A 144,179-nucleotide genomic window follows, 5' to 3' on the forward strand; every position below is an offset into this window, starting at 1 on the left:
AAGAGTAGAATGCCTTAAAGTATGTTTTTGTGCTGGAAGACAACCCTTCCTGTACAAAATCTATGCTGACCAAAACACCTTTGCACCATGGCTCACATGGCTACTGAAGATGTGCCAGCGCAGGGAAAGAGAAGAACTGCACCATTTCTTTGTAGATATTGCACAATTCAGTTCTTTCAAGTTCATGCAGCGCAGCACGGCAACTTTGCTTGCTGGCCAGCATTGTGTCAACCGGAGCCTATATTATGAAAATGTCATTCCCACCTCAGTAGCACAGGCTCTACAAGGTAATGGGGACTAAAATGATGTTGTACCTGTGTTCAGTCCTTTTACACCCTCACAGTTGTGAACCAAGCATTGGCAATGCTGATTGTAAAGGAATGTTGCATTGTAATTCGAAGCATTACAAGTAAATTGCATGGGAATGGACTTGAATTTGTGGGAAAGCAAAGAACTGTAGCATAATATTAGTGTAGGTTAGAAGGTCAGGTAACATTCACACATTTAACCCACACCTAAACATCCACGTAGGTTAATAACTGTGGTCCTCTCGTCTGTGCTGCTGCCAGACAAAGACATCATACATTTTCCAGATAAATGAATAATTCAATTGCATTACAATATAATGTGTGTGCCCCTGAAGGTTCACGCTCAGGTAGCTGGATAACTAAACAAAATGATCACAGCTGTGTGGAGGGCAAGCACCTTTTCATGGAACCACAAAACTTCTGCCCAATCAAAACATGTACTACAGGCTCCACGAATGTGGGTGGAGACAAAGCCCCTCTTTAGAGAAGGTAAAATAATTGTCTGGTGACAGCTGCACTGTCAAACCATACGATGAAAAGATCCACAGTCATGGCAAGGGAAGCTGCTCTGCACTGATAACAATGTGGCTATAATGGAAAAATGTATTTCTAAAAATATAAGTATTGGTCTTGCGTTGGTCCAGTACATTTGCATCTATCTTGCAACTTCTTTTCTATCACCGTTTGGGACTAAAATAAAGTAAACTTGTTAATTTGGCGCTGAACCGTGACAAGAGATAGTCAAGAAAGCTCTAATGTGCCACAGGGCAGCGCATGGCTAACGTAAATAGTAGAGGCTGTCCTCTGCATATGTTTTCCTCGAATGAAAACACTTTCCAGGCATACTACGCTGTGTGGCACACACAATCGTACTCATACTCTCATTTGTATTGCAGCTCCTTTACAACTGAAGTGACTGAGTCTTATACAGTTGTAGAAAAGCAACAATAACACAACGGAAAACAGCTTCTTTACTTTAACCCCTTGTGCGCTGATGACGGAACGGCTCCGTCATCAGCTGCGATGGCGCTGTGCTGATGACGGAGCGGTTCCGTCATGGCACGCACGCCGCTCATGCGGGGCGCGAATTCCGCGCCTGCACTGAGCGTTCTATTGAGCGGGCGGGGCCATGACGGAACCGCTCCGTCATAAGCACAGAGCAACCGACGCTGGTAACGGAGCAGTTCCGTCACCAGCATGCGCCCGCCGCTCTTCCACCCCGCCCCCTTAGCACTGCAGCGGAATAGCTGCCGCAGTGAAGCGGTTAATGTTGGTCTAAATACTTTTTATGATCATTACTTGTTTTGACCGCCCACAATAGCTGCAGTCTTTCAAATGCAAAATCCAAATTTCTATAAAAATGTTTAAAAACACAGATTTTAGTAGTACGTTTGCTGATATTCGTTGAAAAAAAATATTTTGAAAAAGTGTTATTTTATAAAAAAGTTTTAATAAGAAAACAGTGCTATATTTTCTCTTTGGCCTCGGAACTCGCACACTGTGTCAGAGACCTTCTGTAGTCTCTAGATTACATTGTATGGGAAAAGAATGATGTTTAATGCAGTTCATTTCAAGTCAAGACACTTCTCCTGTAATTACATTCAAAAACAAATAAAAGGGAATTGCTCACAACAGAAGAAGAATAGATTATAGTTGGATGCGTTTTTCCCCAACAATAATAACAAACTATCTGTTCGGGAACACACTAAATGAGCGCATTCTCTGCTAAACAGATAAAGAAGGCAGTCAGCACAACAGGAACTAATTAGAGAAGAACATTGACATCAAAGTATCACCAACAGAAGCTGCACAGGTCTGAGTTAAACTCATATTTAACCGCACACATACATTTGACATATTTTATGAACAAAGGAAATGACGCCTCAACAAAGAGATAAAATGTAATTATAAATATAGCCACACACAATTTACCCATCCAACACTTTTTTGTTCAAATATATGTAGCAGTGCATAACATTCTGCATGTAAATGTGTTCAGACGCTTTCGGACATGGAGTCGTGGATTATTTAGGCAGTGGCGTTGGAAGGGGGGTGCGGTGGCTGCGGGTCGCCCCTGGGGGCATATTACCTAAAACAGCAATATTTATCGCTAAGTAGGGTTAGCGGCAAAATTATTATCGCCGCGCTTCACTGATTTTTATCGCTAAGATAACTTGCTATTAGCAAGGTTTATCTAAAAAGCGATAAAAATCAGGCGAAATGCGTGAATATTGCTGACAATACAGCGATATTCACACATTAGCGTGAATCAACTCTCTTAGCCATGTTATCCACCTCCCATTAGATAACATGGCTAAGAACTGGTATTAGCAGGTGTTAGCTATTGGAGATATTCGCGCTTAGCGCGAATATTTCCATCGCTCCGCCTTTGTAGGTAGTAGGCGATAGCGATGTTAGGGACTGTTTTCAGTCACTAACATTTTGGCACGCCCACTGTTTTCAGTCACTAACATTTTGGCACGCCCACTTTGCATATCATTAGCGATAATTATCGCTGACATGCAAAGCGGGCCCCAAAATGCTCGCTATCGCCTACAAGCTGTCGCTAACTGGTGTTAGCAACACTTTGGTAATTGGGGGATTACATTTTCGCCGCTTTAGCGGGAAAAAGTTCAGCTAAAGCGGCGAAAAGGTCCTTGGTAATATGCCCCCTGGTGTCATCACTGAGGGGTTGACAAAATGGCAAACATTTGTGTTTTAAACACATATTTTTTCCATTTTGTCAAGCCGGGGGTGACAAGAAATTTTCTGCACCAGGTAGAACCTGACCTTGCTAGCCACTCTATTTAGTACACACTTGCCCTTGGCTGTTTCCTCTTTTGGTCATTGATTACTTTTTTTACTACAAAAGGACTCACTGATTGATTGGTTTGACAAACATAATGTAATTGGGGACTAGGAGTCAGATGTATTAAGATTTGATATGCGGTAAGCAATTACATCCTGTGCACTAACTTTTTGCAAATCAAATCAGATTTCGGGAACCGACCTAAGTACTAATAGGTAGGCCTGTTTGAAATTTAAATTGTGTCATCACAATTCACACAATTTCAGGAATTTTGTGTTATCCTTGTTACGGGAAATTTTCTAAAGTATGCCATTATACGACTGAGTAATTACGAGCCATTCTCGGTAAAACATTAACCTTGGATGTTCACAAACAACAGAACGTTTGCAGCTGTTGTGCGCTTTGTTCAAATGCATCCTCCAGCTAAAAATTGGCACAAAGACACATTTTATGCTAAAATGAAGCTCAAAACGACAGATTTGATTTTTGAACAATTACACTAAATGCTGTGTAATTTTACCAAAAACATTTTACGGAAATATTGCACACCCCTACTAGTAGATCACTCACAAACTAAGAAATTGCAGGGGGGACACAGAAAGACTTGTCAAATTCATATTTATTAGTCACGTCCCAATTTGCGACTCTCAGTATGATTGTGGCTTTTACGGGGCAGCAGACAATTATCCCTGGCATTGCTTTCAAAAATGTAAAAACTGTTTTAATGATGCTCTGTGTTCCTTAAAAGAACAATGGGTTCTTTAAACAAGGTTTACTATTTTCAAACACTTCGGATGGAGCAGGCCACGGTCATTGAGGTAGTAACTGATCAATGAATTGCGACTGAAATTGCAGTCTCAAAACCTTGTATATAGCATAACAACCCACAATTTGAGTGGAAAACCCATTTCGCAACCCTTCCAAATTGTGATTTGGAATGGGTTGCTAAACCCATTTTAAGATTCAGAAAAACGTTAACAATTTTCAAAATGGGGTAGGCAAATAAGTAAAAGTTTTTTTTGGTTGCAAACACTTTGAGTTTGCAAATCATATGGTTTTAATGGATTCCAACTGCAAAAGCTTAGTACATTCGGCCCTAAATTGCTAGCTTTGTATTGTCAAATGCCTGAACGTTAACGCATCTTGTGATTCTGGCGTTCATTACATGCATTACAAGCATGGGATCCAGCATTAACTGAAATAGAAATACCTCTACTTGTTTTTAGGTTCCAACTTTTGTGAAACACAAGTTCATGTAAAACCATTTTGATGTATACTTGACAGTTTTCATCACAATAAGCATGCTGGAATCAGCACTGAATCGGAGATCCAAGCTGAAAATATTTTCTGTACACTTCTCACAATTCCAAAAATGAAATTAATTGGAAGCAATTTTTGAGAACAAAATTAAAATAAACAGAAAAAATAACACACCATACTTAACCCCTTAAGTGCTGCTGACGGCCAATGGTCGTCAGCAGCGCTACCTCCCCAGTGCTGCGCACGACCATTGAACGTCCATTCAGCACTAGTTCTAATGGACAGCGCAGCACTGGGGAGAAATGTTTACACGCAGCTAAGGTGTTAAAGTATGAGACATGTTTGCTGTGGTAGGTCTTCAAGACTGGAATAGAGAAACAATGAAGAAGACAGAGGAGTTGTGTTAGACCGGGCATCTTTTGGTGTGTTTCCCCTGTCTTTTTGCTTTCTGACCTTCTGGTTTTAACTCTTTTTTTGCTGGTTTAGTGTCTCTGTGCACTTTCTCACTGCTGTTCAGTGTTAAAGTGAAGTGCTCCTACTGTAAATTATGTTATGGATTGGTGTTTCCATGATTGGCATGTTTGATTTACTGGTAAATCCCTAGTAAGGTCACTGAGAGTACAAGGGCCTGTAAATCAAATGCTACTAGTGGGCCTGCAACACTGGTTGTGCCACACACAGAAGTCGCCCTGTAAAGGTATCTCAGACCGGCCACTGCAGTGCCTGCACGCAGTTTTACTGCCATGTTGACTTGGCAAGTGCAGCCACTTATCAAGCTCTAACCTTCCGTTTTATTACCTGTAAGTCACCCCTAAGGTTGGCCAAAGGTACCCCTATGGGTCGGGTGCAGTGTATGTGAAAGGTAAGACATGTACTGGTGTGTGTGTGACATGCCCTGATAGTGAAATCCAGTGTAATTCATTTTTTCACTATTGAAAGGTTGTCTGTCCAATAGGATATAATGGGAAATACTTTGTAACCGTTATGATATAACTTCCCATTGGGACAAGATAGAGAAATTATGTTTAGAATGACTGATCTCAGAATGTAAAAATTCATCTTTTAGTAAAGAGGATTTTTATATTGTGTGACTGAAAATGCCACTTTTAGAAAAGAGGTATTTTCTTTCTTAACTGTCATGTGTGCCTCTGCTGGTTTGTGGGTTGACAGTCTGATTTTGGAGTGACAGGGGCTGGGGATGTACATTCACTGTAGACAGCCACTAGGGGGTGTTGAGTTGTGTTCTGCCTTTCCTGGATGAGTCAGAGATGGGCTAAACAGTCCTGGGCTGCATTTGGAGTGGTGGGAGGAGATTTCCCTGCACCTGACTAGACCTGGCCTGTCTTACACAATGCTGTCTCCACCTCCTGCCAGGACGCTCGACCAGAGAGAACAGAACTCGTTTATATATATATATATTGGGGCCCAGATCACAGAACTTTAGACCCCTTTGGACTCAGAAACCTGCCACAAGGAAGAGCAGGAACTACCACTTTGCTCTGTGCTTAGCTGTATTGTCCGGCAGAGGTTTCTCCTATCTTGGGCAGAGAAATGACTGGACTGAACTTTCTGCAACTTCTTTGTTTGAGTGTCTCCAAGGGCTTGAGGTAGAGCTTTCCCCCTGTTCATGAAGTCTCAGGAACAGCAAAGAATGTTCCTCCTTTTGAGTACCACCTTTGGGACGTGCGTCTTAGTTGCCACAGATGGAAACCGCAACCTGACACCGCCACCAAGTCTGCTGGCAGTTCTGTCACTTGTAGATACTATAGAGAGCACCACCGCACTTTGCATTGCAACCCTGGTCTCACCAACGACGACCACCGCTGCCACCACCGAGCTGCTGCTTGCACCGCTACCTATGGGCACCGCACTCCACATTGCCTCGATTCACTCTGCCAACCTGGTCTCAATGATGACGCCCTTCCCAGTTGACATCGCCACCATGGTCTGCAGCGAGGTCTGGGGCACCGTTCATAAGCTCTGCTACGCACCGCAGCCCTTGTCTCCCCGATGCTGTTGGACGACTGCCACTGAGCCGATGCCTGCACAGCGACCTGAGGGCACTGCACACCACACAGCTCCGCTTCACACCACAACCTCAACGATTGCCAGCACACTTCGCCCCGGTCGGCCAAAAAAAAAGGTCCTGTTTACAAGTCTGCTGACACTGACACCAGGCTGCAACGAGGCAGTTGACCAAAACTGTTGGATTTGGTTGTTTTCAGCACCGCAATAGCACCAGACGGAGCTACTTCAAGGAACTGCATTTTTTAGGTTTTTCTTGCATATTTTCATTACTGAATGTTGGATTTTTAACATTTGGTCTTGTTTTACCATATAGATATTGGATATTTTTATGAACTTGTGTGGTGTTCTTTTGTAGTGTCCTCACTGTATTACTATTGGTTACTTGCAAATTCTTTACACACTGCCTCTACGATAAGACTGACTGCTCGTGTGAAGCTGCCAAGGTGGTGAGCAGGGGTTATTTTCAGTAGTGTATCCCACTTATCCTGAATAGAAAGAATGGACCCTACTTTGACAGGGTAACAAACTGCTAACTACAGAAGTACATTTCTAACAAGTGTTGAAAGGTAGAAAGGAGGAGCAAGGAAAATGGAGAAGAAATGTTATTAAAGTGCGATGATGTGGTAGGGAGATGCATATGGAATTGGAAAATTCAATAGACCAAATTGTGAACACTTGTGGGAGAGAGAGTATATGCTCATAAATAAAATCAGAGCTGTGTAAAGGAAGGGGGGTGTATAGGAGAAGTTGTGGGGATCATCTCTCGTAATTTTCAGGACATTTTGAAGATGTGAGGAAGTGCATGGGGCTGGGTGTCATACATAGCGGAGGAGCGTTGCCCCTCTGCTTTTAAGCAGTGCAAACAAAGGACAAATAAAATGATAATAACTTTGCACAGAACTAATCTGAGGCACACTCCTAAATGTACTGCTTTTGGTATTTACAGAAGGCATTTAGTTGTAGTAAAGTTAGATTTATGACCTCTTTCAAGGTCCACCATACATAATTGTGACAGTGACCTGTGAGAAGTTGGCCTGATATGTGATGCTCACTAATTCTAGTGATCACCTTGTATCATGCCAAACAACCCTTAAGATGATCGGTTGTAAGTCAACCTTATAGACCAGTTATCCTAGTGGTAACGTGGACAAAGCAGTCTTAGGCTAAACTCTGAAAGGCATGTGAAGCCAGCTGTATTACCATACACAACCCCCTTGAATACCAGATGAAAGGACACCACACAGATATATATTGAAAATATATATATATTTATTAACTACAAATATCCCCTGAACTCTTTATGAGCACAGAAGCACAAGCGTTAAACAAAACACAGTTTAAAATACACAAAAGTTGCACAATATGGATGAGCTCTAGGGTCCACCTAAACCATATACTAAGAAAGTGGTATAAGAGATACCAATCGAAAAGGAAACAGGCCTAGGGCCTTGGGAATCGCTGGAGCTGTTCGGGACTAGCAGTGACTAAGTTGGCAAAGGCCCGCGGGACTCAGGTGCAGTGTTTAAAGTGCACGCACTCACCAATACAAAGTCTATGGTGCGTAAAAGTTACAAAGTTAGATAGTTAGGAACCTTCCGAGTGACCTAGGAAGCTGAAACTTGAGACACAGGCCCTAGAGGTGTGTATCAGTGTGGGAACACCGGCGTTGCTGAGTTACCTCACCCACAGGAAGCGGGTGCATAGGGTCAAATTAGTGTCGGGTTTCGTCACACTGGTCGATGGTGCTTGGAGCTGAAGATGCTGCAGGCGGCTCGATGTGAAGAGTTCCGGTGGATCCAAGGGTGGATCTGAAGTTGTGAAGACCTGAAAGCAGAGGGGACAATGTTCAAAGTCACTAGCCAGTGACTACCGTGGAACCAGATTGGAACCAGGCGATGTCGGGTGCAAACAGGCGTTGAGGTGTAGCTTCTCTCTGCAGCCACGTGGACACCAGGGGTCGAGGACATCCAGAAGTCGGTCACAAGCTGTCCCACGCAGGCTTCTCACTGTTGGCGGTATCGGCAACTTGATTGGAGCAAACAGGCCATGGCTAATGCAAGCCACGCAGGAATCAAAAAAGGCTTATCACTCGGACCAGCAAGGTCAGAGCGGGTGCTCCCTTTTACAGGAGCGAGGGCAAGTCTAGAGCAACCAGACCCCCAGTGTAGTTTGTCAGTTTCGTCGCCAATATGGCCGCTGACCACATGGCTAGTGGCCGGGATGGCGCGTCGAGTGGCACGATGCAAAAGGGCCCCACGCAGATCGTGGAGATGCTGGGGGGCTGATCTTCGGTCAAGGGCTGCTCGGTGGTAAGGGTTCTCAGTCCCCAAAGCACAACGTCGAGTGTGCCTCTGATGCTGCGCAGTCAGCTCTTCGGGTGTCTTCCAAGAGGTCCAGTCCCACGTCTCTCGATGCCTCCACGGATCCCTTCTTTGCAGGGACTGGGGATCGGGCTGTGCGAAGTCTGGGAGTCTGGGTCTTGTCAGGCTCTGGCCTCGGGCTCCGGTGGGAGGCGGCGGCAAAGCAGACATCGAGTTGCTGGTTGGTACCTGTGTTCACAGGGTGACCACTCCTAGGCCACAAGGGAGATGCTCTTCAGTCTTCTGTGCAGCAGAATGTTGAAGTCCAGTTGTCTTCTTCGTTTAAAGTTGATTCAGGATGATCTGAGGTGCTCTGGCACTGCTCCCACTCTTATTCCCAATCTGAGAGGTGAATCACCTGCTAGGTCCCTCCTCTGGGTGGGACCAGGAAGGGGGGCGGTTACACCCCCTTTCCTTTGTCCAGCTCCTCGCCAGGCCTGGGTCTGGAAAGTCCCAGGACCGGTTTGGACTGGCTTATGCACGGGGACACCTTGTGTGCCCCGGGCATATCTCAATCTATTCAGCCCTGTCCTACCCAATACACAAAATCCTGTCTGGGGTGGTGCTCGCACCTCCCAAGGCAGGAAACCCTTTGTCCAAGCCTCCCTCGCTGGAAAGACTCCCAGCAGCAGGAGGTCAGACTTGTGTCTGTGGTGGCAGCGTCCATTTTGTGATGCTGAGGCCCTGGTTAACTTTAACCGGGGTTAAGGCTAGGTACATGTTGTGTCCCTCTAGAAGGGTGGAATGCTATCCCCGTTGACAGAACTGTCGAGGGGATAGTATTCCAAATCGTATGACACCTTACTCGACATGTTTTGATAAAGCCAAACCAAAGTTAGCATATAACCGCGAGGATTATAATGCACTTAAGAGTATATGGTATGGCAATATCCCGGAACAGCTAAGGGAGTTGTTCCCGACAGCCGCAGACAGGCTCAGCTCATGCTAGAGCACCAGCTCACATATTTCCAAGCACTCTGCCTCCAGGATTGATGAGGCCTTCCATAGGAGTGGCTGATAGGAACATATGTGTCCAGTTAAGGTTAGATATAGGGATACTATATCTAAGCAAGAGGTGATTACACCAACTTACCCCAGCTGAGTGATCAGCCAGTAGTGTCAAATATTGAGGCCTGGCCAGGGGTGGCACAATACATGCTGCCGCCCCTGGTAGGCCTTGGAAACACCTATGCCCTGGGTACCTAGGGTACACTGTTACAGGGGCCAATAAGGTGAACCAGTTCCAATTGTGTATGCACCTAAGGTACATGGAGTCCATTTTAAGGAGAGAGCAATCAGCCTGGGGCCCTGAATAGCAGGATCCCAGGCCAACTATGTCAAAAACCAGCTAAACACCAGGCAAAAAGTTTGGGGGTAACCATAGTCAGATAACCACCTTCCTACATAACCCCCCCCCCCAAACGAAATGAGATAAGGCTATCCTTGACCAGGTAAGCCTATATTGCCTAAGTGGCCATATAAGGAAGTACCAGCTCTGGCTTGGTTACCCCCTGTCTCATGGTCCACTAAGCAATCCCTCACCCTAAGGGTATTTGAGGGTCTCCACCATAGGGAATCTCTACCTGTGGTATGTCTTTGCAAAGTTAAAGGCTGATGTTGGGATGGAGTACTGAAGTGAGATTCCTCTGTAGGACTCAGCTTCCTCCAATCACTCTCCACCATGTGTGCCTTTCTTTCTTTGACTGAGTTGCACTGTGCTCTCAGGGTCAACCTCTGGCTACCTAAAGCTGGAGGCTGGGTCCCTTTGGTTGGCTTACTGGAGGGACAGTTCAGGTTTGGGCCCTTAGGGTCCCAGGTTTGGCTGTGCCCAACAATATCCATCTGGGGGAGGTCCCTAACTACTTTTAAGGGGGATCCCTTAGGAGTTTTTAAAGATTTCACCTCACTAGGGCTACTAGTTTCGGTGCCCCTAATCTGTTGATGGGGGTGCTTTATTTGACAGGGGGCCCTTTGGGGCTCACTGTCCTTCTTGTCCTCTGCAGCCCTGGGCTGAGTAAGGCAAGGTAGAGAGGGGCAGGTTACCTGCTCCAGACTGGGTCCCACCTGAGAAGGGTCCACTGCCATCAGAGGCTCTGTCAGGCCAGGCCTAACAACCTCTGGGAGAGTTCCTTCATCAGGGGTAAGACCAGTTCCCTTAGGAGGCTGATCCTTTCCTAATGTCTGGTGAGGGGGAGATTTCTCTTCCTCCTCCATGCTCTCAGTTTGGGTGGAGTGATCCATCATTTCAGGCTTCACTACCCATGTATCAGTTTGAGTTTGGCTGTGGCCATCACAGCCCTCCCAACCTTTTCAGGAAGGACATCTTGGATTGGGGCTGTAGCCATTACAGCCCCACTAACCTTTCCATGGAGATTTACCATTCTAGAATGGGTTTGCTGTTCAACCTCGGCCCAGGCTGAGATTTCCAAATCATTACCAAGTAGGCAATCTACAGGCACGTTTGCTGACACTGCCACTCTCTTTGGGCCAGTGACACCTCCCCAGCTAAGATTGACTACTGCCATGGGATGATTGGTTTCTATGCCATCAATGTTTGTCACCTGATATGTGGCATCAGGTAAAAGTTGCCTTGAGGGGACTAGACATTCAGCCACCATGGTGATGCTAGCCCCTGTGTCTCTGAAGGCCTCAACTTTCAAGCCATTTATGAGGGGCTCCTGTCTATATTTGCTCAAAGTGTTTGGGCAAGCAGTGAAATTGGCAAACCCCATGCCAGTCTCATAGACAAGAGTATCTGAGGTAGGGGACCTGGTTAGGCCAGAATCCACCTGAGCTCCAAAAGTAAATCCACCCAAATTCTTGGGGGTGCTCCCACCACCTGGGGGACCACTGCTGACAGTGACAGGAGGTGTTGGAGCCTTACATGGAGGTATATTATCTTTATTGCCATTCTTGGGACAACAGCTGTCTGTTTTGTAATACCCAACCTGTTTACAGGCATGACAATAAGGCTTTTTCTGGGTTGAAGAAGTTTCTTGGGACCCACCCCCATTCTTGGAGTTTTGGGGCCCTGTGGAAGTCTTTTCCTTGCTTTTATCCCTACCCTTCTCTTGAGGCTTGGTAGTCTCTTTCTTTTGGTCACCACCCTGGTTCTTAGGCCTGATCCTGGTTCTGACCCATTTGTCTGCCCTCCTACCCAATTCTTGTGGGGAGGTCAAATCAGAGTCAACCAGGTGCTGATGTAGAAGCTGATTTTGACAATTACTTAAGATTTGCTCTCTCATAATTAAATTATACAATCCTGTATAGTCAGTAACCTTACTTCCCAGCAACCAGCCCTCCAGAGCCTTAGTGGCACATTCAACAAATTCAGACCAGTCCTGAGTCTGTGTCTTCTGGGTGTCTCTGAACATTTACCTGCACTGTTCAGTGGTTAATCCTAACCCATTAATCAGAGCACTCTCCAGGACCAGGTAGTTTCTAGAATCCCCATCACTAACTGTGAGGAGTCTGTCTCGGCCTCTACCTTCAAAGGAGACCCACAAGATTGCTGCCCACTGCTCCTGAGGGATCTGCTGTACCTTGCAGGCTCTCTCAAGTGCAGTCATCCATTTGTGTATATTATCCCCAGCTTTGTAGGGGGGCACAATCTTACTCAGGTTTCTGGTATCAAAAGACCTGTCTTTATCCTTAGGGATAGTGCTGCCACCAGTGGATCCTAATCTACTCTCTCTAGGCTGTCTTGCTCTAGCAAGCTTCTCTTGGGCCAGGGCAACCTCTAATTCTTGTCTCTGGATCCTAAGCTCAGCCTCTCTCATTTTGGCCTCATGCTCCCTTCTCTGAGGGCTAGTCATCTCCCTTCTCGAGTGACCATGAGAACCTCTAGTAGCCTGGGAGGTATTGGAGTCACCTGAGTGATTCCTCCTCCTCCTACCCTCCTGGTTAAGTCCACTTGGGTGTCTGGGCAAGGTCAGCCTTGCTTCAGTCCCAAATACACTTAAGTTAGCCTGGTTAAGCCTGCTGACTAGCACCTGGCTATTTCTGCCATCATCAGAATCACTGCTCCCCCCTTCTGTCTCCTCTTCTTCTTCCTCCTCCACATCTACCTGAGGAGCTCCAGTGACTTGGTCATCCTCATCTACCTGGACTATATGGACAGGGGCATCAGTATTGTCATCTTCAGAAGGAGAGCCTCCTTCAGCATTCCCTGTGGGGTCTGCTTTAGAGGTCTTTAGAGTCTCAGACTGATCTAAGATCTTTCTAAGGTGGTCTGTAGTAGGGGATGGCCCTGCCTTCAGACCCCTTAAGGCACACAGCTGCCTTAGCTCCTTAAAGGAGAATATAGCAAATCTGGATAGTGCCTTTGGAGGGTCACTCTCAACAGAGACATTCCCAGTGGAACCCTCTGCTCCAGACATTGCTCTAGTGTGGGTGGATATGTTGCAATCTACCTACACTGGTGTTTACCTACTAAACCTATCTAGTAGTTGTAGTCAGGGTGTGCTATGCCCTATCCTCTCCAACAACTAAGTTCAGTAGATGCTGCAGCCCCTGGTAGGCCTTGGAAACACCTATGCCCTGGGTACCTAGGGTACACTGTTACAGGGGCCAATAAGGTGAACCAGTTCCAATTGTGTATGCACCTAAGGTACATGGAGTCCATTTTAAGGAGAGAGCAATCAGCCTGGGGCCCTGAATAGCAGGATCCCGGGCCAACTATGTCAAAAACCAGCTAAACACCAGGCAAAAAGTTTGGGGGTAACCATAGTCAGATATCCACCTTCCTACATGACCGATTATGTTACTTTGGGCCACAGGTATGCCAATGAAATAGCAACATACTATGCTCTGAATGCTCTCATTCAATGGGGAATACCACAATGAAAAATGAGATGCCACACATTGCAATTGTTTGTTGACTGCAGTAGATACTTGGGAGAAAGTTAAGAGGTTACAGGAAGACGTGTCAGGAGCAAAACAGCAAGGCTGGATTAGAGCAGGTTTTGTCAAAAGAGATGAGGATGACATTGGGTTTCAGGAGATGAAGGCCTGTGTTGTCAGAAAGGTTTTAATATTGTTTGTTTACTAAAATATGCATGGCTTAGCATATCATTGTTTGCAGAAATGCTTCTACTGGTTTATACAGTTGTAATTGAACAATTATTGTAACTGTTGGACAAAACTATCGAAGTATAATTATAAGGTGCCCATTGGTTTATACCGAGGTACTTGTACTATTATTGTAACTAACCATTAAAGTATAATTATAATATTCCCCACAACACATTAGCCGTACCGAACATTGAATGTTATATGCATGCATAAGGGTGATTAATTTCCAGTATGAGTCTTGTGGCAAGTGAATCGTAAATATTCTGATTGTGATATTTTTCTAAATAGTATCTGAATATTATGCATTCCATGTGCTTATTTTCATACTGTTGGTGATTTACAATACGCTGAATCTTACAAACATGATTCTTATTTAATTTTCCAACTCAATAGTTTGTTTTCTGCATTCATTGAACATTGGTACTGATGTTGGGTGCACGTTGCATCGCATTAAAAGACACCAGTGGCACCGGGTTTCCAGCGCATTGATTGCTGCATGTTTTAAGTGTGCAGCACAGAGCGTTTCACCAGGTAATAACATTGGCAACCAATACCTTCGCGTTTCACTTATTACACTTTCATTATCACTGACAAATGAGACTAATCAATTCCAGTGAACGGTTACCATAACGGACTACTTAACGGGTCGTGTTGGTTGGATTTTACAGATAGACGATATTGCTCATTAAGGGGTTAATGTACAGTGATTGTTTTACAGGTGTAATAGCACAGTCCTTTATGGTCCGTAACCAATGCCCTGTTGCATTTGTACATAGGAAGCAACAGTCGTTTTTGGGCACAATGTCTCATCACTAAGGGACAATCCTGTCGCAGGATTTTGTATACCATGAGAACGTGATTTGTTTATTATACATTTTGGCGTGACAAGGATGATGGCACGGCTGTGAGTAGCAACTTATCAAGTGGTCATATCTGTTTATTGCATGACAAAAACTAATGGAAACATTTGATAACATGTCACCTTTTTTAGATTTTATATCATGTGTTTGCACACTCCATAATTCTAACATTCTCAACGGGTGATGGTGTTTTATCTGTTCAGTTCGGTCACACATCTCAGACTCATTCCAATAGCACTATTCTTAGGTTGGTCAAGGTCAACTCACTGAAACAGCTGGCCAGATGGCTATTAATCATGGACGCTTCCTACATAGATGCCATCAATGAGCATGTTTCTAGGCATGGAGTAACATATTGTTTTTCTTCATGACACAGGAGCTAGGTTACTATAATATTTTCCTTCTCCTTTCTATTTCCCTACCTACTGTCCTAATCAGACTTTCATGTCTTCAATTTTTTTCCCAAAATGCATTGGGTCTTGGCTACACTAATTGACATAAGAAGATTATTATATTGCGGTATTGTCACAGTCTAGTTCTACAAGTGTGGAGTAACATTTGGGTTTGAATCAAGTATTTTATTTATTTTTTATTTATTTTAAAAGTTTTATATAGCTCTGGCAAGACCCAGAGGTATCAGAGCACTTTACATGAGTAAGATAATATAAACATGGCATGCAAGTAGATAAAAGATAATAAACAACAACCTAAGTATACAAAGCAAAACTGGTGGAAGAGATAAACACTGCAATGAATTAGGTAGGTGGTGTTAAGGAAATAGACATATAACTAGAAAGATGTAACATGTTGATTGGGGATCAAGTGCAGGTCACAGGTTAGGACCCCAATAATAATTGGACCAACATGGTATATAAGTAGATAGGGAATAATGAAGACAACATGTGGGATATACAAATCAGATAGGTAAACAAGGGTAAAAATATATATATTTTTCTGGAAATTAGGAAGATGATGTTCAGGAAATGGACAAGATTTAATGGCCAAATAGATATGATGATTGGATATCACGGGTAGGTCACAGGTTAGGATCACCAATAATAATTGAGGAGGTGGATTTGGAGGTCTTTTTTGAAGCTGGAATAGGAGGGGTTACAGCGCAGGTTTATTTGTAGGACATTCCAGATGATAGGGCATTACCATGGAAGGAGCGTGATTGTGTGGATTTCTTTTTGTGAAGTGGAGGAATTAGGAGGAGGGTGTTGGTGCTTCTCAGTGTTCGTGTGGTGCCTGCAATGAGGGGTTTCTTGGAGAGGTACTGCGGAGTGTTTTGGTGGAGGACTTTATGAGTAATGCAGGCAGTTTTGTAGGCAGATCTGCCTTCAATAGGGAGGTATTTAAGAGATTTGAGAGCTGGGGATTTATGATCGAAAACTGAAGTCATCTAGCTTCAATAAAGTTTTGAAAACTCATGAAAACTGATGTCATCTAGCTTCAATAAAGGGTTTGAAGTACTGTAAAATATCAGTTTAGTTTTGAAGAAGAGTTGAATCATTATCAAGAAGCAGCATTACAGACGGGTTGTATTGGAACCCTGTGGGCTTTAAAGTTGTGCACTTTGGGTCTGGTCCTCCATTGGGGCCCAGCTATCTTTGAAAATGTTTATATTGCCAGGTTCAAGTGGCAGTGTAAACTGCACACACAGGCTATGCAATGACAGACCTGAGACATGGCTAGAGCGCTACTTAAGTGGGTGGAGCAAGCAATGCTGCAGGCCCACTACTAGCATTTAATTTATAGGCCCTGTGCAACAGTAGTGCAATTTACATGGGACTTATAAGTAAATTAAATATGCCAATTGGGTATATGTCAATATTACCATGCTTAGAGGAGAGAGCACATGCTCTTTGGCACTGGCTAGCAGTGGTAAAGTGCTCAGAGTCCTAAGGCCAACAAAGACAAATTCATGAAAAAGTAGGAGGAGGAAGGCAACATTTATTGTTTCCAATATGTATAGAATGAACTTTGGATCAGTCCATTGCTCATGGATGGATGACTTAGCTGACAATCTTAGTTGTCTCTTGATTCAATTGCTTTCCTCCTTATGCTTGTATTTGTCTCACCCAGTCACATAGACTTCTGATCGGATGAGTTGTATCCTACCACTGAGTACTTTAGGGATTTTTACATTTAGGCACTCATTGGGAGTACATATGTATCTTTGCTCTCTCCCCTTTTCACCTTCATAACGTGCCACCTTTCTGCATGCTTTGTTTTCACAACACCCTGCTCCCCAAAGCTTTTTGTCGCACTTTACACCCCACTCCTCATCCCACTAACCACAGTTTACTCATATTTTATTTACTTTTTCATGATCTGTGGTCAATTTTATATCCTATAATCAATAGCTATGCACATCACCATTATGCAAGTAAACACGTATCTCATGATACTTGCACGCACTTACATCATGTTGTTTATGTGCACTTCATGATACATGCATCTTGATTCACCTGCATGCATCAGCATGTGTGTGCACACAATCATTGTAATGCATGGGAGCCATCTTAAGATAAGTTTTCTTAAAGAGGAAACACATTCAAAGATGGCTTACCATATGTGTGTATTTGTATTCATTTATTTGTTCGCATGCTGTTACAAAGTGGCATTGGCAAAGACAATATCTTGGCTACTTAAAGCTAAGACCTATTGAAGTCTGTTCAAATGTAACCTCCATCACAATGTGTGGGTGAGGGGTGATGGTTCAGGGAGTTTTACCGCCAAATGAGAATAAATGATATTTTAAATAAAAGATATTGTAGTAATGATTCATTGGTAAAGGAGAAGAGGTCATGATTTCTTTCAGTATGAGGTTCAAAAGTGACATCTACATCCCAAAAAAGTGTTAACACCCTTGGTGTACAGGTGGTATTGTGCTAACAAATTCAGAGCAGGAGAAACTCTAAATGTGTTCATCCTGCTGCAATAAGACGACATCGTGAGAGGATGTACACTTCAAATTTAATATCAGCATTTAGACATGCCAGATGTTTGCAAATGTCTTATTACTTACCGGTAATCTTCATTACTCCGGGTCCCGTTGTCCTCGTCCCCTTCATACTAACAAGTGAGATTAACCATCTCATCGACAGAAAACAGAAAAGCAGGAATGCTGGTACGCCCCTCCTTCTCCCTATAGGGAGTACATAAGGGTACAGTACCCAGCATGCCTCCTGAACCACCAAGCCCAAGATGAGGGCCGGAAAGCCCGGGAGGGAGGGAGGGATGGTATGAAGGGGACAACGGGACCCGGAGTAATAAAGATTGCCAGAAAGTAATAGGACATTACCCCCAGGTCCCTCCTGTCCTCGTGCCCTTCATACTAACAAGTGAGAATACCCAAGCAGCAACCGGCCATCATCAAACAACAAACCACCAGGACACAGCAGCACAGCAATACCCAGCAATTTATTGAAAACAACAGCACAGTAAAAGAAAACAAGGGGAATCAGGAACACACAGCTCTAAGAACCCCCAAACCAAAGTTAGTGTCATCCCCCAGAACATTCTGGATACGGTAATGCCTAACAAAGGTATTAGCAGACGCCTAAGTGGCGGCCCTACAAATCTCCGAAAGGGACACCCCACAAACCTCTGCCCAGGAAGCAGCCATCCCCCGAGTCAAACGCCCCTGAACCCCAGCCGGGGGAGGAGAACCCGAAATAGAATAGGAAAGCACAATAACCTGCTTCAACCAACGCCCAATGGAAGAAGAAGAAGGACGACGACCCCGGGAGACAGCACCAAAAGAGACAAGCAGGGAGTCAGAAAGCCGAAAGGCACGGGTCCGGTCAACCTAGACCCTCAAAGCCCGGCAAACATCCAGCAAGGACCAAGCAAGATCATCCTCGTCCACCTGAGCCGAATCCAAAGCCGGCAGGACCAGCTCCTGAGAGCGATGAAATTGGGAGGAGACCTTAGGTACGAAGGAGGAATCCAAACAAAGAACCACCCCATCAGCAGAGAAGGACAGAAAAGGCTCCCGAGCCATCAAGGCACCCAGCTCCCCCAGGCGATGAGCTGAGGTGATAGCCACCAGAAAAACCACCTTCTGGGTGAAAAACCTCATATCAACCTCCTCCAAAGGCTCAAAGGGAGCAGCCACCAAAACCCTCAAAACCAAGGGAAGATCCCAGAGAAGAAAAGAAGGACGCACCAGAGGGCGAGAAATCGCAAAACTGTGCAACAAGCGAGAAACCAAACCGTCAACATCAGGTAGGTTCCCCCAAGGCGCCCGAAAAGCCCTAATAGCAGCCCATTGAGCCCGGAGAGTAGAGACAGACAAACGCTTCTCGAACCCATCCCAAAGGAACTGGAGAACATCCAGCAAAGGACAAACCAAGGGTGACAACGCCAGGCCAAGACACCAACGCTCAAAGTTACCCCAATGCCTACCATAGGACTGAAGGGTAGAAGGTTTCCGAGACCGTTGAATAGCCAAGCCTAAATGTTCAGGGAGGCCCCTATGACGCCACCCCTGCCTCTCAACCGCCAAACCGACAGCCGAAGCTGACGCAGGGGCAACATCGGAGAGGACCACAACGGGGACGGAGGGAAGGGGAAGAACCACAGACCCCGAACAGCCAACAGCCTCAGAGTGGGAAACCACGACCTGCGGGGCCAGAAAGGCACCACCACCACCACCTCCCGATCCTCCACCATCAGGCGAGACAGGAAGCGAGAAATCAGAACCAGAGGGGAAAATGCGTAAAGCAGGTGAGCAGGCCACGGAAGGGACAGGGCATCCACCCCCCAAGACCCCTCCTGAGGAATCCAGGAGAAGAACCGGGGAAGCTGCGCATTGAGCCGGGAAGCAAAGAGGTCCAGAAAAGGAAGACCAAACCTCCCGCACACCAGACAAAAGGCCGCCGGAGTCAAGGCCAACTCCAGGGAGGCAGGAAAAAACGACTGAGGGCATCCGCCACCCCATTGTCCACCCCCCGGACATGAACAGCCGCCAGGGACAAAAGATGGCCCTCTGCCCAGCAAAACAAGGGGACACCACTGTGTTCAGGGGCCGAGAATGGATATCGCCCTGGTGATTCAAGTAGGCCACTGTCACCGAGTTGTCCGACCGAACCAACACATGCTGGTCCAACAGAAGGAGCCGAAACCCCCGGACAGCCCGACACACAGCAGTCAACTCTCGCCAGTTTGAAGACTGACGACCCTCCCGGAGGGACCACCGACCCTGAAGGCACTCTGACCCCAAAGTCGCCCGCCAGTCCAAAGCGCTGGCATCCGTTGTAAGAACCACCGGAGGAGGACACTGCAGAGGCAAGCCCCTGTCCAGATTAGACGACAGAGTCCACCAGCGCAGGGCCGGAAGGATCGACAGAGATGCAGGGACCAAAAGGGACAAGTCCCCCAACAAGGGATTCCACCGTGCCAACAGGTAGGACCAAAGAGGACGAAGATGGAAACGCGCCCAAGGCACCGTGAACACCGTGGCCGCCATCAACCCCAGAAAGCGCAACCAAAGACGGACCTGAAAGGACCGACCCAACAGAAACCGCTGAGCCAGGGTACACAGGGACACAGCGCGAGCCACTGGCAGGAACACCCGATTTAAATCTGTGCAGAAACGGGCCCCTATGAACTGCAAGTCCTGAGAGGGGAGAAGCTGACACTTGGGGAGGTTTAACAGGAACCCATGGTCCCGCAAGGCCGCACACAGCAACCTCTGATCCACCAACAACCGCTCCACGGAGGGAGCATGCAGGAGCCAGTCGTCTAGATAAGGATAAACCATCATCCCCTGGAGGTTCAAGAAAGCCACCAAGGGATCCACCACCTTGGTAAACACCCTCGGAGCCGACCTCAGGCCGAAAGGAATAACAACAAACTGGTAATGGACCCCAGAAGATAAAAGCGAAGGCAGAGACTGGAGAGAGGATGGACAGGCACGTGATAATAGGCATCCTGAAGGTCCAGAGTGCGCATGTAATGACCCCGGAGAACCAGGGGAATAACCTTCTGAAGAGTCTCCATCTTGAATGGAACTCGCATCACAAACTTGTTCAGGGCTTTGAGATCCAGAACAAGGCGAAACCCCCAGTCACCTTGGGCACCAGAAAAATGATGGAGTAAAACCCCCGACCCAGCTCCCCCGGACGAACCACCCAAACCGCCCCCTTGTCCAACAACGACTGAACCCCCAGAGACAGTTCCGCACGTTTGGATGGGCAGGACAGCCAAGGAGTCCGACGGACCCCCAAGTCTGTAGGCAGGCTGGAGAACTCCACACGGTACCCCAAACGGATCACGTCCAGGACCCATAAGTCTGAACAGGAGGACATCCAGGCCGGAAGAAACAACCGAAGACGACCACCTACCAAGGATCCGACCTCGAACCCCAGATAGTCAGGAACGAGGTTTCGCAGGAAGGGACTTCGCCTTCTTGTCTTGACCCGTCCAGGCCGAAAACAACCACGACCCCTGGAAAACTGCCTGTGAGAAGAGGGGCGAAAGAAAGGCTTAGGTTTAGAAAATGCCGGAGCAGCCGAGGGCAGCTTGAAAGAGGAGGAATCTTTCTTCTCCTTGAAAAGCCGATGAAGCTTGCCCTCCAATTCAGCCGCAAACAACATGGAACCCTGAAAGGGCAACCTCAGCGCAGCAGCCTACTGGGCCGAATCAGTCTTCCAATCCTTGAGGACCAAGTTCCTACGAGCAGCCACGCAAGCACCCCCCGAGAGGGCAGAAGCAGGCACCACATCGAAGGACACGTCAGAGAGAAACTCCACCTGACGCTCAATGTGGGCTAGGACAGCAGAACAGTCAGTAGCATTATCCATGGACCCATACAAAGTCTTCAAGTCCGAAAGAAGGGACTGAGCAACATAAGTCCCGTAGATGCCCGCCCTCAGAGCCAGATGGGAACCAGAAGAAGCCTTACGCAGCGAAGCGTCCACCTTCTTGTCCACTGGATCACGCACAACAGCATCCTCGGCCAAAGAAGTGCGCGCCACCAGACTGGCCACGAAAGAATCCACAGGAACAGAGTCCAGCAAATCCTTCGCCATATCCAGAAGAGGATAGAGCTTCGCCATAAAGCGAGGAAGCAGAATACGATCAGGATCCTTCCACTCCCGATCCAAAACCTCCCTGACACAAGGATGGACAGGCAAAACCGCAGGCGCAGCGCACTGGAACTGACGAAGCAAGGACCCTCCAGAAGTACCCGGGACATCGTCAGCAGGAAATCCCATATTCTCCTTCACATGGGACAACAAATTCGGCAGCATATCCTTATCCACATATTTGCCCTTGACAACATCATTCTCCAGATCACCATCCTCCGACCCAGAGGAAGAAGAAGAAGGGCGCGGAACACCCCCGGACCTGGACATGGACCGCGACCCCTTAGACCTGGGACCCCACATCTCCAACAAGGTCTCTCTTATCAGCGCCTTCAATCTGGCGATTCAGAAAAGGGGGTGGTGACCATGGGCACGACGCCTGGACCTCGCAGGAGAAGGAGAGGATGAAGAAGAAGAAGAAGAGGAGGACTCCTCAACATGCCTGCTCTTCTTCGAGTGCTTCCCCATGACGAAACACAGCAGAACCAGACAGCCACCAAAGACTGCCAAAGGCCAGCAGGCAAAACGCTGAAGGAAAGCACCAGCAAAGGTTCAGGGAGGCCCCTTATACAGAAAACGAACAGGACCCTCCTCACACAGTGGCAACCAAGCAGCAGCACCACTCGCCCTTTCCAGGAGACAAGAAATGCAGGCACCACAGGGGAAGTGCACAATAAATAGAGGAAATAACATTAAAAACCGCTACGCTGTACTCACGAGAGAAGAGCCGGCAAGCCTTCCAACAAACACCGCCGCCGATCGTCCATCGAAATGCCTGACTTCCTGCTCCACACAAAGGAAGTCAGGCATGCCCCGGCAGGAAGCGCCCCAGCCGCGCGGGGGGGCCGCACCACCGGAGCCTCAGGAAACAGCGCTGCGTCTCCGAGCAAGCCAAGCAGGACAGAGACGCGGCCGAACACCCCCTAAAGCCACTCGCAGGACCAAACAGCCCAGAGGAAAAATGGCAGGCAGGAAGAATATCCAGGGAACCCCTCGAGCCCGGCAGAAGGGGAAACCCTGAAGACACCAGCCCCACCCGAAGCCCAGAAACAGGTAGGCACCAGGAGCCAACCGGCTCCTGGGAATGCAGAAAAAACTGTTGAAGACAGAAACAAGAACAGGAGGCATGCTGGGTACTGTACCCTTATATACTCTCTATAGGGAGAGGGAGGGGCGTACCAGCATTCCTGCTTTTCTTTTTTTCTGTCGATGAGATAGTTAATCTCACTTGTTAGTATGAAGGGGACGAGGACAGGAGGGACCTGGGGGTAATGATAAGCTAAGGCCTATTTACTTAAGAAAGTAGACACAGTATAGCTTCAGAAAATAGCACCGATTTCAAATAAGCGCTATGAAGGAGACATGCTTTCATTTCTCCTTTCATTTCTGACTTTGCATGTTTGCTGCACTGTACAGCACACATACAAAGTATAAAAAGGTTGAAAGTTAGTCTAAACAAAGTATTTTGTACTGGAAGGATAACCTTCCAGTACAAAACCAATGCTAGAGTCAGGCAAACACCCTTGCACTATGGCGCAAAGGTGGGTCCGTGGCACACGGCAGCACATTTCTGCACTAGCGCTAGGGACAGGATTGGAGAGTGCCATATTTCTGTAAATATGGCACTCTCCTATCTCTCCTTCTCACGCAGCACAGCAGCACAGCATTTGTGTATCTGCTGCATTGCGCTGCGTGACAAACCAGTACATCTGGGACGAAGTGTATTTAACCCATGGTCACGCCAATATCCCAACTTTTGCACTGGAACATTCACACACTTATCTCCTCGCTAAGTGCTAAATTAATGCAATAAAGCCTCAGTTTGCTACACAATATTATTATTATTTACTTTATTGCTATGCACGTGTGCTCATTGTTTTGCTTTTAAAAAGCGTCACACACATAATAAACGAGGGAATGCAGAAGATGAGACAGATGTGAAGTTGAGGGTGCCAGGTGTTGCCTCATTCTGCCATGTGAACGGATAGCAGCTGCACTGATAGTGGTCTCAAGCTGTCATGTTTAACTAGAATCAAATATAGAAAGATAAATATACGAAACAAAGAAAGCCAACCAAGATGTCCGTCTCACGCACTCTTGGTCCAGAGACCAGTTTGCCTACATGGGAACATTTTCGAAAGGACCGCTTTGTCTCATTTTTGTCTCCCCCATGAAAGCATGTTTCTTGCAAGCAGTAAGCTAAACAAATGCTTCCTTCTGTTTTTGTGTTCCCATGTTCTCGTACACATTACCGGTTGTTTTTGGAAAGGGGCGACCACTCGGTCCCCCCGCACGTATGGCAGAGTACCACGATCCCCCCGGGAAGCCATCTTGGGCGGGAAGCGTGTCTCGGCTGGTATGCCCGAAGCGGCGTAGCCGGGGCGCGCTTTTTCCCGCCCTAGAGTGGGCTGGCCTAGACACTGACGCGGCTGGCCACGCCCTCGGGGCAGGCAGGGGCGGGTTTACACCCGCCCTGAAGACGGATAAAAGGGGACGCAAGACCAGAAGGCATCCTCTTGTTCCTGTGCTCTGAAGCTGCACCTCCTCGCTGCACGTGAGCTCGAGACGGAACGAAGAGCCAATTTTTTGAAGACGTTTATTAGCCATGTTGTAAATGTAGACCCTTAAATCATTACGGGTATTTATTTCTGTAGTGTACTTTATTGTGACTAGGCATTTATATTTTCATTTAAGACAATCCAAACAACACATCAAATAAACTTGCAGAAAAGTTTGATTTAATCTCACTTTGAACATTTAATTTTGGTCATTGCAAGGTGGTAGCAGTAGACCAGATGGCTGTATAGTTGTAAAAAATGTATAGCTTAGGATGTTTTCCCTTTGCAAGTAAAAATAATGCCAACGGATGGAATTATGCTTCAATGCGATTTTGCTTCAATTTCCTATGTAACGAAAAGAGAAATTGCAATCCAGGTTTGACACAAAAGCTAAAAATAGGAGAAAACATTCGGCTGATAAAATATTGTCCAATTATTAGCTTTATAGGCAGGTGTAGTAGACGAGGAACAATTTTAGAAAGCCATTGAAAACCAGGTTTGATACAAAGATAAAATGGAAGATAAGCTTCGACTGATGAAATACTTTCAATTATTAGCTTGACAGACTGGTGTACTAGGCGAGGGACAGTTTTAGATAGCTATCACAAAGTCTGGATGAGGGAAAGTAAATCAATCCACATCGGACAATGGTTTCTTATGTCTTTTGTCCATCTGTGTTTGGGTATACAGCCTTGGATAGTGTTTTTCATCAGTCTTTTAGTGTCAGGACACCTCCATAGGTATTGGTACGAGTATAAATTCTTAACAAAGTATTTTTTATAGCTCACATTTGCCACTGTGGAGTGTGCACATTCATGTGGCTCTTTGATTGCGTAGAGACTGTAAACTGGTTTGTGGACGCATTTTAGTCTAGAGTATTGTGAGTAATTGTTTGACACTGGGTGTGTGGTGACTGTAGTCCATTAGTGTTCAATTAATAGCAATGTTTGTAAAGTTGATCATAGGTTGGGTGTGTTATTAGTCCCCCTGGGACATTTTGGCATTATAGAAAGGGCCGCAGACGCTTGCACAGCCCTAGCGATGGCGTACACATAACACAGTGCTATCACAAGAGGGTGTGCAAATGAAGGAATCCCTTTGTGCCTGTGCCGGATTATAGATGTGGGCGCTGAGGCAAAAAAGCAGTCAGGAGGTGCCACCGAACAGGTGATGCACTGTCAGTGAGCCCCCTGATGCCAGCTCTCTGGCGGGAGGAAAGGGGTTCCTATGGACCCCAGAGACATTCCCTTGCAGGCAGGTGAAGTCAATCACTGCAACCACTTGCAAGGGGATCTCTCTCCCTCTTAAAAGTGCAGGTGGGTTGCTGCCTGCACTGTGAAACACGGAGCAGCTGCTTCAAATCTGCTCCATTTTTCACTTGCTCGCACTGGCCCTAGGGAAGCACTGCTTTGTGGCTGCCCCCAGGACAGCACATTCAATATAACAGGGCACACTTTCCTTGATTGCACCTGGTGCACACTGTTTTAAGGTATGCCATGGTGCAAACTGGGATACTGCACCCTATGTGTTATAGGGCCCTAGGTATCCTTATTAGGGGCCTAATTATGAGTTTGGCGGACAGGATTACTCTATCACAAATGTGACGGTTATCCCGTCTGCCTTATTAAAATTCAATTATATCCGTTGGAACTCATAATCACGCCCTAAGTGTTTGTTGGCTTGCTGCAACGGTGGCTGCACTGGCGCATGTTTCTCATGATTGTGTCTTAATGGAGTAAGGAAAAGAGCAAGACAGGGTGGGGATTAGTCTTTCCTGGATGCAATAGTGTAAACAAATCACTGATGATAAGTTGGTAGTACACAAACCAAATATGATCTTTGTAGCCTTTTGAAAGGCCGGGCAACTAATCTAATGATTTAGTATGTGTGCAAGGTGACAGACTACTTCCCCCCATGCCTACAGGCAGAAATATTTATTTCAATTGTTATGTTTTGATGGGGGTTTGAGTGGAAGGTGATAATGGGGGGAAAGGATTCACTCAAATGTCCACACTGAGGTCTGCATCTATGAAGGTAGACTTTCTCACATGGAACAATAGGGGCATGAACAACTATTGCAAAGCCAGACAAACACTTGTGTACCTTTGCAGGCATCACATACATATCTCCCTCATGTCAAAAACCTTACCTTGCAGTCCAAACTGAAAGATGGAGTGGACATCATCTTTTTGCATCGTACTCTTGCTGTGTTAGGAGTGTTGCAATTGTGAATATAAATGCACCACATTTACGCTAAAGCTCATAAAGAAGGACCCTGATAGTCACTATTTCATTGTTGATGGGCTATTGTATGACACTCTACTCACAATAGTGAAAGCTTATGGACCCTATATAGACTTCCCCGAGTTTGCCTCCCAAATAACAGATATTCTTGCTACCATTTCTCCAGGCCTGACCAGTTGGAATGATGATCTGACTGGTGCATTGAAGCCTCAACTTGAAAGACAGGCTTATATACCCAGTAGCCCATCTCAAGCAGCCAAAAAAGTGGCGCAGAACATTGAAAATCTTGAATTTATTGATGTATGGAGCTCATGCTATACAACAATTCAAGAATATACCTTTTTCTCCTCAGGGCACAGTACATCCATCTTTTTGCTGTGGAGGATGGGACGCCGCGCCAATACCGCCGAGGTAGCATTATCCTGTTGCCCTGCATTTATTTCTCTCAGACGTACTACAGCTTACTTCAGCAACGAGATTGTCGTTGGGATAAGCCGATTTCGCCCGCAGATGTGCATCGTACATCATAAAAATTGGGACATTAAAACTAGATTAAGCAAGCTCCATTCGCAACTACTGATACGTGTGGCGAAGTCTTGAGACTAATTATCTCGTTGCTATATATATATTGTACATGCTACCAACTTCATCTCATTAAGAGAAAAAGAAATAAAGTTTTATATATATTCAGGACAAACATCTATCAAGTGATTTTGTTTATTCATAAATGAAGATATCAGCTGCTTTGACATACTGCTTTGACATACAGTTTTGAATATCACCATCTGTGACTCCTGAGGAAGGCGTTTTCTGCCGAAACGCGCGTTGAGTTTTTATTTTTTCCTGCACTCTAGGCATCATTTACGATTCAGAATGTATTTTTTATTGAATTATGTATAATTCATGTGTATTGTATATATTTTTGTAACAACTGTAGATGTTTTTGTATGTTTTATGACCCTTGTCTAACCTTATCATATAGTCTGACTTTTGTTCAGGTTCTATATGATTTTTACTATGCTAATTAAAAACATGTTTTTATATAATTTTAATTTTTGAATGTTCCTTGCACTACTGGGTCAGATTAATTGTTCACCTATTTAGTAGACGGCCTAGGATATTTTGCTCACATATCACAGTACATCCATTTACATATATCTATAGTTAACCACCAAAGATATCAGCACATGGGTTGAAGATATCTGCATTAAGGTAAGAACAAAGTCAGATCACTATCCTCTATGGGTGGAGCTGGCTGTGTCACTGGCATATAGAAAGCAGAAACAATTGCCATTTCCATCACATGCTCTGTTGGATGAGGTCTTTCTTCACAAGTTAAAGTCAGAAATAATAGTTTATTTTCGAAACAAGACTTCAGTCCCCACCCAGGCACGGTCTGGGAGACTTTTAATGCCAATATAGCAGAGGACAACAATATTAAAAAATGCTGGCAGTCTTAAATCGCTCCTGTCCCACATTTCCAAAATTGAGCAAAAACTGCATACTCTAAAAAACAAACTCACCTATGACAAGTGCCCTTCCACATTGGCGGACATTTCAGATCACAGCTTACATACAAGAGAATAATGAAATATCAAACAGGAAAATTCATTTCTTGAGCAAGTTCCATGCTGGCCACAGGTACAAAAAAAGTAATAGGCCAAGAAAGTCACTTGCAGCAAAGAGACGCAGGCCATGGGCGACATCTTCTGTCACACATCCATAGGAAACATGGTGTTGAATTCCATAAGCATTCGTCGACTACTTCCCAAAACTAAATGTCTCCACATGTAGTGTGAGTGAGAAGCAGAAAAATGGCTATTTGAAAGACGGGACCCGCAGGGTTCCTCTCTGAATCTGACCCTTTTTAATCTTTATATCACCCCCCTCTGCACACTTAAAAAGTCTTTTGGATTTACGACAGTGTCTTTCGCCAATGACATGCAAATAGTAGCATCTTTTGCTGGTGACCCAACCGACACCACATCTAGATATCATGGCTGTATGTGGGAAGTTGGGAACTGGATAACCAACAACTGCCTAAAGTTGAATACAGGAAAAACCAACGTGCTTCGATTTGGACACACTACCTCCTTTTGGACACCAAATTGGTGGCTGCAGAAACTGGGAGAACTTTCTAATCCAGTTACCAAGGTAAAAAAACCTAGAAGTCGATTTCTACACCAAACTGTTTCGAAGGGCAAATTAATGCTATCACTTCTTCCTGCTTTTTTATGTTCAAAACTCTCAGGAAAGGAATGCCTCTTATTCCTTTAGAGCCTCAGCGGAGGTGGTTTCCACACCAATTCTGCCAAAGATTGATTGTTGCAGTTGTCTCTTTCATAATATATAATTAAGATTCTTAAACAAAATGCGGGTCCTCAACATTTTGGAAGACGTCTGCTGCTCACCATCCCGAAGCATCAATCAGAGGTCAGGCCTTGCCAATGCTGCATTGGCTGGCAGTTGAAAGGCGAATTGAATTTAAGTCCCTTTGATTCGCCTTTAAAGCTCAACATGGACTTGGTCCAGACTACTTTACACACTGATTCAGGTGGTATGTCCCAGTAAAGCAGCTCTGCTTGGCCACATCTTTTAATCTTGCATTCCCAAGGGCAAAAACTGCCTCCTGGGGAGGGGGGTGGGGGGGTGTTATGTTGCAGGCACAGTTAGCTTGTAGAATTCTCTTCCTATGGCTCTTAAGAAAGAAAGCATTCTTTCGGCTTTTCGTAACCTCTAAAAACCTGGCTGCTTAATAATTAGCTTGAGCTTACTACCCAGTCTTCCCACCTCTGGGTTGCTTCTTTTACAGATACGCCATGCCTAGACACCCTAGGGTAGTAGTGCGCATTACAAATTAAAATTTCATTTAATTTCAAATGCTCACTGTGCATATCTATCACGGCCTGTGACCAACATGGAGATAGAAGATACCAAAATGGAAAGCCCCGGGTAGCGAAGGGCTGACAGTAAAATCTATAAAGAATAAGCAGTGCTAATTGCATGACAGTGTCTAATTGTATATCGAGAGGTGTCCTAGAAATGCATTCTCCCTAACACAATGTATAAAGACTTGCTGATTATAATAGTGAAACCCAGGAAAGACCTGACTGTGGCTCATTTAGACCCTTATCATTAATTATTATTGATATTGTCAAAATTGCAAGCTACCTTCTTGCTCTTATGCATTGTGTGCTACTCCCAGAACAATTCCCCCTTTTTCCCAGATAGAGACAAGCTACACAGTCTTCGCAGCATATTTGCACCTATACAACAATTAAACCCCCACACCGCTAGATGCGGAGAAAGCCTTTGATTCCATTCAATGGGAGCATCCAATCCAGGTCCTGACAGTGGAGTAGCTTCAGGCGAGGGTGTTTGGGGTGTGACACTCCCCAAATAAATGCATTCTTGGCTTGGTAGCAGGATCTGGGGGCCATGATTCAGTGTTGGCTTTTCTCATCGTGCACCAAGAGTAAAAGACAGAAGAGTGGCCATTGATGTAAAACAGAAGGGAGAGACAGAGATATACATCTAATAGCTAAATTAAAAAATGTGGAACCCATACAACCTGGAATCCATACCAGCTTCCATGCTTGTCTAAATTCGGTGATCCTAGGCAAACATATTATCTCACTGAGCCTCCTTTTTCTTTTTTTTCACCTATGAAAGCACTTTAAATAAGTGAGTTAAGGAAGGGCATTTTACAAGCACTTTTAATGTTTTATTAGCTATAATATTGCTCCGTCTATAATAGGATTCTGGGCCACATTTAGGGTTTACATGACTAGTGAATTGGCTCTTAGATCACTATTGGCATTTTTATTGAGGGGCAAGCTATTCAGTGATTCTGAGTTCATGTTTAAAAGCTATCAATTTGTGTACCTTTCAGGCTATGTATTCATATAAAATGATGTATTAAGATGAAACTCTTTTAAATGTTAAAGAAATACTCAAGTCAAGTCAAATCAAAACCACTTTATTCGATTATTTAAAATCATAAAAGTATGCTATACATATGCAGAAACATTAAAAATCTGATAAAAATCTGTTATACAAGATAAAAAACACAATTCATAATCAATTAAAATGCATGATCAATCGTGCCCCCGTTTAAGCAGTTGATAAGGATACAATTTTTGTTATTGAGAGGATTCAAATTCTTATACAGCTTTCTGTCTATCCCTCTTGTTTCTAACAGACGCGGCGAGAAAGCTGGCAACACAAAACAACACAAAACATAGTTATTGGGGATTCTAACAATTGTAAAAACATTAAAGCGGGTTTACACTGAATAAAATTCATTTTTTTTAATAATGGGAAAATAAACCTTTTCCTGGCTTCTTGGTACAATGGGCAAAAAAGGATAAAGTGCATAGTGTCTTGCGATGAAAAATCATCGCATTTGCATAGAGCACCATCTTCAGGTCTAATCCAACCCTCCAAATCCCAAATAACTGTGTGAATTTGATTAAACCACAATTTAGTCAGTAGCCATCTATGGAAAGAATTTGTCACTATGATCAAATACGGTGACATTGCAAGTGACTGGGTAACCAAAACATGGCCCCTAACTGATGGTTTACATAGTTCTACTCCCTCCCGCTCTGCCTCCCTTAACTTGATGAAATTAGTTTTTACCCACTCAATGTCAGCCTTACAGAGAGATTCTGGGTTAGAAAAGATCTCTGGTCTCCCCATATACATAGCTAACAGTTTTATGTTAGACAGCCACTGGATTTTATTCATATTGTCTAACCTAATACAGTCCTTTAAGATCTTATGATTTAGGGAGAGGTTTGGATTTAACCAGATTTTAATCCATAGCAGCATTGGAGCTATTTTAATTATGTCTGCTATGTAACCAATCCCCAATTCAAGATGGACCGAGTGGGAAGCAGTAGATTGCGGAAGGCCTAGGCGGGAGCGTAGGAATTTGTTTTCTTCCATTTGAATAGCGTCGGGTTTGATGAATTCCCATATTGCTGCCCCGTACCTTATGATGGAAATAGTCTTAGCTTTGTAGATTGTTAGAATTGCCTCAAAGGGTTTCCCCCCCAATCTTTTGGCAAAACCTAGCACTGCGGCTGAAGAAATTCTCGCCGAGTTTACCTTTAATAAAAGCTGAGGGGACCATAAACTCTTGTCATCAAAGACTACTCCCAAGTAGGTAAATACCTTCACTCTAGTGATTTCTTCACTACCACAGAAGAAGGTCTTAACTTTATTTTTTGTGGGCCCCAATGACATAACATGCAATTTACCATTATTTACTACCAGATCCAGGCTTTTCATAAAATCCCCAAACGAATCCAGCAATCTTTGCAGGCCCAGAGGGGTCCTTGCCAGTAGGACAGCGTAATCCGCGTATAGGAGCACTGGAACTCCCATACGCGGAATGTCCAGAGTCGCTGCTAGCAGGTTTACCTCGAGTGAATTTATATATAGCGTAAACAGCATAGGGGCCAGGATGCATCCCTTGCGCACCCCTCTACTGGACTTAAAACTGGACGTACATTTCCCCTCGTTCGTCATCCTGATTGAGGCGTTCAAGTCTTTATGCAATTCGGCCAGGAAATACACAAGGGGCCGATCAAGTCCCAGCTCCAGGAGCATTGTCCACAGCTTCGACCTATTGACTAGATCAAAAGCTGTGGACAAGTCCATAAAGCCCAGAGAAATACTCTTTTTTTATTTTTGAAGAGACTGTATCATAGTTTTACATTATGTGTGCTGCACGATATACATGCCTAACATTTTGATAGCTTGGCTCGTGCATAGACCTTTAGAGCCAAGCCAGACTCTTGACTTGGTTCTAGCTTGGCTTGCCCTATTAATTTGCTGGTGTGCCCACCTCTATTTGCAACTGGTGCTTAGTACATGGAAACTTAAGTCACATGATAAAATATTTTGTGAAAGGCAAGGACTAGAAAAATGAAGCCATGCCTACAAACAACAGTTTGGCAACTGTGTCATTATGGCTTCCCGTAAAAAGTTAAGACTCCTAAACTGAGAAAACTCCTAACTTTAAGACATTTGGTATTCACAGAAGGCATTTAGGAGTCCTAATGTTAGGATTCCTAACTTTACTACACCTAAACTGAGACAAATCCTAACTTTAAGACTTTCAGTATTCACAGAAGCCATTTAGGAGTCTTAAAGTTAGGACTACTAACTTCTGTGAAAAATGAAATGAGTAAGTGCCTTCTGTGAATACCAAAATGAGTAAGTGCCTTCTGTGAATACCAAAATGGTGGTTACTTTAAGATTTTGTCTTAAGTTAGTTCTTTGAATTAGGCCCAACATCATTCCTGTATGCATAATTAGCAGGATGACATTATATTCATATCAATGTAACTGTGTGTTTTTTAAGTTGCCTGCATTGTAGGCCCAGAGCTGCAAGTTGTTGACAGTTTAAAAATCCTTAGTTGCTAAAGAAATAATTAAATGAACTATTTTGTGTGCCAGGACAGTATGTGCTCATCTCACTGCAGGTGCAAGAATTCGACTTCCATATTCTTAATTTTACAGAGATAACCTGAATTACTTTGAAGAGTCTGAGAAGCGGGAAGGGAGGATACCTTCTGTGCCTGGCCTATCTGAACCTCAAGGCCACTGGAAGACAAGAAGAACTTAATTAAAAGAAGCAACGGAAAGCTTCTGGAGAAAATTGCAAGTAAAACAATTTGTTATGTGATAAATTTAGGGGGGGTTGAATTTTGTCTTTTTGTATGAGGCGCAGGGACAGAAAAAGGAGACCTACATTTTTCGCAGGAGAAAGAGCATCTTGAGTACGAGTTCCATAGCCTTAAGCTATTTCGAACCATTTGACGTGAGTACTTCTTAGGGAGTCTACACGTGCTGACACATTTGGGAAATGATATAGGTGAAATGGCAAGATCCTCAATGAGAGTAGTGTAGGGAATGATAACTTATGTTTTTTCCCCAATGAAAAAGGAGTTAGACTCATCATCAATCCTGGGATGTATTTTGATTTTGGAGTTCGTCACATTATGCCTTTTTTGCAGAAGTAATTATATTTGTCGATTTGACTCTGTATTGATTTTTATCTACCTATATTCTCTAATTCTGAGGTGTGTGTACATCCAATTATTTGTGGCCTATAATAAAATCAATAAACTGGAATTCGGAGTCTGTAGTCTTTTAAACATGGTTAAATTGTAAGTATAAATTATGAATTGTTTACTCCCCTCAACCACTTTCAGCAGGCAAATAAAAGACCATCAGTGTTAAATTTGGAAGGGAAGGCAAGGACTAAGGGCCAGATGTAGGTAGCCAAATACCGATCGGAAACGGACAAAAATACAGAATTTCAGCCGTTACCGACCGGTATTTGGATATTGAGATGTATGGGGCCCAAAAAAGACCGATTCGGTAAATACGAGTCGGTAATTTACCGAATCGGAATTTACCGAATCGGAATTTGACGAATCTGTAAATAAGAAATGGAAAAAACTAGTTTTGAGATGTAGCAAACTTCTAAAATACCAAATTTCATTAAATTTGGTATTGAAGAGTTGGTATTTACCATGGATTGAAAGCAGGTGGTAACCAGGTGCAGGCTATAAAAAAGGACCCAAAATGCAACATTGTGACCAGAATGGTGGCATTCTACATGATAGCAAGGCGGCTAAGGCTACAGGCAGCAGGAGAGAGGGTCTGGATGAGGGAGGTGCAAGTCTACAGGCAGAGGATTACGTTGTTCCAACTAACTGAGCCAGAGATATTACAAAGGTACAGATTACAACCCCAAACCATCCTGGACTTGATCAGGGACCTGCACCCACTAGCACCCAGCCCCAAGGGCGCATGCCATCCCACCCCATGTGCAGGTGCTCTGCAGCCTACACCTGCTTGCATCTTGGAGTTACCAGGGGGTCATTGCTGTGGCAGGTGGTGTGTCTCAGAGCTGCCTGCCCCGTTTCTTCAGGAAGTTCCTCGAGGCCATGATGCAGAGGATGCATCATTACATCTGCTTCCCTGACACACATGCGGAACTGCTGAAGACCAAGACTGATTTTTATCAAATTGCACATTTCCCACACGTCATCGGCTGTATTGATGGCACCCACATCCCTATATGCCCACCTGCTTCCACAGAGTACATATACAGAAACAGGAAGTCAACCCACTCCATCAATGTACAAGTAATCTGTGATGCCAACAACATAATCATAAACATTGTGGCCAAGTTCCCAGGAAGTACCCACGACTCCTACATCTTTCAGAACAGTGGGATCTACACACGCCTGACAGCAGGGGAATTTGGCGAAGGATACCTGCTAGTTAAAACACTGAAACACACCTTGATAGATATAGCAGATGTATGTGTATGTGTGCATGTGAGTAATGATTTTCCTATTTACAGATAGGGGACAGTGCATATGCCGTCCGCTCATTCATCCTGACACCCTACCTCAACACTTCAACCCGCAGCCAGAGATCATACAACGTGGCACACAAATCCACCAGGAACGTTGTGGAGCGCATATTTGGCCTGTTAAAAAGCAGGTTCCGCTGCCTGCACAAAAGTGGAGGGGCACGGCAGTACTCACCAATAATCTGCTGTAAGATGATTGCAACTTGGGGTGTTGGCTCACCATGGCGCCTGCTGCTCCTCTGTGTCTCAACTACAGGGGGGCTTGTCATGCTGCTCCTACTGGTGCTTTCCTCACTTTCTGGCACATCCAGAACAGCAGTTTGTGCTGTCTGTGCATTAAGCAGCACTTCTACAGCACTGGTCACCCTTGCATGGCCCCTGGACACCTCATTGCTGCTGTGTGTTAGTCCCTCTTGCATGTTGATGCATCATCTGCATAGAAGGGAAGTGGCTGGGGCCAGGAGGTTCATAGCCTTAGTTTGTTACTGCGCATGTTGTCTGTCCTTGCGCCTTGCTAACCTGTCCTGGTCCAGTTTACTGCACAGGAGCTGCACTGATTGTGTCATGTCCAGCACACTTGTGGCCATCTCCCGCATCCCTGCAGCCATCTCCATCATACCTAATGCCATGTCTTTATTCTCCTCTACCAGTGCCCTGATGCCCTTCCCTATGTTTTCCATATGTGTATTCAGGGTCCTCACCTGGCGTTGCACAGACTGGATGGCCTTCCCCTGCATTCTTTGGATCTTAACCATGCTACCCTCCAGCCCACGGAAGACACTGGGACCCTCCACATGTTGTGCAGCACTGCTATCTCTGGGCATGCGGCGTCTGAAACCTATACGGTCAACCTCTGCACTGGACTGCTGTGTGGCAGTGCTTCCTTCCCCAGCCAAGGTATGAGTGTCTTCACCCTCCATTTCACCTGCTGAAGTCTCCATTTCTACCAGTGGAGCTACTGCATGCCTCCTGCTCTTTTGAGGTGCAGGTGTTGTTCGCGGCAGTGAAGTAGGCAGTTCAGCTGAGGACAGTAGCAGAGAGGATCCTGAACGTTCTGGGGACGCCTGCAGCTGTGGAGACATTTCAAGGTCTTGGGATGGTGGCAGTGGTGTTTGTGCACCAGTCTCCTCTGTGACATTTTCTGCACTTGTACCTGCCTCCTGGCTGTCATCCCTCTGTGGTGCTGTGCCTTCCTTCTCCCTGGTACGCCTGCGAGATTTCTCGCCTGTGGACACAAAAGCATACATTAACTCTGTGCTCCTGTCTCACTGCTTCTACAATTACATTTTCATTTAATCAAACACTGTACATATTGCCTTAGCCTCAGTATGACTGATATGTGTAGCCTAACCTCTACATTGCTGTGCTGTATGACATGGTAGGTCTTTCAAATACTACATGTCCCATGATGCATTGCTCCTGTCTAATACTACCTCTACTGCAGTGGGGTAAACTTTGCCACATAGGGAAAAGGGAAGGTGATGGGGTGGGGGTGATTGTTGTGCATGCGTCTTACTTTTTCTGGCGGCAGCTCTGGCTGAGCTATCTGCATCTCCCAGTCCACAGGCGCTCTCTGGTTCAATGATGGACCCCACCAACTCCTCCAGCTCAGTCAGGGGAGGTGCACGGTTCGTCCCTCCTCCAGTTTTGTTTGCCTCTTTGTGGAGCTCTGCAATTTTTTTCTTGGTTATGCTCCTGAGGTCATACCACCTCTTTTTCAGGTCGTTTATGTCCCTTGGTGTCACTCCAATAGCATTCACCATTGTCTGTATTTCCAGCCAAATCTTTCTTTTTGCAGATTCAGCCACACTCAGGGTCTGCTTTCCAAACAATTTCTGGTGTTCTTTCACAACCTCCTCCACAAGGACCTGCAGCTCCATGGTGCTAAATTTGATTTTTCTCTTCCTCTCTGGATGTTCCTTTTCACTGCTGCTTGCCATTTTTAAAGTTTAAAAGCACAAACAAACTTTTCCTGTGGCTCAGTGACTCAGCTCTGCTTGCTCTCCCTCTCCAGAAGGTTCTAATTACTTCCAGCTGCCTGGATTTGGCCACTTCCTGGTTGGGAGGGGGTGGGTGGTAGCACCTGATTGGCTGACTCATAGATTTCACTTTCTTTCCTTTCCGATTCGGTATTTACCGAATCGGTATTTACTGATTAGGTATTTAATGATTCAGTATTTCCCATTCATTCCTATAGGCCAAAAGTCCCTTAGGAATAAATGGGAAATGCCGAATCGGTAAATACCGAATGGGTAAATACCGAATCGGTAAATTCAGAATGACAGATACCGAATTTTACCGAATCGGTAAAAATTACCGAATGTTTACCTACATCCGAAATACCGATTCTAAAATACCGAATCGGTAAAATTCGGTATTTTAGAATCTGTATTTTTGGATTACCTACATCTAGCCCTAAATTTGGCGTAATCAAATGGTAGCAGAGGATGGTTTGCCTCTAAAGTGAGGGGAGAATAAAGGATTTAGAGTAAAAGCGGAGGAATATTTGGCTCTGGACTTGGAGTAGACGACGGCGAGAAATGAAGATTGACGGAGGTCGGCGGAGGCTGATGGTGCGGCGGAAGCAGTGGTTCGAAACTTTGTGGTCTGCTAGATTGCGGTGATTAATTAATTGTGTGATGGCTTGTAAATGGGAATGTAAGTCAAGTGATTGTGGGTTAATCAGTTTACTGGTCTGGACACGTGCGGATCAGGAAGATTTGGTGAGCTGACTCAGGAGAAGTCCAAGATCCCGGGATAGTTTTGTATATGTGATTGTTCGATCAAAATTGTGGGTGTCATGAAGTGCTATCAGCGCTCTACTTGTAATAGGGAACCTTGTGTGACTGTAGGAGTAATGTTGCGGTGGAAACCCTCAGGTACCGGGTGTAGACTATGGCGATTGGGTCACCAACGCAGGTCGGGGGTCACAACGGATGTTCTTTTAAGAGTGTTCTATCAATCTTTTTTAGTGGATGGACAATTACTTGTTTATGTGGCTGTAAGTTATTGTGGCTGTAGTGGGAAGCAGTTACTTGGTTAATAACTTTTGGTTATACAGTTACTTGTAGTACGAATGTGTGAGCGGTGTACGAGGCAAAATTGTAAAGGAGGGTGAGCCGCTGGAAAGAGGGAGTTGTGACGTCAGTGCGAGTCACGCTGGGATGGGTTGGTTGATGTCACGCCATGTTGGGATTGGTGGAGGTGCATCAGAATTTTAATACTGAATTCTGGTTTGCAAATAATTGGATTTCCCTCATTATGGGTCATTTAGGATGGAGATGCTGTACCAGCTGAGAGGAGTGATGTCTTCTCTGAAGCCTCCGCCTGGACCAACGCAATTTGAGTCTTTAGATGCATAGATAAGAGCAGCAATGTCAAAGAGAAGAGAAGCTTCACAGGGAAGAATGAAAAAGGCAATGAAGGCACATCAGGATGCTAGGGGGGATGCACAGTTCAAAAGGTGGAGAGTAGACACTGTAAAGGGAGAACGCTTATTAAGCATGGGCGAATTTTGCGAATTGGCAATTCGCGAATTTGCGGATTTGAGAATTGGCAATCCGCAAAATTCGCGAATTCGCGTGAATTTTTTTTATTTTTGCGTGTTCGCTGGTGTTCGCGAGGCGCTTTGCGTGTTCGCGGGTGTTCGCGAGGCACTTTGCAATTTTGCGGGTTTTTTTTTTGCCTGCTTAATCACTGCCACCCTCTTGTTTTTTATGCCCATCTGCCCTCTGTACCACTTGTTTTTGTGCCCTTCTGCCCTCTGCCCCACTCATTTTTTGTCCCCTTCTGCCCTCTGTCCCACTTTTGTGCCCTTCTGCCCTCAGCCCCACTTAGAATGGCGCCGGCAAGCTGCCAGAGCCATTCTAAAATAGCTAGAAATAGCTTCAACAGGAAGCACTAATAGATAAAGTAAAGCAGGTGCTCCAGTTGAAGGTCAAATTAAGTTACACAATCATTAATCACCCCAAGTTTGGGGGTGATTAATGATTGTGTAACTGAATTTGAGCAGCACCTGCTTTACTTTATCTATTAGAGCTTCCTGTTGAAGCTGACTTTTGTAACTATTTTAGAATGGCTCTGGCAGCTTACTGGCGCCATTCTAAAAGAGTTACAAAAGTCAGCTTGAACTTTTGACCCAATCCCCGTTCGCGGATTTCCATTCGTGGATTTTGTGGGAAATTCGTGAATCTCGCGGATTGCGAATTTACCGAAAATCTGCGAAATCCGCGAGCGGAACGGATTTTCCGCCCATGCTTAACGCTTATATCCATTCAATTTGCCAAAAAGAGGGTCTGAAGGAGAGAGTAATACAGAGGAGGACAGTGATACAGATGATAGCTTTCTAGAGAGATTGCTAGCAGAACGCCCTCCACCTTATGACTCTAGATCGGTACCGGTGAGAACGCAACAACCGTGAGAAGCTTTAGGAGTGTGTCGAACGGGTTCAGAAGAACAGACAACAGGAGTAAGAGGGAGAAGGGCCAAGGGAATAAAAATTCTAGGGATGTCTGGAGGGCCAGGATATGCAGACCCAGAGCCCAATGGAAGTGCATGTTACCAGACTCTCTTACGGTACCAGTTACAATTGGACCTGTGGTTTCGAACTATAACCCAAATGCGAGAGCAAGAGAAAGTCAACTGCAGACAAGAGAAGTGGAAGTGACTATGTCTGGATCGATTCTTACAATGAGTAGAACAGGTATGGCTCAAATGCCAGTGGAACCTAGTACTCCAATGCCAGCCACTGCTGACTAAGGATGGAGAGTTGGTAAGAATGAAGACGAACAGGAGCTTTGGAAAATACTGGGTCAGACATCAGAATGTGGATCCCACCAGTGAGGGAGTCAATGATGTCAAGAGAAGAACTAGAGATGAGATGAGAGACACCTAGAGTACTATTCGAACCACAAGATCTGTGCGAAATTAATCATTGGAGAAGTCGAAGTTGTGTAGAAGAGAAAGACATCCAGTGTTGAGAATGGAGGTGAGTGCAAATCCAAGGAGGGCACAAAGTTGTGGCAGGGAAGAAATAAGAAGTGAGAGGGGTCAGAGGACCATATAAGTTGCAATTACAGTACCATTGTTAGACGTGGTAAGATTGAAAGTTGAAATAGATGAAGTGATAGAGGGAATCTGCCATTGGACAGGATTGAAACATATGAATTAACCGAGTTGCTATTTGTAGCTAAGGATGTTACGAAAAAGGCAAAGCGAGCTCATGAAGCACTGGTACAGTTAGCACGAAGATATGAGGTGGATTTGACCAAGACAAAATTGATGCAGGGAAACTGCAGATTGAATTATACAGATCAAGATTTAAAGGAATAGTGAACAACAGGATCAAAGGCACAAATTAGAGATTTGATCATAGCAATGTGACCATGGAGAGAATTAGATAAATGGGAAGTAAGGTGGTCAGAAAAAAAAAAGTGCCAAGAAAGTGGTAGGAGATACTCTGCCTCCAGGTGGAAGGATGGGAGCAGCAGGAAATTTCCCTCTGAGAGAAGTACAGAATGGGGGTATGTACATGTGCCATGGAGCAGAGGTGATTGGCAGCATGCACTAATGATTTTCCTCTGCTGAGGGAAAAAGCTGCTGACTGGTATAAACAAATTGATCAGTGTGTTAAGATTTCGAAGGTGTTATGGATTGATTTGGAAACCTTAATTGATATAGTTGTTCCAGGAGATTTATGGACAACATGCAAGGTTGCCGTTGATTGGCCGGCTGCGGAACCGGATAGAGATGCTGTGACTAATGGTCCTTTGGCGGAGGTAATGAAATATGAACAAGGGATTACATGGTTGCAGTCTAAAGTGGCCCGCAGACCGTTGATTTGCTTAAAATCGATCGTACTACTCAAGATCCTAAGGAATCGGTACATGACTGTTATGAGACACTTTTAGTGGCCTTTAAACAACATAGTGGATTGAATACGTTGGAGCAAAAAGATATGGGACAGTTGTGTTGGGATTGAGGTCTGATATTAGTTTGATGATACAGCACCACTTGATATGTTGTCAAAATAAATCTGTCCACAAAACTTTGTGATATGCAAAATACTGCAGTGAACAGGTAGAGGCAGCACAAGAGAAAACAAAGGAAAAATTGATGTTGGTACAATTGAGGAATGCTGAAAGGCCTGACTGGGTGCAAGGAGTTGGAGGAGCAGTGGGTTGAGGAAGAGGAAGTGGTAGAGGAATGAACCAACAGACTGTGTCTCAACTTGGACAGGGCAGAGGAAGGGGTGCCGATGTTGGTATGGGAGCTGAGTGGGTGGCAAATCAAAAACGTGTAACAGCCTGCCACTATTGTCATAAAATCGGGCATTGGAAGCGCGAGTGTAGATTGAATCCAGCAAATCAATTGCAATATGAGGGAGAAGGACAAGTGTCAGAAGGTGTGAATACTGTGACACGACCCAGATCCATATATGAGGGAGGTAGTGAGTCCCAAATGCAGATACCACAGCCTCCAAGAGTACCCATGAGTAATCAGACATATCATATCGTCAGATGCCTTACTTTGGGATACAAGACAAATTAGATCAAATACAAGGTCCTCATGAGTGTCAGGGGTGTGCAGGGAGAATGCACTTTGGGTGCTGCCCTAGAAATGGATCAAAGTGGACTGTTTGTAGATGCAGAGGTGAATGGTCATCTTGTTACCTTCTTGTTAGACACTGGAGCTGCGTGCTCCAGAGTAAGGACAGAATTTGTCCCAAATTTATCCCTGTCAGGAAAATCAATTCAAGTGGTGGGAGTAACCAATTTGAAAATTACTAATCCATTAACAAATGAGTTAACTGTGAGAATAGGTCACATCAAGGACAAACACCAATTTGTGGTGTGTGATTTCAGTCCAGTCAGTCTATTTGGACGGGATCATTTGTGCAAGCTAAATTGTACCATATCTTGTACTTCAAGGGGTGTAGAGCTGCAAACCTATGATGACGACACGGATTTTAAAATGGCCAATATGAGTTTGTGTGCAGAACTGTTTGTGGTTCTCACAATAGAAGACCTACCATATGACTTGAGAGATTCAGTTTCTCCAAAGGTGTGGGATTTCACAGGTGAGGAGCTTGGATTGATCCGAGGAGTGAACCTGTTAAGATACAGGTCAAACCCAATGCTGAATCCCTACGAATCCTGCAGTATAAATTGACTACAGAAACTGTGGCTGGGATACAACCTGTAATCGAGTTAATGATTGCACAAGGCATTCCGAAGGAGATAAGAGGAAGTCCCTGTAATTCACCTATAATGGGACTACAGCTGCCTAGCGGCAAGTACAGAATAGTGCAGGATGTACGCAGAGTCAATGAAATTGTGTTCCATGTTGTCCTGTGGTACCGAATCCAGCTGTTATATTATTTCAGATACCATGTGAGGCAGAATGGTTTACAGTCACAATTTGTGTCAGGCGTTTTTTTCCATACCACTCCACGAGGATAGCCAATATTTTTGCTTTTAGGATGTATGACCGTGTGTTAACATGGTGTAGGATCCCTCTTTGGCCACTGTTTGAAAAAGAATCTTAAAGGGCTGGTGATGCCCCAGGGCTCAGTCCAGGTCCAGTACATCGATAACCTATTGGTCGCTTCAAAGGCTGAGGATGCTTGCAGGATTGATACAGTTGCTTTGTTAAATCATTTGGCAGAGAATGGACACACAGTGTCCCCAAACAGGCTTCAGTATTGTCAAACTGAAGTGCAGTATTTGTGTCACCAAATTGAAAAAGGATAACGAAGGGTGTCACCAGATCGCATAGAGATGATTATGCAAATGGGAACTCCAAAAACACAGAAAGAAGTATGCATGTTTTTGGGAATGGTCAGCTATTGTCAACAGTAATCCCAAACTTTTCCTTGCAAGCAAAGCCACTCTTGAGGTTGACTCGAAAGGACATTAGTGTTCTGGTACCATGGGATGATGACTGTTTGAGAGCTTTCCATGAGTTGAGAGAGAGCCTATGTCTCGCTCCAGCTCTGGGGATGCCAGATTACAATAAAGTGTTTTTGCTCTTCTGCTGTGAGAATGTAGGATGTGCGTTAGCGGTCCTTGTACAGACACATGGAGGTGCCCGTAGACCAGTGGCTTATTTTTCCGCTACATTAGATCCTGTAGCTTCCGTGTTGACGGGATGTCTCAAATCCGTTGCTTCAAGAGGTGTCAGCATTGAGAGATGTGAAAGCATATTGATGGGTCATCTGCTTATTGTTTATGTGCCACTCAGTAGACCTGTTAATGACAAGAACAAAGACGCAGCATTTAACAAATAACAGACTTACAAAGTATGAGCAATTATATTGGCTTCTGAAAATGTTACTCTAAAACGCTGTACAACCTTAAATCCTGCTACATTGTTACCTCTTCCACAAGAGGAAGGAGAGGATTGTGAAGAGCATGACTGTCTGGATGTTACTGAACTATCTACCATACCCAGACCTGACATTGTCGATTAACTTTTAACCGAATCTGATTTGATCCTTTTGTTGACGGTTCATGTTTAAGAGACAATGAAGGTGTTTGAGAGCAGCTTTTGCTGTGTGTACCATTTTGGGGGTGGTTGAAGCTGCCTGTTTGAACAGAGTATATTCTGCTCAGGTGGCCGAAATGATTGCTCGGATATGTGCCTGTACCATGGCAGGTGGAGTTCGAGTGACTATCTATACCGACAGCCAATATGGGTTTGGAGTGGTTCAAAATTTTGGACAGGTATGGTCTCAAAGGGGATTTTTAACGTCATCAGGATCCCCTATTCGTAATGGAGAATATGTACATGAATTATTGGAAGCCTTACAGAGGCCTAGAGAAATAGCTGTAGTTAAGTGTTCAGCCCATGGAAAGGGAAAAGATTTGGGGCCAGATGTAGGTAAATGGCATTTACCGATTCGTAAATACCAAATTTTACCGATTCGGTATTTACAAATCGGTAAATGCTATGAAGGTATTTTTACCGATTAATTTACCGAATCTGTAGAATTCGGTAATTATCGAATCGGTACTTACCGATTCGGTAATTGCCATTGATTCCTATGGGCCTTGCGGCCCATAGGAACCAATGGCAATTACCGAATCGGTAAATACCGATTTGGTAAAATTACCGAATTGACAAGGGGGACAGGGTGTCACTTTGACACCCTGTTGCACCCCTGATTCCGGCTTGTGTGTCATGTGACACACATACATGCCCTCAGGGCATGTCTGTGTGCCACATGGCACAGGTGTACATGCACAGATGTGCATGTACACAGAAATTTGTTATTTACCATGCAATAGTATTACATGGTAAATAACGAATTCTTACGGGCCAGTGGCACTGTTTGCAGTGCCACCTACATATTGATTTACCGATTCGGTAAATTTACCGAATCGGTATTTTACAGAATTGGTAAATTTACAGAATCGTTAAATTTACAGATTCTGTAAAAATTTTGGCCCCCTACATCTCAATCACCAAATACCGGTCGGTAACGGCCGAAATCGGCCGTTACCGACCGGTATTTGGTGACCTACATCTGGCCCTTGGTCATCAAGGTTAATAATTATGCTGACGAAGTAGCTCGTTTTTGTGCAATACATGTTTGTGTTTTTAATGGAGAACATGTATGAGAAAGCACCGAAGAGACCAAGCTCAGCATGATGTTAGCCGTGGCCCATACATGGGATGAGGTGAAGCGGCTGCAGGATGAGGTCTCAGAGGAGGAAGCTGCAACATGGGCTAGAGCAGGATGTGAAAAGAGAGAAGATTGCATTTGGTTGTCGACAGATGAAAGGCAGTGTTACCTAACTGTTTACTGAGACCAATGGCAAGGCAGATTCATGGAGCAGTACATCTTGGAAGAGATGCCATGGTGCAAGTGTTTAGGCAAACGTGGTTTAACCCCTGATTTCCTGTGCATGCTGAAGCAGTCTGTCACAGGTGTGTTGTGTGTCACCAAATGAATGTGGGAAAAATAACTGTGGTTGCGATGATTCATTATGGAAGATCAGGAGGTCCTTTCAATAGGATACAGTTGGACTTTATTGAAATGCCAAGATGCAATAGGCTGAGATATGTTTTGGTAGTGGTGTGCATTATTTCATGTTGGGTTGAGGCATATCCGACCAGACGATGTGACAGTTTCACAGGGGCAAAACTGCTCTTAAGGGAACTGATACCGCAGTTTGGATTTCCGAGCTCGGTGGAAACAGATAGAGGAACACACTTCCATAATAAAATCATGAAATTATTGTGTTCAGCTTTGAAAATTGATCAGAGACTGCATTGTAGCTATAGGCCTGAGGCATCTGGTCTTGTGGAACGGATAAACGGCACAATCAAGATGAGGGTGTCAAAGGTGTGTTCGCCATTAGTACTAATGAGTTTATGTAGTACTCCTGATAGGAGGACAGGGCTCTCGCCCCACGAGATATTGATGGGAAGAGCTATGCGGCCGCCTATGGTGCCAGCTACAGCATTGATAAACATCACAGATGATTTGGTGATGGATTATCATAATGGACTGGCTGATGTGGTTAATTCTGTGTCCCACCAGGTCGCGGATGAGACTGCATCCACCTCAAAAGACCTGCTGCATGATCTTAACCCTGGTGATTGGGTGCTTGTTCAAAAGCATGTGAGGAAGAGCTGCCTTGATGCTTGCTGGCGAGGACCATATCAGGTGCTTCTGGTCACAAGTACAGCGGTGAAGTGTGGAGGATTGCCAAACTAGATCAACGCTTGACATACTCGCAGAGTCCCAGAACCTGTTGAGGACACGACTCCTCTTGTTCCCAGAAATGCAATTGAGAGTGCAACAGAAACAGAAAGAACAGGTTAGATTGTGAGAACTCCTGATGAAGCAGAACAATCAACAGAGCAAGAAAGAGTAAATCAAACAGCTCCCGAAGCAATTTCGGACTCAGAAATAGACAACATTGCAGAGGTGAGCTTTGAACCAGAGCAGAGTGAACGTCTGAACATAAAGCTTGCATGTGAGAAAAATCTCGCTTTGATTCCTGTAACATTTGAAACCGATCAAAGTGAACCCGAAGAAAGACCGGATGGTCTAAGACAATCCAGAAGGGAGAGAGTACTGCCTCGAAAGTACGCATCTCCTCGGTGGACATATCTGGCTGCAGATGCAACGACCGGAGAACTCTGGGAGGTTGTGGACCGGCACAGTGAGTAATGGAGAGAGCACTCTGACAATTGACATTCAGTTAATATCCACTGGAGTTGATGCCTTCGGAATTCTAACCCAGACAGTTCCTGATCCACCAGGGCTGAGTGTGATATGCTTTTTGATCCTAAACCATGTTGCTTTCCCATACTTTTGGTCGATAGCCAGCTGCACAAGAAATGGGAGAAATGTCTCCTGGGAATGACAAATGACGTTGATTTAGCTCGAACCCTGCTGATTTTCCTGGTGCTGGCCTTAGTGGTGGCCAAGAGAGACGTAGCCTGGAAATGGGGGGCACCTGACATACCACAACTGGAGGAGTGGAGGCGGGGTATAGACCTTTATATGGCGGCTGAGAGAGTTACGTACAAGGCGAGGGGGTGCCCAAAGAAGTTTGGTAGGGTGTGGGGCAAATGGCGTCGCTATCATGGACTAGATGGAGGGCTTTAAGCTGAACGGGAGGCATGGGTTCATATTATTAATTGAACGGAAATGGATGGGGGACTGGGGCTGGTTTCTGGATGGATTTCGATGAGAGACTTAACAGCATTATCTGACAAAATGGACTATGTCTTTGAGCAAATGGTGAGAAAGGAGGGCGGGGAGACGGGGGAGGGGTGTGTTGCTCGATACTGACATGCTTGATGTATGATTTCACGATGGCAAAAATAAATAAAAATGTTTAAAAAAAAAAAAATGGGAGAAATGTGTGCAGAAATACTACAGCTTGTTCTTGCTATGCTTGGAACTAATATCATCAATGATGAAAATTGAACTGTGACAGAAAATCTTCTTAGCCTTTGAAAGAAGATAACCTAGCCCCAAGAGGTTAAAGATTTAAAATTAGGGGTTTTCAATAGAAAGAAGAATTGAGGGTTAGGGTTGACTACGTATCTTCAATAGGTTTAGTATCATTGAACATTTTAAACAACCAAATTAAGCAAAATTAAGAAGAACAGAGACTTTGTTGAATTCAATTACATGTCAAATCAAACCAGTGGTTTAAAATGGAGTCCAGAAAGTCAGGGCTCAAGCAAAAAGGCATATTTGGTACTCTTATTGTTGTGGTGCTTATTGTCAGAGCTGTGGTGATTGTTACATCTTTATTTGGATCTCACGATGCTGAAAAGAATAAAATGATACCTACCCCATCTACCGCAGACGTAGGAGAGGGTGCATCTGCCACAGATAGAGATATGATTAGGGAAACTAGTCGGATGCTACACGTAGATTTGTCAAAAGGGGATTTTACGCCAAATGCAAATGCTCCTTTGTTGTATGAATATGTGGATACAATGGAAGCGAAAGATTGCTACGTATGTATGCAATTGCTAGCATCGGTAGAAGAGGGCATTCAATATCACCTCTTGCCTTTGACTTATGGCATCACATGTAGTGTGTTGCTGAGCATGTTTTAAAGTAAGGCCCATTTTGAGTACTAATTCTCAAATTATGATGGTACATGAATAGGTATGATTATTATAAGGTGGTAGAGAGGATGTCTATGTATTTTGTGCCTACTATTACTTTAGATGCATCATATGCTCATAGACACAATTTGATTTGCGTGTTGACTGACATCAAAAAGAAATTTGTGAATCAGATAAGAGACCGACATCGACAGACTTTATTTAGACCAGACCCAAAGCATAAGGTTATTCCATGGACACAGGAAGAATTAGATCATAAGGAAAAGGAAGTTCTGGTCCAATAGCTTTGTATTTTCAGCAAAAAGGAAAATTATGCACTAGACACCCGTCAACTTATTATGACAAAATATTTGTGGGTGAGAGTAATTGTGAACACATCTTCTTTTTTGAGGAGGCAATAAGAAAGGCGTTACTGGATAAATTAACCGTAGTTCCAAATGTGTATTTTGTGTGTGGAAAAAGTGCTAATATGAAACTGCCCAAGAATTGGTATGGTACAAGTTATTTAGCGATGGTATTTCCCAAAATCTTCCATGTAGATGATCTATGGCCCTTAGAAGGTAAAAGCGGTCATAGAGGAAAACGTAGTGCAAGTGTTGGAGAAATTGTTGAAGATGTATTTGGAGCTATGACACCGATGGTTGGAGTGATCTTGAATGATGTGAAAATAAAAAGCTGGCAACAATAGTGGATACACTTTCTCTGAATACCGCCCAAATTCTGTTACTTTTTTTATTGGGGAGATGGTCTCGATCAGGGCTATGGTTCTTCAAAATCGTCTTGCTTTAGACGTCCTATTAGCAAAAGCTGGAGGAGTCTGTAAATTATTGAAAGATCAACAGTGCTGCATGAATATTCCTGACAACAGTCGGGATGTACAAAAATATATTAGTAACATTTCAGAGATACACCAAAATTTACGTGATTTAACTGCAGACGGGATTTAGGAACAAATTGGCAAAGGGTTTGGAAAAATTGGAAGCTGGTTTGGTAGTCTAGGACAAGGGATTATGGGATACATCTTGAAACCCATCATAATAGCTGTCATTTGTATAATCGTACTATTGGGAGCCATTAAAGCTTACAAATGTCAAAAGGCACGCCATAATGAAAACTCCTTGAAGAAATGAGAGCAGCAGTTAGAACGACTGAAGGACAGTCATTACCTGCACCTTAAGGGGTTAGAGAGATTTATTTATTTATTTATTATTTATTTATTTAAAATCTTATATAGCGCGCAGCTACCCTTGGGCATCCCGGCGCTTCCAGACAACATCGGATGGTAAAGGGGACAGCATCGAGGCGTTATGCCGGAAACAGGAAGGTTTTAAGACCTTTGCGGAAACGCAGTGTGCAGGGCTCAGCTCGAAGTTTTTGGGGAAGCGAGTTCCAAAGCTTTGCCGTGTTAAATGAGAATCTTCTCCCACCAGTGCGGGCCTTTTTTGTCTCTAGGCACCATCAAAAGATGTTTCGTGTCTGACCGCAGCGTTCTGCCAGCTTTGTAGGGAGTCACTCGATTTTTTAAAATAAGGGGACCTTTGCCTGCAAGAATTTTATGAGCGGTACAAAGTGCTTTAAAGGTCACTCTCTCCCGCACGGGGAGCCAATGCAGTGCCTTCAATGCCGGTTTCGCAGATTGCGTCCTCGGAATGTCCATGAGCAGCCTTGCCGCTGCATTTTGGACCTGTTGAAGAGTCTTAAAGGTTGATTCAGGGGCGCCCAAAAAGATGGCATTACAATAATCGAGTCTAGATGTTATGAAACCCTGAATCAGCAGCTTCCTCAATGTTACCGGTAGTAGAGGGAAGATTTTCCGAGCCGACCTGAGCAGGGCATAACATACTCCTGCTGTTTTCTTGGCTTGGGTGCGGAAAGACAAGTCTGGCTCTAGCCAGACTCCAAGGCTTTTGATCGCATCTTTGGGGGCCGGGGGATTGCCCATACATCCCGGCCAACTAAGCGGCGGGAGAAGGGTAGTTTTACTCCCCAGCAGCAGTATTTCCGTCTTTGAGCCGTTTAACTTAAGGGAGGAATCTCCCATCCAAGTGTGAACATCTGCCAGGCAGGAGTTCAAGATGTCAGGATTGTCGGCCAGATGTGATAAGGAAACCACTAGCTGCGTATCGTCAGCGCAGCTGACGATTTTGATGTCATATGGGGATACTACGTCCTCCAGGCGGGCCATATATACATTAAATAATGTGGGGCTCAATGACGAGCCCTGTGGCACTCCACACTGGAGGGGAATGGATTTGGATCTCTCAGGGCCATCCCACACCTGGTAGGAACGATTCGAGAGAAAAGATCTCAGACACTGCAGGGCCGCCCCGGAGACCCCTACCTCAGCCAGCCGTCGGATCAACACCTGATGGTTCACAGTGTCAAACGCCGCGCTGAGGTCCAGGAAGATCACCGCCACTGACCCTCCTGAGTCCAGGATGCATCTTGCCTCCTCGACAACTGCCAAGAGGGCCGTGTCTGTGCCCTGACCTGGGCGGAATCCAGTTTGTGATGGTCGAAGGAGTCCATTCGACTCCAAAAAGGCTGACAGCTGCCTGTTGACCAATCGTTCAGCAACTTTGCCGAGGCCTGGCAAGCGCGAGATAGGTCTAAAGTTCGCCAGATCATTGGGGTCCAAATTGGTCTTTTTTAAAAGAGCCTTAACAACAGCCATTTTCCAAGTGGGTGGCACCACACTCTGAACAAAAGAGGCGTTCATAAGGTCTGTTACGGGAGCTGCAATGGACGCTATTACCTGCTTGAGAAACTTCATGGGGACCGGGTCCATGGGAGAACCACTTTTAATCAACGATAGAGTTTTGGCAACGTCGCTCACTGATACTGGGCCAAAGGTGTCAATGTGGAAAACGTTCTCTCTGGCCCGAAGTCCCACGTCCTGCTTGCCAATGTCCTGAGATAGGTTCGGCTGGGGCAGAGAGATTAAGATCTTCTCAATTTTTGTATGGAAGAACTCAGCCAGTTGTGTGCTTTTTTGTTTGTCATGCACCACATCCGGCTCCGGAACTTTGAGCAGTTCTTTGACCACTTTGAAAATCTCCCTAGAAGAGCTCGAAGCAGATTTAATGCGATCATCAAATAATAGGGCTTTCGTGCGTCGCAGGGCGGACTTATAGCCCCTAATTGCAGCTCGATGTTCTTCTCTCCTGGAGACTTCCCAGTTCGTCCTCCATAACCTCTCCAACCTTTTACATCCCTTCCCGAGGGTGCGAAGTTCTCCGGAGTACCACGGAGCCGAGCCAACTCGTTTGTCCCTCTTAGGAACTCTCTTTTTAGGGATCAGAGCGTCCAAAGAGGCGGAAAACCAGCTGTTGATGTTGGCATCGGCCTTAACGGGATCCGACTCAGGAGGGGGAGGCGAATTTTCCAGTATAGAGGTCCAGTTATCGACTGATAGTCTGGCCCAGGCTCTGTCCACTAGGAAGGCCTGTTTGGTCCTTGTGGGTGGTAGGTCGATTTGCCACAAAGCTGATACCAGAAAATGGTCTGACCATGGGAGGGGAAGGGCCGGCCTAGCTGTGAAGCGGGGAATGTTAGAGAACATCGGGTCGAGTAGGTGTCCCTTTTCGTGGGTGGGGCCGGCGTTAATTAAGACCAACTCGCGCTCCTGTAGGTCGCTCTGGAGGTCCTGCACCGTTTGGTCAGTGGGCTCGTTGAAGTGAAGATTGAGATCACCCAACACCATGAAGTTGGCCGTCGCTGCGGCCAGGGCCGTCACTGATTCTACCAGGGAGCTCACAAAATTACCCAGTGCGCCCGGAGGCCGGTAAATCAGCAGACCCGATATTGATGCTGTCGCGGATATCCTGAGGGCGAAGTGACAGCTCTCACAATCCGAGAGTTGGCCACTATACGTCCTGCAAACAAACAGGCTCCTATATACAATAGCGAGGCCGCCCCCCCATCCCTTTGGTCTGTCCACCTGACAGATAAGGTAGCCCGGTGGGAGAGCTTCCGCAATATCCGCATCGGAACTGGGAGTTAGCCATGTTTCCGTTAGAAACAAGATATCTAATGCCAGATCCTGGATGAGTAGGTTGACTTCTATAGCATGACGTGGGAGGGATCTACAATTCAGTAGCCCTACAGCCAGGTCATTCTTCCCTTTAATAGCGGAGTGAATCCTCTCAGCTCCCTCAGCTAGGAGGGGGGAATGGAATTGTATAGGCGGATCAGCTCTCTGAGGCAATGCATGCCGAAGGGCCAAGAGTTCATCGCGCTCATAAGCGCGCCTCATGGTAGTAGATTTCGGCAGAGTGTCAAGCCCAGGGCCCGTCTGGGCCCGGACGGGCGCAGACGGGCTTGTCTTTGGAGGGTCTTCGGCGCGGGATCGGCGCGTTCGCTGCGCGTCCTCGCTGCGCGTGTTATGCATCTGAGAGTTTTGTAGGGGCCGCGCTAACATTCAGCACCGCCTCCCTCCCCTCTAACCAATCCCTGTCCTGCGCCGGCAAAGGAACTCGGAAGTAGGAAGCGCCCTGCACCCTCCACGTCAATCAAGCCGAGTGCTTGCGGTGGACCGGGGTAGCAGGAGCGACAACTAACACCACAGACAGGTAGGTAAAAGTGCAAACGTGCTTTTAGAGCAATTTAAAAACACAGTGCCAGTGTCAACATTCAATTTTTAAAATTAGATCGAGCTAAGTGTAATTTCAAATCAATACACAGCGAGCAGTTTCCTCATCCAGGTCGCGCTAGGAGCTGTAGCATGCGCGTGTCTTTAGGAGGAGTGTCTGGTTTTTCTGGGGCTTTGTAGGGGCCGCGCTAACATTCAGCACCGCCTCCCTCCCCTCTAGCCAATCCCTGTCCTGCGCCGGCAAAGGAACCCGGAAGTAGGTAGCGCCCTGCACCCTCCACGTCAATCAAGCCGAGTGCTTGCGGTGGACCGGGGTAGCAGGAGCGACAACTAACACCACAGACAGGTAGGTAAAAGTGCAAACGTGCTTTTAGAGCAATTTAAAAACACAGTGCCAATGTCAACATTCAATTTTTAAAATTAGATCGAGCTAAGTGTAATTTCAAATCAATACACAGCGAGCAGTTTCCTCATCCAGGTCGCGCTAGGAGCTGTAGCATGCGCGTGTCTTTAGGAGGAGTGTCTGGATTTTCTGGGGCTTTGTATGGGCCGCGCTAACATTCAGCACCGCCTCCCTCCCCTCTAACCAATCCCTGTCCTGCGCCGGCAAAGGAACCCGGAAGTAGGAAGATTTAGACAGGGACTGCAAGCTACAACTTCTGCTTAGGTCGATCTCTTCAACAAGGAGAAAACAATACACTTTAGAGTGCTTACCACACTCTAAAGTGTATTGGTGCATTATTCTCATGAATCAAATGCACCCACATTTATTCTTATAGTTTACAGTGTATTATGTTTATCAAATGCATTTATTCAACATTCTAAGCATAGAAATGTAACGTGCACCTTTAAGTAGGACTTACATGTATTAGAGACATTATCATTCCTGTATGCATAATGTGCAGGATGACATTATATTTATATCAATGTAACTGTGTGTTGTTTAAGTTTCCTTCCTTGTAGGCCCGGAGCTGCAAGTTTTTGACAGTTTAAAAATCCTTAGTTGCTAAATAATTAAATGAATCTCTTTTGTGTGCTAGGACAGTATGTGCTCATCCTACTGCTGGAATTTGACCTCGTTATTCTTAGTTTAAGCAGATAACCGGAGTGTCTTTGAAGAGTCTGGGAAGGGGGAAGGGAGGATACCTTCTTTGCCTGGCCTATCTGAACCTTAAGGCCACTGGAAGACAAGAAGAACTTAATTAAAGGAAGAAATGGAAAGCTACTGGGGAATATTGCAAGTGAAACAATTTGTCATGTGATAAATTTAGGGTGGGCTTAATTTTGTCTTTTTGTATTATGCGCAGGGACAGAAAAAGGAGACTTCTATATTTTTCAGAGGAGAAGGAGCATCTTAAGAATGAGCTCCATAGCCTTACCTATTTCCACCCATTTGACGTGAGTACTCCTTAGGGAGTCTACACGTGCTGACACCTTCGGGAAATGATTTAGGGGAAATAGGCAAGATCTTCAATGAGAGTAATGTAGGAAAAGATAACTTATGTTTTTTCCTAATGAAAATGGGGTTAGACTCAGCATCAATCCTGGGTTGTATTTGGGCTGCTCTGAATGAGACTATACGTTGCTTTCTGGGTGATGGAGTCCGTAATGAATCCTGCAATGGATGCACTCACAATGAGTATGTGCTATGGATAAGGACAGTGCTTTGCCGGGGCTCATGGTGAGCTTTTGAGACATTCATTGTGAGTGCATCCATTGCAAGATTCATTATGGACTCCATCACCCAGAAAGCAACGTATAGTCTCATTCAGAGCAGCCCAATCAGGGAATACGATATTGGCATATAGGGATGAGGGAGACCGTTATGCACTCTTTCTTACAACATAAGTCTCTGAGGAAGAGTATAACATGAAACGCGTCAGGCTGTTGTAAGATGTCCTGTATTACTGGCGAAATACGATGTCCATACCATTAAAGGCTTTGGGGAAAGCAGCGCGTGTTCCTGTGCGGCTCAATTTGGAATTTCCCCATGTGCATTAATATATATATATAACTTTGCAAAATTGTAGGGACTGTTAGCCCGATGTGCCTTTGCTATGTCTCAAGATATGTGCTCCATTGGATTTTGAGTAATTTAGGTTAAAATAAATATATATATCTATGGCAGCACCCCGGTACGCGCACCGGGGAGCGCCCCGGGCGCGACACGCGAGGTGCGCACGGAAAGCTGATTGGCTCTCGGGTGTCTGTAAACATTCGAAACAGTCCGGAGTGTCCGCCATCTTGTGTCTCGGTAGGATCGAGACACAAGAGGTGGCCAAAACAAAGGGGGAAATGACCATAAGGGGGCAGGGTAGACCCCCCCCTGACCCCCTAGGTTTGATGTGGGGGCTTTTTTTTTTTGATTTGCGCGGGGGGAGCGCCCGGTACGCGCCCTGGGGAGCGGACCGGGGAGCGTCCCATGGGGAAAAATGAATGATAGAGTTTTTAAAAAATGTAGCCTTTTTTTAGAAATTGGAGGTAGTTCTAAAAAGAACTGTTTTTTTTCTTCTTTTTGTTGTTTTATATTTTTTTATTGTTTTTTTGAACATTTTGTACTTTTTTTGGGTTTTCTGAACAGTTTTATATTTTTTTTGTATTTTTCATGGGGAGAAACGAAAAAACAGGGAATTGAAAATGGCTCAACTGGAGCAAAACAAAAAGAAAAGAAAAAATTAGGGTTGATTGGGGCATTTATGGTTGTCCCCAGCAAGGACGATGAGCTTTACGCTCTGTTCTCCGTAGGAGATGGTCTTCCCACAATATTTACATGTGATTCTGAAATCTGCAAATCGGGGCTGAATGCACGGCATCGTCTCACTTTCCTCTGGTGCAGACACAGTGGGTTGCTTTCGTTTTGAGCTGGTTCTTGTTGATTGGGGAGGGTTACTGGCCAGTTCCCTCATCTTTGCAGCAGAATAGTTAATAGGATGCTTGCGCTGCATGTGGCGTATCATCGTGTAGTTCCCAAATGAATATTTTTTATTTGGGTTTCCCCTGGAAAGTTCCATGCCACAGATTTTGCAACTCACCTTGGCTGCATTTTCACTTTTTTCTTCCCCTCTGGGATAGTAAAAAACTCCCAAATAATGTGTGGTCTTGGCTGGTATGGGGTATTGTGTTCTTCCAGCCATCTTGAACTCCCCTCCTCCTCCTCCTCCTCTTCCTCTACTTGTTGACCACCAATGATATCTTGAGGTGGTCCTTTTGGTGGTTGTGGTGGTGGTGCAGATGCACCAGCTGCTGCTACTACTGAAGCCATTATATTGAGAAAAAAGGTAGAGAGAGCTACAAACAGGTCTTCCTAATTCAAAGGACAAAGTCAGAATAAGGAAAAAAGGTGGGGTCTTTCATCCTTTTGAAAAAAAAAATTATTGAACCAATGAAAAGTGTTATTTTTAGGTCACATGACCAGGGGCTTCATCATTATGAAACCAAAACTGTTATGAACCAATGAAAAGTGTTATTTTCAGGTCACATGACTGACGCGCCCCCGGGCGCTCCCGGGGGCGCGCCCGGGTCGCGTCGCGTAAGCGCGTCGGTCGCCTAAATTGTGCGATCGTATTCGCTCGAGTGCTTCCGGGTGCGCTTACGCCATGCGTATCACGCGGACGCGGCTACGCGATACGTCACAATCATGTTTTCGTTCGGGGTGCTTTATTAAAGTAGGTTTTTTGGGGCGCGAACTGGGAGCGCTCCAAAGCAAAAAAATAAAAATAAAAATGTAATAAAAAAATGGCAAAATTGTAGGGACTGGTAGCCCGATGTGCCTTTGCTATGTCTCAAGATATATGCTCCAGTGGTTTTTAAGAAAATGAACTTTGAAGATATATATATTGGGCTACATTGGGCTATATATATGTTTAGAGCCCAAATGTAGCCCAAATGTAGCCCAATGTAGCCCAATGTAGCCCAATGTAGCCCAAAGATGGCCACCAGAGACAAAAAAAACTAATGTAGCCCAAATATCAGCCAGATGTAGCCCAACTATAGCCCAATGACAGAATGTACCAGAGTGTTCTAAAGAACTACTAGAGCGCTAATAGTCTTACTTATAAAGTGAGACTAATAGTAAGGAATTAGCATTAAAAAAAACTTTGAAATTCACAGAAAAAAACATAGGTTTCACACCAGTTATAGTTAGGAATTAGCATTTAAAAAACCTATTAAATTCACTGAAAAAAACCATAGGTTTCACACCAGTTATAGTTAGCTGGAAATGTTACTGACATAAAACCATTGAAATTCCCATGTCATAGTTAGTTGGACTCACTATAACTTGCGCGCCTGCAATGCACTGCTGATGACGTCACATATTACATCACTCATGACATGGTCAGTGACATCACTCATGACATCCCTGATCCCTGAAATGATTTTTTACGCTTCACGGTGGAGTACAGTAAACAACACTTGTCATTTCTGGACTTGAATATAATAGCAACTCCGACTGGTTTACACTCTGAACTATACCGGAAGCCAATGTCCAAAAATTCCTTACTAAGCTATGAAAGCTGTCATCCTAAAGCTCTTAAAGACAACTTACCTTACGGTCAGTTTTTAAGAATTCAAAGAAACTGCTCCACGAGAGAGAGCTTTAATAAACACTCCAAAATTCTTGAGGAGAACTTGATTGAAAAGAAATATCCGAGGCAGCTGGTAAAGAAATCTAAGAAGAGGGCTTCCAATAATATTCGAGAGAGTTTGCTGGAACTCTCAACAAATAAAACTGAACAGACTCGCATTACCTGTGTGAATACTTTTGGAACTCAATCAAATCAAATTCAAAAAATTGTACGTAAACATTGGAGTATCCTCAACACGGGCAAAGACACTTTGCCACCCCCACTATTTGCATTCAAGAGGAGTAAAAACCTGAAAGATCAATTGGTCCACACAAGACCCCGCACAGTTGTCCCAAGGGCAGTGGGCACACTTTGGGATATGCCGGCAGTCAAGGGCCACCACCCGTGTGGCAATTGCATGGCCTGTCCCCAGACAAGCAAGACTGTCACCATTGACATAGGAAGCAGGCATCCTTGGGAACAGAGGCGGTTCACCAATTGCAATAGTCACAATGTTATTTATTTAATAACATGCCCCTGTGACCTTAAATACGTGGGTATGACCACGAGAAAAATCAAGACACGCATAAGTGAGCACAAGAGCACTATCAGATGCCGTAAACAATCTACAAAGATGACAAATCATTTTCTTGAAGTAGGCCATGCCCATACAGACTTCGAATGGACAATAATAGAGCAACCCCTATTACCCAGTAACATCACAGATGTTCAGAAATATCTGTTTAAAAAAGAACAAAAATGGGTTTATAGACTTAATTCTGACAAGGGGGGCCTGAATGACGATATTCCTTGGATGTCTTTGTGATCATGAATTTAACCACTCCATGAGATATGCCCCACTAGAATGTGGTTGTCTGTATCTGTATCTTTGATTGTACCCCAATTGCCCTACATTTCCTTCCTTTTCTTGAGAGCAATACCTCAGGCTAGTTCTTAATAATTGCGTAAGCATGAAAATGAATAAAGAGAACATATATGCCAGATTTGGGGATAATTGGAACATTATTGGAGATAGATTCCAATATACAATCACCTCTGCGATAATGATCAACATCTCGTTGCAGACTACAATCAAACTCTGATCTGAGATAAATTCTGTATTTTCTCTCTAAACAATAAGCATTCAGGATTGAGGTAATTACTGCCAATAAGTTAAAACAAGTAACTACATATAAACATACACTGTAGCACATAGTGCCTGCCCCCATCACGTTTCAAAATAGTATTGTTGAGACAGCGGTGTATTTCTTTAAGAAATCCCCGCAGAACTACTTCTCCCATGAACACTAAGACTTGTCACGTGATGTAATACGCAAGCAGGACGCTGCCGCCCGCTTGCGTAACTAGGAAGTAAACAGTTGCCTGCACCGGCCCTTCGGCACCTCCCCGAGTGGCTCAGACGGACGCCAGGGGAACCGCCGGCCAGGTAGGAGCATTCTATATTACTTTGTAGACTGCCGTGACATGGGCACAACAAGCGGCTATGCCTAAGAGGGGTCCGGTATACTTTTCGGCTTTAGCGTCTCTGGCTAGTCTCAATAGAGACATTGATGCTTGTGAAGTCGATGCGAAGTCGCGACTTCAGCGAACTTCCGGCAATTTCTTGCAATCTGAGTCACTAAGTAAGTCTACTAACCTACCTAAAGTACTAAACCAGTGGGAATTGAAAATAGAACACGTGTCCCCTACTGATGGTAATTCCGATGCAAGGCGAGCACAATGTGCACATACACAAATGGGGCTCTCAGAGTAAGCGCAAACAATGAATTCACAGCTAAGTTTGTTTTGCACTCTACCTAAGATATTATTTTACATCAGCTAATAAGAATGGACTGCTAAAAGAAACGAGCCTTCTATACCATCCCTCTCATAACACCAGAGGGTTCGTCTACTGTGAACTCGGACACTTTTTCTGACGGTGTAAATGTCAAGTTTGTAGTCAGCAGTTGCTGACATTGTTGTATGTTCCTTTCTCCCCCTAGAGCGGTGCTCCAGCTACCTGAGCCAGAGCCAGGTGAGGTGGAGTTTTCCTCTCCCATACTAATTGGTGAGTGAGAGCATAGCTTTTAGCACGAGCTAACACTGCTGTAATAGAATATGCAGCGTAAAGGCACAATTAGTTAGTTGGCTAATATACTTACACCTGATTTATCATAAGAAAATTGGGAATGTATTAATCATATGTTTTGTCTTTTTCTACAACTGTCTGTGTGTATCCTGTTGTTTGGTTCCATCAGCTGGGAGAAAGTTGTTCACATCTACCCAGGTGAAAAAAATATTTTTATTATGATTTTCACTTTTATATGATAAGCAGTAGCGTCGCCGGTCCTGATGAATGCAGTAGATACCTGATGGATCTGTAAAGTCTGCTGAAACATGTCGACCCGATGAGAATATACTAGTGGCTATGAGTTAAAACCACTAGACTCGCACTACTTTTTTATTGACTTAGAAGCAGGGAGGCGTTTATTAAAGTATCTTGCCCCCTAGTTATCTAATTTTAACAACACTTTCTTTTGTTTATTATCACAGTTTTGTTTCACATGCACTGCTTAACAGTATTCTCTTGTGGCCTAAACTACCTGTTTTTACACCATTGGGTTGCACTGGAGTCTACCTACAAAACTGCTATTGTAGACTACCTTCCTTCGTGGTATGGAGGAACCCAAATGATGAAAAGGGCGGCACAGGTCGAATACTGATGGGTATTTTTCTTCAAACCTGAATGAAGTACCCCTGTTAACACAGTCTGTCAGTTGTAGAGCTAGCCATTTCTATTTGTCTTTTCTTTGACCCACCGCTATTCGTATGTTGTTACTGTAGTCTTGGGGATTATAGCAGTGTGTGGTCGTTAAAAATACCCCTGGACCCTCCAATACCTGTTTTTGTTGAAGGTTGTACCACACCACTGATATTGTACAACATCTGTCTTATAACCAAGACAAATTTGAGTGCCATCCCAGTTGCATTTCTCCAGCAAGCAGTAGCATCTCTAGAACTGAGTTGTAACAGGGGTCGGGGGCAATGGGCACTGTAGGAAAGTGCCTCTTTTGACATGGTTAGCCCCAACCTTTTGTTTTGCCTAATGACTGATACAATTTTGAACTGTTAAGTAAACGTGGCCCCTGCCAACCAGGTTCCCAGGTTCAGATCTTTTTCCCCAAAACTGTACCACGACTGGCACAACTTCAGTGGCCCCTTGTAAATCCCTAATAAATGGCACCCCTGGTACTCAGGGCATGGGTACTGAGGAGATTCTTCTGGGGCTGCAACACTGGCTGTTCCACCCCTGGGACCCCTCACCAAGGCTATGCACCGTGCCATTGCAGGCTGTGTGTCTTGGTGCAGAGAAATTCGAAGTGTCGACATGGCACACAACCCTGTGTACCATGTCTCCCATACCCTGCATGGGATATAGGTAAGTCACCCCTACTGCAGGCCTTGAGCTCTAAGGCAGGTTGCACTATATCCTATGTGTGGGCATATTAACATGAGCAGAAATGCCCCTACAAATGTCCAGGCCTTTCTGGGAGTTTGTAAGTACACAGGGAAGCCATAAAGTGTGAATGTGCTGGATGCTTATCAACACGATTTTCCTAGCTTTATGATGCCTTCACTGATTTCTGAGATGTTTGGTACCAAACATTTTCTCTTAATCAATCCTCACTGATGCCAGTAATGGATTTATTAGTAAATGCACACAGAAGACCCTTTTATATGGTTCCCTGAAAACCGAGCAAGCACTTTTGTGAGTCTTGACTATATTTTGCCAAACTGCCACTACCAGACATGTTTTTGACCTCATGGGGTGCGAGCCCGCACTCTCAGAGGACAGAGACAAAGCCTGCTCTGGGTGGAGGTGCTTCACACCTTCTATAGGACAGGATGGCCTTCCTAGGCAAGAAGCTTCAAAGACAATGCCGCCTTTGAAATCCAACCCTCCAGAAAGGTGGAGAAGCCAAGCACCCCTTCCTTCTCCACTTTTGGAAGTAGGATAGGTGGGAACATTAGTTAGATGAGGAGGAGGGCCACCACTTATCCTACACCACATATACGGCAGGGCAGGCAATGTGAACAATCTTCTGAAATGCCACCATCTTGGAATTATAGAGAAACCTCCAATCAGCGCTAGGTCAGTGTCTCTTCCCATAGGGAATGATCACTAGAGGGTGTAGACACCCTAAATGTAAGGTGCTCATTGGCTATTAACTGTCTTCCCTTGTAACGCCCCTAAATTCAGTATTTCGGTGGCACCCGGAGACCTGAATATCAGATTTGATGGACAAGAGAAGACCAGGACAAAGAAGACCCACTGCTCGAGAACTGAAGCCCTGCTGCAGAAAAAAGCGATGACAAATCCTGCCTGCTGCTCCTTGGACTTGACAATCACTGCTGCAGTGTCGTACTGAAACCTGGAAGGACAGAGCACCTCCGGCCTTCAAGAAATTGCTGTGAAGATCCCTTGAAGTGAAGGTATCACTCTCCGGCACGCGGCAGGCATTGAATCTGTGAAGTCCAGTTTATCCACTTGCTGCTCCCTGATGACTTCAAAACAGCACTGAAGCAAGAAGAGGATCAACAGCTCCAGATGTGCCTCTCCACCAAGTTTGGAGGCACCGGCACCTACTGGATCTGTGATGTACTAATACCCGGGGTGCCGCACTTCCAGTGGCAAAAACCAAGAAAATTATTCCACACAGGACTCTAGAAACACCAGAAGTAAGCACCCATTGAGAGACGCCAAGACACTGGAGACCCACTTCCTGAGTGGACCAGCTGTCCCAAGATCACCTCTCCAAGTTGCCTGCCCCTTGGTCGCAGGGACCTTCAGACGCACAACGGGGGCCTGACTTGTTCGCTCTGCACCCAGCCACACTGGTCCCAGAACAAACCAACTAGGGCTGCTCCTATGGTCCCCAGGACCCTGTGACCTCCTTCCCCTAAAAAGAACCACCAGGCTTACCTGTGAGTCCCTCTGTGCAGTGCTTTTTCAAGTGGCCCCATTTGTCTTTGCACCAGCTTTTAAGAGCTCAGCACCTCTGCTCCTGGCTAATCAGGGATGCTCCCAAACTTCTCCTGCTGGAACTTTGAACCTCCTCCAGACATGAGCCTAAAACGAGAAGGTGAGCTTTGTGAAAACATTGCCTGAATTTCTATGCATTTTTCGGTTTTCCCCATTGTTTCCTATAGTGCGTAATTGCGCACAGATGTGATATATTTTCCGAACTTTGAAAAATCGTAACCCTGAAAGTACTTACTGTAGAACTGTGTTTTAGGTGTAAAAATTACATAAAATCAATTTTATTTTTACAAATTAGTCTCAGATTTATCCTTGAGTGTGTGTCTCATATATTGCTTCTGTACGTACAACACATGCTTAACACCACCCTCAGATAACCCTAACTGATTGTCCAAACTATCTCAAAAAGAGAATTAGTATTATCTACTTTTGCCTTTAACTGCCTTTTAGGAATCTCTCCCGGTCTCTAAAAAGTGCACTTACTTTTAGTACACTGTACAGAGGCAGTTTCCAAAGTCAGTAAAGGTAATTCCCTTTGGACAGGTTAACGCTAAGGCATTCACTCACACATACGACATGGCAATAATAAATTTGAAAACAGAAATATACTAAGTAAACAGACAAACACAAAAGGCAATGTAAAAAGAATACATGTATAAAAATTGTACTTCACAGTTTATTTAAAACAGATACAATAAAAATAATCATAACCTGTATGGTTTATGCTCACTAAATCAAGCCACAATAAGAGGCATTAAAATATTTACATGACACATAACGGGATAGATACACATGGAAGGAAAAGTTTATTCCTATTGGTAAACAAGGATATACACTAGTGAGATCAATTAGGCTTCACATCAGAATTGTTGTCTCTCGGTGCTTAAAGTATTTCTCCTTATATATGAGCATTGACGCCTTTCGGTGTGCGCTTCTGGAAAAGCCAACACCTTCTTCAGGAATACAATACAACTATCCCAGATTATTTTAGAAATGTTGTGATAATATCATAAAATTCCAAGACTAAAGAGCTTCATAACTTCGTCATGCTTCATGGGCTACTGAAAAACGAACCTGGTGTTTCTGCTTATAAACGAGGGCAAACACGTATACAATGGGGCACCTCCAACTGAAAATATTCATCCAAATGACATCCAGAAATTATTCAGGTCATATATAATCCTCGTGCCGGATCAAAGTATACATTGAAATAATATCAAGATAAGTGGTGCAAGCGCAAGAAACACAGCGGGGCCAACACCTCCGAGTAAGTTTCAAAGATAAAATGGCGCCAAAATGGTCACCACTCGCCAGTTCATCGCCTGTGAAGCGAGAAACGTATAAAGCGCCCAAGCACAGCATTTTCAGTAGAGGCAGTTTCCTGCAGCCATATGTAAAGTTGGTGGGCTCCCTTTTAAAGGCAAAGGTGAAGAGAGTGTGCACACATGTCTGTATGCGTTAAAGAGATAGATAGATAGATAGATATATAGATAGATAGATAGATAGATAGATAGATAGATAGATAGATAGATAGATAGATAGATAGATAGATAGATAGATAGATAGATAGATAGATAGATAGATAGATAGATAGATAGATAGATAGATAGATAGATAGATAGATAGATAGATAGATATTGCCATTGGGGGATTCTAGTGAGATCATAAACCATAAGCTGTAGGCTGAGTGGTTAATAAATATATACAGATCTCTAAGATTGCAAGGGTGGGCCATATGTCCATACTACCTGGTATGTCTGTTTTATATTACGTCAGGCCTCTAAAAATCATAAAAATGTTTCTAGATCTGCTGGTCGAGTTAAAAACAAGTTACTTACCAGTACGCTGTTGTTCTCCAGTACTGACATATATTAATAGATTCACATGCTTGAATCTTCCCTGTCATCATGGTGAGAGTCCCAATGTGACAGTACTAAAAGCAGTGCTAAGACCTTTGCTTTAACCTCTACTGTAAAAGCAATGCACATGTTAGCCTATTCACTTTGTTTTAATAAACCCAAACTTCAACCAATCAGAGCTCAGACCCAGAAGTACTCATCCCCTGCAGAGCCATCATACCTCAGATTTTGAATACTAGTGTTATAGAAGCATAACAGGTCTGAAATGGTAGCGTTAACGGGGAGGAGGGAGGGTGCATGTGAATCTATAAAAGATATTGATGCTGGAGAACAACAGTGTACAGATAAGTAACAATTTTTTTCTCTGGTATTTTATCTGTTATACATATACATGCTTAAATCAGACAAGTTAGCAGTATTAATTCAACAATGGAGGTGGCTGGTGTAAACCATCCCTCCATGAAAAAGCTTATATAAGAAGAGTAAAACCAAACACATTGATACTGTAAAAAGGAATGGAAAAAACAGCATAGCAGCAAGTAATAATATTAGTAACAGAAGCCTTTTAGCAAACACTAGACAGAATATCAGATATGATCTGAAGTTAAAAGCTGCATACCTTATGAAAACAGACGTTGCAGGGTAGCTTGTCCAATTGCCACACCAGCTTTATTTCAGGAGTTCAGGCAGTAATGCTTTGTGAAGTTATGGGCATTCACCCACATCACCACCCTGCAGATGTTGGGTAGTGCACTCCTGCAAACAGGACTGAAGAAGCTGTGACCTTCCCAGTTGAGTGAGCTTTTACTTTCGCAGCAAGAAGACATCTGACCTTTTCATACCAGAAGTCTATAGTTGCAGAGACCTAGCGAGCAATGCTAGCCCATGATAAGGTTTGGCCCTTTCTTGGAGAAGAGAAGGAAATGAGTAATCGACTTGAGTTTGGTAAACCTTTTGTTCTTTGCAGGTAGAACTGCAAACAGCGCTTAATGTCCAGAAATTGTAAGCCCCTCCCTGCAGGGGTGGATGGATTAGAGAAAAAAGAAGGCAAACTGATGGGCTCATTGAGATGAAAAGTTGTCAGCACTTTCGGGTTGAATGAAGGATTAGTGCACAGGATGACTCTGTCCTCTTGAAACTGTAGGTAAGGCTCCTTAATTGTGACAGACTGAATTTCACTTATCCACCTGGCAGACATGGTGGCCAACAGAAAGACCACTTTCCATGAGTGAAATTTCAATTCAGAGGTTCGAAAAGGGATCTCATATGTTGTGATAAGACTGTGTTCAGCTGCCAAAGCACAGGATGGGGCTTGAAAGGGTAGACCAGAAATAGGCCCCACGTAACCTCTTTCACCAGCCTATTGGACCATTAAGGCAATTCTCCAGAACGCCGTTTGCATATAGAAATTGCAGCTAAATATACCCTAATGGATGCATTAGTGAGAATTAAATTGCTAGATGTAGCAAATAGGGGAGAATATGCTCTTGTGTGGACAAGAAAGGTTGGTAAGACTCAGAAGCACACCATGAGCAAAATCCTTTCCACTTTGCAGAATAGCATTTGTTCTTAAAAGGAGCACACGCCTTATGGAGAATCAAAGCATATTCTTCATGGAGTCTTAGAGCTCCAAATTCAGCGTGGTGAGTAGCCAGACCGCCAAGTTGAGAGTTTGAATCTGTGGGTGCTCCTGGTTCATTGATAGGCGATCCTCCTTTGTCTGGACCTGAATGTGCGATGACTGTGATAGGCTAAGAAGCTCAATGAACCAATACTGTCTTGACCACTCTGGGGCGATGAGAATGAGACACCAAGGTTCTCTTTTTATTTTTTTTATGACCTTTGGAGTAAGTGGGCACAGGTGAAACGCATACGTGAACGTCCCCGTCCACAAGAAGTGGGAGGCAGTCCCCCAAGATCCTGGTTGAGGAAATCCTGGCAAAAAACATGCACTTCTTATTGAAAGAAGTGGCAAAAAAAAAACAGAGAAATTTCACCCAGGAGTGAAAAACCTTGCGTAACTGACTCTGGCTGAGTCCCCACTTGTGGCATTGCTTGCCTGTCCTGCTGAGGGAATCCGCCCATTCGTTCTGTGCTCCTAGGGTGTGATCTTTTTTTTAAACGAGATGTTGTTGGTTAATATCCACTCCCATATTGGTTGTGAATGAGCCTACAGTACCTGTGATTTTGTCCCTTCTTGTTTGGTGAGATAATACATGGTGGTAGTATTGTCTGTCCTCACCAGTACAGTAGAGCTTTGTATCCTGGGAAGAAAGGCCTGAGGGCCCAGAAATACTGCCTTGAGCTCTAGAAGGTTTATGAGACATAGCTCTTCCTAAATGGACCATTTTCCATGAGACTCTAAATCCTGCAGGTGAGCTCCCCATACTTCTACGGAGGCATCCATTGTCATCACCACTTGGAGTATCACATGAAGGAAAGAGAGACCCTGAGAGATATTTTTTCTGATCATCCACTAGGACATCCCCAACCTCATATTTGGGGGGATTGAAATCCTGTCACAGAAAGATCCATGGCAATGAATCCACTATGCATTGAGCTGTTCTTGAAGTGGCCGCATGCGAAGATAACAATTTGGATTTAATGGCATGCAGAGTGTCATCATCGCCAACATGGACTTGTAAGTTATCACAGAAGTGGACTCTTTTAAAGAGAGGGATTGCATGAGTGCTTGTAAACAAGAAATCCTCTCTTCTGTGGGAAAAGCCTTTGACAGCCTTGTGTTCAGGATCGTTCCTAGGAACATCATTGATCTGGATGGAATGAGGGAGGATTTTGACTTGTTGAGCTTGAGGTCTAGGAATTGGAAAAGCTGCACACAAGCCTCTGTTGACTTGCTGAGTGCAAAGTGGGACCCTTTATCAACCAGTCTTCAAGGTACAGGATCACCTGATAACCTTAATGTCTGAAAAAGGCCTCCACCAGTGCCATTTTCTGAGAGTCGACTTCAACCTAAAAGGGAGCACCTTGAACTAGTAATAGCACCCTGCCACCTGAAAACTAAGAAAACATTGCTGCTTCATATGTATTGAAATATACTCCAATGGAGATGAAATGTAAGGCCACATCTGATGACTGTTTTCTCAAGGATGGCCAGAGTATTGGAGGCTCTGATTGAAGTAGCAACCATAACAGAAACCCTTTTCCCAATATTATTTAGCCTGCGGCCATACCTTATCCAGAGGAGCCATGCACAATGAGGAAGGGTTCTTAGCTCTTCTCTGCGTGGCTTGCTTGCAGTCTAGGTTAACCAATGAGGCATGTAGGTGAATTCTCCAAAGCCTTGTATTATTTATCTACCTTTGGGATAATAGCCAGTAATGATGCTTCATTTATTTTAGGCCTTCCTGCCAAATAACGTCGACAATAGGGATAGCACCTGCCTTAAAATCATAGAGGAAGTACTCTGTCTGTTTTGCAGGCAGAGGAAGGTTGAAATGCTTGCATGCTCTTTCAAGCAGGTCATGGAAACTACCAATGTCAGCTGGCAGAGAATCCATTGCAAGAGGAGAAGGAGATGCTGGCATTAGTGTCACTCAGAATGATCACTAGGATTCATTTTGATCTCTTCCTCTTCCAGCTGTTGGTCACCATCACTGTAATGAAAAGTATCTGGAATAGTAATCGGTGGCTGCACAGGCCTTTCTCTGTGCTGTGACCTGAGTGTGCTCTGTGAGGCAGGAGTCGTCTCAAGGGCATGCTGCCTACATTGAGGCTGTTGAGTGGAATTAGCATATGGGAACCTTTTGTATTAGTCCTTTATCATCATGCGCAAGTCTGTGACTAGTGTGACAGGGATAGCGAGTGCCCGCTCCTGCACCTGATGTGACTCATCCTCTTGTTCTTTGTATGAATGGTATTCCTGCAATGTGTTGTATTCCTGGGTGGATTGATGACCCCTGTCCAGAGAAGTTGAATGGTCATTGCCTGCTTCCTTATCCTCCGTCTCCTGACGCTTAACATTCAACTGGGAGGGGATATACCTAGGACCAAAAAGACCCTCATCTCCAGTTTCCTCTAGACATTTTGATGGCAGAGGTGTGATCTTTAAAATATCTTCAGGTATAGAAGAGGTCATGCCATTACAAGATATATACAAGGTGCCTTTTCCCGCTTTCGATGGTATCATTGTAGATGTTGTTGACTGGGTTGTTGATGACATGGATTCAGCAGTAACCTTTGTTGACAGAACAGCCGCAGGTGCTGCATCATCGCTGGTGTTATCGTTGCAGACATTTTCTGCATTGAAGATGGTCTTATTGGCGATATCATTGTCAGAGTCTTCGTCGAAGAAGATGAGGCAGTTGTTGTCATTCTTGTCGATGCAGTTGAAGTCACCGATGAGTACACTTTAGGCAACTTGGAAGCCTTGAATAGTATTATCTTTGTCGACGGTACACTCAACGATCAAAAAGGTTTTTGTAGAGAGCTCCTTAAATCGAGCATGATGAGCAGAAAAAGGTGGTGAAATAGACCTTTCATGAGAGGAGGAAGGGCCAGTTGGCTCCTTGCTTCTTTTCCTTTCAATACTGGACTCCCTACAGTGAGACCTGGATTTTTTAGAGTCTCTGTCAGAGGATGAAAAACTCACTTCTTTTCTCTTTCTTGAGGAGGAATGAGCCTCCTCCTCACAATCAGAATCTGAGTCAGAGTGTGTCTTATTTTTCTGCAGTCACAGGAGGAATCTACCCTCCCGGTCTTTGAGGGTTTTAGCAGAAAAAGTACAGCATTATGTGCATTCTTTAGGCTTATGTTGAGGGTAAAGACAATATAAATACTCTTTGAGTGGGTCCTCAGAATAGATCCTGGATTTTCCACAAATCTTACAAGACCTGAACAGCATTTTTCTAGACTCAGACATTCTGTCAAACACAGTCAAGCACCTTCCCAGACTGTACCTCAGATGTTCTTTGGAGGTTTGAAGATGAATTGAGAAGTTGTAGGTCAAACGTTTAGCAGAGAAACACTGTGACTGAGCATAGCTCAGAAAGACTGCCTAACACACGATGTGCGGTAAGAAATCTGAGGTATGATGGCTCTGCAGTGGATGAGTACTTTTGGGTCTGAGCTCTGCTTGGTTGAATTGTGGGTAAATTAAAACAATGTGAATAGGCTATTGTGTGCATTGTTTTTACAATAGGCCTTAGCACTGCTTTTAGTACTTTTACCATGGGACTCCCACCATGACGACAGGGAAGATTCAAGCAAGTGCATCTATTAAATATACAATACTGGAGTCCTTGAATAAACTACTTGACTTAACTGTAATGTACTTGACCTTTAAACAGGTCTCAAATTGTGTGATCATTGAGAAATATTGTATTTTATAGAGTGGCTTTTTTCCTCATTCTCACATATATGAGTTCAGCATTTCTGCTGTACCAAACAAAACTCTTTTATTTTTATTAAATAGACTAAACCTTTGCTCCATGTGTTATAATAATCTAGCCCACTTACAGGGTAAACATGGTCCCTGACTTGCCTCTCAGTTTGCTAATAGCATTGCCATCAGGGCGTGAGTAGGAGTGTTTCTCAGTTCATGTTTAACCACTCACTTTTAAAAATATATATTACTAAAGCATGATGTGGTAGCACACTGTAATTTACAGACAGTACATTTCCAAGAAATGGCCAAAAACTGTCCCACTACCTTGCAGCTTTACTGATAAAACTATATGGTGTAATAACAATAATCTGTGAAAATTGGGTTTCAGAAAGCATATTTATCATTTGGACGTCATCAAGTAAAGTGTTCTGATTCGTTTTTCATCCTATTAAAATATTTTTTTTATCACACAAAAAACTAAAATAGGGTTACACAACTAATGGAATATATTTTGAAATGTTTATCGAGTTCACGTATTAGTTATTTAATGTGAATTAGGAAAAACCTGATACACTACAGCTTTTCTTTTTACACTTCATACAGCAGGTCAGACAGTTCTCTTTACAAAATCCTGTAACTCTGCAGTCAGAGAAGGAAAAGTGAGTGTAAACTGTCTTCTGACATCTGTCTCTGAACTCAGAACAAAGGTGACAAGATAAAACATGATTAGAAGGTATCTTTATTGCTCCTTTACTCTTTGACTGCACATAACACCTGTTCTTTGTCAGCTCGCCAGAATGGGCAAGAAGGTCCTAAATATAGCTCGTCCTGATAGAATCTGACTCACCATAGCAAATAAATAAGTAGATTTCTCGAGGCCTGTACATGTTCATTTGGTATTGACTACAGAATATTGTGAGGCAAAAATACTGTGGTAAAAATATTGAAGACAAATTTATTGTTAAGGTAAGTTTATATTCGTAAGCATAGGTTTACTATAATTAACTCCACATCTATGTACCTTGACAACATATTCATCTTCAGGGCATATAGTTGTGAAATTAGGAACAGTAAATCAAAACTTGCCTATTTGCACTTACCTTCTCAATACTTTAATCCCTGATATTTTTGCCACAATATGGCTCCTCTATACTTTTGTCCTCAATATTCTGTCATACAACCATTCCTTTTGGTGTTGATAGACTGAAAAAGTTGTTCTCATCAAAGTGCAGCTAACAATGGGTAAAGACTAGAAATAAAATATTTAGATTTACATTTCATCAAAGAATCAATCGTAAACAATGGGCAATGGTGAGGGTCAGTGGATTTAGGACCTTTAGCACCAAGAGACCCCTCAAATTGTGATTTTTGTGCTTTAAAAATACCCCCCAAACAAAATGTGTGTGATTCAGTGGCTGCAGACATTACCCCATAATTATGGATTTTGAACATTTACCACATAATGTTTAACATAATTTGCTTAGCTTGAAGGCTCTACAAAAAAGGTGTTTCTTGCTCAAATAAATTATAATAATACTGCCAGAGTATACGCCGCTTAATTTGACTTTTCTGACACATGATCCCATTGTCCCATGATTTAAATAACCTTGTTGGATAACCCTAGTGGCCCTTATATTAAAATAAGCTCTGCAGATAGGGGTTTGGGGATTGTCATTATGATTATGAAATGCATATTTCATAGACAATAATTAAATATGTGTTTTTGCGCCACTGCATTTTGTGCAGTAAAACTACCTAAAGCTATAATATATAGATGATATATAACAGGCAACTGTGTTATATGGTGAGTATTTATTATCACTGGATTCTGGTGACATCATAAACCATAAGGCCAAAGAACACAGAGCAGCACTATGGGACCATAATTCACATTAGCTGTTATATACTTTTAATATGACATGTTTATTTTGGGGTAGTTAGCTTGCAAAACCTGTTTTCTTATAATACTTACCTTTTATTTACCTTTCTTTATAAATTGTTATAAAAACAGCAATATATGGTTAAGGCCAAGGAATTTATACAATTCCATTGCACAAGTTACGGATTTACTATGTTTGCCACATAATTATGAATTGACTGCATTAACTACATATTTTGCAAATTTCAACAAAAAATGTGTTTCTTGCTCAGATGGATGAATATAATTATGGTAGAGATGGGGCAGCATAATTTATTATCTTTACTGATCACTGTTTTGCTTTCAATTACTTTCCCATTCCATCGACCCACCTTTTCATATTCCTTGTTTTATCTCCTTCGCTTTTCCGGTGTCTCACCTAGTCTTCTCTTTAAACTTATTTCTATTAATAGTCATTCTGTGTCATGATACCTTTTTTCACATTCAATACCTACTACTCAGTTTTCTATAGCCGATTTCGTTTTCACACTCTATTAATTAGAAGAAGTTATAGAAAAAAACTTAAAATTGCAAAATAATGCAGTACACGTTTTTCTGCATGGGAATGAAGAGAAGTACATATGCAGCAGCACACCAATCTTCATTTTCAGACACCACTTAGCCAGAAGTACAAGACTCCATCGCACAGAGACAAGTACACCAGGGCAGCAGTGTGTACACCTGCCAGGTCACATCATTTCATTTATGGCACATTCGACCAGTTCTGGGTGTTTATTCAATAGAACTTCAGGCGTTTTTAAACTAATGTTACACATTGAGAAGTAATCACCACTTGACATTCCATGATAGTGGATTACTAGGACAAAATTGCAAATAACTACAAACAGTTCAAAACACCTGTTACAAATAGGGGTTTCCAGTTGGCAGAGATAGACACCTTTGTCCAAGTAGTGACCCTTGCTTCTAGTCAGGCTAATGGGGATACACACTCTAGATAACCTCTGCTCACCGCTGTGGTAGCTTGACATGAGCAGACAGGCTTATCCCAAAAGGCAATGTGTAAAGTATTTGTTTTCAAAACACACAGTAATGCACTGATAACACCACAAATGGACACCACACCAGTTTAGAAAAAAAGTATCTTTATCTAAACTCAACATGACCAAAATGACGCAAATCCAACAAACAGGTAATAAAATATGACTTTAGGACAGTTATGGTAAAAATGAATAGCTATCCCTGATGCTATTGTGATGTTGTGACAGCAATAAATCAAAAGTCCAGCGCCAACCGCGAGGAGCGCTGAGTCGGGCATGGAGTCACACTGACCCTTAATCAAACAGTACCTTGGAAACAAAGTCTATGACGATGCTCAGCATAGTGGAGGTGAGGCATTGGTGCCAAAGTCGGGGCCGTCTCCCTGGCTGTCACAGGGGAGGTGAGGCATTCTGTCTGCAAGGAAGCGACGTGTTGAATCCAGCACGGGGGAAGTTGGTTGCGTCAGTGGTGAGGTGTTGGTTCCCGTGATGATGCAAAGTCGGCAAGTTCACGAAGTCACCCTCGGAGGTTATCAGCACAGTACTAACAGGATGCAGGGGCTGGTGATAATGGAGTCGGTGCGAACGCTGGTGTTGGGAAATGCCGATAAGTGAAGGCGTCGAAGGGCATTAGAGTGGTGGAGCAGGCCGGGCGGTGCGTTGTGCACTTCATGAGCGGTGTCCCTGGCCTTGGTGCAGGTCACGACATCACAGCGGCGCCGCTGACAGCATTGGAGACAGGATTTCTTGCTTCTTTCTAGTTGTTTCCAGCTCCAAACAGTAGGAACAACCTCCATAAGCCCAGAACTGGAACAGGCGCCTCCTGGCAGGTCAGAACTCTCAGAAGTAGAGTTCAGGGGAGCTGTAGGTGAGGTCTCTGTGTCCCTGAGACTTCAGACCAGGAGTCCAGCACTACACAGCCAAATACTTAACCTACCCCCTTCCAAATGCACTTCTTCAAACAGCACCCCCATCTACAACCCAAAATACATCCATATCATGCTCAGCCAAAGCAGAGCAATGTCAAAACGATAAACACAACACTCAGGAGATGAAGCAACAACCTGAATGTAATTGCCTCCCTCAACTGTCTTCCTCTTCTAGACCCCTCTCTGCCCCAACACTTAAAAACTTCTCCCTAAAAGTCATCCTGCACTTGATTGAATCCGCAGTACAGCTTACCATCAAAGGATAAACCCATCATTTTACCGGCTATGGTGGCAGTGACAAACCACTGTCAATTAGAGACAAAGCAAAACCCATGACCCTTCTTTCTTGGTCCATCCAGGCCATATGTGACAAACTCCCTCAAAAGACACAAATTCACTTTAAGCTAACTAGTAAATTCTCGTGGTGGACTCCGCTAAAGATTTTTCAGCCAGCCCAAATGCTCTCACGCCCATACTACTGCCATATGTCCGCTGGGACTGGTGTCTTGCAAGCCTCTGCTCCCAGTGCCAGACTGCAAAAACGCTAGCTCTGTAAAAGAGATAAGGAATTAGTAATAGAGTTGTTGACCCAGGTACATGCTTCACCCTAAAAACTATTTTCATCTGTAAGCACAATTACATGAATCTGCGCAGCAAACACAGCACCCTCAAATATCTTGCCTTCTGCTTGTTGACCAAGTCCACCACAGTCATAATGTACACATGAAATAGCAACCCCTTGTTTGCAAGTTCTTCCCTTCAGACTGACAATGCCACCAGCAGCAGAAAGTACTCCAAAAGGGCAATATTTCACCCTTGGGCCAACCAGTTCCCTGGCCAGACCTTAGCACACCAGCGTCCATCCCATTACAGACCAAAACAAAGCGCTCCTGTGGAATTGGAGAATCTGTATCTGCCACACAATATCCTCTTCAACAAAGTGCATTGAGACCCACTGAAATCCTGCAAAAAAGACTTCCAAACTTTCAGGTTCGGCTTCAACCCCACGGAAATCTGTATCCTGTGAAGTGGCAGAAAAGCCCCCCAACATGGCCAAAACCAATTGTTTGTAAAATGTTCAGCCACCATGAACAACCCTACAGGCAAAATTTAGCAGACCCAGCAGCTTCTGCAGTGACCTGAGTTCAAATCTCCTCACCTACAACTCCTTCTCGGAAAGCAAGGATCTCCAACACCTTGCACCGGGGCAGTCTGGCACTCATGTAAACCACGCCCATTTCAATAACCCAAGAAATTCAAAATTGTGCAGGGACCCTCTGTTTTTTCCAGCATCAACGGGACCCCGAACGCTGCTGCAATGAACTAAGAACGCCTCAAAGCACAGAGGCACACTCCAGACCCTGCACTGACCACACAAAAGAAATCACCCCGGTAGTGAGTCATGCCCCGATGTTGGCTGACCCACTGCAAGAGAGCACTGAACGTCTCAAAGAGAGCGCAGGATACAGTGTAGCCGATGGATAGCACTCTGTCAACGTAAATCTCCACATCCACTTATATCCCCAATAAAGGGAAGTGTTCTGGGAGGATAGGCAAAAGCTGGAATGCTGACTTGGTGTCACATTTATCCAGCTCTGACCTTCCACCACACACCCTGATCAATAAGATCGCATCATCAATAGAAGCATACTTCACACTCGTATTCTCAGTGGCAATAAAGTCATTCATTGAGGACCCCCTCAGGCCATGACACATGATAAATCAATAGAAATTCTCCAGTATGTTTCTTGAGTACCACACCCAGCAGAGATAAAATCAAAGCAGGAAGTGCCAATCTTGGAAAGGACCCACAATTCTGCCTTCAGCAATCTCCCTTTGCAGCTTGTCAAGTATCACAATGGGGGCAATCTTGGCTAGCCTTCCTGCTAGCCCTGGATCCCTGGTATCCCACCCTGAAACCTTCCCAAAAACCGCACTCCAATCTCGAAGCCGCTTCCCTGTCAGGATAGAGATCCAGCCATGGTAGAAATGTCTCTGTGTACCTCAGGCTTCAGAACAGGAGGCCAGCACAAACAGGCCCTTGGAGATTCTACTTCAAGCAGGTTCACAGCAAAGCACCAGTCTTTTTCCTTTCCTTGGCAGAAGCAGCAACTGCAGGCCAACCCCACACAGCTCACAACAAACGGGCAGTACTCCTCCTCACTGCTCTCCAACGAATCTCCTTGGCAAAGGTTCCTCTTGAGTGCAGAAGTGATCTAAAATTCTATGGTTTAAGGTTTTGACTTTGTACTCTTTGTGCAAGGGTCTATGAGCCGAGTCCAAACCATTTCTATCCTCACTGGTACAGTATGATCATAGTGGGTGGAGACAGCATTGTGCAAGGGAGACAGGCCCTATACAGGTGCAAGGATACTCCTCCCACTACTCTAAATGCAACCAAGGTCTATTCAGATCAGCTCTGAGTTATCCAAGAAGAGCAAGGCACATCTCAACTTCGGAACTGGCTATCTACAATGAATGCACATCCCTAGCCCCTGTCACTCCGAAACCAGACAGTCATTCCACAAACAGGCAGAGTCACAAAGAATGTTTAAACGAGAAAATGCCTACTTTCTAAAAGTTGAACCACAAAGGGGTTTAGCCCATTGACAGGAACCAGGTAGGCCAAAAATACAAAATATATACAAAAAGACCTGGATTCCCACTTTCCAATTTAACGACAACCACACTATATTCTTTTGGTGATTAGGCTATTTTAATCAGCCTTTTATTTTTTATTTTAGATATTTTCTCTGAATAGGAAAAACTCCTTGATGCTCAGAACGACATACAATTTATACAAGCAAAGCATTAATTTGACATATATACATACATTGCAACCAAAATTAATTAGAAATCAAAAACACAAAATATACATCAATTGCTCCAATTTTTCAATATGAAAGAAGTATGCTACTCAACATATTTCATCTCCATGAGTAGCATACCTTAATTCTGCCTATTTGTAAAGTACTACAACAACCCAATTTGTTATAAATACAAATCTTTTAGAATCAATATACGTAGTTTAATTGATTCCTGCACTACAACATGTCAGAACATGCCAACGCGTTTCCAGCACCGTATGTATTCTTCACGGGCTTTCCTTAGGGCTTCTTACTAATGGCAAGATGGATGATCTATGAAGCAAATGAAATTCAAAATAACTAATCAACAAACACCTTCTACCCTTCCTCACCACCAATATCTGTATTAAAACTCATACCCTCTCGCCATTGATGAAAATCCGGTGGTTTTTCCTGTAGCCACTCCATGGCTATGCATAGGCATGCAACAGTCATTGCAAGGAAAATGAAGTGTCGATATTGAAACAGTGCTTCAGATACATTGTCTTTTTGTATTTTACCTAACAAAATCATTGCTGGGGAGATAACAACCGTTGTTTTAATCACCAAAGAAATACATTTTTCAAAATGTTCAATAAACCCCTGTAGCTTAACACAACTGTAAAAAATATGCATCGCCTCGGCATCATCATCCCCACACCGGAAGCATTTGCCTTCATTTCCAGCTCCCCATTTTGCCATTCGCTTAGGGGTATAATATAAATCATATAGCGTTTTAAAAAATTGAGCTTTCAGATTTGCAGACATGAGCGCCTCCTTTGACAATATTAAAAGGTCCTCAACTTCAATCTCTAAATCTCCAAGAGATTCTCTCCAATTCAGGTTGACTTTCTCAATATCATCTTTCTTAGCTGAGACCAAGGATTGATATATCACGCCAATTTTAACCGATCTACTAATTCCTTCAATAACTTGGTGTTGAGTTAAATTCATACCTCTTCAATTTAAGTAATCGCAACTTTGTAGATATTTAAAAAAATACCATCTGGGCAGTGAATATTTATCCTTGATCTCTTCAAAAGATTTACAAATCCCTCTCTCGTTTACCATGTGTCCTAAGATCTTGATACCCTTCTGCTGCCACTTAAAAGTCATTAAATCTGAAAACATTCCAGGTAAAATACTTTGTGCATTAAGCGGGGTATAGTATGATACTCTTGCTAAGTCCATAGTTTTTGTAAACCATTTCCAGACCTTAAATGCCCCCAGGGTTACCTTAAACCTTGTTTGTTTATAGTAGCTCCCATCAATTTCTTTGACTAGGATATGCTTTGTGTTTGGCCCTAGCTGTATGTCAAAGATATTTGAAGCGTTAGCAACATCAGTTTCTTGCTCTCCAGTAATCAGCACTTTCATTTTTAGTAAAAAACAAGTTATATAATAAAGGAAAAAATCTGGAATCCCCCATCCCTCCCCTTAAGTACGGCAGCGTCATATAAATCATTGCCCTTCTAGGTCTCCCGGGGCTCCATATGAATTTCCCGCATTTGGACTGCAGTACCTGTATTTTATCTTTAGTAATTTCTAGAGGTATAGATCTAAATAGATATAGAACTTTTGGTAATATATTCATTTTTATGACGTTTGATCGCCCAATAATAGTTAAATAGAGCCTCTCACATCTATCAAGGGATGATGTAATTTTTGCCATTAACATATTCCAGTTTACTTGTACTAGTTCCGTCATATTTGCCCTAATTAAAAAACCTAAATACGTTACTTCCTTTACCACCCTACTATCTTGCCATTTATTCGTTTCGGAGCAAAGAATTTGAGTTTTTGACTCATTCAATTTATATCCAGTTGTGTGCCAAATACCTTTGCTAACCGTTCTATTTCTTTTATTGCAGTTTCAGGGTTAGTTGTAGCCACTGCTATATCGTCAGCATAGGCAAAAACCGTAAAATAATAATCCTGAACTTTGTAGGGGGGAACCAAGATATTCTGACTCAATAACTCTATTAAGGGATTTATGTAAAGGGCAAATAAAAGGGGGAACAGGGACACCCTTGTCGTGTACCACGTGTTATTATAACTGTTTCCGAAAGTAAGCTCATCACTGATATCTTTGCCACAGGATGTAAATATAAAGATTGAATTGCTCTAATAAATTTTGGCCCAAATCCCATTTTTTTCATTAGTTCCCAGAGATATCCCCACTGCATGCGGTCAAACGATTTTTCCGCGTCTAGCAGAATCAGCGCTAAATCATTATTTTTCACCGAGGCAATATCAAATAAAGAAATAACTTTATTAACATGTTCTACCATCCCCCTTCTGGGGATGAATCCGTGTTGATGGTGTGAAACTAAGGGAGTAATACAATCAGCCAACCGATTGGCTAATATTTTAGAATATATTTTGTTATCTGCATTTAACAATGATATCGGTCGATAAGACCCTACTAGTTCTGGTGATTTATCCTTTTTACAGAAGACTACAATGGTGGCTTCTGTCCACGTTTTTGGTGGATATCCCAGCTGAGCATCTCGCATAATTATTAATAGTTCTTCTTTAATATCTTCACTAGGTAATTTATCAGGGCCTGCCGCTTTTCCTTTGGCTAGGATTTTAACAGCCCTTTCCACCTCCTCCTCTGTTATTGTATACTCTAGCCATTGTGATTCAATAGAATCAACCCTTTTTAGGCCTTCTGCTAGTGTTGCGCACCAGTTTGACCCAGCATCAGCGGATCCATCATATAGCTCAGAGTAAAATTATTGAAAGACCTTAAGTATCTCTTGTGGTTCCGATTGTGCCACCCCAGCTGAATCTAACATTTGGACAATATTTCTGGCTGATTCTTTTATACGTGATTGAGTCGCCAATTTTCTCCCAATTGCCTCTCCATATTCATGTTTATCCATCTTAGACGTAAGGTATCTCCTTGCATTTTCTTCAGCCCAGAATCCTAATACTTTCGCTCTGTCCTTAGCCACACTATCCTCCAGTATGGTTAAATCGCTCCCCTTATTGACTATCCCCTGCATTTCTAATGTTTCAGATTGAGTTAGTTGCACATATAATCTATCTAACTCTTGTCTAGCTTTTTTTTGACTCTTACAAGAAAAACTAATACATTTTCCCCGAAATCCGGCTTTAAAAGTATCCCATATTATAGCCTGTGAGCTAGATTCCTTATTCTCTTCAAAAAATAATTTGATCCACTTCCTAATATGATCTCTAAAATCAGCATTGAAAATTAATTTTCTGTCAAATGTAAAGCTGGGTTGTCTAAATTTAATTAGTATGGAAATGGTGGTGGGAAGCACACCGTTTTTCATCAAACTTTTTCAACATATGTTTTACTTTGTTTATCCATGATTAGTCTGTTAATGCGTGCGTCGTGGTTGTCATGCCTGCCCCGGTGGCACCTCTAGTAACAACGAAGAAGGGTGGGACAACTCATGCTGCCCCGAAACCACTCGCACAGCACTATTTAGCCACTGTTGGCTTAAATTAATCGATAGTTCATTTTTCATTTTGTCCATTTTTAATCCATATTTTCCAACCTTCAATATTCATTCAAGACTGTGTCTAATTCCAGCTCAATTCCACACACGGGGTTCATTCTGCCATTTTTCTAGGTTTCTAATGTTCAGACAGTGCCCACCAGGCCTCAGTTCAAAACATGATATATGCAGAAGGGGAATATAAGAAGGAAATGGTTAACAATTAGGGATTGGTTAAATCTGGAAAAACTAGAGGGTTACTGTTTTTTACATTGCGCAAATTGGTGGTTATGTAGAAATGTTTGAGGAAATAGGTAAATTAACGCATAAATATGATGACTGTTTGGATATACAATCAGATAATGTAAAAATGTATACATATGGTGTTTTATTTTTCATTTATAGTGTTCCCTGACGAAGGGCAATGTGGTGCCCGAAATGCATTGGATTTTAATAAACATTGCTGTGGACGAACTTCTGCATATATCATGTTTTGAACTGAGGCCTGGTGGGCACTGTCTGAACATTAGAAACCTAGAAAAATGGCAGAATGAACCCCGTGTGTGGAATTGAGCTGGAATTAGACACAGTCTTGAATGAATATTGAAGGTTGGAAAATATGGATTAAAAATGGACAAAATGAAAAATGAACTATCGATTAATTTAAGCCAACAGTGGCTAAATAGTGCTGTGCGAGTGGTTTCGGGGCAGCATGAGTTGTCCCACCCTTCTTCGTTGTAAATTTAATTAGTGCCATAACAATTTCTAGCAATATTGGGGAATGATCTGATGAAATTCTGGGGTACATAGAAATTGTCGCACCTTGAATTACAGATACGGGGGCAAAAAAATAATCAAGTCTGACCAATTTTTTGTGAGGGTGAGAATAAAACGTATTTCCACTATCTTGTGGTCTTAAGTACCCCCACACATCCACCAGCCCGTGGTCTTGTCCTAAGCTTAATAATGCCTTATATACTTTTGGTTTACGGCCCTTATACTTGACAAACCCATCCTTCATAGAAGTATTAGTCAAGTTAATGTTCATATCCCCACAAATCACTATAGGCTGGGGCAGATAGTTAATTCCATATTTATCTCGTCTAAGGCATCTGGATCGTCTAAATTTGCGCCATAGATGTTGCATAGTGTCAATTTTTTACCTTCCACGTGAAGCTCAGCTATTGCCCATCTTCTCTTTTTATCAGCCAATGTTCTGCCTGATACTACATTGTTACCCTTGCACATAATGGCCACACCCCATATCAAACTGGATTGTCCTGTTGCGATCACAAGTGAGAATCTAAGTTCTCTTAAAACCCCTCTATTTGACCAGGGTATGTGGGTCTCCTGTAAACATACTATATGTGGTGCTATATATCTTAATTCAGAAGCAACTTTCTGTCTTTTTATCACATTATTCAAGCCTGAAACATTTAAAGAACACATTTTTAATCGTTTAGTTGCCATTATCATTTATATCAGTTCTGCCAAGGTAACCCACCAAAGTATTCTTCCCCTTTAATCATGAATTTCTATATGGGTTCAACAACAAAAATATTTCATACCATTCAAACACAGTAGAGTACGGAGTCTTCCATACTAAAGCAAAATCATAAATGGCATTCTCAATATGCAGTTTGCTGTACTCAAGAACTTTTTTCCCCCACATTTTCTCCCTGCAACCCCCCATTGTACCACCCGTGCACCCCCCCCAACCAAGTGTCCCCCTCCCCCCCAACCCTTTACTGAGGCTTTAGGACTTATGGTCCTGTTGATGCGAGCTTGCCCCATTCTACCTGCCTTGGCCGGCGAACATCTTACTAATTTAATTAAATTCAGGAAGGAAAAAAAAAGTCTTACGCGCCGACCTACTGATGAGAGGCCTAGCCATTCCCATCAATACCAAAACTCATAAATTAATCAAAGATCAATTAGAATTTTTGTATACTCATTTCAATTAATCAAGTTACATTGTATCCAAGATAGTCTTAGCCTGTGATGTTACAAAAGAGTGAGTATGTTCTCTATGAACAACTTTCATTTTTGCGTGAAACAGTAAATAGGCTTGAGCTCCCTTACATTGAAAAGCAGGTATAAGCTGTCGCAGTTGCCATCTCAAATCCACAGTTTGCTTACAAAGATCAGGGCATACAAAGTAATCACAATCAAGAGCTTTGATTTTCTTATCAGGTCTTGCCTTCATAAATATTTCCTCTGGTGCCAAAAAACTATTGAATGCCACTAATATAGCTCTTGGTTTTTGGTCACGCTGTTCCGTATTTGATCTAATTTTAAAAGGGAACCGGTGTGCTCTTTCCACTTCCCAATCCCAATCCCATCTTGTAGAGTCTGGGAATGATTTTTTCAAAAGCTCAATAATGAACCCTTGAGGATCCGACCCCTCCTTTCCTTCTGGAATTTGTAAGAACCGCAAGTTGTTTCTACGAGAGCAATTCTCTAAATCAAAAAAGTGGCATTTTCCAACACATTATTCAAAAACCATCTTTACTAAAAGATGTGTTATTAAACTCTGAGTTCAGAGAGTCTAAACTTTAATTCTCTATCTTGTCCCAATTGGAAGTTATACTTGTAAGATGTTACAAAGTATCTTCCATGTTATCCTATGGGGCAGATGATCCTTCAATAGTGAAAAACGAAATACATTGTATTTCTCTATTAGGAGATGTCACACATACCAGTACATGTCTTACCTTTCACAAACCCTCCACCCTGCCCATGGGGGTACCTTGGGCCTACCATAGGGGTGCATTATTTGTAAGAAAAGGGAAGGTTAGAGCCTGGCAAGTGGGTGTACTTGGAGGTCGACTTGGCAGTACAAAACTGCACACAGACACTGCAGTGGTAGGTCTGAGATACATTTACAGGCTACTAATGTGGGTGGCACAATCAGTGCTGCAGGTCCAATAGTATTATTTGATTTACAGGCTCAGGGCACACACAGTTCACTGTACTAGGGACTTAGTAGTAAATCAAATAGTCAACATCAATCATAAACATAATTTACCCAGAGAGCATATGTACTTTACTGATCATTAGTGGTAGTGGGAAAGTGCCCGGAGACCAATAGCTAACAAAAAGAGGGTCAACAACAGGAGGCTAATAATCAAAAAAGTTTGTGTGTGAACCCACTTAAAAAGCCAAGTCTAACACCAGCAGAGAAATATCTTAAACAAAACATCTGCCTATCGCCCCCCTCATTCTCACTTACCCCCAACTTCTACCCATTCTGTTGCTTCACTCTTCCTCTCCTCTTCCACCTATGAGCTTCTTCCATCCCCAGACTCATTCTTTTTTCTTCTCCTCAAGCATCCTTTCAATGTAAAACGGCCTTGTTCTCTCTCAGGTTATCAAGCACACTGTCGTTGTTTGGCTGTGTACACCCCTTCCACCGAGGGGTGTGTAGGCTCCCATCTGACTCCCACCTCCCCACTCTCCTGCCCAAATTTTCCCTGACATCCGTCCTAATCATGGCATCTACAAGAAACGAAATTCTCCCCCCACCCTGCTCTCAAACTGCTAGTCGGGATGGTGGTAACTGACAAGACGGTCGCGCTAAGAGCATGAGCCAGAGAGAAACTGACCCTCTTTCTGTGCTCCTGAATAAACCTTAACCGGATGTTTGACGTTAGCACGCATACTTTTACCACGGATACCATTACCACGCAATTTTACAACGCAGGACCCTTTACAACAAATGACTTTACAACGCATTACACTACAATGCAGATACTATTACAATGCATACCATTACAACGTCAGTATAGGTAAGTATATAATATAATATGATATTTTAAAATAATGTAACTAAAAATTATTTAATTATTTTAATTACTTATATTAATTTTTATTTAAGAATTTGTAAATATATGTTAAAAATACACCTATACCCCAAAACCCAATCCCAGCCCTGAAACCTAAAAATGCCCCTGTACCCCAGAACCCAAACCCAACCCTGAAACCTAAAAATACCCCTGTACCCCAAAACCCAAACCCAACCCTGAAACCTAAAAATACCCCTGTACCCCAAAACCCAAACCCAACCCTGAAACCTAAAAATACCCCTGTACCCCAAAACCAAAACCCAACCCTGAAACCTAAAAATACCCCTGTACCCCAAAACCCAAACCCAGCCCTGAAACCTAAAAATACCCCTGTACCCCAAAACCCAAACCCAACCCTGAAACATAAAAATACCCCTGTACCCCAAAACCCAAACCCAACCCTGAAGCCTAAAAATACCCCTGTACCCCAAAACCCAAACCCAACCCTGAAACCTAAAAATACCCCTGTACCCCAAAACCCAAACCCAACCCTGAAACCTAAAAATACAGCTATACCCCAAAACCCAAACCCAACCCTGAAACCTAAAAATACTCCTGTACCCCAAAACCCAAATCCAGCCCTGAAACCTAAAAATTCCCCTGTACCCCAAAACCCAAACCCAACCCTGAAACCTAAAAATACCCCTATACTCCAAAACCCAAACCCAGCCCTGAAACCTAAAATTACCCCTGTGCCCCAAAACCCAAACCCAGCCCTGAAACCTAAAAATACCCCTGTACCCCAAAACCCAAACCCAACCCTGAAACCTAAAAATACCCCTGTACCCCAAAAACCAAACCCAGCCCTGAAACCTAAAAATACGCCTGTACCCCAAAACCCAAACCCAGCGCTGAAACCTAAAAATACCCCTGTACCCCCAAAACCCAAACCCAATACCCCTGATAAATGTTTTAAAAAAAAGATAAACTTAACTATACTTACGTTGTAATGGTATGCATTGTAATAGTATCTGCATTGTAGTGTAATGCGTTGTAAAGGTATTCGTTGTAAAGGGTCCTGCGTTGTAATAGTTTCGTTGTAACAGTATTTCGTGCTAAAAGATACGTGGTAACAGTTACATACCACCTTAACCTAGTCCCTTCCTCGCTCACTACCCTTCCTATCCTGTCCCTTCAATCATTCCCCTTCACAAATGATCACATGGGAAGACTAGACTGCACCCTTACTTGGGACCTTCATCATGAAGTAATCACCACTCGACACTCCATGATAGTGAAAAAAGCCATTCATTAGGACAAGATTGCAAATAACCACAAACAGTTCAAAATAGCATAGAAACATCTTAACTAAAACATCTACTTATCTCCCCATTCTCACTTCCCTCCAACTTTCACCCATCCTGTTGCTTCACTCTTCGTCCTCTCTTGCACCCATTAGCTCCTTCCATCACCAGAGTCATAAGCCCATTCTTCTCCCTAAGAATCCTTCCAAAGTAAAACTTTCCTTGCCCTATCTCCGGGCATCCTGCACACTGTCATAGTTTGAAGCATATAAACCCTCCCCCCAAAGGAGTGGGTAGGCCTGCATCTGACTCCCTACCCCTCCACTCTCCTGCCACCCAGCAAAACACTAAAAGGCAATTTACTGCCCCACACGCGAACCCCCAGCAACCAGCAAAGGAATCACGCTCACCGTAACCAAATCGCCTCCCTCCAAACCATCCCCTCAGCAAGTCTCACAGTTCCTTCATATAAATTGCCCATCTCAGAGAGATGTACCCCATCCATTCGATACAGGGTCGCCTCACCTTCCTGAATCTTCCCATGAGACAAAACTGAAACTCCATTTGCGCCATAAAAAACCCTCTTCGCCCTTTTCAGCTTCCTTATGGCCCCGTTAATGGCCTCATGCTTCAATGCACCACCATTTCCTTCAGGGCACTAACTCAGTCCAAATGATGCAGACCTTGCAAATTGTTGCTGAATCAAAACTAAGTCCCTTTGCATATCTTGCAGTAGGGTGAGCCAAGTGAGCTGCACCAAGTCATTTTCCCCTAGACGGAGCAGCAGCAGGTCCGGACACCCCTATTTTGAAACCACTGTCGCTAAGAATTGAAGCAGGTTCCCCCACCTCATTCTACTCTTTCTGCACCAGAGCACCTCATACTGACTGCTGGGCAATCCTATTTTAAGTCCATATATCTGGTGGGCCACATACTTCTTTCTCTGCCCAGTGAATAAAGGAATGCCCATGATATATGCAGAAGGGGAATATAAGAAGGAAATGGTTAACAATTAGGGATTGGTTAAATCTGGAAAAACTAGAGGGTTACTGTTTTTTACATTGCGCAAATTGGTGGTTATGTAGAAATGTTTGAGGAAATAGGTAAATTAACGCATAAATATGATGACTGTTTGGATATACAATCAGATAATGTAAAAATGTATACATATGGTGTTTTATTTTTCATTTATAGTGTTCCCTGACGAAGGGCAATGTGGTGCCCGAAATGCATTGGATTTTAATAAACATTGCTGTGGACGAACTTCTGCATATATCATGTTTTGAACTGAGGCCTGGTGGGCACTGTCTGAACATTAGAAACCTAGAAAAATGGCAGAATGAACCCCGTGTGTGGAATTGAGCTGGAATTAGACACAGTCTTGAATGAATATTGAAGGTTGGAAAATATGGATTAAAAATGGACAAAATGAAAAATGAACTATCGATTAATTTAAGCCAACAGTGGCTAAATAGTGCTGTGCGAGTGGTTTCGGGGCAGCATGAGTTGTCCCACCCTTCTTCGTTGTAAATTTAATTAGTGCCATAACAATTTCTAGCAATATTGGGGAATGATCTGATGAAATTCTGGGGTACATAGAAATTGTCGCACCTTGAATTACAGATACGGGGGCAAAAAAATAATCAAGTCTGACCAATTTTTTGTGAGGGTGAGAATAAAACGTATTTCCACTATCTTGTGGTCTTAAGTACCCCCACACATCCACCAGCCCGTGGTCTTGTCCTAAGCTTAATAATGCCTTATATACTTTTGGTTTACGGCCCTTATACTTGACAAACCCATCCTTCATAGAAGTATTAGTCAAGTTAATGTTCATATCCCCACAAATCACTATAGGCTGGGGCAGATAGTTAATTCCATATTTATCTCGTCTAAGGCATCTGGATCGTCTAAATTTGCGCCATAGATGTTGCATAGTGTCAATTTTTTACCTTCCACGTGAAGCTCAGCTATTGCCCATCTTCTCTTTTTATCAGCCAATGTTCTGCCTGATACTACATTGTTACCCTTGCACATAATGGCCACACCCCATATCAAACTGGATTGTCCTGTTGCGATCACAAGTGAGAATCTAAGTTCTCTTAAAACCCCTCTATTTGACCAGGGTATGTGGGTCTCCTGTAAACATACTATATGTGGTGCTATATATCTTAATTCAGAAGCAACTTTCTGTCTTTTTATCACATTATTCAAGCCTGAAACATTTAAAGAACACATTTTTAATCGTTTAGTTGCCATTATCATTTATATCAGTTCTGCCAAGGTAACCCACCAAAGTATTCTTCCCCTTTAATCATGAATTTCTATATGGGTTCAACAACAAAAATATTTCATACCATTCAAACACAGTAGAGTACGGAGTCTTCCATACTAAAGCAAAATCATAAATGGCATTCTCAATATGCAGTTTGCTGTACTCAAGAACTTTTTTCCCCCACATTTTCTCCCTGCAACCCCCCATTGTACCACCCGTGCACCCCCCCCAACCAAGTGTCCCCCTCCCCCCCAACCCTTTACTGAGGCTTTAGGACTTATGGTCCTGTTGATGCGAGCTTGCCCCATTCTACCTGCCTTGGCCGGCGAACATCTTACTAATTTAATTAAATTCAGGAAGGAAAAAAAAAGTCTTACGCGCCGACCTACTGATGAGAGGCCTAGCCATTCCCATCAATACCAAAACTCATAAATTAATCAAAGATCAATTAGAATTTTTGTATACTCATTTCAATTAATCAAGTTACATTGTATCCAAGATAGTCTTAGCCTGTGATGTTACAAAAGAGTGAGTATGTTCTCTATGAACAACTTTCATTTTTGCGTGAAACAGTAAATAGGCTTGAGCTCCCTTACATTGAAAAGCAGGTATAAGCTGTCGCAGTTGCCATCTCAAATCCACAGTTTGCTTACAAAGATCAGGGCATACAAAGTAATCACAATCAAGAGCTTTGATTTTCTTATCAGGTCTTGCCTTCATAAATATTTCCTCTGGTGCCAAAAAACTATTGAATGCCACTAATATAGCTCTTGGTTTTTGGTCACGCTGTTCCGTATTTGATCTAATTTTAAAAGGGAACCGGTGTGCTCTTTCCACTTCCCAATCCCAATCCCATCTTGTAGAGTCTGGGAATGATTTTTTCAAAAGCTCAATAATGAACCCTTGAGGATCCGACCCCTCCTTTCCTTCTGGAATTTGTAAGAACCGCAAGTTGTTTCTACGAGAGCAATTCTCTAAATCAAAAAAGTGGCATTTTCCAACACATTATTCAAAAACCATCTTTACTAAAAGATGTGTTATTAAACTCTGAGTTCAGAGAGTCTAAACTTTAATTCTCTATCTTGTCCCAATTGGAAGTTATACTTGTAAGATGTTACAAAGTATCTTCCATGTTATCCTATGGGGCAGATGATCCTTCAATAGTGAAAAACGAAATACATTGTATTTCTCTATTAGGAGATGTCACACATACCAGTACATGTCTTACCTTTCACAAACACTCCACCCTGCCCATGGGGGTACCTTGGGCCTACCATAGGGGTGCATTATTTGTAAGAAAAGGGAAGGTTAGAGCCTGGCAAGTGGGTGTACTTGGAGGTCGACTTGGCAGTACAAAACTGCACACAGACACTGCAGTGGTAGGTCTGAGATACATTTACAGGCTACTAATGTGGGTGGCACAATCAGTGCTGCAGGTCCAATAGTATTATTTGATTTACAGGCTCAGGGCACACACAGTTCACTGTACTAGGGACTTAGTAGTAAATCAAATAGTCAACATCAATCATAAACATAATTTACCCAGAGAGCATATGTACTTTACTGATCATTAGTGGTAGTGGGAAAGTGCCCGGAGACCAATAGCTAACAAAAAGAGGGTCAACAACAGGAGGCTAATAATCAAAAAAGTTTGTGTGTGAACCCACTTAAAAAGCCAAGTCTAACACCAGCAGAGAAATATCTTAAACAAAACATCTGCCTATCGCCCCCCTCATTCTCACTTACCCCCAACTTCTACCCATTCTGTTGCTTCACTCTTCCTCCCCTCTTCCACCTATGAGCTTCTTCCATCCCCAGACTCATTCTTTTTTCTTCTCCTCAAGCATCCTTTCAATGTAAAACGGCCTTGTTCTCTCTCAGGTTATCAAGCACACTGTCGTTGTTTGGCTGTGTACACCCCTTCCACCGAGGGGTGTGTAGGCTCCCATCTGACTCCCACCTCCCCACTCTCCTGCCCAAATTTTCCCTGACATCCGTCCTAATCATGGCATCTACAAGAAACGAAATTCTCCCCCCACCCTGCTCTCAAACTGCTAGTCGGGATGGTGGTAACTGACAAGACGGTCGCGCTAAGAGCATGAGCCAGAGAGAAACTGACCCTCTTTCTGTGCTCCTGAATAAACCTTAACCGGATGTTTGACGTTAGCACGCATACTTTTACCACGGATACCATTACCACGCAATTTTACAACGCAGGACCCTTTACAACAAATGACTTTACAACGCATTACACTACAATGCAGATACTATTACAATGCATACCATTACAACGTCAGTATAGGTAAGTATATAATATAATATGATATTTTAAAATAATGTAACTAAAAATTATTTAATTATTTTAATTACTTATATTAATTTTTATTTAAGAATTTGTAAATATATGTTAAAAATACACCTATACCCCAAAACCCAATCCCAGCCCTGAAACCTAAAAATGCCCCTGTACCCCAGAACCCAAACCCAACCCTGAAACCTAAAAATACCCCTGTACCCCAAAACCCAAACCCAACCCTGAAACCTAAAAATACCCCTGTACCCCAAAACCCAAACCCAACCCTGAAACCTAAAAATACCCCTGTACCCCAAAACCAAAACCCAACCCTGAAACCTAAAAATACCCCTGTACCCCAAAACCCAAACCCAGCCCTGAAACCTAAAAATACCCCTGTACCCCAAAACCCAAACCCAACCCTGAAACATAAAAATACCCCTGTACCCCAAAACCCAAACCCAACCCTGAAGCCTAAAAATACCCCTGTACCCCAAAACCCAAACCCAACCCTGAAACCTAAAAATACCCCTGTACCCCAAAACCCAAACCCAACCCTGAAACCTAAAAATACAGCTATACCCCAAAACCCAAACCCAACCCTGAAACCTAAAAATACTCCTGTACCCCAAAACCCAAATCCAGCCCTGAAACCTAAAAATTCCCCTGTACCCCAAAACCCAAACCCAACCCTGAAACCTAAAAATACCCCTATACTCCAAAACCCAAACCCAGCCCTGAAACCTAAAATTACCCCTGTGCCCCAAAACCCAAACCCAGCCCTGAAACCTAAAAATACCCCTGTACCCCAAAACCCAAACCCAACCCTGAAACCTAAAAATACCCCTGTACCCCAAAAACCAAACCCAGCCCTGAAACCTAAAAATACGCCTGTACCCCAAAACCCAAACCCAGCGCTGAAACCTAAAAATACCCCTGTACCCCCAAAACCCAAACCCAATACCCCTGATAAATGTTTTAAAAAAAAGATAAACTTAACTATACTTACGTTGTAATGGTATGCATTGTAATAGTATCTGCATTGTAGTGTAATGCGTTGTAAAGGTATTCGTTGTAAAGGGTCCTGCGTTGTAATAGTTTCGTTGTAACAGTATTTCGTGCTAAAAGATACGTGGTAACAGTTACATACCACCTTAACCTAGTCCCTTCCTCGCTCACTACCCTTCCTATCCTGTCCCTTCAATCATTCCCCTTCACAAATGATCACATGGGAAGACTAGACTGCACCCTTACTTGGGACCTTCATCATGAAGTAATCACCACTCGACACTCCATGATAGTGAAAAAAGCCATTCATTAGGACAAGATTGCAAATAACCACAAACAGTTCAAAATAGCATAGAAACATCTTAACTAAAACATCTACTTATCTCCCCATTCTCACTTCCCTCCAACTTTCACCCATCCTGTTGCTTCACTCTTCGTCCTCTCTTGCACCCATTAGCTCCTTCCATCACCAGAGTCATAAGCCCATTCTTCTCCCTAAGAATCCTTCCAAAGTAAAACTTTCCTTGCCCTATCTCCGGGCATCCTGCACACTGTCATAGTTTGAAGCATATAAACCCTCCCCCCAAAGGAGTGGGTAGGCCTGCATCTGACTCCCTACCCCTCCACTCTCCTGCCACCCAGCAAAACACTAAAAGGCAATTTACTGCCCCACACGCGAACCCCCAGCAACCAGCAAAGGAATCACGCTCACCGTAACCAAATCGCCTCCCTCCAAACCATCCCCTCAGCAAGTCTCACAGTTCCTTCATATAAATTGCCCATCTCAGAGAGATGTACCCCATCCATTCGATACAGGGTCGCCTCACCTTCCTGAATCTTCCCATGAGACAAAACTGAAACTCCATTTGCGCCATAAAAAACCCTCTTCGCCCTTTTCAGCTTCCTTATGGCCCCGTTAATGGCCTCATGCTTCAATGCACCACCATTTCCTTCAGGGCACTAACTCAGTCCAAATGATGCAGACCTTGCAAATTGTTGCTGAATCAAAACTAAGTCCCTTTGCATATCTTGCAGTAGGGTGAGCCAAGTGAGCTGCACCAAGTCATTTTCCCCTAGACGGAGCAGCAGCAGGTCCGGACACCCCTATTTTGAAACCACTGTCGCTAAGAATTGAAGCAGGTTCCCCCACCTCATTCTACTCTTTCTGCACCAGAGCACCTCATACTGACTGCTGGGCAATCCTATTTTAAGTCCATATATCTGGTGGGCCACATACTTCTTTCTCTGCCCAGTGAATAAAGGAATGCCCATTCAACAATGTGACCATTTTGTCTCTCCCGGGGCTGCTTATGCACCCTATTGATAAAAGAAGAACATTAGAATGTGTCCCAATACCCCTGGAGCCCACCATAAAGTTCCTCACTAATTTCCACACATATCTCTTGCAGCACCTGGACCTCCACCTGCTAATCTCCAGAATCAGTTGTCAATTCCAACCTAATCATGCAGCTGCAGTTTCCGCCCCAATCCGGAAGGAATGTATCCCATACTAAGCAAGATTCCTACCCAACTTTGTCAGATTCAAGCAAAGCACGCTCAACAGCTGAAAAGCAGTAAGTCTGTACCCATTCCAATTACCCCTCCCCAACTGATTAGGTTTGGATTTTGTCAGCCAAATACTCAACCTTCCCCCTTCCAAATGCACTTCTCCAAACAGCACCCCCATCTATGAACCAAAATGCATCCATATCATGCTCAGCCAAAACAAAGCAATGTCAAAACGCTAAACACATCACTCAGCTGATAAAGCAACAATTTGAATGTAATTGCCTCCCTCAACAGTCTTCCTTCTCCAGACCTCTCTCTGCCCCAACATTTCAAAACTTTTCCGAAAAAGCCAACCTGAACTGGAATAAATCCCCAGTACAGCTTACCATCAAAGGATAAACCCATGATTTTACCGGGCTATGGTGGCAGTGACAGACCACGGTCAATTAGAGACAAAGCAAAACCCATGACCCTTCTTTCTTGGTCCTTCTGGGTCATACTTGACAAACTCCCTAGATGGCTCTCAAAAGAACAAATTCACTTCAAGGTAACAAGTAAATTCTCGTGGTCGACTCAGCTAATGATTTTTTGGCCAGCCTAAATGCTCTCATGCCCATACTACTGCGAGATGTCCGCTGGGACTGGTGTCTTGCAAGCCTCTGCTCTCAATGCCAGATTACGAAAATGCTGCCACTGTAAAAAAAACAAGGAATTAGTAATAAAGTTGTTGACCCAGGTGCATGCTTCACCCTCTAAACAATTTTCAGCAATTACATGAATCTGCACAGCAAATACAACACCCTCAAGTATCTTGCCTTCTTCTTGTTGATCAAGTCCACCACAGTCATAATGTACACATGAAACAGCAACCCCCTGTTTGCAAATTCTTGCCTTCAGACTGACAATGCCACCAGCAGTAGAAAGAGCTCCAAAAGGGTAATATTTCACCCTTGGGCCAACCAGGTACCTGGCCAGACCTTAGCACACCAGCGTCCATCCCATTACAGACCAAAGCTATGCGCTCCTGTGGAACTGAGGAAAATCTGTATCTGCCACACAATATCCTCTTCAACAAAGTGCATTGAGACCCACTGAAATCCAGCAAAACATACTTCCAAACTTTCCGGTCCGCCCTCAACCCCATTGAAATCTGTATCCTGTGAAGTGGCAGAACAGCCCCCAACATGGCCAAACCCAATTGTTTGTAAAATGTCCAGCACCCTGAGCAACCCTACAGGCAAAATACAGCAAACCAAGCAACTTCTACACTGACCTGAGTTCAAATCTCCACACCCACAACACCTATTCGGAAAGCAATGATCTCCATCACCTTGCATCTGGTCAGTCTGGCACTCATGTGAACCACGTCCATTTAAATAGCCTAAGAAATTCAAAATTGTGCCTGGGCCCTCTGTTTTTTTCAACACCAACGGGACCCCGAATGGTGCTGCCATGAACTCAGAATGCCTCAAAGCCCAGCGGTACTCTCCTGACCCTGCACTGACCACACAAAGTAAACCATCCAGGTAGTGAGACATGCCCCAATGTCCGCTGTTCATCACAAAGACCTACTCCAAGAAAGCCCTGAACGTCTCAAAGAGAGTGCAGGATACAGTGCAGCCCACGGATAGCACTGTCAACGTAAATCTCCACATCCAATTACATCCCCAATAAAGGGAAGTGCTCTGGGGGGATAGGCATTAGCTGTAATGCTGACTTGGTGTCACATTTTGCAACCTCTGACCTCCCACCACACACCCTGATCAATAAGATTGCATCATTATTGAAGGATACTTCAGTCTCCTATTCTCTGTCACAATAAAGTCATTCAACGAGGACCCCTTAGGCCAATACACATGATAAATCAATAGAAATTCGCCAGCTTGTTTCTTGGGTACCACAACTAGCAGAGATAAAATCAGAGCAGGCAGTGGCAATCTTGGAAAGGATCCACAATTCTGCCTTTAGCAATATCCCTTTGAAGCTTGTCAAGTATTACACTGGGGGCAATCTTTGCTAGGCTACCTGCTAACCCTGGATACCTGATATCCCACCCTGAAACCTTCCCGAAAACTCCACTCCAATCTCAAAGCCGCTTCCCTGTCAGGATATAGATCCAGCCATGGTAGTAACGGTCCCAGACTAAAAGCATAGGGGCCCCTTAGTCCATAAGGACCTGGGGGCCCCTTAGCCCTGGATGCCCTCCATTGCTCGGAGGAGCTTTCTAATGTGAAACACTGTGTGATGGGGTGTCTTCCACCACACTTAGAACACCTGGATTTACAGGGGTACCATGAACAGAATCCCTTTTTAAACTTCCATCATGCTCCCACATTCGTGCCTGTGGCCTTTGCAGCTGTACCCGCATCACCACTTTATCAGTAGCCATGGGAATCTCAGATCCCCGTGTACCGTCATCCATGGCAGCCAACCCTCTGCCCTCGCCAAAACACCCACCCTGGGACAGAAAGTCCACCTCATCAATTCTCCCATCACCAATCCCCACCAATTTGCATTTACTCCCCATTGAGCACACCTTCTGAGGCTGTCAGACCGTCCACCAGTCACCTTAACCTCTTGGTAACCGGCTTCATTCCTTATGCTCTGTGGTCGGCTTGTCCGTCATTCATCGCCAGCTGCATGGTCCGCAAGAAACTACACACACTCCCAGTCAATGCCCTTCCACAAGGTGTGGGGACTCCCCGTGTGAGGCGTCCGGTCCCTCAAGGTAGGGAGGGCCACCGTCCATCCCCCTATTGCTTTGGCCTAATGCATAGGAGCTGTCATGTGACCCGCAGAAGTCTCCAACTTTCTGACAGCTTCACTTGCTGGCATTGCCACTCTGCTAACAGCAGGGTTGCTCCAACCATGCAGCCCTTGTGCTACTGTCCCCACCGGCCGCCAGAGCCTCATCTAAGATATGCCCCTCTTGCTCCATCCCAAGTACCCAAACCCAGCATCCAGCATCCCGAGATGACCCCATAGGACTACAGCCCTCCCTCTTAACCTGCTTCGCTTTCCCACCCTGCTCCAAGCAGCCATCCCTCTTCCTGAATAACCTTTCCCACTGCTCCTCAGTCTCTTGTACCAGCCTGTGTATTTACCTAATCTTCTACAAATCCACGCCCTGCAACTTGCTTACTGGATTGATCCTCTGCGACACTTGATGGAAAACTCCATGGGCCCTTAAACAGTGAGGGCTCTGCCACATGCCAGGTTGCCTTACCTGCAGCCCATGAGGGGCTCACTGCCATGTCTCCCATCTGTCTCAACACTAGGTTGTGTCTCCTTAATGCCAACTAGGGACACATACCTTTTACCCTTCCCTTTTTGCCTCCTGCCCTTTGTGACCATATGAAATGAGGCCTGTCCAGAGATGTCCAGGGTACCATCTGGCAGCCCATCCGAACCAAGTGGGAGGCCCTGCCTAACCATCCCTCTCCAGTGCTCTGCTCAGCTTGGTCCATGTCCCTCTACCTAAAAAAAAGCTCAGTAGATCCGTAATCCAGTGCAGCCCATCGCGTGGGTGCCAGTTGCCTGCTCGGCCTCGTGCGGAGCATATAACAAGCTGATTCAGGGGACACACTGCATTATCCCCCTACCTCTCCCTTCCTACCCACCTTACCTTTGGGTGATGCACAAACTGCTACAGCATCTGCAACGCCACCTGAGGTGGCCCCCGCCGGACGGGACATGCCTACCGAGGTCTCAGCCAGGACCCCTGGCTGCAGCGGATCCTCTCTGCCCGCCACACTAAGGGTGCGCAAAGTGGCATATACCGCTTCCGCTTCTGCCGCCATTCAGCCACGAAAGACCTAAATTGAACCCCTGCCTGCAAAGCCCTCAACTGAAAAGCCTGTCACACAAGGCATGAGTCAGACAGAGGCTGACCCTCTTTCTGTGCTCCCAAATAAAGCTTATCCTAGTCCCTCCCTCGCCCACTACCCTGCTTATCCTGTCTCTCCACATCATTTCCATTCACAAACAATCCCCTGGGAAGACTAAGCTGCACCCTTACTTCCCAATGGACCCTCCATAATAAGAACAGAACAGGTCATGCACATCTGTGTAATATTAGTGAGTATGTGTGTGTTTATAATTGTGCACTTTAAAATACTATTCAGAGCTCAGTTCGGGAGAATTGGGATATTTAAAGAGTGTCTTTCTCAGTCATCTCACAATTGAAATATGCGCCGTGAAAGGATATAAAACTTACAGTTAGTATGATTAACTTTGGTCTGCAGACAAAAGTTAAACTGAAAGTGTCTCTCTGCAGCGCATTTATGCTGTAAACTTGGAGTCATTCCTCCCAAGGTCTGGGGTACACATCTCATATTGAACTCTCCTTTCACCTTCTGTATTTCTGTGCTCTCCAGTTGTCAGGCCAGAACCCCAGCATATATTAATTACAGCAGTAGCAGCAAAAGTAAACAAGCTTTTGCAATGCAATAGGTCTCGCATTTTCAAGAGTTTAAGCAATTGGCAATTAAATTAAATATAAAAGGCATTGTCATTTACAATGCCAATAGCTCAAACTGTTGTAAATGCTAGACCTCAATCGCCAAGGACTGGCTACTTGGAAAGTGAAAGCGCGCTTAGCGCGCTCAATGTTGCAAGTAAGCCTGTTGTGCCTGCAGTAGGGGAAATGCATTAAAGAAAATAATGCTTACAAACCTAAAAAAGAGGCTGCATACTGCTACAGACCAGGAGCAACTGTGCCCAAATTATTCTTGAGACTAACCCAAAAGGGAGAGGGGGACAATCCAGTGCACATATCTCAAAATCTTTGGTGGTAAAACTTTTTAAGTTCAAGAAAATGTTATTATAAGAAGAAAGAAAAGGGTGTCAATACGTAATATACAATGTCAAAATCATGTCATTACAATACACATTAACTGTAATAAAAAATCATACACAATTAAGACTTAATAATAGGAGGAGAAAGAACAAAACTAAATATGTCAAACGTGAATAGCATTACACTGAATAAAGATTAGGAACAGTTAGGGTATTCGAGGGGGTTTAAGAACTTCTTGCTGAGTTGGTGGAGTTGGGAACATCGTTTGGCACTGGCATCAATATACATTGTTACAGGTAACCATAAATCTAAGCATTTTGTCGCCATTTGCATAGGGAATACAAAAGAAGTGTCTTGCCTGTGGTTATGGCATATCATGTACCACCAAGCCGTGAAAGACATTTTTGTGAAGTCTTTCCAATTTTTTGGTATTTGTTGAAATGCACCGCTAATAGCAAATCAATAATTCTAGTATTAGGTGTAACATTATCCTAAATGGATGATAAACTTCCTAAAAAAACATGAACAAAAGAGAAAGGAAATTTAGTTGCAAAAATTAGATTCATTTGAGTCCAGACTTGTTCCCAGAAAATGTGGACATGTATGCATGAGAATAACATATGAAAGAAGTCAGCGTTTGGAGCAGAGCATGTCCAACAAATATGCGGGACTGCTGTGAACTTTTTACTTAAAAAGTTTGGTGTGAGCAAAAGTCGATTATAAACAAAAAACAATGTTTGCGTTATAGTGGCTGCCCCTGAGGACTTGCTGATTTTGGTCAAGAGATTAGTCCATAATGACAGCGGCCATGAAGTTCCAAAATCATGTTCCCATGCTAACTCCGTTTTTGATTTCTGTTTAACTGTGTAACTGGGAAATAGATGGCAATATAAAGTAGAAGCTATGGGAGAACTTTGTAAAAGAGTAAGAGTCTGTCAGGAAATGTCCAACCCTGTGGGGGATTCTGGGAAGTAGGCAATTTAGAGTAAGTATCCATTACTGTCTTCTTGAGGAGAATATATTTATTGTTAAATAAATACGGTAAATGTTATAGTTGACTGAGCAAAGCAAAAGATAGGAAGTTTGATTGTGAAAACAATTGATGTATCCAGAGAAGGCCCTTTTGACTCCACATTTTCCAATAAATTGGTGTGTTATTAATGAGCAGGTTTTTATTGTGCCAGATTGTTGAGTTAAGAAATAATTCAGTGGTAATAGGAGTTGGAGTAGGAGAAACCTCCAAAAGTTTGGAAGTTAATTTAATTATAGGAGTGGAAAGGGACTGTGGTTTGCGTGAGAAGGATAGAAAGGGAACGAAAAAAGATGCTCCACTGAGGTCTGTAGAGGTTCATTATCTGTAGATTTTAGCAACCAATGGGAGGCTTGGAGCAAGGGGAAGGCCTTATGGTAAAAATGAAAATTGGGAAAGTTGACTCCACCCTCTGTTTTAGGACTTGATAATCTTAATATGGACAAACGGGGTTTCTTAGGTTGCCATAAAAAGGAGGAGAGAATTGAGTTAATCTTCTTGAACCATTTATTGATTATAGGGACTGGTATGTTGGAAATAGTATACATAACTATAGGTGATAGCATCATTTTTATGGTGTCTAAATGACCCCACCAAGACAAATAGAGAGGATGCTATTTAGAAGTTAAGTCTGACATTTTTTGTATGCATTTATTCATGCATAAAGAGAAAGTGTCTGGAATGGAAGACTTAAAGTATAGGCCTAAATATTTAATGTGTTGGGGGCTCCAAGGGAAATTAGAAGCGCTAAAATCCGATTTAAAGGTATATTTGGTGAAGGGCAGGATTTCACATTTGTCGTTATTCAATTTATAACCAGAAATAAGATAATACAAACGTACTTCTGCTAGGAAGGCAGACATAGATTCAGCTGGCTGTGACATGAGGAGTAAAATATCATCGGCATAAGCTGCAAGTTTAATGTGAATATGTGTGGTTTGGAAACGATGTAGATACCGACGCGCGTTTCCTGAACCTCAAGATTCACATTCACATAAGCACTCATGTGTGTCTTTCATACAAATGGTAGGTGAATAGTTTTCTGAATTACGGTTTGGAAAAAGTGTCAGATGCTCCTTGGTTTGTTAATTTCATTTAATTCTCATGAAATTGTTGTTTCTCATAACATTTCAATTATTCCAGGTTATCACGATAATACATCAACTTTTCATGATGCCCGATGCATTTCGAGCTACACAGCTCTTCCTCAGCGGACTTTTTCTCTGAAAAAAATACGTCATTTCACTTATAATGTACCAAGTACAATCAAAGAAAATCTCATTGTAATGGCATTATCACATTTATCACGTTCCCTAAATGCACAATACATGCAGTATCTGGTGTGAAAGTGTATCACCTTATAACCCTTGTTACTCTGCTGTGTTCGAAGAGCTGTAATGATAAATGGGGCTTTTTGTAAAAAATGACCTGTACGGTTATCAGCGACATTTCTCACCACCTAGGGTAAACTAACTATCTATTACCGTGTGTGTTCTTCGTTCGGTTTCACTGGTCTCACTCCTAGCGTGCGACGCTCTATCCGTATGTGCATCTCTGGTTATGTGTACCGATCACGTGGTGTGTACGTTCTATGTGAAACGCGCTACTTTCTATCTGCGCTACTCTATGCTCGCTGTTGGTCCGATCACGTGTTCTGTTGTTACTATGGATGTGGACGCTCTAGGTGAACCGCGCTACTTTCTATCTGCGCTACTCTATGCTCGCTGTTGGTCCGATCACGTGTTCTGTTGTTACCATGGATGTGGAAAAGAACTGTGTATACAAGTAGTATAATGCTAGATGAATTGGAATGTGTACGGTCGGAAAACAATTGGTGTTGGCTGATTACCCAATTATAGCGGGAACGTGATGGTATATTATGTGATCATTATGTCATTGAAACATGTCGTATTAAAACTGCACGTATCAAATTAGATCATGATCTAATACATCGTACTAGTCATTGATGGATAGTTGATACATATCAAAAAAGGTGTCACAAAAAGCAACTCAGTTCGATCCGTTCATTCAACCCTTTCGGGTGTAAAGTACATCGAAAATTGATCCAGAATGTTTCTCTCCTCAATAAATGATTGTTGTTGTCTCTTCCAGGAAAAATTGCGACTGTTTCTAGGATACAGAATTTTAGTTGAGATGGGTTATGCTTGGCTTTGTTGAAATGTGTTGCCACAGTGGATTTCTGGTTTTTTAACCTGATGTTACTTTTGTGCTCAACCAGTCTGGTTTTGATTTTCCTCTGGGTCTTCCCCACGTATGATAATCCGCACGGACATCTCAACATGTATACAACAATACTGCTGTCGCATGTACCTGATACTTTTAGTTTGACTGGTGTTCCTTTGGTGGGATGATTGATAACATTCCCTTGGATAGTTGCTGAGCAGTTCCCACAATTATGACACAGTATAGTTCCTTTGTATGTCTCTGTTTCTTTGTGTTTTGGTTTTTTAATTAGTTCTTTGAGATTTTTTGTCCTCTCATATGCAAATATCGGAAGTTTTGTGAATGACCCTTTGAAATCTTCTTCAAGTGCCAATAATGGCCAGTGTTTTGTGATTGCTTTTTTGATAGAAGAGCTTCTGGTCGAGAATTTAGAAACAAATACAGTTCTTTGTTCCTCCGGTTTTATGTGCGTGGATAACAAATGTTGTCTTTGTAATGTGTCTGCTCTTTCTGCAGCGGCCTCCAGAATGGATTCGGGATATCCTCTGTTTTTAAACTTGAGTAAAGTTTCCTGTTTGTGTTTACTGTACAGTTCTTGAGTTGATGCTATTCTTTTGATCCTGACAAGTTGTGAAAACTGTAAGTGCTTTTTTAATGATGGTTGATGAAAGCTTTTATAGTGCAATAGGTTGTTCCTGTCTGTAGTCTTTGTGAATACACTGGTGGTTAACTCTCCTTCGTGGTTGGATATTGCTACATCCAAAAAAGATATTTCGTCTTTTTTGATGGTAAAGGTGAATTGAATTCTTTCATTAATGTCATTGAGTTGCTGCAAGGCTTTTTGTAAGGTGTGTGCTGTTCCCTTCCATAATACAAATATATCATAGATATACCGTTTGTAGAGGATTAAATTGTTCTGCCATACCTGTTAGTTCAATATGTGATCAAGTTCAAATCTGTGCATGAATGTGTTGGCGTACGTGGGTGCCACACAATTGCCCATTGAACTTCCAGAAGATTGGTCATAGAAATTGTCTTTCCACACAAAATAACTATGGAATAGAGTGAAGTGGATGAGTTCCATTATGAATACCTTTAAGTCCTCACTTTTTTCTTCATTCACCAAAAAACTTTCAACAGCAGTCATGCCCAGATTGTGCGGTAAAGAAGTATATAAAGACTTCACATCTACTGTACCCATGATCATCTCCTTGGTGAAATTGGTTTTGTGTTCTTCAAGAATGTTTAGAAAGCGAGTGGTATCCTTGATGTATGTGGTGGATATTAGAGGACAAAAAATCTCAAAGAACTAATTTAAAAACCAAAACACAAAGAAACAGAGACATACAAAGGAACTATACCGTGTCATATTTGTGTGAACTGCTCAGCAATTATCAAAGGGAATGTTATCAATCATCCCACCAAAGGAACACCAGTCAAACTAAAAGTATCAGGTACATGCGGCAGCAGTACTGTTGTATACATGTTGAGATGTCCGTGCGGATTATCATACGTGGGGAAGACCAAGAGGAAAATCAAAACCAGACTGGTTGAGCACAAAAGTAACATCAGGTTAAAAAAACAGAAATCCACTGTGGCAACACATTTCAACGAAGCCAAGCATAACCCATCTCAACTAAAATTCTGTATCCTAGAAACAGTCGCAATTTTGCCTGGAAGAGACAACAACAATCATTTATTGAGGAGAGAAACATTCTGGATCAATTTTCTATGCACTTTACACCCGAAAGGGTTGAATGAACGGATCGAACTGAGTTGCTTTTTGTGACACCTTTTTTGATATGTATCAACTATCCACCAATGACTAGTACGATGTATTAGATCATGATCTAATTTGATATGTGCAGTTTTAATACGACATGTTTCAATGACATAATGATCACATAATATACCATCACGTTCCCTCTATAATTGGGTAATCAGCCAACGCCAATTGTTTTCCGACCGTACACATTCCAATTCATCTAGCATTTTACTACTTGTATACACAGTTCTTTTCCACATCCATGGTAACAACAGAACACGTGATCGGACCAACAGCGAGCATAGAGTAGCGCAGATAGAAAGTAGCGCGTTTCACCTAGAGCGCCCACATCCATAGTAACAACAGAACACGTGATCGGACCAACAGCGAGCATGGAGTAGCGCAGATAGAAAGTAGCGCGTTTCACATAGAGCGTACACACCACGTGAGCGGTACACATAACCATATTCGCACATACGGATAGAGCGTCGCACGCCAGCCGCGAGACCAGTGAAACCGAACGAAGAACACACACGGTAAGAGATAGTTAGTTTATCCTAGGTGGTGAGAAATGTCGCTGATAACCGTACAGGTCATTTTTGACAAAAAGCCCCATTTATCGTTACAGCTCTACGAACACAGCAGAGTAACAAGGGTTCAGGTCAGTAGAAAACAAAGATGGATCGCACACTGCTAGCCCCTCCTCCGGATCGCCCCTCTGCACTCTGGTATTCGTAGTGCGTGAAGTATGAAGAGTTGACACAAAGTTCGTAAGTGGTACACCAAGGTTGGTGTAAGTAAGTACTTATTGTTCCCAAGATCTCTAGACCCGAGGCATGGCCCGGGTTTCGGGATGGTTTCCCTCATCAGTAGAGAAAGTATTTGGGGTGAAAGAGAAGGCCGCCAAGTAACCGTCACAGGCCTCGTTGCCTTTTCCGGCGCACAGGTGCGTCTCCAAAAGCTCGTCAGCTTGGAGGCTCATGGGAGCCCTTAAGTAGAAAACAAAGATGGATCGCACACTGCTAGCCCCTCCTCCGGATCGCCCCTCTGCACTCTGGTATTCGTAGTGCGTGAAGTATGAAGAGTTGACACAAAGTTCGTAAGTGGTACACCAAGGTTGGTGTAAGTAAGTACTTATTGTTCCCAAGATCTCTAGACCCGAGGCATGGCCCGGGTTTCGGGATGGTTTCCCTCATCAGTAGAGAAAGTATTTGGGGTGGAAGAGAAGGCCGCCAAGTAACCGTCACAGGCCTCGTTGCCTTTTCCGGCGCACAGGTGCGTCTCCAAAAGCTCGTCAGCTTGGAGGCTCATGGGAGCCCTTCAGTAGAAAACAAAGATGGATCGCACACTGCTAGCCCCTCCTCCGGTTCAGGTCAGTGTTACAGACAACCAGACACACTCGTATTGTAACACATGAAGTCACAAACAGTGCGCAAAATCACGAAAAGGAATGTTTATAAGGTGATACACTTTCACACCAGATACTGCATGTATTGTGCATTTAGGGAACGTGATAAATGTGATAATGCCATTACAATGAGATTTTCTTTGATTATACTTGGTACACTATAAGTGAAATGACGTATTTTTTTCAGACAAAAAGTCCCCTGAGGAAGAGCTGTGTAGCTCGAAATGCATCGGGCATCATGAAAAGATAATGTATTATCGTGATAACCTGGAATAATTGAAATGTTATGAGAAACAACAATTTCATGAGAATTAAATGAAATTAACAAACCAAGGAGCATCTGACACTTTTTCCAAACCGTAATTGAGAAAACTATTCACCTACCATTTGTATGAAAAACACATGAGTGCTTATGTGAATGTGAATCTTGAGGTTCAAGAAACACGCGTCGGTATCTATATCTAACCCTGTGGATCAGAAGGGGATTTACATCTAGCACCAACCTCATTCCAAAACCCCATTTCAACCATCTACAACAGCGAACAAACTTGAGTGCGGAGTCATTTTCCAATTGGTTTTGAGTTGGAAGCCATATAGACATCGATGTTGATGCAATTTGGAGAGAAAAGCTTCCAGTGCCAGATTAAATAAGAAAGGAGAAAGAGAACAGCCTTGACGAACTCCTGTGTCCAAATCAAAAAATGAGGAGATCAAACTATTAGGGCAAATTGCTGCACGTGGGTTGGAGTAAAGGAGAGGAATCAATTATATACATTTGGGGCCAAAGCCAAACCATCTGAGGGCATAAAACAGATAAGTCCATTCCTCTCGATCAAATGCTTGTTCACGTCTAAAGCAATTGCCACAAAGGGATGTTTAAGATGTGTGGATTTAGATAGGACGTTAAATAAAAGTTTTGTGTTATCTGTTATAAAGCGCCCCTTAAAAAATCCAGATTGTTCTTTGTCCAGCGAATTTGGTAAAAAGGAACCTAAAACTTATGGCTAATGTTTTGGAAAAAATGTTATATTCGCTATTGACTAGAGATATAGGCCTGTAATTTTTACAGTGTGTGGGGTCTTTGCCTTCTTTAGGGATAAGGCAACTGTGTGCTTCTGAAAAAGAGCTGGAGGAACGGTCTAGGGAGCAAAGATGATTTATTAGAGAATGTAATATGGGAATCAAACGTTTGGAAAAGTGTGTGTAAAATTCGACAGTAAAACCATCTGGACCTGGTGCCTTGTCCTATTTGAGACTGTGAAGTGCCTTCAAGAGTTCTTGCTGTGATTTGTCTAACTGCAAGGGGGTCAGATCAGGGATGCTATGTTGGGGTTTCTGGATGGTGGAGGAAAAGGAATATAGGGAGTGTTCCGTGGGTTGTGTTTCAGATGTATATAGTGATTTGTAGAAGAGAGAACATGTGTCTAAAATTTCAATGTCCTTAAATTTTAAAACATAGTTTCCATCCAAGATAGAATCAATATTCAACTTGTTCTGTCGTTTTTTTTAAGTAATTGGCTAGTATTTTCCCTGCTTTATTTTTCCCTCCATAGATTTTTGCGCCAGATTTTAGTAAGTATAATGATGAAACATCATCTGTCGATTTTTTGTTAAATTGCAACTTTGCATTTATAAGCACATTAAGGGATTCCTTTGAATGGGATGTATAATAAGAATGCTCTAGTTTCTTAATGTTTTCTCATAATTTACTAGTGTGTCTAAGTGCAATTTTTCATTTTTTAGCTACAAAATTAATAGTAAAATCCTTTGCTGGGGCTTTAAATGCATCCTACATAGTTGAAAATGGTAGAAACTCTGTATTATTTATTATGAAATATTCGTTAGAAAAGGTAGTGAAGGAAGTAGTAACCTCTGGATTTAGAAGAAGAACATTGTTAAAACGCCATCTTCGAGGACCAGTGAGTTTCGGCAAAGTGAGACAGGGGCATGATCTGACATCAAAATGGGGCCAATTTCTGCATTAGTAAGAGATTGCGAAATATTGTGAGAAATTATAATAATTCTTGACTGAGACTGATGTGTTGGAGAATAAAATTAATATTCTCTAGTAGTTGGGTTACACAGTCGTCACGCATCAAGGAGTTTATGTTAAGTGATGGCGTGAGTAAATGCTTTATGAGGTTTATTAGGGACAAAAGAGGATTTAGATTTTCTGTCCGTGAACGGATCAAAAACTTGGTTGCAATCTCCAGCTAATATAAAATTATCTTCTATGTAATAGGAAATTTGCTTTGCAAATGTAGACCATAATGTAGTATCGCCAGAAGTGGGGGCATAAACATTGAGAAGAGAAACCGGAACATTTTTTAGTAACAATTTAACATTTACCCATCTGCCCTCGGTGTCTGACTCTTGTGACAACAATGTTATCGGAAGTGATTTATGGCACAATATCATCACCCCATTGTGTTTACCATCCCCTTGAGAAAAGAAAATGTTTCCTACCCAACCCCTTTTTAATTTAGCAAATTCGGAATCCATGAGGTGCGTTTCCTGTAAGAATGCAATGTCAGCATTAAGTTTTGCCAAATGAGATAAAACCCTCTGTTGTTTGATGGGAGAATTTAAACCCCTAACATTCCATGCAATAAATCTTAACGACATAAGCTATAAGTACAATGTTGAGGATAAAATATGAGACATAAGTCCAAATCATTAAACCGACCGCAAGGAAAACACTTGAAGAAAGAAAGAAGATGGATAAGTCATTGCATCACATAGTAGGAAAAGTTAGCAAAAGTGAGCAAATTGATAGAAGAGTGAGAAACAAGCATGTTTACAAAAGGAGAAATGAATGAATCAAGTGGATAATAAAAAAAGTGCAAAGAGGTAATGATTGCAGTGTGTATTGACAAAGGAAAACCTGAACCAAAGGGAGAAAAGTGAAGCAGAGATATGCGAGACACCAAAGTGAAGAATGGAAAAAGGCTTTGGAACAGAACAAAAAACAAGAGAAAAAAAAATTAACATACCTACAAAAGGGAAACATGAATGCGAGGGTGGGTGAAACCACATGGAACAGACGAAACATCCAGCGAGAATCAACCAAACCAAGGAAGGAACACGCTATGCAGTGATCAGAACTATGGGAGCAAAGTGTAAAAGAAAAGATGAGGCGAACAATTTAAACATATGAAATATTCAGTGAAACATGAAGAATGCAAATACTAAATAGCATTGACCAGAGTTCCAAAAGCAGCAAGTAGCTATAACCTATGGAAATGTGGCATAAACTGAGAAAATGGAGCAGAAGAGACAATGAAAATCATTGTAATTCTGAAAAAAGTCAAGTGATATGTGAGGAGGAAGCTCCTGAATAGTCCATTAGAGTAAGCCTTTTCGAATTGACGGAACTTTGTAGATGAATCAGATCTTCATATGACGTTGTTTTATTGTTGTGTGTGACCTTGAAATAACATAGGTGGAACAGACCATATCTAGCTCCGATGGCATGGAGATCTGGTCTCATATCTACGAAGGCTTTGCTCCTGGCTGCCAATGCTTTTGAATAGTCTTGCACAAAAAATAATGTAGAGACAAACCAAGTTATCCGTGATATAACTTTGGCAGCTGTCAGCACTTTCAGTAGTACTAATATTAACTCCTCTGGGTCTCTGCAAGGATGAGGAAGTGGTAGCAGCACACCCCAGTCTGTGAGTGTGTTGGATGTTCAAGGAAGTATCTTCTGGCAAATGAAGGATCTTTGCAATGAAGGATTTGAAGAAAGTATAGGGTCCGTACCTTCAACCCCTTCATTCAATCCATATATATGTAAATTGTTCCTCCTATTGCGATTTTCCAAGTCTTCGACATGCTTCTAAAGTGTTGAGACTTGCATATGCATGAGGGAAACATCTTTAGTGGTCTCTTTGATAGCAGAAACAGCTCCATCGCTATGAGTCTGTGGTCCATTTGTAGCCAGTTATCCAATAGAATTTGTAGCTTGGAGTTACTTTCTTCCATGAAAGGTCTGAGTGCTCTAATTTCCTGTAGTAACATCTCCATTGAGACTGGAAAGGCTGGTTTAGGTGGTGAAGGAGGGTCTTGTTTCAGGTGCTTCACATTGGATTTTCCTGATGTAGTATGTGCAAGGTCCATTGTTGCGTTACTGCCTTCCGTCATGGGAGACTCAGTGCTTTCCAGCTTTGAAAATTCTGAAAAAAGTTTTTAATTTTTGATAAAGATACATTTTTGTTTGTGAGGCAGCAAAGAGAGACCCCTTTGTTATGCCCATCAAAAAATATAATAACCAAAGTAGAGATTCTGGGAAAAGATTGAAGATATGAAGTAGGACTGTTAACACATGAAGAGGACGAGCCAACCTATCAAATGAACAAACCAAAGATGCAAAATGATTTGAGACAAGGAGATTGGTTGTGTACAATGCCCCAAACAGAGATTAGTAGTAAGCAGCTTTGTTGCAATTAAAACACCTTAAGCTGGGGGGCGTGGCTAGCAGCCGATCATGGCGGCAGCATAAGGGACGAGCTCCGCGGCTGAAGCGGCCTCTTCGTCGATCCGACACAAAATCCGTCACAACTGCAAGCCCCAAAGGCAGGTACCGGATCCCAGGACCGGGCGGAGTGAGCAGCGACAAGCAGCGAGAAAATCTGACGTCCGTAGCCAGAGATACGTCGAAGCCTCCGACCGGCCTGCTAACACCTCCAGAGCCGGGACCTTCCCTGGATATTCACCCCGCCGGAAGTGCATCCTGACCGGAGAACTTGGACCGGAAGTGCCCGTGTGGTGGTGGACTCAATAGATCGACTGCACCTCGGGAAGTCGGAGATGGCGGTTCATACGAATCGAGGAAGCGGTGCTTACAGGAGGGGCCGCTGGAGTCCTGAAAGCCTCGAAGGTCATCACCTAACGTGCCGAGAGCCTGGGCATCGACAACGGAGTGGGCGCCCGCCATCTTGTGACCTGAACAGTCGCTACGCACTTGGCGACTAACGGAGCACCTCGCGCCCTGAAGAAACACGCCCGACCTGATCGTTGCTGAACCGGACTGGTCAGGAGGCCCGCACCGATCCTCACATCCTGGCGCGTAGGGGCACGAGGAGCACGACACTCGGCGGCATGGCGGGGAAAGGCCCTAAGGGCGGCGTCACACAGACTCGTATAGATCGATTCACCTCCGACAAGCCCACCGGATCCCCGGCAGGGAAGGAACAGAATGGCAAGACGGCCGACTCCCCAGGGGGGAAAAAGGCCACACTGGACGACGTCATGGTTGCATTGGCACAACTACAAACAACTGTTGGTGGAATCTCCACGGACGTCACCCTACTTAGAGCGGACCTCCACAAAATGTCGGAAAAGGTCAAGAGTATGGAGGTGATCACGAAATCACTGGTGGAAGACGTCGCAGAACTCCAGCGTGAAATGGGGAAGATGGCGCAGGACAATAGAATGCTTCGGGAGAAGCTGGATGAGCAGGAGGGGCGTTCTAGGCGCAATAACATCCGCATTATAGGGGTACCGGAGTCGGAAGGCGTGAAGGCGATGGATCTCTTCGTAGAGAACCTGATCACTAACGAACTAAAGCCGAAGGGACTGTCCAACTTCTTTTCGGTGGAGAGGGCCCATCGAGTCCCGGGTGGCCAACCGAAACCGGGGGCTACCCCGCGACCCATAGTGGCACGTTTGTTTAACTTCCGTGACCGGGACGCAATCCTGCAGGCAGCCAGGTCCTCCCCTCCCCTCAAGATCCAGAACGCCACCGTTGCCATCTTCCCCGACTACACCGCGGAAGTCGCCCGTCGGCGACGCACATTTTTCGAAGTGAAAAAGGAACTGAGGTCCAGGGAACTGCCGTACTCAATGCTATTCCCCGCAAGACTACGGGTGGTAGCGGAGAACAAAACCTGGTTCTTCGACAGCCCGGAAAACGTGCAAGAATGGCTCGAGAGATGGAGACCGGGTCAGAACCACAGACGGACGAATCGCTCCAGAAAAGATCGGGCTGAAGGCCATCGCCGAGACTCACAGGCCTCCGGAGGGGGACCGGACAACAGTGACTCTTTGGGAGCTGAAGGCGGCGGGGAAGAGGTTGAGGAACAATGAACACATGGGAACAATTCATTTTCACTTCTGTATTGAGACTTTTAAGCTGTGAAGCGCTTCCCGCCATTGGACACTGGGTGAAGGGCCTCCGGGGGTGTGAATGAGAGACTGCCGGCTGCGGAGAGTCCCTCACCCCAACGCGCAAGTACACTGTTTTGGGGATGGGGTATGCACTCTGCTAAGTTGGGGGGGCGGGCAGTTTTGAGTCCGTATAGCAGGGGGGCAGGGAGGGGGGGTGAGTTGAATAAGTTTCTTCTATGGGACTTCTCGGTCCTACAAGTTTATGTTCTATGCACACTTAAGTATCTAGGCATGTCTTATGTAACTGAGAACTTCTGGTCCACTCGGGGCGCAGGGAGGTCTGATTGGGAGTCTAGCAATGGCTGCAACGGATAGTCCAACCACGAAGAACTCACTAATTGTCATGTCCTGGAACGTGAGGGGCCTGGGGGATAAGATTCAGCGAGGGCTGGTGTTGCAGTGGATAAGGAGACGGGGACCGGCTCTCATTCTCCTACAGGAGACACACTTGTCGGGAGCGGCCACGAAGGCCCTAGATAGGAGAGGCTATCATATGATAGTGCATGCTGAGTTCACTTCGGGGTCCCGTGGCACCGGCATCCTGCAGAAAAAATCTTCCAAATTTATTGTCAAGTCTACTGCAACGGATGACCATGGCAGATTTGCGGCAGTTCATGGCCAGTGGGAGGGGAAGCTTTTTAACGTAGTCTCTGTCTACATACCACCAGCACTACACTCTGAGGCCTTGCCGGATCTGGGCAAATTCCTGCTAACACTCCCTGATGGGGAACTGCTCATAGGTGGGGACTTCAACATGACACTTACAAACACCGAGGACCGCTTTCCCCCACGTACACACGCAGAAGGGCCCAACAGGCTCCAGACATTCCTGACTGCACAGGGGTTGGTGGACGTATGGCGCGCTCTACACCCTACTCAGCAACAATACACATACTACTCGGCCACGCACAATAGCCTGTCCAGGATAGACTACTTTTTTACTTTGATTAATGGTCACCTTACTGTAGCCGAAGCGGAAATACAACCACGGGGGGTCTCCGATCACTCGCCACTCACATTGACACTCACCACTACGACCATGGCACGGCGCAGATTATTCCCGATTTTCCCTGGCTACCTCAAAGTACCTCGGATTACCAAGGACTTGAAGAGGGCAACACGGCTATATTTCGAAGAAAACCAATCTTCGGTGGCCTCCCCCTCCATACTGTGGGAGGCGTATAAGACAGTGTTCAGGGGTCAGGCCATAGCTGTGATCGCAAATCACAAAAAGGCACACAGGCAAGAGGCCCTCGAGATAGAGTTAGGCCTCGAGAGGGCCAACACAACCCATATGGCGAACCCCTCAGACGACACGCTTCATGAACTCCAGGTCCACCAGCACCGCCTTACAGATCACATGCGCAAGGTCACGATGTCGGACATTGCGGCCACACAGCACAGGGTATATGATATTGGGGACAAGGCCAGTAAATTGCTGGCGTGGTTGGACAAGAGACAGGGGGGGGGAAGAATATCCTACACCTTACGGACCCACAGGGCAACAACCACACCCGCCCCGACGAGATAGTAGAAGTCCTCGCCGATTATTTCGCCTCAGTCTACACTCCAGAGATAGTGGTGGAGGAGGGGGAGGTCCAGACTGCTCTTGAGCACGTTCCCTTGCCAGAGCTGACGCCAGAGATGTCCGAGGACATAGACGCGCCTCTCACGGTGGAGGAGATCCAGCTGGCTATAGGCGCCCTTCATCCAGGTAAGGCGATGGGCCCTAACGGGATTCCCATTGAATGGTTGAAAGTCATGGCCGAATCCTTAAGCACGCCCCTACTCAATATGTATGAGGAATCTAGAACACAGGGTACGCTGCCGCCAGATCAGCGGATGGCTACTATTGTGGCGATACCGAAGCCAGGTAAGCCCCCCAACGAATGCTCATCATATAGACCGATCTCCCTTTTGAACCCGGAGGCCAAAATTATTGCCAAAGTGTTGGCGAACAGGATCTTGCCGACTCTGTCCCACCTGATCCACCCGGACCAGTCCGGATTCATGCCACACCGCAGCACTGCCTTAAATCTCCGCAGGGTACATGGAGTATTGGCGCGAGTTCCACTACTGCAAGAACCGGCTGCCATCCTCTCCTTAGACGCCAAGATGGCGTTCGACATGGTGGAATGGAGCTATCTTTTTGCAGTGCTCGCACGTATGGGTTTTGGCCCGGTGTTCCTTTCCTGGATACGAATGCTGTACAGGGACCCAGTAGCGCAGGTGACGGCCAATGGCCACATTTCAAGAACCTTCTCCCTAGGCAGAGGTACACGACAGGGCTGCCCGCTTTCGCCCCTACTGTTCGCCTTAGTTTTAGAACCGCTGGCGGTTACGATACGCACCACCCAACTCCTGAAAGGGATACAATGGACCCCGTTATGGGAGGACAGAGTATCCCTCTACGCAGACGACATGCTGATCTATCTTACGGACCTGGAAGAGAGTCTCCCTAACCTCCTGGCTCTCTGTACAGCTCATGGGCGAATCTCGGGTTACACCATTAACTGGGCCAAATCCATCATTTTTGAACTGCGGGGGCCGCTCCCGCCTCTCCCGGACTCCTGCCCACTGGAACTGGCGCATACGTCATTTAAATACCTGGGGATTCATATCACCCGGAATGAGGCGGATTTCTCACGGCTCAACCTACAACCTCCCTTGGCCCGGCTCCGAGGGGACATGCGCCATTGGAAGGATCTCCCCCTAACGCTCCTTGGCCATGCAGCGCTATTTAAAATGATGCCACGTTTCCTATATGTGCTGGAGAACGCCCCGTATTTGGTGCCGGATAGCTTCCTCCAGAAAATAACGGCGCAGATCTCGGGCCTGTTATGGGGCAACCAGCCAGCCCGCATTTCTCACGCCAAATTAAACAGGGGATGGTACGACGGGGGAATCGCCCTCCCAAACGTACAGTTGTACTACTGGGCGGCCCAGCTCAAAATCCTTAACCAGTGGATACATGCCCCGCAGGACGACCCAGCGTTCAAGGCTGACAGGGCGCAACTGGGTGCGAACAGTTTACTGGCCCCACTGTACCACCGTGGAGTGGCGGCAAAACTTAATGGGCCTACGAAGCACACAGTCCGCATATGGTACAAGGCACAGGCAAAGTTGAAGTGGGATGGCGTCATTACAAAACTTACGCCCCTATGGGACGCGAAGGTGTTGGGCCATTTGCGGCGCTCTAAGGGCTTCACACAATGGGACAGCATCGGCATCTCCACGGTGGGGGACTTGTGGACGAGGGAAGGAGTGATCTCCTTTGCCACTCTGCAGGACCAATACGAGTTGGGGAACACAGAGCTCTATAGATACATCCAGGTCCGACACGCACTACAGGCAGCGATCTCACCCGACACATCCCTGCCCGAATCCTCCCCTCTGGAGGATCGCCTACTTACCGACTTCATGCAAGAAGGGGCGACATCGCTGACATACCGCAAGCTGATTAACAATATGCCTGATCCACTGGGGAAACTGAAGGACAAATGGATGGTGGAAGTGGGTGACCTGGATGAAACTGACTGGAACACAGCCATGGCATCCCCACGTGAAGCAGGCATATCGTCTAAATTTCGCCTAGTGCAGCTAAAAATCCTACACAGAATCTACTACACCCGTACATTGCTTCATAAACTGCACAGGGCGGATCATCCGTATTGCCTTAGGGGCTGCGGGGCAGAAGGGACCTTCATACACACGGTGTGGGAATGTCCACTGATTGTCGGTTACTGGCAACGGGTAGTGCGCACAATGGCTCAGACACTTCACACCACCCTCACTCCAGACTCAAGGCTCTGCCTGTTAAACATCTGGGAGCCGACTGACCTCACCTTTTATGCAAGGACCTGGGTCACAGTGGGGATGGTAACAGCGAAACGGGACATAGCACAGAAGTGGGGGTCGGCTGATCTCCCCACGCTGCCCCAATGGCTCCGCAACATGGACATGCTTATGTTGACTGAAAGGGCGGTGTACAAATTGAGGGGTAATCCACGTAAATGGAATGGGGTGTGGCAACCCTGGAACACCTATAGAGGGGATATCTGCGAACCACTGGAAGAGGATGACATCGAAGGATCTGAGAGTGACGAGGAGCATTGATTGGGTAGTAACTATGTATATAGGGCGTGTGCAACAGAAGTGGGTGGGACCTGCCTTGGGAGGTGGTATGGGAGGGTGTGGGAATTAGGGGGCCTTGATACAATACACTGCTCTCTTTACAGATGGACTGTGCTACGAGTGCCGAAAGCTACTACTTCAAGTACGTGCCGGACTAAGTGTGCTGTTTTCATTGTTTTATGTTTGTTGTAAGATAAAAAAAGGCAAGACTCAGATGAATAGTAGCCAACAAAACACAAAATCGCAAACTGTATTTCTACGACACATGTATATCCCTATTCATCACATCGTCGATAAGACCTGAAATGCTTTGCACTAATGTGGATGTCATAAGTTTTGTCATTGTGTATACTGTATCACTTCGTTCACCTAGTACTTAATGTGTGAAAACGCGATGGATGAAGCTGTACATACTATCTTTGTTTTGCACCAAAAATAAAAAAAAAAAAAAATAAAAACACCTTAAGCTGGGATGTATCTGTCTCCTTATCTGATGCAAGTTCAGTTGGTATAGCAGATCAGCCTAAATTCAGAAAAATATGTAATTGAAGCCATATGTATCAGGCAAAACGGAGAAGAAAAAGCACCTTCAAAAATCATATTGCTCATACATCTCCTTAGAGGGTTTTGTTGTGAAGGTCAGAAACAGGTTTAGAATGGCTGCCTCATCCAAAAGCAGTAAAATATGTTGCAAAAACTGCAGCTTACAAAATGCTGCTGAAAATGGGCAGTGAGGGTTATACATAATAATTATAGACAAAGCGTCAGAAGAAAATGACATGCTGTTAATGCTTTCGGTGAAGTTTGCACACAAAATGGCTGCCGCAAGATCGCAGGTCCGCCTTCGAGCATTTACCTGAAAATTATCACCGTTCGCGGTGTCAGGAGCCGGCGGAAAAACGTACAGCAGCTTCAGGCATCATTTGTGCAGCGGCTCAGTGGTTTGCCTTCGCGCAATGTATCCTGAAGGCGCGTCTTCACATCTTCAGAGCGGGAGCCTCACGGAGGTGCCACCATGTCTGTTGGCACCAAGCCACGTCCCCCTGGTGGTAAAACTTCTATGACGCTGTAGTGATGGCTGAGTGATTCATCGAAGGTAAAAGCCTTTAACCTGCATACCATATTTGAGCATTTCTTCTTGGTGTATCCGAACAGTTCGTCTTGACTGAGCCCATGCTTCCTGCATATCAAGAAATGTGTGCAGTGTGTTACTAGGAACCATGGTGTAAAAAAGAAGGGCTGCCATGTTGAACAGTACAGACATTTGTGTTCTTGTCTCTCTTTGTCCCCACACATTTATTTGCTCTGTTCCTTCTCCTGACACACGTCTGCTCCTTCAGCACCAACAAAATGACGTAGAGCACCACGCCGTGGGCTTATTATTTCTTATCCAGTGACTAAACTAACAGATCCCAAAGTCGAGACCGACTGGCTTTGTCAGTGCTTGTTATGATTCTCGCTGCACTGTCTCCGGATGCTCACTGCACTATACCCCTGTTAAGGCCCTGCTAGAGACGCTCTCTATCATTATGTACGTTAAACTCATCCACCCGCGCGAACTGCACTCTTTAAACAGGTGCATAAAATACTTCTGCGGTTGGCGATCACAGGAGTCCGGGCGGAGAAACCGTGAAAACAGAGAGACTGACAACCGTGCGAAGGCAGAAAGCAGGATTTAACAGGATAGCCACACTGAGTCACTTAACGTAGGGTCCCTTTCTGTCTGTCAGGTCTCATCAGGGCAGCCTTTAGTGCAAGATTGTCTCATTCACCTGTGCTTTAAGGGTCCGTTTATGGTACACACGCCTGTACTGTCTCTAGTGCAGTACTCAGTGTCTCTTACTAAGGCTGCATCATGTGGCCTTCGCTGATGCACACTTCATCTCACTGGTTCTATTCTGTCACTGGTTCTACCTAGGTTTTTCTTTGGGACGGCTGCTCGGATGCTCTACGTGGCACGGATTTGGTGTTGTCTGTGTGTGGGCATCTGCGCTGCGGTCTGTGGCTTTCTCAGCTCCAGGCTCACGCCACTGGTGTTTCTGATGCGTCACACTAGTATCATAGGTTGCTCATTTACCAAGTGCTGTTTGGAGATAGGCGTACTCTGGAATTTCCAAACAGTAAGGACGCCCCTCCGCCCCCTTCAGCGTGCTGATCTACAGGCTCACTGCAGCAAAAGAATCGCGCAAGAAATCATTGTCCACACCTTCTTTTAGGAGCAAGAAAGGCCACTTTATTTTAGGACAGGTGCATCATAACTTTCATGAACACATTCATTATTTATTTATTTACATAATTCAACTCTACAGTGAGCCTACGAAACCTAAATCCCAAAACCCCGAACAAACTCCTGCCTACTACCCCTATCCTACCCAACGCTACCCTTCAGGATGGCCAACCCGCTCCAGGCTGCCCACCCCCACTACCAAAAACCCGCCTCCAAAAGAACAAAGGCACCCATCCTAACAGTGGCAAGCCTACAGAAACGAAACAGCGCCTAGAGCGCCGCAAAATAAAAAACCCACAAATAAATAAAAAAAAGAGGGAGGGTGGGTGGGGCAAAACAAACCTCCCTTCTCGCCTCCCGCCACGCAGTTCCTAACCGCCAGCCTGCCTCCCCTTTTATACCTTCCGCTAATCAGCCCCACCTGGTTCATGATCCTCGCGCGAACCTACCCAGGAAGAGACCGGCTCGCGCCTGGCTCTCCCTGGGTCCCCCCTCGCGCAAGAAATCATTGTCCACACCTTCTTTTAGGAGCAAGAAAGGCCACTTTATTTTAGGACAGGTGCATCATAACTTTCATGAACACATTCATTATTTATTTATTTACATAATTCAACTCTACAGTGAGCCTACGAAACCTAAATCCCAAAACCCCGAACAAACTCCTGCCTACTACCCCTATCCTACCCAACGCTACCCTTCAGGATGGCCAACCCGCTCCAGGCTGCCCACACCCACTACCAAAAACCCGCCACCCAGGAAAACCTTTAGCGTTTTCCTGCCCCACCCAAAGGAAAGGAAGGAGCACACCACAACTGTACCTGAAGAACCTTGCTAATCAAATCCCTGAGTTCAAGAAGGTAAAAAGAAATGCCCAAAGCTGAGAGATGCACACCGTCCTCACAAAATAAATGATGTTCAGAGACTTTTAAATGATAATGATCCAAACTGTAGATACCCCAATGTTGACAAAAAAGTCGCATTGTCCTGTTCACTTTCCTTCTAGCCTTTTCCAGGGCGGAATGGTTCCTCGCCCCACGCCATTGCAAACGAGGCACAAACTCAGTCCATATCAGCATGGTGCTCACCCATGTGGTTCTGATGATTTCCAGGTCCTGCTTCATTAGTTTTAACAAAGTCAACCCAGAGAGAGAAACCATTCTCTCCCAGATGTAGCACCAGGAGATCCGGAGGGCCCCCCAAACACTGTGAAACCAAAGCAGCCAGGGCGGGAAAAAGCCCACCCCAGCGCATTCCCCCCGTTCCATGCCAGGAGACTTCGTGTGTCCTACTGTTTAGACCAAGTGATCTCCCACAGAGCTGACTGGCAGCGGCTAAAGCTGCTCGTTTAACAAAAGAGTGCCCCAGTATCCACACCCTCCGTTTGCATCCGGCGACTGATGGCCAAGGACCTAGGAGAAAAAGAAATGTTAGACAAGCCAAAATGCACTATTTCCTCACATACTTTTCACAGCACTTGGAACGCCAACGACCAATGCGTCGGATCTGGGACCAGTCCCACCCCAACCGAGCGGCCTCCGTCGCCGCACCAATTCTGAATGAATGGGTACCAAATTGAACAGGATCCTTCCCCAAGCGCAACAAAACCTTGCGTAATACAGCCAACAATTGAGATGCAACTATGGGACTACCATCCGCATGACAAAATATGGACCCCTGGAGAAAATGTGGAGAGGACACAAACACTTCCCATTCCCCAACCGGGCAACATGCAGAGACACCACTCCTACCAAGAAACACCCACTTACCCCTCCCCATCTGGTCGGTTTTGGATGCCCGCAGCCACAGCCGCACTCTGTCACTTTCCAACACCACCTCACTGCTGGTCATACCTACCCTGCCCCGCAACCCCAGCAACTCTGATGCCCGAAATGCCCCAAAGAACAACCAAACAAAACACAAACGAAATTTGGCACACTCAAAAGCATCATGACAACACACCTCCAATTCCGGCAACAGCAACTGGAGCAACTCAAAAGTCACTGGCTGCCGGAGCTGCTGACCACCAGCCCGGAGCCTGGCCAAACCTTTCAACACTTTACGAACCAACACCCCCCCAACCGGATCCCACCCCCACCAAAGCTGCCCATAAAAAGAAACCCCAGCCAATTTGCCAGAAATGGTAGTGGGCGATAGGCCTTTGTCCGCCAAATGTAAAACAAACTGCAAGATGCATTGTTCATCAGACCAACCAGCCCTGATCGGCCCCATCAAATCCTTACCAAACTGCAGAAACTCATTCCAGGCTTTCACATAACCCCGCCTGGTAGATTCAGCCACAGAATTTTCTACCAAGTGGTGAACCCTCAATCCCCCAGGTCCCATACGTACTGTGGGATCGCTGTTGGTTCCAGGTCCGCCCCAGGAGCTAACTTGCGGAACTCGGACCACTGAAAGCGAGACAAAGAGTCAGCGATGCAATTAGAAGTACCAGGAACATGCCGTGCTTTAAAGACAATATTTAATTGCAGACACCGCAGCATGAATGCGCGCAGGAGCCGCAAAACCCGCAAATCGCGAGCCTTTTGGTGATTGACAAGGTGTACTACTGCCAAATTGTCCACGTGAAACAAGACTGAGCGATTCTGAAACTCATCCCCCCATAGGTGCAAAGCAACCAGCAGCGGGAAGAGCTCCAGAAACGCTATACTGCGACCCTGTTCCTTCCAGTGCGCCGGCCAGCCGGCCGCGCACCATCGACCTTCCCAAAATATTCTGAAGCCGTGAGCCCCCGACGCATCAGTGAACAACTGTACTTGCCACACCATGTCCTCATCCGCAAAAAACAAGGACACGCCATTGCACTCCTGTAGAAAACGAAGCCAGACAGTCAAATCGGCACGCACAGCGGTGGTAATGCGCACCCTATGATGGGGAAGGCTTGCGCCGGACATGGACAGACCCAGACGTCTGCAGAACGTCCTGCCCGCCCGAACAACCCGGCAAGCAAAATTGAGGTAACCCAACAGCTTCTGAACAGTTTTCAAAACAACTTTCCGCTCCCCCAATACCAGATGTATGAAAGCAGACATTTCCTTCACTTTAGCCACAGGCAATCTCGCCACCATAGACAGAGTATCAATTTCAATCCCCAAGAAAGTCAGGGACGTACAGGGGCCCTCTGTCTTGTCCGGCGCCAAGGGAACACCCAATTCCTCCGCTAGAGCCTGAAAGATGTTCAAAGCCGACTGACACTGCCCAGAGCGACCTTTCCCAATGAAAAGAAAATCATCAAGGTAATGACAGACCAATACGTGGCCACTAACAAAAGTGAATCGCCACTGAAGGAAGGTACTGAAAGTTTCAAAAAGGGAGCATGACACTGAACAGCCCATGGGCAACACCCGATCCACGTAGAAACTACCATCAAAATGCATTCCCAACAGACTGAAATCCCAAGGATGGATGGGCAATAGCCGGAAAGCCGACTGAATGTCGCTCTTCGCCAGCAAAGCCCCAACACCAGCCGTGCGCACGAGCCGTAAGGCATCGTCCACCGAAGCATAATTGACAGTTGAGTCAGCTGGATCAATAAAATCATTAATTGATGAACCCTCGGGCCAGGACAGGTGATGGATAAGACGAAACTCCCCTTCCGCCTTCTTGGGCACCACTCCCAGGGGCGATACAATCAAGTCAGGCAGAGGACAATGCACAAAAGGACCAGCAATCCTACCAGCCGCAAGCTCGGCATCCAGTTTTTTCCGCACAACATGGGGACTTTCCTTCGCAGACTTCAAATTGTCCGACCACCTGCCCACCCTGGGTCCCTGATACCCAATCCGAAACCCAATTTTGAAACCCCAAGACAAAATCTTAGCGGCCTCAAAATCCGGATACTCCACCAGCCATAGATCGAGAACCTCCTGCCTAATAGGAGTAGGAGCCCTTGTAAACAGACTGTTGTTGTTGTCCCCTACCCCCTGAACCTCTTCCCTGATCACCCAATCGCTGGCCGGGAAAACACTGGGTGAGGGCATGCTTCCCTCCACACTGCGAACACTCATGTTTGTACCTGCAAGCTGGTCTGTTACAGGAACCCCTGTTAAAATGCCAGCATGTGCCAGAGGCGGCTGATTGACCTCTGCCCCAAACCCCCGCCCCAGACTGAGCGGGGCGAGCTGAAAAGGGGCCGATAATACACTGGCTGCCCGCTAGCCGTGTGGGTCGTAGCAGGTGGGTTTGCCGATGCCATCCATTGCAACCATAACTCGGAATCAACCTCACCCCACGAACGCTCAGGGAAAGCGCTCATGCGCACCCTGAATTCGTCATCGTAGGACAACCAAGCAAAGCCGCCAAAATAACTGTGAGCCTTGCGGATGACATCTGCATATTTAAACATGTCTATTGCTTTCTCAGGATGACGTTGACAATAAACGCTGGCATAAATAAGAAAGGCCGAAGTCCAGTTCTCTATGGACTTCGGAACACGAGGCCTTCGAGCCAATTCTAATTCCTCCTCCTTCGACCCTTCTTTTGCCTGGACATCCCTATGGAGAAGCCGAAAAACATCCACAAATGCCCCAGACCATATCATATTCTTTGTTTTTTCAGACAAATGGGACCCCAAGGGCATCCCAACCCCTGAATAAGGCAACTTTTTCGGTAGGATACTATCCTCCGTGATCCGTGTGGCAACCACCCCGCCATCCCCTGCTGTAGAAACTTCTTTTGCAACTTGCACAGTAGAAACATTCGAACTTACAGGCCGCTCAAGCCTCGGTGCCAGAGCGACTCGCTCAACCACAACCCCACCATCCCCTGCTGTAGAAAACTCTTTAGCAACTTGCCCAGTAGAAACATTCGAAATTACAGGCCACTCAAGCCTCGGTGCCAGAGCGACTCGCTCAACCACAACCCCATCACCCGTACCAATAGATCTTGTACTTTTAACAGGGAGACTCTCCCTTGCTTGCCACACAGACCACCACCCATCCTTACCTCTTGGCAGCTGCTCCGCCTGCGGTTGAACAGCCACTCGATCCCCTTGAGTAGGTCCAGACCTGACTGCCCCTCGTACTGCTGCATGGTCCGCACGAGACGCCTGCAAAACACGAGAAACAGTGGGTTGCCCCAACCCACCCCCCTGGGCCCGTGCTGCCAAAAGCCCAACATCTTTGTCTCTCAATTCCCCCTCTTCCAAATCATCATCATGAAAACTCCCACAGAAAACTTCATCAGAAAATGCGCCTTGCGCGCTGCCACTGGGCAAAGCCCCATCACCAATACCCCCATCATAAAACTGCCAGTCAATATTCTGAAAACTGTGTGTACCGAAAGCTGTAGAAGAGTTATCCGCTCCAGATAACTCCCTGGAAAGCCCACCACTGGAAACAGCCGTGGGGACAGTTCCCGGGCCCGTAGAAACTGCCAACAGCCGCCCAGCCGGAGGCGCAGCTTGAAAACTGCGGCCGCTCAAGCCAGACAATGAAGTGTTCGCAACAACATGTTCCCCGAAAACTGAACCGCAATCTCCCCCCAAGGGACGGCCCACCGACGCCAGACCATGGACACCACCCGACCCAGTCGTATGACCACCCTGGAGGCCACCTGGCCGCCCCCTGTGGACCGGTAACAATGCTTGCCCTGGGTACAGGGGCGCCGCCCTGTGGAACAAACCCCTCTCACCAGGAGCCAAGGGCGAGGGGGTGGCAGACCGTGGGCCAGGCACACCGGCGGCCACAGACTTGGGGGCCGGGGGGGGCAGCAAGCTAGGGGCATTGCCCACTGAAACCACGGTAGGGACAGGGGTGGGATCCTCAGGTGGGGGGTGAGCCGGCAGCGCGGCAGTGCGTGGCCCAGCGGCGGCGTCACCCATGGGTGTGGGGGCAAAAGCGCGGGGGGGGCAGAACCCGGCCCCGGCGTGGCAGGGGAGAGCATAAAACATTGGCCATTAAGCCACAGGTATGGGGAAACCCCTTCCGGCAAATGGGGCACCGTAATATGGGAGTCTACAGCCAGCACAGCAGGGGGAGAGGACAGCGAGTGCCCATAGGAATCCAGGCTCCGCCCACGCTTCGGTCTTGGGCCCGCCTGCAGCTTCCCCGTTTTCCCAGGGACCGGTCCGCCTGAGCGCGGAGCCTGCCGGCCCGCAGAACGCCCCCGCCTCCCCCCGGGCGCCCCACGAGAACCAGCGCTGAAGAATGGTAAACCACATACCTGCTGGAGGGCGCCCGGGTCACCCGGCGGGGGTCCACAGCAGCGTCAGGCACAACGAGCACGGGCCCATCCGCCGGCATGGCCGCCTCGCCGTCTTCCTCTTCCTCCGGGCCCGGGGATAAACACGCCTCCACAGCCCTGGAGACGCCCTCCGAAGCCTTGCGAGGTGGGCGGGCCATTCCAACCCACGCCTCCGCCGGGACACCCGGCCGCAGCAGGTCCTCGCTCCCGGCCTCGCAGAGTATCTGCACGGCCCTCCTGACCTCCGCCGCTTCCTCCATGTGTCCAGAGAAAACCAAGGTACACCAACCACGCGCCGCAAAACAAACCTCCCTTCTCGCCTCCCGCCACGCAGTTCCTAACCGCCAGCCTGCCTCCCCTTTTATACCTTCCACTAATCAGCCCCACCTGGTTCATGATCCTCGCGCGAACCTACCCAGGAAGAGACCGGCTCGCGCCTGGCTCTCCCTGGGTCCCCCCTTCGGCCATATGAAAAGTGCGTTTAAGCACTTTTTCTGAAGGTTGTTTTCGCCCATTTCTGCTCTTTGTGTGTGCTTTTCCTTTAATGGCGCTACCATATTTTTCCCCCTTCACCTACTCCCTGCTCCTCGAAACTTTCAATGCATAGATAATTAAAGAGGGCGATTGGGAGGGGGCCAAATATGGTTTTGTCCAGGGCTCTCCCAGCAAAGGCCAGCTCTTGATAAGAGCAAAAGAAAAATGAGTAATGAAAGCGTGTGCCATGCATATTAAACTTATGAGCTGACGGCCTGAGAAGTGTGTGCCACAGCAATTTAAAAAAAGTAGTCCCTATACGAAGCAGATACAGACTTACAGTGTAACTAAGCTGTAGTTGGGCTGCTTGCCTTAAAACGGAAGTGACGAATAGGAACACCACCCAATACTGAGCCACAAAAGCAGAGCAACAGCTACATGAACCAATGCCAAGCGGTATGCGGGATTACCCTCCATATTCTGTTCACTATAAGGCTTGCGACAGCATATGTGCTTTTTAGGCTCGACCTAAATAAACTGCTGCTGACGCACAGCTGCTACTAGATCCCACTCCCGCCTCTCTGGTGGTCCACAATGTCCCCTAAATGCTGACTGCTCCTCTAATATCTACAGCAGCCACTAACACAGTTTGTGCATCTTTACATATAAAGATTTTAATGACTGTACAGGGAAGTAAGTATGCTTTCAGAGTTGTAAGCATAGGGTAAAAAATGTAATGTCATATTTTTGTTTTTGTAATTGCAAAGCCTCCTCCCCCTACTTTGCGCTATGCACACTTTGTGAGGGTGAAAAACATTTGACAAATCTTGCACCAGGTTACATTAGAAAATTGTGTTTATCTTTGTAGAGCCTTCTATTACAAACATGTCGAAGAAAAGAACAACATGACTTAGCCACTTTTACTTTTCTAGAGGAATGTCTTATCTCTTGTGTATTCCCCATGTATATTATATTAGTGTTTTTGGCAGAATGCTCAAACATCTGTTCCAATGTGCATAAAACACGTTAGTGCAATGTATTTAGATGTTACATAGATGTAGAATAAGGATGCAGGCAGATGTACCTGCTGCAGAGAAGCTTGAAGAAACATGATGTCACAGGTTAAATTCTGCTCAGGCATATTGCCTTCATGTCCTTACTTGATACACAAAACGTAATATAGATTTGTATTAATAGGATCAATGTCATTAGAGCCAAGTGGCAGTTACTTTTGTTTTCTATTCACTGCTTACATGACACAAGTTTCCGATACAAATTTGTAATTGAGAATCAATTCACTGATGTGGTTATTTTTACTTGTGATTTTTTTAAAATAACAATCCTTAAATTAAACTGTGAATTTTAATAATTGTGAAGGAAAGAGGAATTTTTCACTGTAGGAAAGTCCTCATTTTTGCCCTGCTCACCCCCATTTTTTAGGATTGTAAAATTGTATTGATTTCAGAAAGGGAGAGAATAGGAATAGCAGCAGTCGCATACATCCATTGGCTGGCGAGGAGTAAGCATTGAAGTAAATTTACTTCATCCTGCACCTACATCCATTGGCCGGCACGGTAGTTATGAGACCAGAAAAGAGGATGGGGAGGGGGAAGAAATGGTAGAGATGGTTGGGGAAACACAATCCATTTCCTCATCAAACATTGGATAAAGAAACATCATGTGCTCATGTCGCTAAGTTGTAGACATCACTCTTTCTTTCTCATGGATCTGCTGGGAGTATGGGTGGTGTGATCTGCAATATGTGTAAATATATCCGGCATGTAAGTTGTTGAAATTCTCCCTCGAGATGTGTAATGCATGTTCCCGATCCATTTTCGAATTTGGGTAAAGTGTGGCTAATGGTGGCTGTCAATTTCTCCATCCCCAGTAAATCCCAAAGTTTATGGAGCCAATCCGTGTGAGTTGGAATTACATGTGTACCCCACTTTGATAGCAGAACCTGCTTCACTGCACAAAGCGCCAATGTGATGGCTTTACCCCTTTCGAAGTGTAGTGGATAAGTTAGAGCATTGGGCAACCCCAACAATACATAAGCTGGAAAGCGGGGTATTTCGGTGATGAACATCTCATCAATGTCCAAAAACAACTGTTGTTGGACAGAATGCAGAACAATGTCATAGATTCACCCCAGAACAGAGATCTGGGCCTAAATCCATCGTTTTTTTGCACTCCACACCACCCCAGTTCAGACATGGCCATATGCAAATCAGCCTTGACCCTGTGCCTCATGGGAACAGTTCAGCCCGAACTGCCAAGCTATGTCTTTCCTGGACCAGAATTAAGCATCCTAGTACCGGTTTCTGGCTATCAGCCGTCTTCAGCCAGGATAGCTTGACTCCAGTGGTATGGAGAGCATGGGACTCACGTCTGAGCATACCCATCCCACTCGGGGTAACAAATGCAAAAACAACAGTTGATGGACAGAATGCAGAACAATGTCATACATTCACCCCAGTACAGAGATCTGAGCCTAAATCCATAGTTTGTTTGAACTCCACACCACCCCAGTTCAGACATGGCCATATGCAAATCAGCCTTGACCCTGTGCCTCATGGGAACAGTCCAGCCCGAACTGCCAAGCCATGTCTTTCTCATCAATGTCCATCAGGACCTCATTCCAATACCTTGAATTTTAGGGCAGTGTCACAGTAAATGGGTGAGTGTGCCCGAGAGAGCGCAGTGCCTCCAACAATCATCCGGCCTTCTCTTCTGCCATTGAGCCACGAGTGTTGGGGTGTAATACCTGTAGTGCACTAGCTTTAGGAGAGTTTCTTTGCCTGTAGAGCTCTTGGCAGAGGTGCATGCTCAGTGTAAAATACCTAACTATTCCTTATCTGTGAAGCTGTTTTCGCATTCCAGTTCCCATCGCTTTCTAGCTGGAGTCTGTATCTGTGAAGGCAGGGTGTTTAAGAAGGAATATATGTCAGACAAAATATGGGCGTTGTCTTTCTGAGATAAGAGCCACAGTTGAAACAATGCTAGTCGTTTGCTAGCATGTGGCTTAAATGCAGGAAGAGACACCCAGTGTCTGACGCTAGATAATGCCAATACAGTGAGTCCGGGAGCCCAAAGTCCTGCTGGAGAGCATTAAAGTCCTACAGGCCCCATACATCAAACAGGTCCCCAATTCTCTTACACTGTGCCTCCTGCCACCATGTGAATGCCTTCTCTGGCATAGCCTGAGGGAAATCTGGATGTCCCATGATCGGTTTAAGTGGCGATGTACAGGTGGATAGCTGAGGAGTGGAGCATACTTTTTCCCAAACCCCAACAGTTGCTCTGACCACTGGCGAGATGTATACGCCCGGTGGGCGATGCTTACGCTGTAACCTCGGAATCTTCCAAATATGGATTCCTGCGATAGCTTGGTCCAGGAAGCACCAGTGTTTTTCAGTCATCAGACGTTGCCATTCGATGATATAGCGTAACGGAGCGGCCTGGTAATATTTTGTCATATTTGGTATTCCCAGTCCCCCCTTAGCAAGCGGCAGATATGTTCGCTCTTTGGTCATCTGAGGCAACTTGTCGCCCATATGAAGGCTTCAAGAGCAACCTGTAACTTTTTCAGAATGGCTGTGGGGGGCGGCAATGGTATCACCTGTGGAAGATAGCATTTTCGGCAGCAGGGTCATTTTTACTGCCACGATGCCACGCACCCAGGAGAGGAGACCCCCGCCATGATTGAACAAGCGATCGCATGGTGCTCAACTGGGCCGTGTAATAATGTGTGGTCCAGCTTGCTATTGTGGGAAATAATTGAATGCCCAGATATTGAATACCCTGCTGTGAGCATTAAAAGGGAAAGGCTGACTCCATGTGAGTTTGTTCCTCTCGAGAAATGGTGATGTTCGGGGCTTGTGTCTTGGCTGTATTCACTTTGAAGCCGGAGACCTCTCCCAACTGTGCCAGTTCTTCTAAGAGAGGAGGCAGTGAGTGACGTGGGTTGATGATGGTCACTAAGACGTCATTCATGTATAGAGCTATTTTGTGGGATTGGCCTCCCATCCAGACACCCTCTATTTGGGGATGATGTCAGATGCACTCTGCCAGCGGCTCCATATACAGCGCAAATAACAGTAGTGAAAGAGAACAGCCTTGGAGGATCCCCCTTGCAAGTGGAAAGATCGGGGACTGAGTTTTATTCACTCGTACCCGTGCTTTTGGATCTGCATAGCCAGCCCCGACCCAACGCCGGAACTTGGGTCCAAAACCCACTGTCTCCAGCACCCCAAGCAGAAAAGGCCAATGCACACGGTCAAAGGCTTTTTCAGTGTCTATGGACAAAAACAACCTCGGGACTTGTGAACGCTGAGTCTTGTCCAGTGGGTGAAAAAGCAGTTTACTGTTTTCACTGCAGGTATGTCCAGGTGTGAAGCCAAACTGATCCAGCTCAATCAAGCCCGGTCTTTCACACTAGTTTCAAGCGCAGCATGTTTTGAGGCTCGTTCCCTGTTGAGCGTGGTCGCTGTAGCAATATAAGTCCCTCTAATGATTGCCTTGAGAGCCTCCCAAAGCATCCTTATCGTGGCGTCCGGCATATTGTTAACAGCTATGTAGTCTGCTATGGCCTACTCCACTTACTTTACCATAGCATCGTAAGTTAACAGTTTAGGATTAAGACGCCATGGTATGTTGTTGTGATATGTGGTCGGAAGGCGTAAATCTAACTGGATGGGGGCATGGTCAGATATGGCTGCTACCTCAATCATGGCCTGAACCACTCTTGGGCATAAAGGAGCTAAGACCAAGAAGTAGTCAATTCTAGCGTGGGATTGGTGGGCTGCAGAAAAGAAGGAGTAGGACTGGGAACTGGCATTCAATGCCCAACAAATATCGGTAAGCCCGGCCTCTGCAAGCCAGCTCACCCCTTGTGGAGAGTATATCCCTTTGGGCCCTGGGCATGAAGGGGACCTATCTATGGTGGCGTCCATACCAGATAAAAATCACCCCCCTATTACCAAGTTAGAGTCTGGGGAAGCCAGTACCTCTCCTAGCGCCTGACGGATAAAGGGTTCCTACCTTTCATTGGGGGCATAGAAGGAAGCTACAGTGAGTGAATGATAAGCTAGAGACACCATCAGGAATAACAGCTGCCCTGGAATTTCAGATTGTACCCCTTCAACTCTCCCCTGGAAGTACGTGGCCATGAGGATCGCAACCCCTGCCTTTTTCCCTTGGGCAGGGGACCAGTACTTGCGATCAAACCATCTCGACCGCATTCCGTGGCAATCCTGTTTTAAAAGGTGTGCCTCTTGTAGGAGACATAGATTAAATTAGGCCGCCCTAAACTGGTTAAGGATTGCTATTCTTTTGGCTGGTGAATTGAGACCCCTTACATTCAAACTAAGTCCCTCAGCATGGTTCAACGGGGACAGAGACGCTGTGAGAGCCCCTCACACGTCCTGCAGTACACCCACCCCCAACCCGGGTATAGAGTAAACCTGTCTGATTAAGGATAGAGCACAGAAACATTGAGTGAACATGACAACAAGAACAAGGACTAAAACAAAAGCACCAATTGGTGCACAACTTGCAAATGTGTAGTGAGATTCAATGTCGCTAGTCATCCGTGGGACCCGCAAATAGAAATAGGAGTCCAAGGTCCCTGCCGCTACTGGTCAGATAGGAAAAAGCCCATGTAGGTCCTGGAGGAGCCACCCGTCCCCCTCCGTTAAATCTAGAGACTGAGTGGTTTACCATTAACTAACGTCTTGATCCGGAGATTGGTGATGCTCAGAGAACAGCAGCAGCAACAGACTAGCAATCAGTGACTCATTGGTTCTTCGTCCTATAGCAACAAACACCAATGACTAGTCAACCCAGAACATGCGACTTAGATTACCTCAAGTGAGGTGGATAACAAGAGTACTCTTTCTTTATAGTCTTACACCAGTGCAAAACAAGGAGTAAATAAAGACACGTGCAAGTTTGAAATGTTTATTTCTAACACCGTAATCTCATGCACAGTACCTTAGATAATACAACCAAACATATTATCAGAAACACGGTTGTCAGTATTGTTACTATTCCATGAAATACAAAGGGAAAAAGCATTCTGTAATGCTAAAGGTAAACACATTTAAAATATACCTACATTTCACCCTCCCTACCTACCAGGTTAGTCTATAACTATAGAAGGTCTCATAGGATTACATGGGCAGACCCATACCTCTGGTACTCAGCAGTAGTGGATCACAGTGAGTTCTGCACAAACTGTCAGGGTACAAATGTTCTCCAACTGTGTGTAATTATGCCTCCTCAATGCATTATTAAACGCGCCAGTATCAGAGGGGGCCATTGCTGCATATGTGTTATGGGTCGAACGTGCGAGGATCATTCCGAATAACAGACACAGTATCCAAGATAACCTTGATGTTCCATACTCTCACTATACAAACTAAACTAGCAAGGCAGTCTAGAAATATAGCATAACAAATTATTCTCATATGAAGCAAAATACTCAGCCTTCTCTAAACAGTATCACAAGTGCATGTTGTGTGCAAATCAGAGCAGGAAAAAAAAATGGCGTTTAAGCTTCTAATAAACCCATGCTAACTTAACACGGTTTGAGTGCAGGGCTCAGCCCACAACACCCTCCCTCGATCAAAGCACGTGATATAAACATGGGCGAATTAGGAACGCCGAGTTCAAACCTGAAAAGCAGAGTCAAGTTCAAATTTGCAAAAAAAAATATTTGCTGTTTGATAGAAAACAGTAACTAAATATTAAAGAGTAGGTAGAAAAATCAAGGAGTCTTAATCCAACAGCGTATAAGCACAGTATGTAGCAACAGCCTCCAAGAGGAAGTCATTGTTCTCATCTGAAAACATTTCAGCCATCCAATTCAATAGTGAGAATGAACATACATGCTCCTCAATGACCGGAGCCTCTATCACCATCGCAGGAACTTCGGGTCATCTTCAATGTAACTGCGTGCCAAGAAGTCAAGCGCAGCTGCAAAAACATCCCAATATTCCATGTATCGCTGCTCAAGCCATAATCCCGCCGCCAGAACAGAGCAAGTCATGAACCACTAAGGGGCTCATCAGCTGGTCATAATCCGCGTTGGGAGACACCGTACTGCAGAGACACAAATCCAGTGCCCAGTCAAAATCGCAGCTCAAGCAATGAAAGACAGGTTGAACGCATGTGAAAAAGGAGAATCGAAATGATAATCCATAAGCTGCACTCAATGTAGCCAGAGGCAGCGCTCCGTAATAACTAAGCATTCGGTTGCGGAGCAGCAACAGCCGGGACATATTCTCGTGTTCTGCAGGATGTGCATCCATATTTAAGTAAACAAATTAATACAAGCACACCGGCAACTAATGCGAGTATTAAGGGGAATCCACCAAAGATGCTGGAAAAAATCGAATGAAAAAATGCCCAAAAAGACACCAAATATAGTTTGAAAAGAAGTCACAAGGCCACGACTTCTAACTTTAAAAAAGTAAGGTAACCCCGTAGTCAAGGACACATTAAAGATACTCTGAATTAACTCCCCAAAATTCAGGGCCACGTCTGTATTTAATGAATCATGCACTTCTGTGCGGGTGTTTGCTACATGAAGGACACATTTTTCTCTAGCAGATGTAAGAGGGACCTCTTTTTGAGACAATAGCGCTCTTATACAGCTCATTTGGTTGACTCTGCTTTCAAGGTCGGAATCGACGGCCAGATGGAAACATCCAGATTCCCTTGCAGAGGAGTAAACAAAACTTTTTTATAGCAAACCACACGCTCAGTTACCGTAATCATGTAAGCAATGCCTGCTAACATTGCACAACAATCTGCATTATTTCAAATTAAATAACTCACGTTTCCAGTAAACTGAATGTTGGTATGATAACAGGTGTCAGAGTGGGGCGTGGCTTGGACGCCGATCGGGATGGCGGCGTGAGCTCGCAGCTCCGCGCGGAATCCCGCTAATTCTCCTGTTTTTCGGGACCCTAGGCGACCCGGAGACGACGCTCCTGCCCTCTGAAGTGTAAGGGGACAGCCGGGCGTATTCGGGGAGTCGCTGGGGGACTGCTGGCCCCGAGGAGATCGAGAGAAGAGGCGGCCGAGGTGTAACCCAGGGTGTGAAGAAAATGGCGGCGAGGAGGTCGGACGGTCCCGAACTTTAGCCCTGAGTCCGGTTGTCGCCAAGTAGCAAGGGACCCTGCACCCGGCTGCCCGACGCACTAGGATTGGCGGCGCGATGTCCTGAGACCAGGGGACGCTGGCCCGACTCACCCGGAAGATCGGGGGCCCTTGCTGGCCGCCGCCCTAAGACCCATCCTTCCCCCGCAGGCCAAAGAGGGGGGACGGAACGGAGCTCGTCCGCCTGGCCATTGTTCCTGAGAACGTCGGCGGGTACATAGCACTGCCCGGTGCCCGGTGGCAGGCACGGACCCACGGGTGTGCCCACAGTACGGGTGGCCGGACTTGTGACGCAGCGCCCTGACATGGCGGCGATCGGAGGGCCGATGCCCGGGAGCCGCGAGGGGGACTCGGCGACATCGACTCGGCTGAGTGAGAGTCCCTCCCTGGAGCTTGATCAGGAACAGCGGCTGAACCGGCGTTTGGATGCCATCCTTGAGGCGATTACCTCCACTAAGGAGGCATTGCACAATGACATTGCCCAAGTGGCCACGGGCCTGGGGCTGCTACGCGCGGATCACGCGAAGCTGGCGGACCGGGTCAAGGATCATGACCAACTGTTGCTGGACCTGAAGCCGTCGGTGGTGACCGCGGAGCACAGGATCACGGACATTTTGGCCCGACTGGACACACTGGAGCGGAGGGCGGATGATGCCGAAGGCCGCAATAGGCGGAACAACGTGCGGGTCGTAGGCCTGCCGGAACGGATTGAGGGGGAGGATGCGGTGGCCTACATGGAGAACTGGTTCCGCACTGTGGTGGCGCCGGAGGGGCTTACTCCATTTTTCACTCTGGAGCGAGCTCACCGGGTGCCCGCTCGCCCGCCGGGACTTGGCCGCCCCCCCCGACCGATGGTGGTACGGCTCCTCCACTATAAGGACCGAGATCTCCTCATCCAGCGGGCCAGGATGTCGGGCCCTTATGAGGTGGAGAACAGCAAGGTAACGATCTTTCCGGATTATACGCAGGCGGTCCAGAAGGACAGGGCATCGTTCCTTGCTGTGAAGAAGGAGCTCAGGGAGGAAGGCATCCAGTACTCCTTGCTCTACCCGGCCAAACTGCGGATTATCATGGATGGCACCACGCACTTTTTCCAGACTCCGGACGAAGTCTGGCAATGGCTTGAGTCGTATAGAGCGGGGACGGACAGGTCACACCAAAGTCGGCGAGACCAACCCAAGCAGCCCCGGGTGCGGCAGTCACAACGCATCAGATCCCGCAACAGGCGCCAGCGGGAGAAACAGGAGGCTCAAATGGCGGCGGAGAAGAGGGATGCACTCGCAGCGACGGCGGCCATTACAGGGTCGCAACAGAACAGTGAACGGGCCGATACGGACTCGGGAGGGGAAGGCAGCAGAACAGGAGAGGAACTTTCGGAGGCGGAGAGCCAGAAGGGGCCGATAGTAACCCCACAGACTTCGGATGTTGTTTTTTGCGGCTGAGTTAGAACTGGGACTAGATCGGGACTTCATGGTAGGGTGATATCCTGTTGACGGGGGGCGGGTTGCCGGGAGGGGGAGCTGTGTGTTTGGAGGGGAGGAAGTGCGGGACGCGGGCTCCGCAAGCTGGGGTCGGCGGCGACTCACCCCCCCTAGGCCCTTAAGGTCGACTGTGGTGGAGACCACAGGGTAAGTGTGTGAGAAGTTGGATCAAGGTTTGGATGGGGGCGGCCATTGGGTTCGTGTGCTCTGTCCTGGGGAGTGGGGTTTGGGTAATGTTTCAGTTTTGGGACTGTTTGGGGGGGGGCAACTGCATTGGGGGGGCCGTGGATCGTTGTTCTTTGATTCGGATTGTACGGAGTTGGAATGGGGACATTACCTAACTTGAAATGCCTAACGTGGAATGTCCGGGGGCTGCGGACTATGGTGAAACGTCACAAAGTACATGCATACCTGGTACGCAGGGGGGTTCAGATTGCTATGCTCCAGGAGACTCATCTCACCAAAAAAGAGTGCGCTGCCTTGCAGAAAAGATGGCGGGGCCAGGTCTTTGGCACCACTTACTCGGCGTATGCCAGGGGGGTATTGATCTGGGTGAGGGCGGGGATACCCTTTCAAGTGCTGAATCAAGTAGTAGATCCGGATGGCAGGTTTGTAGCGGTGGAGGGGAGATTATATGGACGGGATGTAGTTCTCTGTTGTGTTTATGCACCGAACACTGACCAAGGCCGATACTTTGATAACCTCTCGGGGTCCTTGGCCTCTTTCCTGGCGGGTCCGATAGTGCTAGGGGGGGACTTCAACTCGATTACGGATGTTGCTCTGGATAGGTCCCATCCCCCCCTGGTAGACTCTCCTGTGCGCAGGCTGGCCGCGCACAGGAAGGACTGGCAAGAACGATGGGGGTTGCTGGATGTCTGGAGGGAGGGGCACAGGGGAACCAGGGATTATTCCTTTTATTCCGCTCTCCATGATCTACATGTCAGGATCGATTCGGTGCTTTGCGGGGGATCCCTAGCCCCATTGATTACCCATGCGGAGTACCTGGCTAGGACTATATCCGATCATAACCCCCTCTTGGTGCATATTCAGTGGCAGAGGGAGCGCTCAGTGATACCAACATGGCGGCTTCGCCCGGAGACACTAGAGGATTCTGTGTTTGCCGATGCGGTCCGGCAGGGCATTGATAGTTATTTCGGTGTGAATGAAGGCACGGCTGCGAGTAGATCTATTGAATGGGATGCAATGAAAGTGGTGGTGAGAGGGGTGTGTTTGGGCAGGTTCTCGAATGCTCGTACGACTGTGCTGAATGACCTAATGAAAGCGGAGGAAACTTTGAGGGACTTGGAGCGCCGCAGGCCAGCTAGGCCAGGCCTACAGGCCCAGTTGTTGGAGGCGAAGGAAGTGGTAGCCGCGGAGACGGAACGGTTGAGATGTTATGACTATAGGCAGTACATTATCAGGGCACACGTAGAGAGGGACAAGGTGGGTACCCTCTTGGCCAGACTAGCTAACCCGGAACTTAGGGGCTGCCCGATTCTCAGCATTAATAATGCGCAGGGAGAGATGGTGTACTCACAGGCGGCTGTATTGGACCGCTTCAGGGGATACTATGAGGAACTGTACCGGAGCCAGCTGGGTGCGGGGGCTCAGGACATCGCGGAGTACTTGGGGGAGAGGCCGCTCCAGGTCCTGGACGAGGAGGACGCGAGGGAACTGGGTAGCCCGATCACGCTTACGGAAATTCGGGTGGCCGTCAAACATATGGCCCGTAACAAGACGCCCGGGGTGGACGGACTGCCCATCGAGTTCTATCAACACTATGTGGACAACCTGGCGCCCAGGCTGCTGGTGGTGTATACGGAAGCCTTCGAGAAGGGGGCATTGCCAGGGTCCATGCGGGAGGCCTTGATAGTACCGCTCCTCAAGCCTGGCCGGGATGCCGCGGACGTGAGGTCTTATCGCCCGCTGTCCATGCTGACGGTGGACTATAAAATCCTGAGTCGCATCCTAGCCACCAGACTGGCCCCGCATATGACGGGCCTGGTGCACAGGGACCAGGCCGGGTTTATACCCACGAGGAGCACGGCGATGAATATCCGCCGCCTGGTGGGAATAATGGACGCCATCTTGGATGGGGAGGGAGGGCCAGCGGTTCTGTCTGTGGACATCGAGAAGGCCTTCGATAGCTTGGAATGGCCTTTCCTGGATGGTGTGCTGGAGAGGTTTGGCATGGGTGACGGGTTTCGAAGGTGGACGAGGGTCTTATATACCTCGGCGACGGCGAGAGTACGATTGGGCGGCCTGGTGTCTGAGGCGTACCCGGTGGGCAGGGGAACACGACAGGGGTGCTCCCTCTCCCCTCTGTTGTTTGCCCTGGCGATGGAGCCCTTGGCGGTCCATGCGAGGTCAGGCGACCGATACGCGGGGATAGTGAGTGATGGGCAATGGCATTATATATCGCTCTATGCGGATGACTTGCTCCTGTACCTAGCTGACACCTCGGGGGCATTGGTTGGAGCGATGGATCTGCTGTCTGAGTTCGGCCGGCTGTCGGGCCTTAAGGTCACCCGGGCGAAGACTTGCGTGTTTCCGCTGAGAGCGGGATCGCCAGCCCCTAGCATCGATTTGGGTTTGGTATGGGAACCCTCTTGCATCACCTACTTGGGCGTCCGCATTTACCACTTGGCCGCGGACCTTTTGGAGGGTAACATTGGCCGCTGTGTCCGGGCGCTGCGGGGCAGTTTGACTTTCTGGTCGACCCTCCCGCTGACAGTCCTGGGCAGGATAGCACTATTGAAAATGGTGGCGCTCCCCCGCTTCCTATATTATTTCCGGACGCTGCCTGTCTGGATACCCCAGGGGGTATTTAAGGAACTGCGGTCAATGATAACTGGCTTTCTATGGGGGCATGGCCGCCGCAGAATAGCCCTGAGCACGCTACTTCGCCCCAAGCTGGAAGGGGGCATGGCCGTGCCCGACCTAGAGCTGTATTATCTAGCGGCGCAGTTGCAGGTCCTCACGCAGAACGTAGCCAGGGTGTTCCGGGGACCGGAGGAGGACCGGGATCGGGGTATACAGCGCCACGTGCTGTCCTACATCATCATGCAGCAGCGGCTCGAGCTACGGGCCCTCACCATGGAAGAGCGGACGCTCCGGCTGTGCTGGCAGAGGAGCCTTCGGAGAGCGAGGGCATCGCGGCCTTATGCCCCGGAGATCCCGATCGGGATGTTGACGGCATTGCCGCACGGAGGAGATTGGTCCCCGTTGTTGGATTGGGAGGAGGCGGGGGTGCAGGTGGTGGGCGACTTGTACGTAGATGGGGCTTTGGCGCCGTTCGAAGTGCTCCGGGACCAGTTCGGAGTGCCTGAGGGGGGTTTCCTCCTACATGCGGCAGTTGTGGCTGCCGTACAAAAGCACTGGAAAGAGGGGCTCTTGGAACCCGCGACGACTATAGCGTGCCAATATGTAGTAATGGCGGCTGGCACGTTCAAAGCTGTGACGTGCCTCCATAATAGGATGCTGAACGAAGGGCTGGAACCACTCCACGGGCTCAAAGCTAAATGGGAGGTGAGCGTTGGCCGGCCCATACCGGATACGGCATGGGGCCTTATCCTGCGACGCACGTGGAAGGGCACTAGGAACGCGCGCTTTCAGCAGGTCCATTTCTTTGTGCTCCATAGGGCCTATTTAACTCCTGAGAAACTACAGCGGTACTTTCGGGTGCCGGATGCCTGTTGCCCCCGGTGTTCGTCCCTAGGGGGGGACATGGACCACTTGTTTTGGGGGTGTCCACAACTGGGGACCTATTGGGCGGAGGTAGGGGAGCTCCTGAATGAAGTGACTGACAGGGAGGTAGAATTCGACATGGCGGCGTGCCTACTGCTCTGGTTCCCGCATACTAAGCACACCAAGGTGACAAGTAAATTCATAGACCTGGGTCTGATACTGGCACAGAGGGAAATATCGTGGCACTGGAAGTCCAGGGGAGGTCCCTCACTGCGTAGATGGAAGAATGAGCTGCTGCGGTGGTCTGACTGCGAGAGTGTGCTCCGGATGAAGCAAGCAGTAAAGTTGGGGAATGAGAAGGCACTGGATGCGGCGCGTGCATGGGAGTTAGTGGTACAGGCTTTGCGTGATTCTTTGGTTGAGGATGAGGAAGGCGAGAGCTAAGCCGCTGGACACCGCGGGGCGAACACAGAAGTATGGTTCTACGCACTGTAGGGGACCCTTCCAATTCGATAGGGCGGAGCGCGCACCTTAGCAGTTGCCAGGGGAGGGGGGGCTTTGGGGGGGTTGGTTGTAGGGGGTTTGGGGAGGGCCGGAAGCCATTGGGAGGGTTGCTTGTTAGGGCCTTGGATCTACTGGGACGGTGGGCACTGAGTGGAGGGTAGACCGACTGGGCGGAACGGCCAGGTGCGAAGGTCCATATAGCCTAGGGCAGGCCCCGGTAAGGGCGATTTCATTGATTATCACGGAGATGGCTGACGGGAATGTTGTTGTGGGTGGGGGGGTAAAAGCGGATACACAAAACGACCTTCCAGCCAGGGTCCCAATGGGACGTACACTGTGATGTGTTCCTTTTTGAGCGATGTGATATGCCGCCCGGCCTCCGGGATGCGGGCTGAATGGCTGTGTACAACCGTGAACTATCATTGGATGGGGGGAGCCCACAAGTGTGCTGGCTGTTTAATTGTATCCTGTGGTTTATAACTCTGCAATAAAAATATAATTAAAAAAAAAAAAAACAGGTGTCAGAGTGCCTTTCAAAACTCAGGCCAAATTAGGCGCATCTTGATTACAAGAGCCATGTAATTGTATGTGTCTACAAATTACGGAATGATCTGCTGCTATTGTGCAATCCTCGCCATTTAGATAGACTTCTTTTCCCTTCCTCAGGCACCTATATGTAAATAATAATAACCAAGCTTCATGGAGATAAGCGCTGCCTAAACATCCATATCTGCCTATACCTTAGTATTTCATGCAAACATCAAACTTAAACACGCTAAAATGTAACGTTATGATACCGCGGATAACCCACACAGATGAATCGGATCTCCAATGAGTGACCACTTCTAACCATTCTCATAGCGCATCCTGTGCCCTGATTTGACAGTGAGAGAGTGATCGCACCATAGTTTGTACTGCTAATTATTCTCAGCATAGGCTACGAATACGCTTTCACGTTACGCGCCGCATCAAGCTTCCGTGTGACATCATGTACGGCGCCCCGTACGCAAAGACCCGAATGTCCTTAATTGGTTAAAAACATATATTTATGTGTTTAATGAACACACTAACAGAAGGCATTATCTAGGATAATTATGAAAACATTTTTCTAAGTTCCAATAATCCTATATTACTTTTAAAAGCAATTATACAAATCGCGGTGGAACATCATGCGTACTCGCATCGTAACAGTATCGTAAGCAAGTCAAGTGACTTTAAAAGAAGAGATTTGATTGGTTCATAACACTTCCTATTACAACTGTTGAAACTTCTGTCCCATTTTAATAATTCCCCTTTCACTTTCTAAGAAGCATCTCTTCTGAGAATCTTTTCAAATAGATCGAAGTTTAACATAATAACAGCAATGGACTCATCTTCCAGCCATTCTTCAGACGGAGATTTCATTCCTGAAGAACCTCCAAAGAAGAGGAAAGAACCTCTAATTTGGAAGTTTTTTACTTTTTCTGAAAGGCAAAAAAAGGTTAATGCTCCAAAAGTAACCTGTAAAATTTGCCAAATAACTCCTTCAAGGGGTGATCCATCCTAAAAATACTCCTTTGGCACAGCAAATATGGAGCGACACATGAAGAACTTACACCCCAACAACTTTGCTCTATCTGCAAGACGAGGCACAAGATGGCTGCCAACACTTCCTGGTTTGGAGTGTTGACAGACAGTTGACATCCAATCAGCATGCAGCTCGTGCTCGTAATTGTATGGATTTCCGTACGCGTGCCGTACTTCATCTCTAGATATCGCTATGATTTTACACCATTTAACAAAAAGCACAATCTGCGAACCAAACTCTACCTCTCTGCCAAATTTTGGTGTAATTCCGTTCAGCCGTTCGGGCTGTAGCCCTGGTTAAAGGTCCCTATGGAAAATTACATGGAGAAAACACGTTTTGGGACCCCCCTTTTTTCTCTGCCCCCACTTGACAAATCACCCCCAAACTTTTAGGGAAGGAGCGGAGCGGAATAGGCCATTTTCTTGGAAACATTTGTGAAGATTCGCGCAACGGCGCCAAAGTTATTCCAAATAGAATGTTGTGGATTTCCTATGGAAAGTAGGTCCTAACTATAACTACCTACTGGCGCCCGCCAGTAGGTAATATATATATATATATATATAGAAAGACTCCCATCCATAAAGAAAGGGCGGAAGCCAGAGGGGATTCAAAGTGAAAGACCAGCTTTAATCGGCAGGCATAGCAAAGCAGAAATTCGGCGGATGCATTTCGGCTAGGTGCCTTCTTCAGCGCCCTGCGTTGCGTTGCCAGCTACACCGAATAGTCCCAACGTTGCACCCCTTGTAGTGTAGGTCCAGAAGCTCCTCCCTCAAGCTAATTGCGTTCACCTGTTGCCTGCCGCATGGAAACACGAACTGCAACTCCCAGCATGCACGGAGTCAGTGCATCTGGGTCGGCAGTGTGGGGGATGCTGTTCTATATATATTTATCTGTGCTGATGGCACACACACACACACACACATATATATATATATATATCTTTGTGCTGATGGCACACATATAGGCATATGCCCCCCTTAAGCTTCAGAATAAATCTGCAGGAACAGGAAGAGAATGCACTCACTGAATGAGCAGGTAGTCTGTGACTCCTCCTGTGTCTTTACCGACATTGTGGACAAATACCCAGGCATCACCAATGACTCCTTCATGTTCTACTACAGTCGAATACACAACTGACTGGCTCAGAGGGGTGTGTGGAGATGGGTTCCTGCTTGTTAAGAGAATTTCCAACTCAATTAATGCACTGGCCAGGAGTGTATGTGTGATGTGACCTCGTGGTTTCCCCTCTCTCATGCTCTTAAGGTGACAGTGCATATGTGCTACAGCCCTGGCTCCTTACACCTCATTGGTCTCCAAGGGCACAAAGTGAGGGGCGATTAAATAGAGCACACACGTCAACATGCTCAGTCATTGAGCACACATCTGGCATCCTAAAGCCCCTCTTCAGCGTCACCCACAATACCGGAGGATCACTTCACTACAGGCCAGACACATGTTGCAAAATCATAGTGACCTGTGATATCCTGCACAACACTGCAATGCAGAGGGGACTGAACAACATCGACTTTGAACCTGACTGTGACGATGACTCAGAAGATGACCTACAGCCACTACATGGGCAGCAGGAGGGAACCGTGAGACTAAGGGATGTGCAGGATGCACAGAGATAATAATCAACTATTTATGAGGTAAGGGATGACATGCCATCATGCAAATGAAACATCATACATGGGGTAGTGCTTGGTGCAGAACTGACTGATCACTTTTTATTTAGGTTAATACCCCAACTGAAGGAAGATAAATGTAGTAGGGCAATGTATGTACCAAACAAACAAAGGTAACTCATAACATGAGTTATGAGGGACTCACTTTTTTCATCCCCTTGGGTAGGTTTGGTTTTCTGCTGCACTGGGTCATGGGATGGATGCTGTATCAGACCCAGAGGGATGGCCACGTGTATGCTTAGTTGTGCATGCCTAGTTGTGCAAGGCTCATGTACAGACATGCCATTGACGCTGAATGCTGGATTCCTCCTCCCTCTAAGGCAGGGCTCGAGTCGGGGTACCACGCTGGTGGACGGCTTCCCCCCACTTATTTTACTGGGTGGATGCCGTCCCCCTGCCAAACAGCTGGACTTCATTGTTTGGCCTCTCTGGGACGAGATCGGAGATGACATAAATCCTGTAATGAGAGGCGTCTGGTACATGCCTGAAACACCAGACAAGGGTGCGCCCAAGACCGCAGCGAGCATGTAATTACACCGAGGTGGCAAAAAGGATCCTCCGAGACCTCAGAATCCAGGTAATTGCCTAGAAACATATGCGCAGGAAGCGCGCAAGACTTTTTCGATGTAGAGTGAATACAACAAGCATATTCCATGTTCAGTAAATAAAAGGCATGTTTGACGCTGATGTGTCGGTAACGGGAGGCAATGAGCCCGAAGGTGCAAGCCACCTTTCGTGACGTCACTTCCTGTCGTGACATCACTTCTGGTGACAGCGTCCCCCCACTTCTTTTTTTAGGACTTGTGCCCTGCTCTTAGGTCATGGGGGGATGACGGGAGGCACAGGTTGTGCATTTGAATGTTTCCTAGGGTAGTCATGACCTGCACCAGCCCGCGGGCATCGTCCTGGCAGCAGAGGGACACACCAGTCTGAATATTTACTGTACACCTGGCCAGTCTTGCTGTGTCATTTGAAAGGTGGTTGATGGACCTGTTGAAGGTGTCTATGGTTGAAATGTACTGCCTGTGGCACATCTTCTTCACCTGGCGCTCGCACTTCATAGCTGATTGCCAGTGCTGCACCTCTTCAACTGTCTTTGTCAAGGGGAGATTACTTATCATGGCTGGTGCCTGAGGATTCAAGTTCCCAACTCTGACTATAGTCTCCAGTTCAATGGTCCCCTTGATCAGACTCTCCATGGAAGTCAGTGGGGAATGTTTGGATGGTTCTCCTCCAGTCCCATGTCCCTCTGCCATGTTGCTGGCCAGCTTCTACTTGGTTCAGCATCACAGGTCATACCACTGCTTCTATGTCTAGGGAATGGTCCTCTGTGTTACCCACAGGGGGCTGACCCTCGCAAGTATCCCCTTCCAAATGGCATTTTTCTGGGCCTCAGGGACTGAGAAGCAGGCTTTCCAAAATAGCTGGTCCATGTTCTCCACACAGATCCTCTATTAGGACCTCCAACTCCCTCTCACAGAATATTATTTTCCTCTTGCTGTTGCTCCCAGCTTCCTTTCCATTTTGTGCAGCCATGGTGTAGTGTGCTGTTGCTCTCCTGTGCCAGCAGCAGCATTTTAGGGCCCCTCCCTGCACACCCTGTAGGTGTGTTAGGGCTCTGGCTGGTTGCCACACTCTATAATTAGTTCTCATGAGGCACAGGGTCAAGACTGATTTGCTTATGGCTGGGTCTAAACTAGGGTGGTGTAGTGGACAAAACAACGATGGATTTAACCCAGATCTTTTGACTGGGGGAGAATGTTTGCATTGTCAGCATTCCGTCCATCATTTGTTTGCTGTAACACTTTCAACCTAAGTGGGATGGGTATGCCCAGACGTAGGTCCCTTGCTCACTGTGCCACTGGATTCAAGCTAGCCTAGCTGAAGAAGGGTGACATACCCTGAAACTGGTCCCAGGATGCTTGTTTCCGGTCCAGGGAGGACCTGGCCTGGCAGTTTAGTCTGGACTGTTCCCATGAGGCACAGGGTCAAGACTGATTTGCATATGGCTGGGTCCAAACTGGGGTGGAGTAGTGGACAAAAGAACGATGGATTTAACACAGATCTTTGGACTGGGGGAGAATGTTTGCATTGTCAGCATTCCGTCCATCATTTGTTTGCTGTAACACACTCTATAATTATACTTCATCAGGACTCCGACATCTTCAAATTCCTTCCAGCTGCATTTGGGCATCCGTTTCCTAAACTGTGATTTCCTATAAGGAAATTGCAATTTACGGATTTCTTAAATAGCTATTTTATAATGGCCAATGCAACACAGTAGAAATCGGACCGAAGGTAAACCTTTGATCAGGACCTAGCACTCAGCCTATCTGAACCACGCTCCATCATGGCTGGCCTAAAGTTTTGACTTTCTACTGGTCCAATGCAACCAGATAGTTGTGAGTAGTGCTTTTAAATTATTTTGCGCTAGAATGCACAATATTGTATTTAATTTTTAAAAATTCAAATCAACTGTTCCCTACAATGGATCTTTGGCATTTTGGTGTCATTTTAAAGATAAAAATATTCTCTACTGTTATATATTTCCTCCTAAGTTAAGTCTGACTACTTATTTGCAAGCTACCAGGGGTTAAGCAAGTATAAATTTATTGAGATATGAATGGACCTATTAGTGATTGTGGTATTATTACTAGCTGGAGGTGAATACCCGAACTTATTAATAATCAACTTTTCGTCATTCATTCCCAAACCAAGCACTCAAATCACAGGACGCTACAGTGCTACAATGACACTTTATGAACTGCAACTTCAAAAGAAAACAGAAATAAAGTACCAGTTAAATGGTACCTAGGCCCACGCAACAAAAAAATAGCCGGTATTTGCAGATATTATTTAAAAAAGCACAATGTGAACTATCTGTTTCACTGATGAGAGAGAGAATATTTTTAAGTGAAAGTAGACAATGTGCAGAGGCATTGTGCAGTCACTCAAAGTGAAGAGAGCCAATGGATAAAGTGGGCTGACCCACTGCCTCATGCTGCATTTTGTAGTGACAGATGCAAAGCGTGAACGACAAATAAACCAACCAATAAATCATGTCAGCTGACCAGAAGATGTTTTTCTTATACATATTATGAATGTATTTTTGGAAAAAGCAAAAGTCTGGGGAGACAGCTAAAGCTGTCTTGAAGGCCAGATCTAAAACTGAAGAGAAGTTTCCTGTGCTATTTTGGTTGTAAATTGGTCTGAAATGTCTGATGCATTAATATTAGATGCTTTATATTCAAGGTCATTCTAACATATTCTCTTTGTGAGTCAATTTGTTCTAATCTGGGCTTTAATAAGCGTTTTGCTTCTGTTTAAAAGTAGTATATTGCTCCATCTCTACAGTTTCCTCTGCTAATCCAAAAATCAAATGATATGGAACTCTACTGCATGCTTATTTTAATCGTTAATCTTAGGACTTTATAGAATCAATGTTTCACCATTTCTTGGAAATGTGAATGTCTGCACTTAATTCACATAAATAGTCAGTCGTACATAAATTACTGTCACGCTAAGGGGATGACTCTCTTTGTACTCATCTAGTTTCTGATTCCTTTACTGTGAAGGAGTCAAAATGGCTTGTTTTTAAGCGCTCCAGCTAGAATATTCACAATGCCTCGATTATACCCTGCCTTTATTTTCAGAATACTAAAGAGCAGCAGGTTTCACTGCACAATGAGAGGAAATGCAAATAAAAGACTTATCTACACGATGTGTGTTTAGGCAGTGAAAATATGCTACAATGGCGGTCCAATTGGAACGTTCAGTTGTTCCCAACCAGCACGATCGCTCTAAATAATGAATGGGACAGTAGGCAGAAGAAAAATTGCATCCAGACCGCTGCGGTTGAACGGTAAGAGGAAGGGCAGCCGAAAGCATCCACACAAGAAGGCTACCAAGTGTGGCTGCTTTCCTGGTGCAGCCTCCAAAAACATCTGACACACCCCGATGACACATCCCCTTGGCAATAAAAATATACAAATCCCAGGTCAAACCACATTACACACCTGACTTGATCCCTCCATTTTGACCCACCCACATAGCTAACCCCTTCCCTTCCCGGAATCCTTTGCACAACTCCAGAACTGAAGGGCCCAACCCCACAGCACAAAGAAAAGGCAAATCAGCACACATCACACCATCACAACCACACACACACAACACACATCAACACTACCACCATCACACTGCACGTCTCACCCATTTACACATCACACACCATGGCACAGAAGAAGATGCCCAAATCCACTGACAATGAGTTGTCAGTCATGGTAGATGAGATAAAATGTGGGAAAGGACAGTCAACAAAGTCAATGCAGTAGGGACCACCCGGCGCACCCTACGTGACTTCAAGAAGAGGTGGCATGACCTCAAGAGCAGGGTGAAAGAGCATGCCAAAAAGAACCAAGAGCTGGATCAGAGGACTGACGGTGGCCCTCCCATTCCAACACTAACATTCACCGGAAGGGAGGAGATGGTGCTTGCCATAATGCATCTAGAGAGTCTCACAGGAATACCAGAGTGAGTGGGTAGCCATCTTAACAGGGAGGGGTGTTTGTGGATAGACAGCCACCGCTACAGCTCCCACCAAACCCCTTGTCCCAAAGCTGAGCAGGATGGAGCACTGCCCACACCCACAACCATCTGGCAGCCATTGCATTGCACTCATCAAACTTAGAGGTAGGTAGCCATCTTAACAGGGAGGGTTGTTTGTGGATGGGAAGCCAGCACTACAACTCCCACACATCCCCCTTGTCCCACAGCTGAGCAGGATAGAGCATTCCCCACACCCACATTCATGTGGCAGCCATTGCATTGTACTCATCGAACATACAGGTAGGTAGCCATCTTAACAGGGAGAGTAGTAAATTATCTTATTGTATAGTAGTCAGTCCATGCACCCTGTCATCCTTCTAAACATGCATGACGCCATATGACCACACCAGCACTCACATGCCAGCCAACTTGGCATAGATTCAAAAGCCACTTCCAGTGTGCAGACAGCTAAGTGCATGTAACTGTCACATAAATATATATATGTATATTTTTTATAGTTACATATGTAGTTTACACAGCCATAATCCTACAACCTGGAGGCCTGTGACGTCTTTAGCAAATTTTCATAGTATGAAACACAGCCAACTAGCCGACATCCATGGGGCTCGGCGGCAACTCAAGATTTCGATACATTATCGTAGTACTACATGCAGCTAAGGTCTTGTTCACTAGCTCGTGCTTCTGTTGCATGTCTTATTGTAAACCTATAAACCATCAACAAGAACACCCCCCACCCTCCCTGCCATTGCTCGGTCACATATGCAAAATTGTTATACAATGCTATGCGGAGTCTTT

This window comes from Lissotriton vulgaris, chromosome 10 (genome assembly GCF_964263255.1).
Source record: "Lissotriton vulgaris chromosome 10, aLisVul1.2, whole genome shotgun sequence".
NCBI lineage: Eukaryota > Metazoa > Chordata > Amphibia > Caudata > Salamandridae > Lissotriton > Lissotriton vulgaris.